Source organism: Mus caroli, unplaced genomic scaffold (genome assembly GCF_978045245.1).
Source record: "Mus caroli unplaced genomic scaffold, Mus_caroli_1 scaffold_1, whole genome shotgun sequence".
NCBI classification, from domain to species: domain Eukaryota; kingdom Metazoa; phylum Chordata; class Mammalia; order Rodentia; family Muridae; genus Mus; species Mus caroli.
The window spans coordinates 104,675,389-104,805,131 of NW_028227256.1; the positions used below are offsets into that span (position 1 = coordinate 104,675,389).

General features: G+C 38.2%; 1 long non-coding RNA gene across 1 annotated transcript; it reads left to right on the top strand.

Moving 5' to 3' along the window:
* The first annotated feature begins 5,806 nt into the window (after positions 1–5,806).
* On the top strand, positions 5,807–105,960 carry LOC147006102 (uncharacterized). The gene is made up of 4 exons (XR_015044596.1): positions 5,807–5,890; positions 18,629–18,742; positions 100,768–100,867; positions 105,830–105,960. It is a non-coding gene; the product is annotated as an uncharacterized LOC147006102 (long non-coding RNA).
* The last annotated feature ends 23,783 nt before the right edge of the window (positions 105,961–129,743 follow it).

The window sequence follows — 129,743 nt, forward strand, 5'->3', positions numbered from 1 at the left end:
AGACAGAGACAGACAGACAGACAGACAGACAGACAGACAGACACACACACACACACACACACACACACACAGAGAGAGAGAGAGAGAGAGAGAGAGAGAGAGAGAGAGAGAGAGAGAGAGGATGTGAAACAACTGTGCTTCACATGGATACTCATTGATGTAGGCTGATCAAAACTTTTCCATCAACAAATGACACTTTGAGGTTCTTGCACTGCATCTTTTCTTGAAACTAGAAGTGACATATATAAATAGTAATATGCCCTCACATAATTAAGGGAGACTGGGAATGTTGGAGAATCTATGTTTATCCCTGATATATAAACACATGCCATGTGTATGAGGATAGAATGTTTGTATATCAAGATTTATTTTTATTTTTATCACTATCTTTGAGCAATAAAACTATTTATATATTTTTTCCTCAATTGTTCATATTTCATAGCAAATATACTGACTTTATAAGAAAGTTAATTTTGATCATATAACTAAATGCTATGCTTGTTAAAGTCAGTTTGGCAGTGTAACACTAAGGCTTATCAAAAGAGGAGAGGGTAAAACAAATGAAGAGGGAAGATAAACTGAAAAGACAAAGGGTACTGAGGAATTTACCAGAGTAGGAAATATGAAAACCATTGGTGAAAAGAAATTAAAGAATTCCTATGCTACACTAGAAAAAGTAAAATAAAGCAAGTCTGGGGGTTAGATTTGGTGACTAGGTGTGCCTTGAATCCTGGGGTGACAAACATAAAAACAAAAATAGTCCCACAGTAGTGAAGAAGCAGAAATAAAAAGAAAATGGGAGCTGTAAAATATAGGACTGCAGAGCTCAGCAAGGAATGTATTGTACAGAGGATAAAATGTGTTGAGCTGTTTGTCTATACTGTATGAAGAGCTAGGAAATGATATAATCCTGTTATTGTTAAGAAACAAATTTAGGTATTTTATATAGGAGACAGATAGGGCAATCCTATGAAGCACTGAGTATTTAAGAGCAGAGCTGTGGATGCAGTTTGAAAAGGAGATTAAATTTGTAAAGGTGATGTTTGTATAGTTAGAGAAAGACATCTTAATACGCCAGATTTGAAATTGAGTCTCGTTTTGTTTCCAGTAACAGTGAATCATTCTCTTCTTCTGATAGGTAAGATGCTTATTTCTAATATTGATAAAATACAGTTGAGGTGAAGCACTGATAGAAAGCAGCTTGACCCACGCCATTGCCTCATTGTCTAACTGAGGACTAAGCTTATTGGATTACCACAGTGAAATCTTGAATATACCTATTATCATTGCTTGTTTTTATGAACTTCCATGTATTCTTCACCAATATGACCAGCTGAACCATTAGTAAGGTGGACATATTATGATTGAGAAAACTATCCTTCACACTTGACAGTTCAGTCACAGAAGAGTGATAGCCTCTGAGATGGGAATGACAAAGAACAAGTAGCAGGAGGGGATACAAAGCCAGAAGGTGACACTACTCTCAAGAAGTCGACTTAATTTTGTCCCTGCATTTCTTTTAAATAGTAACAATTGTGGGTTAAAAATATTTGAAGATAGGCTGGTGACTCCATCCCTCCACTTTAGGTCACCACTTATTGAAAGAGGTCTTGGAATCCTTTCACATTCCAGGGACTTTCTAAAGGTTCTCCCCACCCCCACTCCCACACCCAACCCAGGCAGCTGCACATTTTCATTCATTCTCCTGGCCATCTGGGATTCTTTCTTTTCTCCCCTGATACCTGATCCTTGCCCACCCCACCCCCACCCCCATCTCTCCCACCCAACTTCCTCCTTCCCTCTTCCTACAGTGATTATTTTGGTCTGCCAACCAGTGATCCTAACTTGGGCAGGAACCAAACCCTGACACTATTACAGACACTATGTTGTGCTTGTAGCATAGCTGTCCTCTGAGAGGTTCTACCAATAGCTGACTGAGACAAATGCAGATACTTAACAGGCAACCATTGGACTGAGGTCAGGAACCCCTGTAGAAGGTTAGGAGGATTGAAGGAGCTGAAAGGGATGGCAACCCCATGAGCAGACCAATAGTATCAACTAACCTGGACTCCTGGGAGCTCTCGGAGACTAAGCCACAAACAGGGTTAGTCTGAGGCCCCTGCCATATGTATAACAGAGAACAGCCTTTTTTAGCCACAGTGGGAAAAGATGTGCCTAATCCTGTAGAGACTTGACTGGAAACCTCGGAGAAGAGTGATCCCAGGGGTAGGGAATAAGGGGGTTAGGGTTAGGGGAGTACTCTCTCAGAGAGGAAGAGAAGGGGGTAACATTCAGGATGTAAATAATATTTAAAAAATTAATTGGAAAAAAAAAGTCTGATTTCAAAGAGAAAGTGCAAGAGCTGGCTCTTGGTGCTCATATAGTTTAAGAGCATCCAGATATGTAGCCTTGCTTTCTTTTAAGTTATTATTTTAAAATCAAAAGTTTTCTTAATCATGGTATTAAGGTATTGAATTTCATGTAATCAGTGAAAACTAGCACAAGGTTATAAATTTCTTGAAAACAAGAGGTTTAGACCAAGAGCTTTGGGTAATGTTATAATTTAGTCATCTTTAAGCTTATACTCCTGATTCAATGGAGATAGAGTTGGGGAAAGACAAAGTATATTTTTTTAGACCAACTTGTAACAGCATTTTCTTCTGAATGAGAGGGTTTGAAATTTATACCCTCTCTCTTCTAAAGATTACTAATAATGCTGAATTGCTATAGCTTAAGACTGTATTTTGAAGTTTGTACTTTCACCCCTAATGTCTACCGCAGCCTTCTTTACAACAGAACAGAGGCATCTTAGAATGCATCTGATTAATATTTCCCTGACACTACACATCCTGTGAATTTTAGTTCTCCTTGTAGGTATTCAAGCACTTGATAAGGGCATCTTTTGCTGCTGATAGCCAACATTTAGAAGATTGAATTTAGGCTAAGCATATTTTCCCTTATTCATGCAGCCATGGCTTTGTATACTGCACTTTCATATTTCCAGGATGTTCTAAGATATGACGATAAGCTGACTGAGCATGATACATGACCAGGCAGTAATGAAATACAAGATCTACTGATTTCAGTCACCGTGCTTACAGTAGTTAGACTCAGACCATAGAGATGAATGATTAAACTGTATCAAAAGTGCAAAGGAAAGCTGTATGGCAAACATGAGGAATTAGTCAGCTGTCAAGAACTGATAATAAAGGTAGAGGGGTCTTCCAAAGTATTTTAACTATAAGAATCAAGAGAAGTAGACAAAACTGAGAAAATAAAAAGGATAGAAATGAGGGGATTATTTTCTTCATTCTCAGAAAACTATTTTGTTGTTTTTGCCCTTTTTTAAAGAGCACAAGCTAAAGGCTTCCTTACTAAGACCTTTGCCTGACATTGCCATTAAAGAAATGGATTATAAAAGAGCAGAAAACGCCAGCCCTGAAGGTTCTGTGAAAATGCTGGTCATAGGAAATAGGAATTGGAAAGCAAAGTCTAGGCATGCTGAATTTATCTTCTCTGGTGCAAATGCTTCCCTCCCTGCTTCTCTCCCCCTCAAGCCCAGGGGTGGAAGCAATGAAATTCACTGACATAACTGGGCCAGTTGCTTTTTATTTCAAGTGTGCTGCGAGGAATACTTGAGAGCAATCATCTGTGCACAGTAATTGGCTGATGAAGCTCAATATCCTCAGCAATTACAGTCACTGTTCATTCAGGAAGTCCTCCATACATCATGTGAAGGGAGAGCAAAATTGTAAATGATTATAATACTAACCTGAGCAACAGTAGTAGAACATGCTGTTATACTGTTAGGAACAAAGAGTTAGACATAGAATAGAAATTCCAGGCAGAGAAAACACAGGGCATGCCAGCTTCCAGGGGAATGCAGAAGTTTATGGCACAGGGGCAGTTCTGATGACCCAGACGTACTCCCCAAGCTAATTTTGTGTTCAAAAAAGGCAGCCAAGAATATGACTCGGGGTCAGGATGAGATTTACAAGAACAAACCACAGCAGATACTTACCTGCCTGAGACTAAGATAGGAAAAGAACATTCATAATGCCTTAAGCATTCCAATCAATCACAGGGATGGAGCAGGCAGGCAGGTTGCTAGTGATTGGCCTAGAAATAGATAAACATTAACGATCTAGTGCCTTTTAAAAAAGCAAGTAGCAGGAAGTGTGGATATAAAGCACAGGACTGAGAAGCACTTCATTTCCTACAGCGGCAAGTGAAACAGAAATAGTAGCTAGAAAGAGATTATAGCTAGGCAGCACAGAGTTAACGTCTCAGGTTATAAGTCAGAGTCTTAGCCATGAGACACTAAGTAATGCCAAGGTAATGCCGTAAACAGATGGTAGAGTTGACTTCAGAATCAATTTTCAATAATATGTAGCCTTTCTTATCATCATAGCCCTGTTATTAGTGTTGATCGTAATTCAGCAAAGGATGTAGTCATTCAGGTTTAAGTCTCCAGGTCTGTTTTGCAGCTCAACATTTTAGTAGCCTGCTCATTGAGAGTTTCAGTTTCAGGCTTTCTAATTAGATTGCCATCATCCCTGGCAATTGCCTGTTAAAGCATGATGTGTATGTACTCTTTGTCCTTGGAGTACTCATCTCTATCTTGAATATGCGATTGGTTTATGTTGTCCAAATATGCAGCTTCGCTGATGTAACTGCTTTCTGTTAAGTGTCACCTAAAACATGGATTATAAGCAGTTTACTGAAATGCCTTGTTCTTTAACTAAAATATTTCTTAATAAACTGAAAAAGGAGGGTATTCTAGAATGCCTAGAAATAGGGTCTCTCTCTCTCTCTCTCTCTCTCTCTCTCTCTCTCTCTCTCTCTCTCTCTGTGTGTGTGTGTGTGTGTGTATGCCTGCACATTGTGAGTGAGCACGCATGAACCCTAATATTCTGTTTTGTGCATGTTTTTATGTAGGAGTGATTTAACATTTTATATCAACCCCAATGTTTCTATCTCCAAAACCCTTTAGAATCCTTCCTGTATCTGAACTGCACCAAGAATCATCCGACATCTCACCTTTTGTACATATAACTCAATGATAAGTGAAAGTTTTAGTCAATCAGGCAAGATAACCATCACAGCAAATAAATCAACCAGAATATTAAATCCAGAAACCATGTAAATGTTCGTATGTGGGTAAATTAGATTAATAAGCAGTCTGATCTCCTAAGTTTTATTCTTTCAGAATGAATTCCATTTCCACATATGCATATTTTCTTCATAAATGTCAACATTTAGTAATAAAATGAGTTTTTAAACACTCTTACAGTTCTCTTAGTCTATAAGCTTTATGTCCACAGGTAGATTCTAAAATGTCACAGATCTCTCCCAAACTCCTATTCAGGAAATGGTCCCATTTTACATTTCTGGTTTCTGTAGTTACTACAGAATATCTATTTTCATCTCAGATTTGGAACTAGTCACCTCAAATGAGAGAGAACATGAGACATTTCTATTTCTGAGTTGGGGTTACCTCACTCAATATAATCTTTTCCAGTGCCATCCATTTACCCACAAAGTCCGTGATTTCATCTTTCATTACAGCAGAATAGTATTTCATCGTGTACATTTTCATTACTAATTTGCTGGTTGTAGGATTTATAGGTTGTTTTCATTTTCTAGATATTGTGAAGACAGCACCAATGAAGTGTATGTGGAACAAAATGTCCAGTCCTTTGGAAACATGCCATGGAATGACACAGGCCAGGTCATCAGGTCGATTTATTTTTAGCTTTTTGAGAACTCTGCACACTTGTTTGTAGAGTGGCTTCGGTGGTTTATAGTCCCATTAATATTTAATGAGGGCTCCACTTTCCCCGCAGCAGGCGTGTGCTGCCGGTTACTGGTCTTTGCCACTTTGATTGAGGTAAGGAAACCTCAGAGTTGTTTTGATTTGATTCACATAATTATCAGGGATGGTGAACAAACGTTTTTTGAGAGAATCTTTTTAGAGATATTTCTTAGCCATTGTTTTCTTTCAGAGTGAAGGGCCCAAGTGTTGAGTTCTTTGTATACTGTGGATATTATGTTTCTGTCAGGTGTATAGCTGAGAGTGGATGGTATGTGTTGTTCTCATCTGACCACAGTGGCACTGTGACCCGATACCCTGGCGTGCATGCCATGGTAGACTATACTTTTAATTGTGAGCTAATGTACATTCTTCCTTCTTTAAGTTGCATTACCACCTCAGCCTGCTAAGTGAAAGAATTTTGAAAAAGAAAAATCTCAGTCAGGTGGGAATGGGTCTAATGACAAGGTAGCTTGCCTCCTATGAACTCTTCAACATAAATACTTTAAGTAAGTCTTCATGCAAGGACTTATTTAACAAGAGAGTCTCTTACATCTTTGCCATTTATTTCTGATATGCGAGGGATAGCATTTCTCCACTTTGAAGCACATAGTTTTTAAGATATTACTTTAGAAGCAGGGACTCTGCTTTCACCATGAACTAGCCAGTTTCAGGAACCATAAGAAAAATTAATTTCTGACTATTATGTTTTTCCCCCAATTCATAGCAGCACAAAATTACTAAGTCATTCATTGTTCATGTCTCCCTCATCTTATTAGGGGGATTTTGGATGATTTTATGATCAAACAGATCTAAAAGGATGTCTTAGTGATGTTTCTGGGAAATGTTTATTTGTCTTGGTGACTAAAAGCAGAGAGCTCTGATCTTTGATTTGACTGCCAGTTTCATTTACCAATTCTGCCTTCAGATATCACCATTCAGCTCGGAACTTCAGAAACCAATGTGAAGCCATAAGAAAGGAAGTTTAAGAAATAGTAGGGACACTAACAATGATAGCCTGCCAAGGACACAAAGGACACATTAACCACTAATGAAAGCTAAATTATAATAATCACTTATTTCCACCTATATGACAGCCATTTCTGCTCTCTCTCTCCTCTCTCTCTCTCTCTCTCTCTCTCTCTCTTCTCTTCCTTCTTTCTTAAAAACATACAAAACCCTATAAACATACGTGTTCTACTTTCTTGATATCAGCACTACACCCAGTTCCCTGTACCACAGTTTCTCTAGTGATGAAGTGGAAGTAAAGATTTCTTCACAAATATAAATCAAGTGTGATGTGTGAGTAAAAATGTTAGAGGAATGTAAATTTTCCTCACGAGAGAATTAAATGTATCTGGCATCAATATTGCAGCTTGGGAGCTCAGGTTTCTTCATTAACGAGAGGATAACATTCACATTCAAAAGGCAGGACTTACGGGACATTAATTATTATACACACTCTTTCCCGCAGACTCACTCACTGACCTTTAAGAAGTCATTTAACCTTCCTGCCCTCTGTTTCTTCCCTCACTGATAAAATTAGAGATTGCAATGCTTTTTCTATGTATGTAATGAGGTTGTTGAAGAAAAAATTCAGTGGAATATTCAATAATTTTAAAAATGTAATATGCAAATATATTACATTAATGAATCATTTGAGATTTATACATGAGTTCTCTCATATCTGTCTACTATGAACCTGAAATGCTGAAGCCTTAAGCAATACTCAGTCATTGTTTTTGGAATAAATTCTTCTTTGCCTGTACTCTAATATTATTTTTACCTTTTAAAATGTATTTTCTTAGAAATATGAAGGGCAAATATATTTTTATCTTTAGGATGTCATTTAGTTAAGATACTTACTATATTATTAATAGAGTTTTAAGTACCATTTTATAATTACTCTTCAGTGAAAGAGTAGTAAATTCTCTTGGGGAAACTTGAAATTTATAAATTACAAAACTAAGTGATGGCTTATAATTAAATCCAAAATGAAACTTAAAAGATAGATTAGATACATTTCTATATTTCTTTATAATTGCATTAACAAATTTCTTCAAGCACAACTTATGATGGAATATAATAGCCATCTCTATTTACATGAGATTAGAAAAAGATAGATATACATGTATGGATGTATGTATGTGTGCTTACGTTTAGTAGTGTGTGTGCCTGTGTATAAAGTTATAGGCATGCATCAGAGTATGTGGTGTACCCACTAAGGTTCCTGGATCCCTGTGCCCCACAACAAAGGATTGGATCAGATACATGGTGAGTAGAAGGAGCAGCCAGTTTATTAGGGAGAAAAATCACCTCTGAGAAGGAAAATAGCCTAGAGCTGAGGATAGGTCAGAAGCTCAAGAGTACCAGTGCTGGGCAGATTGGGGCATTTCTATATTTTTACAATGCACACTTTTTCTGCTTGTACTCTGTTACATGTAAACTTTGGTTATGGAGGGGACATTTTGCTGTCTTTCTCTGCCATTTGTTTCTTTCATTTGCTTATCTTTATGCTTTTTTCTCTGTCCTAGTTTCTTTCCACATAACAGATATGGAATACACAGAGATAATGAATAGCATTTGCCTACATTCTAACACACACATACAGATTCTTACCTTCATGAGTAAGATTCTGCTTTTGCATGCTATCAAGGTGTTGTGGGATGAATTGAATGATAAGACTACCAAATATTTGTTGCCTTCTCTACTATAAGTCCTCTGTAGAGCACAATGGGGTAGCCATTGTTAGCCCAGGTGAGATGGTATTCTGGAGTATGTTATCTGCATGTGGAAAGACCTGCAAGCCTTCACTGTAATTGCTGCTGTTTGCAGTCATTCCCAGTGTGTTCTGACAGTGTCTACAAGAGACTAGCCCCTCCTTCCTCTCCTTTCCCAAGTACTGCCCTTTCCAGAGAGACTCCTTCTAGATTTATCTGTCCTTCTTACAGAGCTGACAGCCTTTGCTCTGACCAAAAATGTTATTTTTAAGCCTTGCTTGCTTACTATTATGTGTTTTGATAAGGTCTTGGCCAGTAGGACAATTATTGGATGCTGCTGCCTGTCTGAATTCTTATCAGACTGTGCTAGAAATGGTTGACCTTTCTCATTATCCTTCCTATCTGTCCGATGCTCAGCATCATTTGTCATTGTTTGGAACAAGAAGTTATTCTAGACAGAAAAACATTTATCCTGCTAAAATCTAATCTAATTGGATCCCTAGCACACGATCATTGCCATTGTTGTAGTATCTACAAGAATCAGACTTCAAGCAGAAATAAGAATTCACAGTTCTATTTGAGATTATCCGGCTAGCAACACCTCTCTATGATCTTCCTACTAGAAGGAAAATGAGCAAAATGTATCTGACCCTCTCCCACGTGACCTGGAGCATTAGGTCACACCACCATTGCCCACTCTTCTTAAACTATCCTATTGCTTTGATGATTTCCCTCAGTTGCTTGGTTTCCCATTCCAAGTCAATTCTGACCCCAAATGGTCCAATTCAAAGCTTAAGCACTGCTGCAGTTAGCAACTGGCGAAGATTCACAGAAACCATCTTTTCTTAGTCTTGACCTTTAAGCCTTCCTAGCAAAATAGTGGTAAGGGCCAAGCAGTGCTCAGCTTTTATAGAACCCTGTGCTACTGTCTTGAGCGATGAGCTATTAAAATGGAACATGTTACTCTGAAAGCACACTCTCTGCATTTCATGAATGATCTTACCTTTATTTATCAAAGCCATCCACTTCACAAACAAGATATCTTGTCAAAAGAAAAATTAATAAAAAGCTCTTAGAAGTAGAACTTCACTAACAAGGCATACCAAAAATTAAATATTCCTGTAAATTCATACTATATCTGCTGCTTTTTGCTGCTAATGCAGGGATGTTGCTAAATTTCTTCCCTGGGGAAAGTATAAAGCAATATTTACCTCTCTTCCCAATGTTCCAATGACAAATTGATGAGTCCACAAAAGTTCACTATGGGGAATCAACAAATTTACTAAACTTTCTGACAGCCTAGTTGAGGGGTTACTAAGATGTTTATGGGCACTCCTCACCCTAACAAGTTGCATTTTAAATGCCTTACCAGCACCAACAAGAGATTCTTTCTGGTCATATATTGACCCTCATCCCCACCCCCCGAGTCTTCCCAACTCTGTGCTACATTCCCTGCCCGCAAGTCACATGCAATAGTGGCAGACAGTGGAGAGCAGCTAGACACTCAGGTGAGGATCTGCAACTTAACTCTGTTCCTCTGTTGGAGAGGGGGAGGGGGCTGTAAAATGTCTACATTGCCAGTTGACATGATCTCTGGCGAATCTGAATCACCTGAATTCCCCCAAGATAGTGGTTGCTTGGGTTGGAGGACAGTCACTAACGACAGGGCAAATGTGCTGTCTAATTTGTATGTAAATTTGACACACGCTAGAGTCATTTGGGGAGAGAGAACATCAATCAATAAAATGTTCCCACCAGATTGGTCTGTGAGCAAGGCTGTGATTAATTAGTGATTGAAGTAGGCAGACCCAGCCCATTGTGGGTGTTGCCACTCTTGGGCTGGTGGTCCAGGTTCCATCAGGCAGAAAGCTTAGGAATCCAAGAGAAGCAAGCCAGTAAGCAGCAGTACCCCGTGACCTCTGCATCATGTCCTGCCTCAAGTTTCTTACCTTGACTTTGTACCGTGACTTCCCTCAGGGATGGAGTGTTTTATACAAAAATTTAAGAGAAAATAAACCCTTTCCTCCCCTGGTTGCATTAGGTCATGATGTTTTATCACAGCAATAGGAAGTCTAAATAAGACATGGAGTTATTTTAAAGAACTCCTGTAATATTAAAGAGAATTATTTGCAAGGAGTCCACTAATGTTAGCATTTGAACAAACTGTATATGTTAAATCATGTAATATCTATTAGGGAGTGGTGATTTCATGCTTTGTGGCAGTGAATAGTAAGTTTCAGTATAGATACCTTAGGTGAAAGAATTAATTTGCCTGTGATATTTGTGAATTGGGGTATAAATCTTCTCTCCAGACTCAAAGGTGTTTTTGTTGGGAAGGGAAAAATGTATTATCAAAATACATTGTATGAAAAAATTAAATAAAGTTTCTTTAGAAGTGATTTGTTTTCGTTTTCAAAAACCTAAATGGGACTAACACATTTTTCTTTTTTAATAAACTGAAAATTATACCTGGAAAAAATTCAAACTCAGATGTGCCTTAATGATTTTACAACTGAGGGCAGTTTGTATAAGAAGCAACCACAAGGACACACTTTAGTGATTATTGCCACTAATTTTTGTTTTATGGAGCATGGCTTGATTTTTTTTATGTTCCACATAAACAAACATACTACAATTCATATATGTTAGTTTTCACAAGAAAATGAGAAGTTTATTGGGAGATACACATGGTTTCTAGAGAATGCACTACTTGTATGCAAAAATAAAATTATAAGCAAGATTTCAAAACTTGAAAAAAAATATTTTTTTCTCTCTCTCACTCAGTGACAATAAGAGGTGAATTTCCAGGTAACTTCTTTGCCCACTCAAAGACATTATATTGAGACTATACTATTACTGTTTGGAAATAATGGCCATTTCCCCCTATATACAGTGGTAAATGAACATAGCATCATTGGGACTATTTCTCTTTGAGGAAATTACTTTGTGACTGTAATGTATCACTACTAGTTTTAATAGAAGCTTCCTGGAGAACTTTGGGTATTAATAGCTGATTTCTTATAAGAGGAAATTGTTCCAGAGTTACTACAGTGCTCTTAGAATGTGGATGAATATTTCAAGCAGGGTAAGCAGAAATGAGTTTATGAATGGAATTACTTTTATTTGACAAATCGATCTTGGTTTAAGTATAGCTTCTGTAAGCCAGAAGGTCCCAATCGTGAGAAGAATAAGGTGCCTTTCCCCTCTAATTTTGCTGTTTGGTCATCAGAACTCCTGAGCCTTTCTGGCTCTGTTTGTGGATCAACTCCTTTTACACCTCCAACATACTTTGAATTACAGTAGATTCAGAAGAAGAGCAGAGGAAATGAGAGGAGAAAAAAAAATCAACAAAACTTTTAGAAATGAGAATATTTAACTTGGAACTTATTTATTTAGTTAGTTTCCAGTAAAATAAATGAAGATGGATATATCTCACCACTCATTACCTTGAAATTTTTAATATGTAGAACCAAAAAGAATATCCACTTGTAATATAATAGTACTCAAAGAAAATATAAGACAGGCAAAAAGCAAAAGAAAACAAAACAAAACAGAGCTTTAAATATGACTAAAACTGCTTCAGATCATGCCAATGTGTAAATGATGAGGCAGAAAATATATGCAATTTATGTCATTAGAATTGATGTTTTAATGAGTGAAGAATACCTAGAAGAAAAGTACAAAGAAAGCCAAGCAAACAAAGAATCAAAACATGTAGTAGGCCTTGATTTTGATCTCCTACACTGGGAAAAGACATATACCATAACAAACAACCCTATCCTAACCTGTGCAAGCAATGTGCTATACAGGATGAGCAGGTTATATTTAGGATCTATCTCTCTCTCTCTCTCTCTCTCTCTCTCTCTCTCTCTCTCTCTCTCTCTCCTATTTGTATATGTATGTGAATGTGTGTATACACACACACAATTATGCAATAACAATGAAAAAAAGTGGCCATGAATTTGAAGGAGAGCAGGGAGGCATACATGGGATGATATGGAGAGAGTGAACGGAAAGGAGAAATGTAATTAAATTTTAATCCCCCAAATAAGCTACAACACAAAACCAAAACAAAGCACCTTGTCAAACCATCATAGGAAGGAAAAGCTAATAGCATTCAAAGCAGGAGAGAAGTCCCTCTGCATTCATTATAAGGGAGCACAAATTAACATTAAAGTGATATTATATACTTTAATTGTTGGTAGGTCAAGAACAAGATAAGCATGTCATTGGAAGTCAGGTATATATATATATATACATATACATATATATATGTGTGTGTATATGTATATATATATATATATTTGTGTGTGATTAGCATATAATTGTCATAATCTTTGTAGGAGGGACTGTTCCATAGAAATTATCACAGAAGTATATACTGTGGAGCCCAGGATTTCTTGATTCCTTGGCAACAGGTTCTATAGACTCACTTGTGTTCTAGCACGGAATTTGGAACCATGCAGCATGACAAAGTTAATGCACAACTTGTACTTAATGGACTACTGTCTATCCATACACAAAGAATACATACTTGTGTGAAAGACCTCCAAAATAAACTGAAGTGGACAACCAAAGATGTAAATACTTTCTTTGAGTTGGAAAATGACAAAAAGGACAAAGAAACTTTCTTTTATTCATAAATGTCTTTATACATTTAAGCCAGTTGAATTGTGTAAGTACTTTGGAGATACAAAAATTTAAACTTTGATGATAGTATCTTTTCAGAGATTGTTTCCTGGAATACCAAAGATTTGAATTTTACTTGAAAGAATTAAATATAGACTCTTCATTTTGAAGAAGACAACAAGACTGGGTTTGGGGAGTAGATAGCAGGGCTAGGGATATGGTGGATGGCATTTGAGTAATTTGGGGATTTAATTAGCTGTGGTCAGGGTGGAGCAGTGCAAGGTATCCTTGTTTCCCAAAGTAAGCATCCCAGGAACATCTCTAATCAAATATTCAGATAGAAATCACTATCTTGTATTTGGTTACAATCCTAAGCTTTAATCTCTGTGACATGTCTTAAGGAGACAATTGGTACTTTAAATTTACCTCAAAGCATAATGTTATGTGCATAATATTGAATAGCATAATATTAAATAATTTACATACCTCTTTTCCCAAACCCAAAATTACGTACCCTTTACATCATTCTTCTGTTCTCTTTCCTGCTCCCCTTGTCTCCTCTTTCCCCACCACAGCTTAAAAGTAACTTAATTATTATCATAAAATAAAATTTTTAAAGATATTTGCAGTAGACTGAGACTTTGGAAATAAAAATAACAATGATGGCATCTTCATTTCAGATATTGTACACTGTCTTCAGTACAGCACAGACACCATGGTTATTCCAGCTACTTGGTAATATACTCATGGTTTTGAAAACGTGAAGGTATACCATTCTGCATATCAGTGGGGGCACAATGTGTGGTCTTCAGTGAGGATGACTGGTATATCTTGTAGTGCTTCTTGCTCTCCATTTTATGCACTAAGAGCACGGAGGGATTTTCCCACGACACACTCTGCTGGATCTCCTGAAGGCCAGGCAGACCCAACGACACTAGGTAAAGTCCTTTTCCCCTCCAATCTCCTGCTTGCCAACTTGTCTGAAACTGACCTAACAGCTGTAATTACATCCCATACTTTGTGTTCCGTTTTCTACCACACAACTCTGCCTGCATTTCTGCAGATCTGCAGTTACCAGGGATACCAGGTAATGTGCTGTCCAAAGGCCTCGCTCATCATATTCCCCCAAAACACACCCATCAGACTTAAACTGCATTCCATGCCCTGTACTCCTTTCTACAGCCCACAAACAGGCCTGCTTTCCTGGAGGTCCACCAGCACCAGGGACCCCAGGCCATGATGGTACTAAGGACTCCATCAGAGGCAAGGGTACATCCAAAACCCCAGAGGCCATGCAAGTCAGACAAACTCCAGGGGAGAAAACCTGGCTAATCACCAGAATTCCAGGTCACTCAGGACAGTAGTCACAGAGGAAACGGAAACCAAGGTGAAAACATTCAAAACATACCCATCCAAGAAAGATAAACTCAGAAATCTAAACCTATAATATCTGCAAAACCCAGAAGGCCAAAGGCCAAAAACAAAAACAAAAACAAAAAACAAACAAACAAAAAAACCAACAAAATAAACCAACCATAATCAACAACAGCCAGGGCAATGTGGCACAGCAAGCCTTGAATATCTAACACACTTAAAAGGAAATGATCTTAAATCCATTCTTATGAAGATGACAAAAGTCTTTGAAGAGGAAATAAATAAACCCCTTAAAGAAATAAAGGAAAATACAACCAAACAGTTGAAGTGAATGGATAAAATGGTAAAAATATAATTTGCAGCCAAATGGATGGAACTAGGAAATATTATCCTGAGTGAAGCAACCCAGGCCCAGAAAAACAAACATGGTATTTTCTCACTTATAACCAGATAGTAGCCATAAAGTACAGGATAATCATGCTGCAATCCACAAACCCAAAGAAGCTAAGTAACAGGAAGGCCCATGGTGGGTGGATTGGATCTCATTGAGAAGGAATAATAGAATATACATGTGTATAGATGGATGGAGAGATCTGCATTGGGAATGGGGTGGAGAGTGGAACAGAAGGAATAAAGTGGTAGGAGGGACAAAAGGAGAGAGTAAGGAGAGATAGAGAGAGGGAGGGAGGGAGAGAGAGAGAGAGAGAGAGAGAGAGAGAGAGAGAGAGAGAGAGAGAGAGAGAGAGAACTGGAATCATTGGGGTATAGTGGGAGCATTTCTGGGATAACCTAGAAACCTTGAAAAAAGGAAACTTCCAGAAATCTGTAATGGTGACCCAAGCTAAGACTCCTAGCAAAGGGGGATGTGGAGCCTGAAAGGACCATCACCTATAGCCAGAAAAAGTCTTTCAATGTAGTGACTGGGACACAAACCAAGCCATAAAACCTTAGACCCACAATTTCTCCTACCAACAAGATGTGCAGGTGTAAAGATGGAGAAGAAATTGAGGGAATGTCCAAACAATGACTGGGCCAGCTTGAGAACCATGCCATGACAGAGAGCCTACCTCTGATACTGTTGATGATACTCTGCTATACTTCTTGACCTACCTAGAATAACTTATCGGTGAGGCGTCACCCAGAAAGTGATGGAAACAGGCAGAGACCCCCAGCCAAACATCAGGTAGAGCTTGAAGAATTCTATGGAAAAGGGGGATAAAGGTTTGAAAGGAGCCAGAGAGGTCAATGACAGCACAAGAAAAGATGTATAACCAATCACCTGGGTCGTTAAGTGACTACAAAGACTGAATCCCGAAACACGGCATATGTGGGATAGACTCAGGTCCTCAGCACATATGTAATATTTGTGCTGCTCAGTCTTCATGTGAGACTCCTCTAACAGCAGGAACTGTATCTGACTCTGTTCCCTGCCTTTGGATTCCTTTCCCTGTCTGGACTTCCTTGCCTAGCCACAAAAGGAGATGTGCCCAGTACTATTGCAACTTGATACGCCAAAGCAAGGTTATCCATGGGAAGACTTCCTTTTTTATGAGGAGAAAGAGAGACCTGGAAGTTGGGGGTGGGGGGAGGGAGGTGAGATGAGAGGAAGGGACTGGGAGGAGATGAGGAAGGGAAAGCTGTATTTGGGATGTAAATTAATTAATCAATTAATTAAAATAAATGAATATGGAAGAGGGGACACACAGAATACTCTGTGACTAGAGTAGAATGAATGTTTCAAAATTATATGTGACTACACTTGTGATCACCATTGAATGAAGGGCAAGAGGGTCTCAGGTTCAGAGTAACTCTCAGGAAACATGTAAAGATTGGAGAAAAAAACTTCATAAATACACTTCTCATTTTTTTTTTAGGCTTTGAATGCTAATAGAGTTGTATTTGTTCAAAAAAGTCAGACAACGCAGAAACAACATGAAGAAGTAACACTTCAGAACTTGGTAAATGTGTAGCCATACATACTGTACAAAGTGATCAGTCATGATCTGTGGAGAACCCTTATCATGCAGAACACTCTTATTACCACATTTATTATTCCATGGTTGAAACATAAAAACAAATTGAACAGCAGATTATGATAAAACTTCTACAAAAGAAAAATTGTTGATAAGATACAGAGAAAATTATATCATCTAAAGACAACTTTAGAGAATGCAGAGAAAGGCTTCCTGAGATGGGAGGGAAAGGCAGTGGAAACGGTACTGTAAGAATGAATCACATACCTAACTCTACAGCCAAAGGAGTACAACCAATTTCTAACCCAGGAAGAATACTACACCTAACTCCAACTCCAGGGGCTCTGACATTGTTTTCTGGCCTACATAGACATCTGTGTATAGGTACATATACTCACACACATACACACAAATATGTACATAAATTGAAAAATTAAAATATATTTTAATAAAATAGATAAAGGTAACCATTAAAGCAGCTATAAACACTGTGATGGACAATGGTATGCTGTCTGCAAGATAGGCTGGTGCAATAGTGACACAGATGATGTTGTCATAGCCAACTACTCTAATTGGACTTAAAGCACACTCTTGACACTGCCTCAGGTCACCAAGAATGCAAGATTATATAGGCCATCGGCCTAGGATAACACCAAATACTACTGTCCTGTAAAAGGAATATAGCAATCAAATGACTCCAACAATGATCTGCTGAACCCATAGATAAGTATCTCAGCCATCATCAGAGACAATAAGTGAGAACTAAATGAGAAACCTACAACTGGATGATATGCAAAACCAGACATTTCTGAAACACTCAATCCTAAGTGAAATGGCTTCAGCAGACACTTCACCTCACAGACCAGGAAGCTATTCCAAGGGAGGCTTAAAGGGAAGAGACGCCCCTTGGTCTTGCAAACATTATATGCCCCAGTACAGGGGAATGCCAGGGCCAAGAAGTGGGAGTGGGTGGGTAGGGGAACAGGGAGGGGGGAGGGTATAGGGAACTTTCGGGATAGCATTTGAAACGTAAATAAAGAAAATATCTTTTAAAAAAAAAGGGAAAAAAAGAAAGAAAAAAGAAAAAAAAAGATTATAAGGGCCAGATGGACTATGACTACAAGGAAACAATGTCTCCCAGATAGATGCACATATGAATTCACAGAGTCTGTGGGTCAATGCACAGGGCATGGACAGGTTAAGGTCATATGGTGTTTCAGATATGATAGAGGGATGCCTCACTGGGTACATTATAAAGATAAGCCCCTTGGCCTGTGGTAGATGACCAATGCATAATGAACTCAGTGGTATTTTTATAGAATTTTTGTCTCATATTGCCTTGTTTTCATATTTTCTTTGTCTTCCTGGTCCTTACAGTTTTTATTTTATGTTTTTATTGGTTTTGCATATATGTGCATTTCTTGTTTTTCTGTAACTCCTTTCTCTCTGTGAAAAACTGAGAGAGAAGAACGAGTATGGGAATGGTTGGGTGGTAGGAAGAATCTAGGAAAAAGATTAGGGAAGGGAAATCATAGTCAGAATATATTGTATGGGAATGTTTTCAATTAAAAAAATATGAAGACCTTTTGGAACCTTGACCATTTCCAGAAATAGCTCAATAAATGTTTTCCTTAGCTATTCTTGTTCTACAGTACAGTTGCTGCATATAATAAGTCAGCTTTCCTGCCCCAAATGGATGCCTCCCACATTGGGACTTTATTCAAAAGCCATAGTTCCTGAAGTCCTGCTGCTAAATCTTGTTTGGGAAGATTAGGGCCTATTCTCGCCTAACATTAATTTGATAAGAAGCAGTGCAGCATGAGATTGATGTTGGAATGTATCCAGAATGTCTCTCGTTTGACACATTATCTCACAGGCTTACTGTGAGATATGCAAAAGTGCATGTAGTTATGAGAACAAGTTGTATTCCTATAAACACGAGAGAGCGGACTTCAGTGATATATCAGGTTTTATATCCACATAAATCTACCCTTGGCATTTTTGAAATATGTCACTTGACCTTCCTTTTTTGTTTGTCCTCAAAGCCAAAAGTCTCATAGCCATTAAGAAATAGATACATACATTTTGAATACTTTTCTGTGGGTGTGCTTAATCCACAGACAGATGGACTGAGGATTTCTCCATCACTGTTGCACATAAGAAGAATGGTAATAGGAAGAGTGGACACAGCAGTGTTCATACCAGGCACGATCCTGGAGCCAGTGATGCCAGAGGTAACCTTTCAATTTTGATTGATTCTACCGCCTTACAAAGCTTTCTAAACTTTAAGTTTAAAACAGGACCCTGTGTTCTGGGATTTCCATATCTTTTCAGCCTTCTCATCTCTCTTCTCTTCACCAATCTGCAGTCACGTATGTCCAGCACCATGCCCCTAAAACTCTTCTTCCCAAGTTCAGAAACGCCTTAGTCTTTCAGTGGCCTTGGTGGAAATTTCCCCTCTTGCTTCTGTGAGCAGTGATACTACATTCCACTGTTACTTGCTTTCTCTTTCTCCTGTACATTTCCAGTTCTCTCTATTACACTAGGCCATGGTGGGGACAGCTCAACACTGCTCATGCTTCCTGCCTCTCTACATAGAACTTTACAGTGACTCCTTAGGTATTAACACTGTACCATATAATGGGCCAGGTATTTTGGTAATACTGCTTAATTAGCCAAGAGTTCTATGTCGATTATATTTATTTAACAGAAAATGGATGTAAGATTTCAAAGTTCATATGATTTGACAAATACCAGCTTATCAGACTCAAAACTGCACTTAGTTCCACTTTTTCCTCTGCTCAGAAACAATTTTAAAGCTATATGTTTATATTAGCCATATATGATGTATACCTAATATGTAATATATGGTGGTAATTCATTTTACTTATTGACAAAAAATTATTCTGATATCACTGACCTTGTACTGCTCTGTTCAATAAGTGATCAATGGTTTCTCTGACACAGGGAGCAAGCCTCCTACCCTACCAAACTTATCTCCTGTGACCTTCTAGCCTGAGTCAAGCTGGGATCTTCATTGCTCTGTGTGGGCAAGGTTACATCACAGCTTGGCAGGTTATTCCTCACAGTAGAGTTTTCCCCCACAATCCTAATTTTTGCTGTACTTTGTATTTGTTGTTTGTTATGTGGCTGCTGTGTAAAATATCCAGCAAAAACAGGTCAAAGAAAGAAGTGCTTCAGAGGATTCGGGCAATTGTTGCAAGGAAGGCATTTCAGCAAGAACTGCATACATATGGTCACACTGTCTTGACAGTAAGGTCACACTGCATTTACAGTGAGGTCACTCTGGATTGACAGTGAGGTCACACTGCATTGGCAATGAGGTCATACTGCATTGACAGTAAGGTCACACTGTATTTACAGTAAGGTCACACACTGCATTCACACTGAGGTTATACTGCATTCACAATGAGGTCACACTGCATTGACAGTAAGGTCACATTAATTCACAGTAAAATCACAGTGCATTCACAATAAGGCAGCAGACATGAAGAACACTTCCTCCCCTTCTTTTGTTAATTCAGTCTGGTTACTTCAGCCTATGTGTATTGCCCATATATAGAGTATTTCTTTCTATGCAGTGAAACTAATCTAAGGACAGTCCCTCACAAGCATGCCCGGAGATTTGTTTCCATAGTGAATCTAAATCCTATCAAGTTGACAATTAATATTAATCATGACATAGCCCGTCTAGAACTTGACTAATATGGAAAACATAACACCATTGCCATGGTGGTGTCTTTTATTAGTTCCTTTTTGTTATGGCCAAGCACCTGACAGGAGTCCCTGAAAGGAAGAGGAGTTTATTTTGGCTCAGAGTTTGTAGTTGCTTAACTGCCAGCGTGGGCAAAGCATTGTAACTGTAGTAGGTGTGTGTGGCCTAGAAGCTTCTACACTTCATGATGAGTAGGAAAGAGAGAAGAGAGGCAAGGAACGGGAACCAGGGTTTAGAAAGTTTAACTGTGGAGGCTTTACCTCATTTGCTTTAGCCAGGGACAGCCTATGCGCCCAAACAGTATCATCACCAGAGGTTTAAGTTAAAAACATGTTCATGGAGTTCATGTTCAAACAGAAACAGACATCGAATTTATTTCTTTGTCTCATTAATATCAAACACTCTTTTTTTTAATTTTTTGAAAGATTTATTCATTTATTTTTATATAACTACACTGTAGCTGTCTTCAAACACCCTAGAAGAGGGCATCAGACCTCTTTTACAGATGGTTGTGAGCTACCATGTGGTTGTTGGGATTTGAACTCATGACCTCTGGAAGATCATTCAGTGATCTTAACCGCTAAGCCATTTCTCCAGCCCCTACAAACACTCTTACTGGAAAGATAAAGTGGTCAAAGATATCCATTGATTTGAATTCAATTCAGGGCAGTGTTTTTGGAGGATAACTTTCAGAGGTTCTTCATTAACAAAAAACAAAAAACAAAACTTAACATCTCTTAGAGAATGAATGGAACTCTATGTATACTGCTTTTTGTTTCTTGCATATTTTTTAAAATTAAATTAATATGTGGTTTTAAAAATACGGATACAAAAACAAAACAAACAAACAGAAATAGTGGACAGTTTCTGTATAGAAAAGTCAAATGACTTATGATTCAAAGTGTTGCTTAAAGAATTCTAGAAGTCCACAATTCTGCAGCAGTTTAGTAACAAGTTTGATGCTTTCTGGTTAAATAATTAATTCCTGACCAGTCAGAGCCAAGTAGCAAGAACTTCCCTACAAAGTGCCCTTAAAATGACTTGCTGAGCCTTTTAATTTAGCCTTTCATTATAGGAGATTTCACACAGAAATATAGTATTCTTTGAGGTAATATTATAAAATTGAAGAACATATATCAAAGGAAATTCATTATTTTATTCCACAAATAGAAGCCAGTTCTTTAGATAGCATCTAACAAAGAATGAAAGAAAGATCAATATGTGGGTGTGCGTGATATTTTACCATAAATAGCCCCAAATGACTTTGCTAGTATTTATGTACTAAAAAGAGAAAAGCAATTATTTTCAAAGGCATTTGTTTCCCATATCATTTCCAATGTCATCCCAAAACAAACTTTAATGTGCATAACTTCATCAGGACTGAATTTAGAGTCAGAATATAATTTTACACGTTAATTTGAAAAGTTTGAAGGACAACATCACATAAATGCATTGTAAAGATTACTTAGAAAATTGGGAAATCCACAAAGCAAATAATTCCACATAGTGTGTTCTCAGCACTGGAATCAGAGAATGCCAGCACTGAATAGCACTTCAGAGGTGTGGACTCAGCCCATGTCTGGCGAGGATTTACCAGGATCAATGTCATCCAATCAGACTTGGGATGAGTATCAAGTGAGTACAATTATGGACATTCCTAACTGAAGTTAAATACAAAAAACAAAAAAATAAAAAACATAAACCCAGTTTTAAAATGACTGATATTGAATGCCAAGAAAATAGTTTAGTATTACTTCATTTATGTGTTTCACAGTTTTGTTTACAAAATTGATTGGCTCAAATAATATGTAGAAAGGTGCTGATGTCCTGAGTCTGTGACTGCACTTAGTCTTTTTCTACACCCCTTTGACAAGACTGTGCTTCTAAGACAGAGTAATGGAGTGGGATCTTGAAGTCACTGTTGGTTTTAAAAAACCTATTTTTATTACTCTAGTTTCAAATTATACACATTAAACTATAAAGCACTGAGTTGCATAGACCCTAAAAGAAATATGGAAATATTAGTATGTAGTACCCCACAATCTGGTCATACTCAGAAACTAGGTTATTACAATGTGTTGAAATAAGGTCACACTGGGCTAAGTGCTTTTATGTGAGTGGAAGAAAGAGGAAACAGAGGAACAGTATAGGTACAGTCACAGGAAGACTCATGGAAAAGGGTGGCCAAGACACATCTGGAGGCAAAGGAAGGCCTGTGGCACTGACCTGGAGAGTCAGGAAAAATACATGCTGACCTCTCCATTCCTAACTTCAGTCTCAAGAGTTAAGAGAGTACATTTCACACATGTGCACACACACACGCGCACACACACAGATTTTATATATATACCAGCCCTAGCATACAACTGTAAAATGTTAATCACCAGTCAGTGTTGTTTTAGGGCTCTTATTTTCATGTGGAACTGACAAAGAGACTGACATCTGACAAACTGTAATATCATGCAGGGCCACACATTCAATTCAGGTAGGTGACGCTAAACATCCCCAGTGCCTTGTGGAAAATATCAGAAAATCTTTCTGCTTTTTTACTAAAATTGCACCTAAATGTCTGAGAGTTCTATGCACATGTGCATAGATATGCAAAAATAATTTCTTCTTATCATTTTAAGTCATGTTAAACAAATACATTTCAGTATTTTGTATGGTAATTTCCCCAACTTTTGCCAAATATACATTTGACCAAGCAAACAGACAGACAAAGAACAAAAACCTAAAACTAAAGCAAAATAAAAGGACACAATCAACAACAACAACACAACCTGGTAATTTGAGACATTTGTTAGTTGGTTCATCACAAAGGTACTTGCTACCAAGACTCATATCCTATATCAGATTCATGAAATCCACCTGGCAGAAGGAAAGACTGACATTTAATGTTGTCATCTGACCTCTGACAGTTGTCCTCTAACCTCCACACTTTGCAGTTCTGAGTATCTGTTCACCTCAGAACATCTATTTCTCTCCTGAAATCATTGCCAAAACACTTAACAAGCACATATAAGATAATATTTTTCAAGTGAGTGAGCCAATAAGCAGCTGTCTTTGATTGAACTTCATGGGTTTTCTAGCTTTGCTGGAGCACCCATGTTTGACTAGAGTTCATGAGTTTTCTAGTTTGGGACACTGCAAACTCCTTGGCCAGGTAACTTTGTCTCCTGCCTCATACTATAAGAAATTTGCCAGTAATTCTTCAGTGAGAAGACTTTTTTGTGTAGTCTCTCCCTTTGGACCAGGGTCTGCGGTGCAGGAGATGGAAGAAGAGAAAACGGCAGCAATAAAGCAATTTCTACTGGTTAAATAGCTTCCTGCCACTGCCTAGGTAAGTGGAGGAGCTCTGATAAGCTGGCCTAGTGCTACCTGAGCAGCTGGGGAGCATGGTCAGAAACGACTTCCAGTCTCCTTTGAAAACATCAAATGCCTAGCTAGCCCTGTAGCACAGGTACCTATGGCTCTTACTTAATATTTCAAAACCTAACTACTGTGGAGGCCATAGGAGTCTATATTTCTTCCTTGTCCAGTGGAAAGGCCTCTTAGGGAAAGGTTGAAAAAGAAAGTTAAACAGCACTTTATGAAGGTCAAGCCACTTAACAGCTTTGCCAGGTGCAAACGGGACCTTGCACTTGCCTTTCGCAAGACCTTGCAGGTGTGATGCCCTGGGAGGATTATGAGGTTAACAGGCCCCAGTGCTTTATATGGTCAAAGCTTCTATGCCTCTTCCAGAAAGCATGCAGAGTGCATACAGTGGCTTTTATGTAAACAGTGACAATGTGCTTGGCAAATGAGACTTGTTAATTAGAGATAGCATAGCTGATTCAAAGACTAAAACGGTTACTCAAATCATAAATGCCAAATGGCATTGTTCCATAAGGAGTGGAAACCTCATTTTGAAATTTTACTAGCTAGCTAGAGACTTGAAGCAACAAGATGGATTTTACTAGGGCATACTTTTTCTCTTTGGATGAAATCAGGAAGGGGTATGTTTAAATTCCTGACCTTTCTGATTCTGTCAAATTGTGAGTAGAATGCAAAAGCCACCCAGCAGAAAGGGGGGGGGGTCAGTCACTGAAGGCAATAGGCCCTCATTAACCACTTTACAAGATATTCAAACAAACTTCTTTTGATCACTAGTAAAATAAGTATCTTAATAGCAGCCTGCCGGTCAATTGAAACAGCCAACAGAGGGATTGCATATAAATCCAACAAGCTATACCTATTGATATGTGGTAACTTTTACCATATTCCCTTTATGTAACTAGTCGTCTATACCAAAGGATATAGTCCAAAAACCAATTTATGCATTGTCATCTTTAGATATGGCAGGATTAAGGTTTTTTTTTTTTAATGTTAGATGCAGTTTAGATTACATGGGAGGTTGGCCCTCTGACAATCACTATAGGACATATCCAGACACCAAATTCAATTCACCGATTCAAAAGAAATTTATTATTCTACAGGAGCAATCGGGGTGGGGGTGGGGGGCTCTGCAAAATCAACAGCAAGCAGCGGAAGCAAACACAAGCAAACAAGACAGCAAGAGCAGGTGTTTCCTCGGGAGTGGGTTTTTAGGGGGAAATGGGAAGAGTCTGTGCTAGGGTGAGTTCATAAATCTTCATTGGTCATGTTAGCTAAATAATGAATTTTGATTGTTGGACTTTGCTGTTTTGTCTCAGGAATAAGCTAGTGTCCAAATAAGGGAATGGACCTTGAAGGAGGGTCGTTGGAATGCAGTCTAATGTTTTAGCAAGGGAAAGAAGGTTAAAGGCAATACCTGTTGGTGCCATGTTTGCTGTGCTTAGGCCTGCTAGAGCCCTTCATATATTAGAATGATGCTAGCTAGCTGGGCTGATTCTCATTTCAAACAATTGTGGCTGTTGAAATAATGCAGAGAATGAAGAATGGATGGATGGATGGATGGATGATGGACGGATGAATGAATAATATCTGTGTGTGTGTGTGTGTGTGTGTGTGTGTGTGTGTGTGCGCGCTCTGAGCACCGGACAGTGTCTGAGCAAAACCTTTCAGGAGCTACCATGCTCTAGGAAAGTGAGCTATTGTGGAGTCTGGAAAAGAAAATCATGGAGTCTTTTATTCCAGGGAGAGTAGATTCAATTTTTATTTCAAATATCACTCATGACATTTGATGTGGTGATGACAAGGATGCATAGAATGTTTTAGGAGAACTGATCTGGTCAAGGTGTGAGGGTCAGAATTGCATGACAAGAGACTGTTGGTAAGGAGCCCAGCTGAGAAACAGCTGTAGGAATTTAACAAAATGAAAAGACAAGAAATATCCTTGTAGCACTGGTTCAGAAAATTATGCCACTATGTATCAAGCTTACACTGCCGTTTTAATCCTCACTGTCTAGTGGGAACAACTCACTGAGCTGTACTGGATGAGGGGAGTAAGCCTTAGAGATGAGATGATCTGATGACCAAGAATAATGACACTTGGAATCTCAGGCTTTCTGAATTTGAAAATTTTGGGTTAAGGAATACAAGTGTTTGGCAATAATCTCCTGCCAAATTTGATCTTTTGGAAAGAACAGGATGTGGTGGAACATTAATGATCTCTGGGACCAACAGATAGGTGAATATCAAGTTCTTTGTGCCCCTTTCCATACTCGTAGCTATTTGAAACCTCCCTGTCTCATCTGTCTAATAAACAATTTTGCGTCTCAGTTTGTCAAGCTTTTGAGACACAGAAAATTAGAGCATCCCAAAGGCTTTGTGTAGAAATTGTGCTATTTTCTAGCTTACATGGGGTGTGAACTCTAGACCACTGACCTCTTAAGTAATGTCTAGTGTAGACAGTTCTAAAGGGGATGTTTCCATCAAATACCTCCTCTCAGAGCTCATGGAATCCTGTGGAAGATGAGGAAAAAAGTGTAAGAACCAGATGGTTGGAGAATAGCAGGAGGACGAGGCTCCCTCAATCAACTGAACAAAACTCATATGACCTCACAGAGACTGAAGCTGTAAGCACAGGCTGCAGTGCCAAACTCTCTGCATATGTATTAATAGCTTTCAGTTTAGTATTTGCGTGGCACTTTTGCATGTGTGAACCGAATCAGTCTTAGGTTCTCCTGCCTTATCTTGTTTTTTTTTTTTTTCCTTTCTTTCTGTTGGTTTCCTTTGTCCAACTTTGATGTGATTGTCTTTATTTTGTCTTGTTATGTTTTGTTCTGTTCTGTTTAGTTGTTATCTCTTAGAAGCCTATTCATTTCTGATGAGACAGAAAGGGACTAGATCAGGTTGGGAAAGGAAGTAGAAGGAATTGGGAGGAGTATGGGTAGGGGAAGCAGTAATCAAGATATACTGTATAAGAAAAGTATCTATTTTCAATAAAAGGGGAAAAAAGGACATATAATGTAGGTTAGCTAAATGTAGGTCAGATGCACCTCTTTGGCTGTGAACAATAAACCCATGTGATTAATAAGGACTTTCCTTTAATGCATATGTGGGTGACAAGATAGTTTCTACAAAAGAATACTACTACTACTACTACTAATAATAATAATAATAATAATAATGGCATTAATATCCATTGTGTATTGCCTTTCCACGAAATAATCCTTTAAAACTGAATTGTATAGCTTGATTCATAGGACTACACTAGTAATGAAATATATAAGTAGAGTCAGTAACCTATAACATTCTGCATAACAGATAGAGATAATACATATTCCTGTGTTTTGTTGCTTATTAAAAGCATTTTCTAAATAAGATGTATTAATAATATTAAAGTAACCTTTTGCTCTACTGAAATTCTTGTTTTCATTTTAACATATTATGTCATTATCTTTTGCAGTGTATAATCTAAAATTATGTACAAATTTTCATATGATGATAACTGATAATTTATATCTCTATCTTAAAATGAGGCAGACATTATATATATTTTTAATTAGGGTTGGTATTTTAGATGCTTAGTCAAAAGTTACATACTTTATCCTTTTGTTCCTAAATATGTGTTATTCTTTGAGGATGCATTTACAAGAGCTCTATAATCAAAATACCAGAAATCAACTTATCAGAGTTGTGTGTGTTTTCCAGGAAATATGAGAATATAGTTGAAATCAGCTTACAAAGAAGTTAAAACACTTATTCTCTCAGACTGTCTGAAGATCGTAACATAATATCTAGTGAGCCTTATAATAATGATCTAGCACATTTGCTGACTCTCATATCATGTTGCTTTGTTGTATACACTCTGCCTTTTCAGAGTTAGAGTGAAATCATAAGATAACTAGAAATTAGTTCAAACTTAATAATGAAGTTAAGAATTAGGTAAGCTGATTTCCTAATACCCATAATACATTGATCATAGTTCTTGGCTCCAAAATTCAGAACTCAACTAGCTGTGAGGATGAAAAGTAGAATATTACACCGTTTGATCACTCATGGAACACCTCAGGTAACTATAAAGATCTAGACTTGAGTGAGGGAACCAGAATATTTGTCAAATTATACTAAAGTGCTGTATCATAGCTAAGTCTTGTGGAGTAAAACATTCTCTTGCAGAAGAAAGAGGAAAATAAAACTCACAAGAAAGTTACAAGATGTATAAGAAACTTAAAATAATTTTGAGGCTGTTCTTAAAAGTTACAACACAATAAGGTATTGCTGGATTTGGGGAGAGTCCTTGTTGAGGCTGCCTGAGACTCATGACTAGAACTGTGAGGAATCAGCTTTCATGAGTTGTGAGTCATGATTAGATGGTGTGTGACTCAACAGTGGTACTAAAAGTCCACTCAGTAAACTTCCCAACTCCCCAAGTAGGGGTTGTATAGAATTACTCCTTTGTTCATCTTTGTCCTCTGAGGTGAATAGAAATAGACCTATGGGAGAAATAAGAAAATTTAATTGGTCCCTAAGCAATTATCAACAGAGCCAGTGTTGAGTATGAGGGTAGAACACATTCAGCTTTCTGTAAGCAGTATAGAATGGCATGTCTCCTTGTAGTGTGTTAATTGTGTAGCTCCCATGGTTGGTGATAAACATGCAACTGGATTGAACTATCTGACTTTAGAGCATCTCTGGAAGGAATGCCAGGTGCCCATCTTTCTCTGGGTGATACAGGATCATGTGCATCCTCAATGAATAGGTTTACCATGCAAAGAGAGGGCTAATCTCTACATAACTAACAGACTAAACAAAATTAGAAGTTCTGAAAGTAACATGTATGAGACAGGATTACAAGCAGGCTGTGGTGGCAATTGGATGGCTTTTCCAGTGAGTAATAAGGAATGCAAAATGAGGCTGAGCTATTTATTTGCAAGAGGGCTTAACCACAGAAGGGAGGAATTACAAAAGAAAAAGACTGTATATGGATGTTGTCTCCTTCCTCATTAGTCTTTGATTGGGCAATAAAATAGGAATTTCTTGGACATTGAACTGCCATTTCTTCCAGCTGACCAGTCACAAGAGAAAGACAGTGAAAGGTGGATCTGAACTAAGGAGTACTGTGTGGCCTGAACACCAGGAGAAAACTGGACAGTGAGAAGGACAAGACCAAAGGGAAAGTGATAGAAGATTCGACTCAGTCCCTGTCCTAGTACAGTTGAAGGGAAATCCATAATTTAGCATGAAGTTTGGGATCTTAGTGATGTACCTGCATAAGCAGCTGTACTCATAAGGGAATACTCTGATGCTGGACCTCTTGAATTGAGAAATATTTTCAAGAAGTTAAAGCACTTATCATGATCTAGTTTGTGAGGTGGTGGGATACGGGGTCAGACAGAATCAGTCTGAGTGTGATATAAACAGAGATAATAAGTAATAAACTGATTAGTATTCTGAAAAGGAGACTGCATAATTGGAAACAATGTGAAGAAGTTAATCAAGATGGAGTGGCTCATAGAAGCCATTAGTGACACTTAGCAGGCTGAGGTCCCATGGATATCAGGGAATGGAAGATATTATGACAAGGACATTTAGGCATTCCTGAAAAAAAATGGGCATGAGAGAAGCACTGTTGCATGCTGTGTTCATTGGGTCAGAAAGGACTGTACTCACAACAGAATTAAAAGAGAAGTTATTTCACCAGGACCTATAAGAGATGGGAGTGGTTTGACTGAGCTCCTTGATAGGATGTGATATTTACAGTGTAGAAGTAGCTATGACATGTCTGAAGGGACTGGTTCAGTTGGTCAGTAGGTTTGTAAGGTATGAAAGTATTGAGGAAGAAATGAACAAACCAGAAAGCAGACAATGGGGCCTGACCTGGTCATTTGAAAGTAACTGTAGAAGATTTGTGTGAAGTTAGAGTTTCTAAGGAAACCATTGATAGGAAGCCAAATAAAATGCTTGTAAAACTCTGGAAGGTTTAACAGTTCAACAGTTCAACAAGGGGTTTTGGATCATGTAGTTCAGGTAGAAAGAAGAAGGCTGTTTTACTGTGAGGCAATTATTTCCAGAACGTGCGCTGAGTACAATTCTCCCTGCAAGAGAGTATACTGAGATGGAGATTGTACATTCATTTCCGGACCTTTTCAGTCACCAGTTGTGACTGACAGAGAGGCAATCAAACAATTCTGGTTTAGAGTCTGTCAGAACTGGGGATCTGGCTCAAGTGGCAGATGCAGCAGTGCGATTGTAGTCCTGCTCTTCCTTGTCACTGATCTGGGACCAGCAGCAGGAGTTTGTCCCCTGTAAACTACTGGATGGAAAGACACATGTCAGCTCTTTTGCAGTGCCTTAAAAAATAAGGGCAGATGGTTTGTGGAGAATGACTATGGATTATGGCAGGTCGAGATTATGGAAGATCTATGGACCTAATTCCCTAACCAATACCACCATACCCAATATTACTGTATTAATACAATACAAGTGATGGGTTAATAATTTCTTTCTGGTGAATCTCAAGAGCAGTGTGTACTTGCTTGGAATGATTGGTCGCATCCCTTCAAGGATTCTGTCCACCCTAGCAAAACGATTCCATGATTTACAGATTTGAAAAACACCTGGAAAACGAGGAGAACAGCAGTTGGAGGTCTTGAATGAATACCTCGTATGCCAGTGAAATAAAGCACTTCTCAGAGTCACAAAGCTGTCAATTTCCTCAATGAAAAGAACCTCAGTGCTAGGAATGGGCTGCATTTCTGGGAGTTGTAGAGGAGGCAAGCTCCTGCTGCCGTGCAAACATCAGGACTATTGCCCCTGCTTCAGGTTCCATGTAAAAACTGGACAATACGTCCTTATTGCTAATGAACCAATACCCACATATGTTTGGTTCTAGGACATAAAGAAATCAAACCGAGATTAAAGTAGAAATATCTTTCCAGACTAGCCATTTTTTTTTCCTTATCATAAGTTGTTATACTTGGGACACTGTCACCAATAATGCTACTTCATTATGGACAATACACACTGTATCATCCACATGCCAGACAAAGTTTACATGCTTGTTTAATAGAGGCACAATTGTGAGGGGTGCAAGCTACTGATTCTCCTTGGATTTACCATTCAATTCATGGGAAGGAAGCTATGTTTGGTACTGTAAACCAGGATAAAACCCAATGGCTGGGAGGGACTCAGTGGGGACAGTTCTGCTATTATTTGGTCAAGCAGATGTCATGTGTCTGTAAAATTGCCTTCTAAAGATTACTGTTTACATCTACAGATCTCTGCTGCTATCAGAATTAGTTGTGAACGTTCTTATGATGAGGAGGAAATGGTTACTGCAGGAGACTCATCATTGATTAAACTGCTAAGAATAGGTTACTCTTTCTGTAATGGGGGTACTATTTCTGTAGTATGGTATCCCAATGCTCACTCACTCAAAAAAGGACTATACAAATACCAGCTGGCATTCAAGAACCTGGACACGTCATAGAGGAAAGTCAGCAACAAATAGCACTATTCAAAAATGATGAAAACCTGCTTCTTTGTAAGCTGATTACATAACAGCTTCATGTGCTAGAGACAAACAATGCTTATTTTAGGTCTCATCAACATAGTTTCTTCCACGTGACCTGATAATTGTTTTACAGGTGGTCATAAGACCATATCACTATGACCTCAGTTTTCATGTGTTCCCTAGTACAGGGTTATGTATACTTCAAATGGATTGCATTGACCTTTCACATTTTCTTCTATCAGGAAGAAATTAGAAACTTCAACTTAATGACAGCATATAGGAAAGAACCCATAAAAAGTTAGAGAAAAAGAGATGAAGAAAGCAAAAAGTAAAAATAAAATAAGGAAGACACAAACAATATTCTTCGAAGATCTGTATGGTCTCATAAAGGAGTATATCATGATATATTATACAACAAAGTTCTATTAAAAAGATAGTATGGGTTTACTTTCTTCTGTTTATAATCAACAGAGCATACGTTTCAGAATTTTTGATATTCACATATGCTGGGAAGACCAATTGCAGGGTGTGTGGTATCTGCATATGTAGCTCTGAGGAAACAAGTAGAATTATTGCAGTTATGGATATCTAAAAGCCAGGCTCACAGTACACGAAATCATCAATCTTTTAAAAATATTCAAGTGTATAGTTATTACTTCTAGATTTAATTTATTCCCAATTAAGTTGTCTTATTACCAGACTATGTATTCCATTTTCTAAACACCCCTATTTGTTTGCTTCTCTGTATTTCATATAAATGTATCAATTCCTAGTCATAATTCCTTGCATCCCTTATTCCAGCACACATCCCATTAATATTTGCTGAATGGAGATTTTATGATTAAAGTAAGTTGCTTACTTTGGGTCCAAAATGCCAATGGTTTAATTAATGTTACTCATTTCCTACCAAAATTGCTAGGCGTTTAGCTCTTATCTTCCAGGGATTATTTTTTCTTTTGTATTTGCATTAAACAGAAACATAAGCTTTGCTAAGGTTAATATAAGTCTTGGCTTGTAAGCACTGAGATGGAAACCAAGGAAAGAGAGTAACTTTATCAACAAATACTTGTAATGTTTATTTCACGTAACCGTTTTAAAAGCCTTACAGCATGTTATCGCCTTTCATGCTGCAGGGTTCTCAGTGTGTCAGCAGATAAACAGACTTTGGCTTTGTGAGGCAGTCGCAGTGTCAGTCAATGCTCTGCTTTGAGGAAGACAGTGCCCTTCCTGTGAAAGGGCAGGCCACACCAGGGCAGTGCAGTGTTCCAAGTGCACAGCGTTTTAAGCATCCCTTAGTCTGTCTAGCTCTCAGTCACCAAGGTACTGACTACACTTTCCTCAAACTAGTTAAAGTTGTCAAAAGAGGTTTGGTTTCATCCTGGGAAAATAAAGAAGTTTTTTTCCCCCCCTCAGTTTGTGTGTCATTCCTAGCACTTGCGGATGAAGAATGAAGTAAACACTGTTCTCGAGGTTTTGAAACTTTAATAATGTAATAAACCTGCTAGATTTATGGAACTATTGACTCAAATCTAGTAGTATGCATAATGACTACATATTGTTTATTTTTTGATTATAACACAATTACAATAAGTCTTCCTTTTCGTCCCTCCAAACCTTCCCATGTATCCCTGCTTTCTCTTGTTCAAATTCATGGCCTAAAGAGGTCCATTAAGTGCTGTTCTATGAAATTCTTTGTATATACATATAAATTTCTAAGCATGAAATGCTTAGTCTGTATGGTGTTGCACAGATAGATAGATAGATAGATAGACGTTTTGAGGGTGGACAATATAAATTGGTATGGCCAATTGGTATGCTTTTCCCTAGGAGAAGACTACTTCTCCCACTTGCACCATTCTGTAGTTGCCTGTAGTTATTTCTGTAGAGTGTGTGTCTCTGTGATGTGTGTGTGTGTGTGTGTGTGTGTGCATGCGTGCGCGCGCATGCATTTATAAACATACCTATACACCTATATAAACATTTAGCAACAATTGACCCAAAAAGAGGTCTTGAATTTGAAAAGGAACAAGTAGAGGTTTATGGGAAGGTTTAGAGAGAGGAAAGGGAAGGAGAAAATGATGTAATTATATTATGAATTCAAAAAATAAAAGATATGGCTAAGCCACAAGCTGCATCTGCCAGAAAACCAGGTTGACTTCTTATAGACCTTCTCCTCTCTCTGTTTCTCCAGGCCTAATGCACCAGTCTAATCTCTAATACTACACTAGAACTCCAGCTGCAGCCTTCCCTTACCCCTCCTCACATCTGTGGAGCCCACATCCCCTCCTAACCTTCCTCTACCCATTTGTTTCTTTTTTTCCAGACTGCATATCCAGTAGCCATGCCATAGCAACACAATAGCAGATCCTACCATAGCAATAAGTAGTGTGAAGGCAGACCCACCCCTCTCCAACTGCTCCTTAGATCCAATCACTGCAATGTCATTTCTAGTTCTGCAGCTCATAACCTGTTGTAGTCTCCCTCTCCTCTCTAACCCCATCCTCAATGGATTATAAACTCTTTCTATTTGAACCTTCCTTCCTCCAACTTATCTGAGTTACCCAGCCCCCAGCACCAGCAGGCATTTCAGGTGAACACACCAGCAAAGCAGGACAGGAAAATAAGCAGCATATCACCATTATACTCTCATAAAATCTGGAAAGGAAACAGAAACAAAGAAGCAAAAGACCCACCCAACAAAGACGAATCAGAAACCAGCACTTAACTCTTTAATTGTCCCAAACCTTGATGTGGAGATACTAGCATAAAAATACAATCATCCGCCAGGGCAATATGTCTCTATGAGAGCCCAGCTATCTACCACAGCAGCCCTAAACATCCTAATGTAGCTAAAGCATAAGAAAACAACCTTATAACCAACTCTAAGAAGACCATAGTAGTCCCTAATTAAAAAGTAAATGAGTAAATCCCTTGAAGAAACCCAGGAAAACAAAAGAAACAGCTGAAGACTTGAGTAAATCCTCAGAGAAAGTGAAGAAAACAAAAACACACAGTTGAAGCAAAATATAAAACTGTTCAAGATCTAAAAGTGGAAATAGAAGTAATGAGACAACTGAGGCAAATCTGGAAATGAAAAGTTTAGAAATTGGAGCACAAACTATAGAGGCAAGTTTTACCAACAGAATACAAAAGATGGAAGAGAGACTCTCAGACACTGAAGATTTGACAGAAGAAAATTAATACTTCAGTCAAAAAAATGTTAAATCTAAAACAACTTAACACAAAGCATCTAGGAAATATGAGACAGTATGAAAAGAACAAACCTAAGAATAACAATTATACATGAAGGAGAAGGAACATAGTTCAAAAGTCCAGAAAATATTTTCAACAAAGTCATAGAAGATATTTCTCCTAACCTAAAGAAGGCATGTGGAAGATACCAAGGCAAGCATGGTGACTTGGAAGTGGATGAATGTGTTTCTGATCCCCATATGAATAAGGCTGTATGCCTCAATGAGATAAGATATACCTATGTGTATACCTTAAGATTATTCTGGTGTGAGTTGAGTTGGTAATTAATGAATGTGTCTACATGGTGCCACTTGTCAGCATGTTCTTGTGCTTACTTCTGTGACTATACACCTGGAGTCTTTTGAACAACTGCGAAGTTAATTTTGATGAATGTGCCAGCCAGCCATGTCTTCGTGGAGGACTATGTGTGGATGGAGGAGACAACTGCTATTGTGAATGCATGGGTAGTGGATTCACAGGGACACACTATGAGAACTTAATGCCTCTTTGTTTGTCAAAGCCTTGTCACAATGATACAACATGAGAAGACACTGTTGACAGTTATGTTTCAAACTGCTGGTCTGGGTACACAGGTACCCTGTATGACAAGGACAAAAAAATGAAAGGGATGTATGTGTGTGTGTGTGCTGAGCTTTCCTTAAAGGATCAGTAGGGACACAGACCTGCCTTCCTCATTCAACTTACTTGAAGTCTTGGGCTATATTTGCATCTGTCAGCCTGAACTCACAGACAGGAGCGTAGCATAACTGTCCTCTGAGGGGTTCAGATGCAAAGACCCATAGCCAAGGATTAGACCAAGCTCAGTCTTGAGGAAAAATTGGGGGAATGTTTGAGGACCCAGGACAGAATAGGGCCTCCACAAGAAGGCTAACATAATCAACAAATCTGGACTCATGGGGGCTCCCAGAGACTGAACCAACAACCAAAGAGCATACAAGGGCTTAACCTAACCACCCATCACAGTACATATGTAGCAGATGTGCAGCTTGGTCTTCATGTGGGTCCCCCAACAGCTGAAGTAGGAACTTACCCTGATTCTGTTGCCTACCTATTTATCCTATTCCCCTAACTGGACTCCCTTGCCTAATCTCAATGTGAGAGGATGTGCCTAATTGTGCAGGGACTTGAGGGGCCAACTACTCAGAATGTTGGTAATCAGGGGATGACTTCACCTTCTCTGAGGTGAAGGGGAGAAGTGGCAGGGAAGTGCCATGTGAAGCGAGACTGGGAGAAGACGAGGGCTGTGATTGGGATGTAAGGTGAATAAAAAGTAATGGGAAATGTTAGAATTAAGGGATTTTAACCTCTGTGGGGGAAAAACACACACACACAAAACTTGTGATGGTTTGAATAGGAATGGCCTCCATAGACTCAAGTGTTTGAAAGGTTGGTCCATAGGAAATGGCATTACTAGGAAGTAGGGCCTTTTTGGAGGAAATGTGTAACTGTGAGGGCATGCTTTGCAGTCTCCTATGAGTAAGATGTGCCCACTGGGACATACAGTCTCCTTCTACTGCCTGTGAATCAAGATGTAGAACTCTCAGCTCCTCCAACACCATGTCCGCCTGCATGCTGCCTTGTTTCCTGCCATGATGATATTGGACTAAACCTCTGAAACTGTAAGCTAACATGAAGTAAATATTTTCTTTTATAAGAGTTGTCATGGTCATGTTGTCTCTTTACAGCAATAAAACCATATCTAAGATAGAAGTAAATGCGTATAAAGGTAAAAGAAGCATACAGAGTGTTAAATAGATTGGACCAAAAAAGAATGTCTCCTTACTACAAAATAATCAAAACATTAAGCATACATTAAAAAAAAAAACATATTAAAAGCTACAAGCACGACTTTAATCCCAGCACTTGGGAGGCAGAGGCAGGTGGATTTCTGAGTTTGAGGCCAGCCTGGTCTACAAAGTGAGTTCCAGGACAGCCAGTGCTACATAGAGAAACCCTGTCTCGAAAAACCAAAAATAAATAAATAAATAAATAAATAAATAAATAAATAAATAAAATAAAATAAAAGCTACAAGAGAAAAGACCAAGTAAAGGTCTATATATAAAGGCAGGCCTATTAGAATTACATTAGACTTCTTAGTGGAGACTCTTATGAGACATAAGGGCTTGGACAGATGTGCTGTCTAGACTTTAACAGACCACAGACACTGGACCAAACTATTATAACTAGCAAAACTTTCAATCACCATAAATTGAGAAAACAAGGCATTTCATGATAAAGTCAAATTAAAATAATCTCTATCTATGAATCCATCCTACAGAAGGTATTTAAAGGAAAACTTCAACCTAAAAAGGTTAACTAAACAGAAAAAAAAAAAAAAAACAGGGAATAAATAGTCTAAAACCACCAAAATGTAAAGACACACACACACACACACAACAAGCAAACAAACCAAAACACTACCATGACCACAATCACTACCACCACCACCAACAAAAAATCAGCAATCACTGGTCATTGATACCTCTCAATACAATGGTATCAATTTCCCAATAAAAAAGATATAGACTAACAGAATGGATGTGAAAACAGGATCCAGTGTTCTGCTGCAACCAAGAAATATTCTTTGAAATAAAGAATAGACATTACTTTAGGATGAAGAGATGGAAAAAAGATGTTCCAAGCAAATAGACCTAAGAAACAAGCTGCTGTAGCCATTTTAATGTCTAACAACATAGACTTTAAATGAAAACTAGTCAAAAGAGATGAGGAAGGATGCTGCGTACTCTTCAAAAGAAACACATCCATCAATATGACATTTCAATTCTTAACATCTATGCCCCAACACAAGCATACCCAAGTTTGTAAAAGAAACCCTACTACAGATTAAATCACATATTGACACGCAGTCACTTATAATGAGAAGCTTAAGTGCCCCTTTCACCAATGGACAGGTCATTCAAACAAAAGCTAAACACAGAAATCCTGACCCTAACAGATGTTATGGGTGAAATGGCCTGTCTTAGTCAGGGTTTCTATTCCTACACAAACATCATGACCAAGAAGCAAGTTGGGGAGGAAAGGGTTTATTCGGCTTACACTTCCATATTGCTGTTCATCACCAAGGAAGTCAGGACTGGAACTCAAGCAGTTCAGGAAGCAGGAGCTGATGCAGAGGTCATAGAGGGATATTCTTTACTGGCTTGCCTCCCCTGGCTTGCTCAGCCTGCTCTCTTATAGAAGCAAGATTACCATCCCAGAGATGGTCCCACCCAATAGAGGCCTTTCCCCCTTGATCACTAATTGAGAAAATGCCTTACAGTTGGATCTCATGGAGGCATTTCCTCAACTGAAGCTCCTTCTTCTGTGATAACTCCAGCTGTGTTAAGTTGACACAAAACTAGCCAGTACATGGCCCTAACAAATATTTACAAATCATTTCACCCAAACACAACAAAATATACCTTCTGCTCTTCACCCCAAGAAACTTTCTCAAATATTGAGCACACAGTCAAACACAGAACAAATCTCCACAAATAAAAGAAAACTGAAATAAGTCTCTGCATTGTCAGACATCACAAATTAAAGTTGGATATCTTGAAGAAAAGAAACCATAAATGTTTATAAACTTACGGAAACTGAGCAACTCACTGCTGAATGAAAAATGAATCAAGAGCTAAATAAATAAATAAATAAATAAATGACTAAACAGTTAAAATAAAAAACTCAGATGCTGGTGAGCACAAGGAGAAAGAAGAACACTCCTCCATTGCTGGTGGGAATATAAACTGGTAAAACTCCTCTGGAAGTCAGTTTGGCAGTTCCTTAGAAAATTGGACATAGTATTACTTGAGGACCCAGCAACTCCTGGGCATATACCCTGAAGATCCTCCAACATGTAATATGGACACATGCTCCACTATGTTCATAGCAGCCTTATTTATAATAGCCAGAAGCTGGAAAGAACCCAGATGTCTTCCGACGGAGGAATGGATACAAAAAATGTGATACATTTACACGATGGAGTTCTACTCAGCTATTAAAAATGATGAATTCATGAAATTCTTAGGCAAATGGATAGAACTACAAAATATCATCCTGAGTGAGGTAACCCAGTCTCAAAAGAAAACAAATGGTATGCACTCACTGAGAAGTGAATAATAGCCCAAAAAGCTCCAAACACCTAGTATCCAACACACAGACCAATAAGAAGGAAGACCAAAGTGTTGGTCTCCTTCTTAGAAGGAGAACAAAATACTCACAGGAGCATATATGGAAGTAAAGTGTAGAGCAGAGACTAAAGGAAAGGCCATCCAGAGACTGTCCCACCTGGGGATTCATCCCATATACAGTTACCAAACCCAGACACTATTGTGGATGCCAAGAAGTACTTGCTGACAGGAGCCTGATATGACTGTCTCCTGAGAGGTCCTGTCAGACCCTTACAAGTACAGAGGCAGATGTTCACAGCCAACCATTGGACTGAGTGTGGCATCCCTAATAGAGGAGTCAGAGAAGGAACTGAAGAATTTGAAGGGGTTTGCAACCCCATAGGAAGAACAACAATATCAACCAACCAGAACCCCCCCCAGAACTCCTAGGGACTAAGCCATCAACAAAGGAGTATACATGGCTCCGGCTGCATGTGTAGCAGAGGATGGCCTTGTCATTCATCTATGGAAGGAGCAGTCCTTGGTCCTATGAATGCTCAATAGATGCCCCAGTCTAGGGGAATCAAGAATACGGAGGTGGGAGTGGGTGGGTGGGAGGAGGAACACCCTCATAGAAACAAGGAGAGGGAGGATGTGATAGGGTGTTTCCAGGAAGGAGGGAAATGGGGAAAGGGGGATAAGGGGATAACATTTGAAATGTAAATAAAGAAAATATCCAATAAGAAAGAGAAAGAAAAAAATCATATAAAGATGTAATAGGCCTATAGCTAGTATTGTAATAGATGCAGTCATTAAAATTCTCCCAACTACCACCACAACAACAAAAGACAATGTAGCTTAAGCACAGAATTCTTCCAGACTTTCAAGGAAGAGTTGATTCTAATTTTCCTCAAAGTATTCCATATAAGAGAAACAGAAGGAACATTGCCCATTCATTTTATGAAGTCATAGTTACCTTGATATCCAAGTCACATAAAGACTCAACAAAAAGAAATAATTATAGACCATTTTTAATATAGATGCAAAAACACACAATTAAATACTTACAAAGGAAATTCAAGAACAAATCAAAAAGATTACCCTCCATGATCAAGTAAGTAGGTTTCATCCCAGAGATGCAAGGATGGTTCAATATATGAAAATCAGTGAAATGAAACCCACTGTATTACCAAACTGAAAAGAAAAAAAAAAATACGGTCATCTCATTAGATGAGGAAAAGTCCTTAGACAAAATCTAAAACCCATTTAATAAAAGTTATTAGGGATACATGAAACATATCTAAATGCAACGAAGGCAATGTAAAGCAATTCTGTCCACAATAGCAAATTAAATTAAGAGAGACCCAAAGAAGTTATACTGGAATCCAGAGCATGACAATGTTGTTTTCCATATCTATTCAATACATGACTTCAAGTTTTGTTAAAGCAGTAAGAAGGTGAAAGAGATCAAACAAATACAGATTGGAGAAGATGAAGTCAAATTGTCATCATTTGCAGATGATATGATAGTACACATAAGTGACCCTAAAAACTCCATGAAGGAACTTCTTTATGCAAACACTTTCAGCAAAGGAAGTGGATAAAGAGATTAACTTTAGAAAATCAGTAGCCCTCCTCCTATATCCAAATGACAAATGGACTGAGAAAGAAATCAAAGAAACAAAAACATTCACAAGAGCTTCAAATAATACAAAATATCTTGGTGTAACTGTAACCAAGCAAGTGAAAATATTATATGACAAAACTTTAAGTCTTCAAAGAAAGAAATTGAAGAATATTATCAGAAGATTAAAAATCTCCCATGCTCATGGATCAGTAGATTGAACATAGTAAGAATGGTGTCTTAGTTAGGGTTTTACTGCTGTGAACAGACACCATGACCAAGGCAAGTCTTATAAAAAACAACATTTAATTGGGGCTGGCTTACAGGTTCAGAGGTTCAGTCCATTATCATTAAGGTGGGAGCATGGCAGTATCCAGGCAGGCATGGTGCAGCAGTAGCTGAGAGTTCTATGTCTTCATCCAAAGGCTGCTAGTGGAAGACTGACTTCCAGGCAACTAGGGTGAGGATCTTATACCCACACCCACAGTGACACACCCATTCCAACCAGGTCACACCTATTCCAACAAGTCCACACCTTCAGATGGTGCCACTCCCTGGTCCAAGGATATACAAACCATCACAAATGGCCATTCTACAAAAAGCAATCTACAGATACAAAATCTATACACATTTTTTTACAGGCCTTGAAAGAACAATTCTCAACATCATATGAAAAAAAACAAAAAACAAAAACAAAAACCCAGGATAGCTAAAACTATCTTGAATAATAAAAGAACTTCTAGATGTCCCCCTCCCCATTCTGATTTAAAGTTGTACTACAGAGCTATAATAATAAAAACTACATGAAATTGCCCAAAGGGCAGATATGTTGATCAGTGGAATCTAACTGAAGATCCAGAAATAAACCCTCATACATATGGGAAGAGAATTTTTCCAACTCCACATCTGCTGGAGGACTAATATCCAAAATATGTGAAGATGTCAAGAAACTAGATATCAAAGAAACAAATAATACAATTAATAAATGGGGAAAAGATCTAAATGGAGCATTCATAATACAGAAATTTCAAATGGCTGAAAAATGCTTAAAGAAATGTTCAAAGTCCTTACCCATTAAGGAAATATAAATCACCAGGCAGTGATGGTACAAGCCTTTAATCCCAGTACTTGGGAGGCAGCAGCAGGCAGATTTCTGAATTCAAGGCCAGCCTGGTCTACAGAGTGAGTTTCAGGACAGCCAGGACTACACAAAGAAACCCTGTTTGAGAACCACCACTAACCCCCTTCCCCCCCCCCCAAAAGAAAAAGGAAATACAAGCAAAATCTATTCTGAGATTCCTTCTTATACCTGCCAAAATGACTAAGATTAAGAATACAAGTGACAGCTCATGCTGGCAAGGATGTGGAGTAAGGAGAACATTCTTCCGTTGCTGATGGGAGTACAAATTTGTAGAGCCATTTGAAAAGCCAATGTGGTAGTTCCTCAGAAAGCTGGGAATCAATGTACCTCAAAACACAGTTAAATCACTTTTGTGCACATACTCAAAGGATACCCATCACAGCGTAAGGACACTTGCCCAATCATCTTCATTGCTCCTCTGTTCGTAAGAACTAGTGTCTTAGTTAGGGCTTTATTGCCTCTTCACAAAGAGGCACCATGATCATGGCAACTCTTTTTTAAAAACAAAACAAAACCATTAAAAAAAAAAAAACATTTAATTGAGGCCAGCTTACAGTTTCAGATGTTTAGTCCATTATAGTTACGTTTGGAATCATGGTAGCCCACAGGCAGACATGGTGCTGGAGAAGGAGCTGAGAGTTCTAAACACACTGGGCCTATCTTGAGCATTTGAGACCTCAAAACCCACCACCAGTGACATTCTTCCTTCAACAAGGCCACAGCTACTCAAACAAGGCAGTACCTCCTAATAGTGCTGCTCCCTATGGGCCGATGTGGACCATTTTTACTCAAACTACCACTCACTGGTCCCCATAGACTTGTAGCCATATTATAGTGCATTTAGTCCAACTTCAAAAGTTTATCACAGTGTCAGCACTGTTTAAAAGTTCAAAGTCTATCTGACACTCAAACAGTCTCTTAACTTTAATCCTCTATAAGATCAAAATCAAACAGCAGATCACATACTTCCAACTTACAATAGCTCGGAATATACATTACTATTCCTAAAAAGGGAAGAAATGGAACATAATGAAGAAATACTGGACGAAAGAAAGAATGAAAACCAGCAGGACAAACTCCAAACTTTCCACCTGAATTTCTGATATCAAAACACTTCTCATATTACCAACTTCTTTCAGCTTTGTTAACGGTAGCATACATACTTCTTTCTCTTGGGCTTCTTCCACTCCCTCTTAGAAGTATTCCTTGGCAGGTGTCCCATGACTCTAGCATCTCCAGCATCTTGGAATCTCCAAGGTAATCTAATCTTCATCTTCACAGTGTCACTCATTGGCCTTTCTAGGCCTGCATGCATGGATACTGCTGACATATGCCTGGCCTAAGTGACTTTCCTTTGTCATGGAAGGCAATTCTATTGTCCCTCCCCTTTGTTTGTTTCCTTGGCTCTAAAGCAAGAGGACAAAGCTGTCAAGTTCTACAGCTTCCTGGGACTGGAACTTGGCCTTCTCATTCAAATATATTTTCATCAGGTATATATATATATATATATATATATATATATATATATATATATAATGATTTTATTCTCTGCCTATGCTTGACTGTCCCTCTGTTGACCAGGCTGGCTCAGTCTCAGAGATCTCTCTGCCTCTGCCTTGTGAGTTTTGGGACTAAAAGTGTACACAACCATGCCCAACCCTAAACTCTTCTTTAATTTCTTTTCAGTTTCTTTCATTCCTTTTCACAAGATGAAAGCTTAGCTGGGTGGGGTCTTGCCCTGAGGTCACCACTCCCTGTATTCCATTTAACATCAGGATTTTTTTTAAACCTGCTTATCTCCTTGACCTTGAGACTTACTTCCATTCCACTTCCTGGTGTCCTCTTTCTCCTTAACTTGTACACTTTGCAACTTTTCTTGCTCAGCTTGATGCTTTTCATTATAGATTTTTATAAGTGATCACTAATAACCACATGACACAATCCAAAGTAGGCTGTATTGAAATCTCTTCTGCAAACAAAATAAACCCACAACTCTTCAATTTAACTTCAGGTAAGGTTTTTGGAGAAAGGCAGGAAACAACCACATCCCCACCCCTCACCCCCACAAAGTATCACTAGAACGGTCTCCAAGGGCACATTATTAAAATTCTTCTTCTCTGAAATGTCTTGAGCTAGGCTCTCACTATTGAAATCATACTCAGAGCCACTGTCTCATTTGCTCCTACTGAAATGACCCAATAGGCTACATCCAAAGTGTTCAGCTGCTTTTCTGATCCCAAAATCAAGGTTTCTATTCCTCCAAACAAAAGCCTGATCAGGTCTATAACAGAAATACCTGGTACCATCTTCTGTGTCATGGCTTTATTGCTGTGAAGAGACACCATGCAAGTCTTTTTTTCTTCTGCTTCCTCCTACTCCTTCTTCCCATTTTTAATTAATTAACTTTACATCCTGACTGCAGTTTCCACTCCTTACTTTTTCCCAGTCCTGTTTCCAGCTCCACTCCACCCTACATCCCCCTCCCCTGTCCTGCCCTCTACTTCCCCACATCCACTCTTCCACTCATTCTCTTCATCAAAAGGGAGGTCTTATATGGATATCAAGCCCTAACATATCAAGTTGCAGTAAGACCAGGCTCATCCTCTCCTATTGGGGCTACTAGAGGCAGCTCAGTGGGAAGAAAGTGCCCCAAAGGCAGGCAACAGAATCCTGAGACAGTCGTTCTCCTTCTCCTTGGGGCTGTTAGGAGCTCCAAGACTAAGATACACAAATGTAAATGTAACATATGTGCAGAAGGTATACATGCAGGCTTCCTGGTTGGCAGTTCAGTCTCTGCGAGCACTTGTGGGCTCAGATCAGTTGATTCTATAGGTTTTCTTGTGGTGTCCTTGTTCCCTCTGGCTTCTACAATCCTTCTTTCCCCTATATTGCAGGATTTCTCCAAGCTCCACCTAATGTTTGGCTGTGGGTCTCTGCATCTGCTTCTGTCAGTTGCTGGGTAATGCCTCTCAGATAACAGCTATGCCAGGTACCTGTCAAGAAGTATAGCAGAATATCATTAATAATGTCAACTGTGGGCTTTCTCTCTTGGCAGAGGTCTCAGGCTGGACCTGTCATTGGTTGGACACTCCATACCTGGATGTCGGCATATAGAAAAATGCAAATAGATCCATAACTGTCATCCTGCAGAAAATTCAAGTTCAAATGGATCAAAGTCCTCAGCATAAAACCATATACACTAATGGAGTACAAATCTAAACAGAGAATTCTCCACAGAAGAATCCCTAATGGCTGAGAAGCACTTAAAGAAATGTTCAACAGCATTTGGATGGGGATGGCGAGAGGACAAATTATAGCTACTAGTATCTCCGGGCTTATATGGTGAATCCTCCAGGATTTGCCACCGAAGGATTTAGAGTTAATATGGTTTACAAGATTAGGATTCTAGTTGTTATGCCCAACAACTGAGTTACCGTTGTTTTTGAACTAAGTTTGTGTGGTGTTTTCCTTCTCGAGGCAGTTCACCTGGGTTCTAGAGAGAAAGGTATGGCAGCAAAACATGGGTTTGCCAGGTGTGCACCACAAAGGCCGTGGATGTTTTGAATCATGGGGCTGGCATGGTAGCACCCTGCTAGTGGGAATTTAGAGCTGGGTGGAGAGAATTTGGAGCTCTGAGTCAGAGTCTTCATAAGATAAGAACTGGCTGGAGAGACCGCGGGGGCTGACCAGTAGCTGGGTGAAGAGAGGAAACATGCTATACTCGATTTTTTATTTCCCTCAACAGTACCTGCTGGTCTTTATCCTGGTTTTGAGGTCATCACCATACATGTCCTTGGCCAGATTTTTACTGGGCCTGTAGATGCTCTGAGCCATATCTTTGCCACCTTTCCAGGCCTGATCATAAACATTGTAAATTTTATCTTCTCTACCTGCAAATCCACTGGCCATACCCTGTGGAAAAATGAATGACACCAAATAAAAAGGTATAGTTATCCAAAGCTGAACCTGAATGCTTACGAGTTAATAGTTTCATCTTTACAGCTAATTATAAAACCTCAACTGCAACATTTATATAAAATAATAAACAAGTATAAACTTCTTCATACACTTTTGAGTTCTTACTTAGAGACTAAGATTAAATCAAGGTATTTGTTGTGGATAGCCCTGGTGTTGATTTTATTTTGATGCTAATTCCACTTTAGCAGGAGGGGTTGCAGACAAGGAGTGAATTACATACATAGGTGACTTCTTGTGAACCTTCTCCCCACCTTAACTTGTAAAATAAAGGCTGTAGCCAGTAATTGGACAGTGGAAGTGAAGGTGGAGCTGAAAAGTTTGGGGGAGAAGAAGAAGAGAGAGAGAGGGGTAGAGAGAAAGGAAGGAAGATGGAGGAGGAGAAAGACAATACAGATTCTGCCAGGCTTTAAATAGTCACAGGTAGGTATGTATATCATAAGAGAATAGAATGATTTGAATAACTTCTATAATCTAGGTGGGCAGCTTGTATCATTATCAATTGGCTCTGAAATTATTGTGTGAGCATCTTGTGAGTTGAGAATTTATTGATATATAAATATGGCTGTTTAATTATAACCATGACAAAGGATGCTTACCATTTCTTTTATGTTTTATTAGATATTTTCTTTATTTACAATTCAAATGCCACCCCCTTTCCAAGTTTCATCTCAGAAAATCCCCTCTCCTCTCCCTGCTCCCCCAGCTCCCCAACCCACCCACTCTGTCTCTCTGTCCCTGGCATTCCCTATACTGGGCATAGAACCTTTGCAGGACAAAGGGCCTCTCCTCCCATTGATGACCCACTAGGCCATCCTCTGCTACATATGCAGTTGGAGCCATGAGTGCCACCATGTGTTTTCTTTGATTGGTGGTTTAGTCCCAGGGAGCTCTGGAGGTATTGGTTAGCTCATATTGTTGTTCCTTCTATAGGGCTGTAGACCCCTTCAGCTCTTTGGGTACTTTCTCTGGCTCTTTTATTGGGGGCCCTGTGTTCTGTCCAATGGATGACTGTGAGCATCCACTTCTGTATTTGCCAGGCACTGGCAGAGCCTCTCAGCAGACAGCTATATCAGGATCCTGTCAGCAAAATCTTGTTGGCATCTGCAATAGTGCCTGGGTTTGGTGGTTGTTTATGGGATGGATCCCAGGTGGGGCAGTCTCTGGATGGTCTTTTCTTCAGGCTCTACTCTGAACTTTGTCTCTGTAACTCCTTCCATGGGTATTTTGTTCCCCCTTCTAAAAAGAAGCGAAGTATCCACACTTTGCTCTTCTTTCTTCTTGAGTTTCATGTGTTTTGCAAATTGTATTTTGGCTATTCTGAGTTTCTGGGCTAACATCCACTTATCAGTGAGTGTATATCATGTGTGTTCTTTTGTGATTGGGTTACCTCACTCAGGATGATATCCTCTAGATCCATCCATTTGCCTAAGAATTTCATGAATTAATTGTTTTTAATAGCTGAGTAGTACCCCATTGTGTAAATGGTCTATATTTTCTGTATCCATTCCTCTGTTAAGGGACATCTGGGTTCTTTCCAGCTTCTAGCTATTATAAATAAGGCTGCTATGAACATAGTGGAGCATGCATCTTTATTACAAGTTGGAGCATCTTCTGGGTATATGCCCAGGAGAGGTATTGTTGGATCTTCCGGTAGTACTAAGTCCAATTTTCTGAGGAACCACCAAACTGATATCTAGAGTGGTTGTACCAGTTTGCAATCCCACCAGCAATGGAGGAGTGTTCCTCTTTTTCCACATCCTCGCCTCATCTGCTGTCACCTGAATTTTTGATCTTAGTCATTCTGACTGGTCTGAGGTGGAATCTCTGGGTTGTTTTGATTTGTTTTTCCCTGATGATTAAGGATGTTGGACATTTTTTTAGGTGCTTCTTAGCCACTTGGTATTCCTCAGTTGAGAATTCTTTGTTTAGCTCTGTACCCCATTTTTAATAGGGTTATTTGGTTTTCTGGAGTCCAACTTCTTGAGTTCTTTATAGATATTGGATATTAGCCCTCTATCGGATTGGTAAAGATCTTTTCCCAATCTGTTGGTTTCCTTTTTGTCTTTTTGACAATGTCCTTTGCCTTACAGAAGCTTTGCAATTTCATGAGGTCTCATTTGTCCCATTTGTCTATTCTTGATCTTACAGCACAAGCCATTGGTGTTCTGTTCAGTAATATTTTCTCTATGTGCCTATCTTCAAGGCTCTTCCTCACTTTCTCCTCCATACATTTCAGTGTATCTGGTTTTATGTGGAGTTCCTTGATCTATTTAGACTTGAGCTTTGTACAAGGAGATAAGAATGGATCAATTTGCTCTCTTGCCTTCTTGCTTCTGCTCTGTCCTCTCCCTCCTGCTCCCTCCTCTTCCCATCCGTACCCCCACCTCCAGTGCTCATGGCCACCCTCTACCTCTCTGTTCTCTCTCTCTGCCTGTCTCCTGTCTCTGTCTCTACTACCCTCTCAACTCCCTTTACCATAAATAGAGAATAAACTCTGTTCTATACTAAAAAAAGAAAAAAAAAAGGATCAATTCGAATTCTTCTAAATGCTAACCATGAGTTGAACCAGCACCATTTGTTGAAATGCTTTCTTTTTTTTTCCACTGGATGGTTTTAGCTCCTTCATCAAAGATCAAGTGTGGGTTCATTTCTGGGTCTTTAATTCTATTCCATTGATCTACTTGTCTCTTGTACCAGTATCAAGCAATTTTTAATCACAATTGCTCTGTAGTACAGCTTGAGGTCAGGGATGGTGATTCCACCAGAGGTTCTTTTATTGTTGAGAATAGTTTTAGCTATCCTTGGTTTTTTGTTATTCCAGATAAATTTGCAAATTTCTCTTTCTCTCTGAAGAACTGAGTTGTAATTTTGATGTCAGAGCTAAGTGACAAGAAGGGGTCAAGGGAGGATGCATGCATCTCACTGACAAGGGGAAATGGAATAGAAACTTGGATGGACAGGGTGGGTAGAGGACTGGACAGGACTGGGGATTTAGATGGAAACAAGTAGAATGAGGTTGATGGAGGAAGGAGGGAGAGAATACTAGGAGAGACTATGGAAAAATCGCTGGCATCTATGGAGGTAACCTTTATTTTGCTAAGACAACTAGCAGAGGGGAATATGGAGCCTGAACTGGCCATCTCCTGTAACCCGCAAGACTTCCAATGAAGGCATTGGGACACCAATCCAGGTATAAAACTTTTGAATGGACCATGAAATGCCTATAAAAGAAAACATTTAATTGGGACTTGGTAACAGTTTCTGAGGGTTAGTCCATTATCATCATGGTTAAAAGCATGATGGACTCCAGGTATACATGCTGCTTGAGAAGCAGCTGAGTTCTACTTCTGATCTGCAGGCTTCAGGAAGAGTATGGCATACTAGGCTTAGCTTTAACATCTGAAACCTAGAAATCCACCACAGTATTTCCTTCCACAATGTCACACCTACTCCATGCCCCATAATAGTGCCACTTCTTTTGAGTCTGTGGGGGCTATTTTTGTTCAAATCACCATAGCCAGTAATTGGAGTAAATCTAGATGTCCTTCACCACATGAATGGACAATGAAAATATAAGACATTTACACAATTCAGTATTACCCAGCTGTTGTAAAAAAAAAAAAATGACATCATAAAATTTGAAGGCAAATGGATGGAACTAAAAAAAATTATCCTGAGCAAGGTAACCAGGCCCAAAGATAAATATGGCATGTATGTATTCACTTATAAGGATATAGTAGCTTTTAAGTAAATGATAATCAAGCAAAAAACAAAACAAAACAAAACAGCAACCAACCAACCAACAAAAAATCTAGAGAGAGGAGGGCATCTGGGACTAATGGAGTTATCTCCCTGATAGGGGGAGATAGAATAGATTGTATGGGTAGATTGGGGTTTTGTGGGGACAGAAGCATGGCTAGGAATAGAGTATCATGTTTGGAGGAGATGGGGTAAGGGAGATAATATTGGGAGAGAAAGCCGGGCATGGTGGCGCATGCCTTTAATCCCAGCACTCAGGAGGCAGAGACAGGTGGATTTCTGAGTTCAAGGCCAGCCTTGGTCTACAAAGTGAGTTCCAGGACAGCCAGAGCTATATAGAGAAACCCTGTCTCAAAGAAAAAAAAAAAAAGTATTGGAAGAGAAAACTGGATGGGGTGATTTGAAAACCTAGTATAGTGGGAAAATGTAAACTTCCTGTAATCTATGAAGGTGATCCTAATAAGGCCTTTAAAGGGAGAATATGGAATCTCAACTATCCATGTCTTATAGCATTATCCAAGGTTTCTAGTGGTGAGACTAGTGAGTATATAATTGAATTGTTGGCTAAAGCTGTCCCATGGAAAGTCTAAAACAACCCAGGCTAAGGCAGAAAGCTCCTCTCCACAAAATGACAGCAGGGCACTGTCAGTCACAGTCAGTGACTAATACTGTTGGTATTAGTGCCAAGGACAACTCCCATACGACTCATTGACCATGGAGAAGTGGAGCTGGTGGCAACACAGAACCCTTACCCTTATGTTATTACAGTCTGTACTGGCTAGTTTTGTGTCAACTTGACACAGCTGGAGTTATCACAGAGAAAGGAGCCTCCCTTGAGGAAATGTCTCCATCAGATCCAACTGTAAGGCACTTTCTCAATTATTGATCAAGGAGGGAAGGCCCCCTGTGGGTGGGACCATCTCTGGGCTGGTAGTCTTGGGTTATATAAGAGAGCAGGCTGAGCAAGCCAGGGGAGGCAAGCCAGTAAGGAACATGCCTCCATGGCTTCTGCATCAGCTCCTATTTCCTTACCAGCTTGAGTTCCAGTCCTGACTTCCTTGGTGATGAACAGCAATGTGGAAGTGTAAGCCGAATAAACCCTTTCCTCCCCAACTTGCTTCTTGGTCATGAGGTTTATGCAGGAATAGAAACCCTGACTAAGACACAGTCTTTTTGGTGCAGAAAAGTACTATGCAGGCTACAAAGAGAGAATCATGGACAGCAAACCAGCCACAAAACCTTTAACTTAAAATCTGCCCTGTCTGCAAAGTATGCTAGGGCAATGGTAGAAAAACATGTGTGGGAGTGACTGACCAATAGCTAAGATATTCATCTAAAATATCTAAGATTTGATCAAAGGCCCACTCCAGTAGAGGAAACCCTCACATGAAACTGCTTGAGTGACCAAGAATCAGAGACTTCATACCCAGAGATAAATCGTAAGGACTATTAATGATATTCTGCTATATTAATAGGTTAGTGTCTTATCCAGTCATATTCAAAGAGGCTTCTTCTGGTATCAGATGGGAACATGTGCAAAGACCCATAGCTAGACATTATGTGGAGAATCTAAATTGGAGTTCTCCATCAAATCCCTCCTCTCAAAGGTCAGAGAATCCTGTGAAAGAAGAGGAGGAATGATTGAAAATGACAGAGAGGTTGCAGGACACCAAGAGAGCAAGGCCTTCTGAACCAACTGAGAAAGTTTTTATGAACTCACAGGCCTACATGAGCCTGTATCAGATTTTCTGCATATATATTATAGCGATTATTAGCTTAGTATTTTTATGAAACTCCTGCCAGATCCAGTGGGTCTCTGGCTCCTGTGGCTGCTCTTGGGGCTCTGTTACTCCTTTTGGGGTGCCTTGTTCAACTTTGATTTGAGAAAATAAATTTATTCTGATTTTGATATCAATTTGAGCAATTTACCTAACAATGTTCTGTTATTTAATATTTTAATTTAATTTAATTATGACAGTTTATCGTTCTATGCTTTATTTCTGTTGTGACATAAGGTCTCACCATGTAATAGAAGAAAGCTTTAAGCAACAGTCATCTGTCTTAACCTCTTGAGTGCAAGAATTTTAGACATGTGCATCTACACTTGGCTATTTCACCATATTGTACCCACCAAATAGCATCGTAAACAGCACATTTTTGTGAATGTTTAAACTTAATAATTACTGTTAGTAATTCAGAAAATCATTCATGTTAAAGCAAATATATTAATAAATAAATAAATAAATGGTATAATTTTTTTAAAATTTAAAATTATTCCAGATTCCACATGTCCCAACTAATACATCTAACCTACACCCTCCAGGCTTTCATGACCCTGAACAGCTATGGTAAAACAACTCTCCTTGTGGGATAACAAATGAGCATTCAGCTTCATTTAGTTCTAGTCGTAGTGATTTCTACTTCTTTACAACTTAGGTAGTTGAGAGAAAATATGTTGTATATTATTTACTATGCTACAAAATTTTTAAGCAGAGATGTTTGTAGATTAACTGTTATGCAATATTTGTAAAAACTGAAGAAACTTTTTCTCTTTCTGATAGCTTGAGAGTAATATTTTGTGACATAAGACTATATGAATTACATTTATGGATTAAAATAGTCCTTGTTTCTTATTTGTTATCATATAAAATATAAGGAGTTACCCTTGCTTTCAAAGTGTATCAATATATTGCAATTGGCACACCTCTTTATGTGCTGGTTTCTAGTTGTTATTCTGCATTAATCATTTATTTTTCTTTTTTCACACAAATTCTCTTCCTTTGCTTAGTTGGTTAATCTGCCTAGCATTACCTTTCACATGATCTCTACATGATCCATGTATGATAGCTTACATAAAAGTTCTGTCTTAGATAATGACAGTACTTTTCTCTTTAGAGCGTTGAGCTCTTAAGAATCCATTTTCCACATGGGCATAGAGCCAACATTTGGGAGAGAAGGCTGAGGGAGAGAGGTTACCACGCAGGCAAGATTAAGTGCAGATAAACAGAGACAGTCTATGATTTTAGAGCTTTATTATAGAAAGGCAGGGGGAAAGAGAGAGAGAGAGAGAGAGAGAGAGAGAGAGAGAGAGAGAGAGAGAGAGAGAGAGAGAGAGAGAGAAGAAAGGCTAGAGAGTAAGAGGGAGAGAGAGGAAGAGAGTGAGAGGAGAGAGGAGAGGAGAGAGGAGAGGAGAGTAAGGGGAGAAAGAGGAGTAAGAACAAGAGAGGAGAGAGTGAGAAGGGGCCAAACAGTCCATCTTTTTTTTATATATATATTTTTTTTATTACGTATTTTCCTCGATTACATTTCCAATGCTATTCCCAAAAGTCCCCTGCCAAGGTACTCCGGTGGAGCCAGCTTGAGGCAGTAATGCCAAAAAAGCTGCTCATGAGAAATGAATTCCTAGAACTTTGTGCTGGAGGTCTGATGAAAGTCTGACCCTCCAGCTTGGATCAGTTTGGCAGGCGTAAAGCCTGGAAGCTGTTCTTGACGATCAGAGTTCCATGGTGATTCTTCTCCCAGAGGTTGGCATTCTCTCCTGAACCCAAAAAATTATCAAATTCCCACCGCATTAGTTTAATGCATAGATTCACGTGCACTCTATTAAGCATTACCTTATAGTAAATGCCTTTTAAGATTGTATTCTAACATAGCTAAAGCCTTTCCCAGTGTTCTAAGATCCCAGATAACAGCAAGGAGCTTAACCTATTCAGTAACTAATTTAGCTCTACCATAAAACAATAAAACACTAGCCATTAGCTCAGTTATTTGCAAAAAGAGACTAAAAGTCTCACTGAGATAGAAATATTTACTACAAACTACATTCCACACCAGAGCAAGTTGATATACTATCCTGATAATGGAAATTCTCCAAATTAGATATAATTTAACAAGGCCTAGAGAATTTCGGGGTCAGTGACACTACATTACTCTTGAAGCCTGTCAAGATTTAAACCCCCTGGAGCAATTAACAAAGTGTAAAACTTTTGCCTGGTCAGGGCTAAAGCAGGCGTTTATCTCTAAGTAAACATAGTCTTTTTAAAGTCACTCCTCTTGCACCTGGGAAACTTCAATGTACCGTATCTGTTATGTTTTACAATTTATGATATTCGCTGTAATATAATAGTCTCATGTTTTAGCAAGAGATTACATTCAGATTCGACACCTCTCTTGTGTGTGTCTCTGTCTGTCCCATCCGACTCTTTGCCCATCTGCTCGAGAGAACTCTTTTCTACGCAGGCACGGGACCCAGAGGGTCTGCGGCAGTCCCCCATACCCTCCCCCCCCCCCCACTTCCCTACCCACCCATTCCCACTTTTTGGCCCTGGGGTTCCCCTGTACTGGGGCATATAAAGTTTGTGTGTCCAATGGACCTCTCTTTCCAGTGATGGCCGACTAGGCCATCTTTTGATACATATGCAGCTAGAGTCAAGAGCTCCGGGGTATTGGTTAGTTCATAATGTTGCACCTACAGGGTTGCAAATCTCTTTACCTCCTTGGATACTTTCTCTAGCTCCTCCATTGGAGGCCCTGTGATCCATCTAATAGCTGACTGTGAGCATCCACTTCTGTGTTTGCTAGGCCCCGACCTAGTCTCACAAGAGACAGCTATATCAGGGTCCTTTCAGCAAACGCTTGCTAGTGTATGCAATGGTGTCATCGTTTGGAGGCTAATTATGGGGTGGCTCCCTGGATATGGCAGTCTCTAGATGGTCCATCCTTTCAAACAGCCTCTCTTATAGTGGACTGTTTTATCTTATTGTTGCTAGGTAACTGCAGAAGAGTCTAGCCTGAAGGTCAGAAGCTTGGGACATTGCCTACGTGACTACTAACCACTCTTCTCTTGTAGGGGCTGAGGGGGCAGAAACTTCGATAGGAACCAGGGTTCCAGGAAACATGAGAGGACTCTTTTCGTCCCACATAGGTGATTATCACCACCTGGGTCCTGGGGTTCACCATCTCAGCTCTACTGGATGTCTGTGTATAGCCAAATGCCCCACAAGAGGCAGGCAGATCTCTGAGTTCCAGGCCAGCCTGATCTACAGAGTAAGTTCCAGAACATCAAGAACTACCCTACCATCCTGTCTCAAAATCAAACAAACACAAAAGCAACAAAACCAATTCATTTCTTTTTTTATTTTATGATACTAATTTTTTATCCCCGTATGTGAAGTTTTGCATGCCTCATTTCCCAGGCTTCTCCTTGTTAGCTATGTAACTTTGAACTCTCTGTTGCACACCAAAGAAACTTTTACATAGAGAAACTTAGTATTACAGAAATTAGTATTATACTGACTTTTGAAGAATTATATAAACCTAAGTCCAAATCCAATGTCTCTTGCCTTAACAACACTGCTTTTGTAAGCTAGGGCTCAGCTCACCTGTGCCCACAGAGCCAAAAGGAGCCCAAAGAACAGTAGAATCAATGGGACTTTCTTGTTTACTCCAAGAAACTTTTGCATGGGGAAAATATTGCTGTAAATCAACAGTATATATTCAAAATTTCAAAATCCATGTAATATTTTTTATTGGAAATTCTGACACTTAATGCTTCGAATATAGAGAACTTTTTTTTCTTGAAAAACTGTTCAGTATTTTAAGATGTTATGTAAGATTTCCACAAATAAGTGAGTACTTCAAATAAAATTCAACAATTTTTGATCTGATGCATAACACCATTTTTCTTTTTCCCACACTGCACTTAGCAAAATGTTGATTTAATGTGTTATTTTTCCTAGTTCATGGAGTCATTGTTAAGTTAGAATATTTATTTTTGTTCATTTTGAGTCTAATCACTTTGGAAATGTAGTTGAAACAACCTTGAGATTTTAAACTCTTTGTGAACCATGGAACAATGATTACTGTGCTCAAGTCATGAAAGAAGCAAAGCAAAAAGCTCAATTCTGTTAGCTTGTGACTCAGAATTCAGTGTTCTGTGCTTAACTATGCAACAGCTTTTGTAAATTGTAAAGAACTCTTTAAGTGAAAGTTTTCTGACTCCAGAATGGAGGAGCAGAGTGCCTGACACTTATGAGGAACACAAGACTGTTCAGTGAGGGAGTGACAGCTCTGGGTCTACAATGAGAAAGGTTTAGAAAAGTCTGCATGATTTAATGTCAACTTATAGCTTCACTGCCATTCAATTGCAAATATCAGACCTTTCCACGAGAACAAATTTCATGCTAAGGGAAGGAGAGATGAGACCCAGGAGTGTGGAGTATCTGACAGCATTTGTGGAAAGGGAGCAAGGGTCTGATGGAGCTGCCACCTTGTAATGTGCATTCCAGTCTTCATGAGCAATGACCAGGAAACCAACACTTTGTGTTGTTTTGCTTCCTTTTTTGTTGTTATTGTTGCTGTTTTTCATTCAGAAGTGGGTGTGTTTCTCCCTCAGTAACTCAAGAGTGGACAGCCATAGAGTGGATTCCCAGAACAATGACACTGAGAGCCTGAGACACTGAGAGTTTTAGAGTAATAGGGCACGAGTCTGTTCACTTTGCTGTACTTTTCCTGCCTGAAATTTGTAGCCTTCTGCAGCGTTACTGGGGTATATATCAAATTTCTAAATAGTGCATTACACTAGTGGCTCTCAGTCTTCTAAAGCAGCAGCCTGTTAGTGCAGTTCTTCATGTTGTGGTCACCCCTGATCAAAAATTATTTTTGTTGCTAGTTCATAACTGTAATTTAGATATTGTTATGAATCATAATGTCAATATTTGTTATGCAGGACACCTGATATGCAATGTACATGATGACATTATCTTCAGTGGATGTTTTATTTAATATATCTTTAAACTCTTCAAAATTGACATTTGTAATAACTATTAAGTCATTGGAACAGTTGAATCAGACAAGTGTCCTTATAAAAGAGTCACATAATTAGTCACCTCTTGGAGTACATTGTGTATAGGTGTGTCTCCCTGTATTCAACTGTTAAATCTGTACCACCAGAGAGCAAAATGCTAGCAGGATGTTGGCATGATGCTAGCAAGATGATATCAATGGACCATCACAGATCTCATATTTTATAAATATTTGTTCTTCCTCACCTGCCTAAAGCAGTCTAGAATTTTTCCTGATTGGTTGTAATAAAGAAAGGATGGCCAGTAGCTGGGTGGGAAGTAGAATTTAGAACTTCTTGGCAGAAAGAGGACTACTAGGAAAAGAATCAGAGGCGGGGAGATTCAGCCAGTGACATGGTGAGGAACCAGTAAACCAAAACAAAACAGGGAGGTAGAGTTGGCCACATGGCAGGATGTATTCACTTGAGGATTGTTCAGTTTAGAGTAGCCGGAAGACTGCCTAAGCTAAAGGCCTAAGCTTTTAAAATATTGAAAAGCATATGTGTGATTATTTATATAGCTGGAGGATCTGAGATAGTCTTGCTATGGTCACCAGAATCAAGGGTGAGGCTTACAGTACCTGCAATATTTCTTTCCTAGTGGATAAGAAGAGAAGAGAGAAGAACTGCACTTTTTACCATTTTGTTTTGAAATTATAATATATTTACTTTATATCTTCATTTCCTTTCTTTCCTTCAAACCAGTGGTCCTCAACCTTCCTAATGCTGCCACCCTTTAGTATAGTTCTTCATGTTATGGTGATTCCCCAGCCATAAAATTGTTTTCATTGCTACTTCATAACTGTAATTTTGCTACTATGATGAATCATATTGTAAATATCTCTGTTTTCTGATGGTCTTAGGCCATCCCTGTGAAGAAGCCATTCTACTGTTGCAGGAAATATTTTAAAAGGCACCATCCTATGCTAGTGCCTGCTATTCTCTTGCCCCAATGATCTTGATACCTCCATGTCTAACTCTATGGACAACCATGGACAACCCATTGCCCAGTTCCTTTGCTGCTGATTCTGCTCACATTCTCAGCCATCCACCCCTGTGGTCAGCAGTCTCAAATCCCAGTAACCTGGTAAAATCAAAACTCTAGAGGCTTGTAATTTATAAGTCAGATTTTTATCAGTAAATTCTCACTCCACAAAACGCCTACACAATGAACTCAGAGCCAATTGATATTGATATAAATTGCATGCCTAGATAAATCAAATTGTCCTGTAATTATCCATCTCTCATAAGATTTTCATAGCTACCTGTGGCTAGTTAAAGCCACATGGAATGTGAATCGCCTTTCTCTCCCTCTATTTTCCTTCCTTCCCCTCCTTGTCCTTTCTCTCCAATCTCAAAATCTCTGCCTGCTTTCCTTTTCCACTGCCTAATCACAGACTCTTACCTTATTTTGTGCCTGCTCTCACCTACATATAAACATCAATCTACATTTTACCCCAAAGGGGTTGACACCCCTGGGTTGAGAACCACTGCATTATACATTACAAAGACAAAGACTCACACACGTTCTAGTGAAGATTGCAACGTGACAAATAGACCATTGTTAGCACATCAGGCAAGAGCAATTCTAGTTGTGGGACAAGGGAAATCTCATTTCTACTTTAATACCTTTCATTATGAAGAACAAGAGAATAATAGTAAATATAAAGTGAGGTTTATTGTAAAGTTTGTGGTCAACCCAAAGGACCCCTTCCCAGAGTTCTCTTATTCTTGTTCCTTAGGTTTTTCTTAATTACAATGTAAATCTTCTTTATGTATGTACACACACACACGAAACCACACACTCACACTCATTCATACACTCTCACAAACACACATACACACACACAACCCTCACACACACACATACACACACACAACCCTCACACACACACATACACACACACAACCCTCACACACACACATACACACACACATACTGACATACACACACACACAAAAACACTCAAACACACATACTCAAACACACTCACACTCACTTTAACATTGTTTTTTAAACACAATCTTAAATAAGAACACTTATCACCAAAATGATGGAGGATAAAACAATAAATTTATATATTTAGAAAAGAATTTAAAACAATGTTCAAAAGCATGTTCTTTTTTGGTCAAAGAGGGTTAAAAGACCACACCATCCAACTGCCATTAAGAAGATTCATTTCTGACGGAATGTGACAGGTGCAGGTGATGACTTACATGTCTGCATTCCAACTGGGAATTCTGTAATCTTTCAGAATCCCTGGGACACATAATGGCACAAATGGCTGGTCCCCAGTTTGTAGTAATAACTTGTGTCTGTATAAATGTGGAACTGGTCAATAATAAATCTGACAGCCTATAGCTTAGGCAGGAAATAAGAGGTAAGACATCTGGGAGACAGAAAGAATTCTGGGATAGAGTGAAGAATAGGAGATTCACCTAGGAAGATGTGATGAGGCAGAGACAGACTGAGTCATGATACCTGAGCACAGGTAACTAGCCATGTGGCAGAATGCCAATTAGAATGAATGAGTTAATTTAAATTATGATCTAGTCAGAGAAGGGCCTAGCTACATAGCCTAGGTATTTCTAAATATATGTTTAAGTCAGATTTATTTCTGGGACCGTGGAGCTTGGAGGAAGAACCAGACTTAACTTCTACACCAGTTAGTATATAGGTTTTATTATCCCCTCAAGCAAAATAATGCCCATCTACTGACCATGCATATCTGCTTACTGCTGTCAACATCCTAGTCTTGAATGAAGATCCACAATGTCAGGTCTGCTTTCCACGCCTCTGTTCTCATGAGTGGCTCAGTGCCCAGCTTCCCATGGATGCTCTGCTTCCTGAATATTTGTCCAGTGAATGAATGAAGGTCATGGGTGCCCATTATTGTCTGTTTAACTTCCCTACTTTGTACTGTAATGTCTGAAGAAACTACATTTGGAGCCATACTCTAAATGGGCTCTTTTGTCGTATTTTTATTGAAAGGGGCCTTGGTTTCAAGGGCTTAAGCTCATTTTCACCAAAAGGATCTGAAGAAGGGAAGTGTGAAGACAAAGACTCCTGCTCAGCGTTTGACTGACATTCTTTGCTGGAATGCTAATAAGCCAGCTGAGAAGCTGGAGTCCTTGATGTGGTGCCCAAATTGGTTTGAAAAGGAGTGGAGTGACCCTTGTAAATGAGTTTAACTTGCGTTTTCACATGGATAGGAAATGTCAGTTTGCTGTCATCTGGGCTGCCCTGTGCAGCTCTTCATGTTCTATATGTCATTCCTCCCCTCGATTTCCAACAACCTCAAAAAAGACCTTAGAAACACGCAGCTGTGATGAATGCCAAGCCAGGTCCTCTTCCTCTCTTTACCTTTGCTATACTCAATGTCCGTCCTTGTCACTCCCCAAAGTGCATGAATATTCTTGAGAAACAGGATGTCCTGTATGGCTTTGGTGTCCAGACTGTGACTTCTCCCAACTCCCTAGCTGTGGAGCTCAGTAGCCCTGAGACTTTTGGGAAGCCATGGCGGACTCTGAGAAGGACAGGCACTTTCTGAAGCGTGGTTCATCTTTACAGTTGCCTGAAGGTGAGGGAGCAAGTGAGTGTTGTTGTTATATATCCTCAGTGTTCTGTTCTTGAAGCATATCCCGAAACACCACGACTGGCAGCTTCCTGTCGTTAAGGCAAAGTCCTGATCTCGTCACATTCCAGAAGCCCAGGCCTGCAGGTATTAGCTCCTCTTGTCCAAAATCAAAGATTGAACTCATAACTTTTTCTCAGTACAGGTCACAGTGTTGGTAAGATCTCTTGGGATATACAATGTACATTACAGATATTTTTAAACACCAAAGGCTTATTTTCTTATTCTCCCTTTCTCTGACCCCTTCTCACCTTTAAATAAAAAGAAAAAAAAGACATCCATACAATAGTGTTTGATTATTAATAGAGTCTTTCTTTAACACAATCCACAAATCCTACATATAAATAGATGTACAATTGTACAATTTTAGACAAAAATAGAATAGATGTTTTCAAGCACAAAGGCCAGTAATTATAGTAATTTTCTATTTCTTGGTTCTCTGATTGCCCATACCTCCAGATAGCTTCAAATGTCATTTTACAGCTTTTGGTATTGCTTCACTGATGGCTTTCAACCTTCTGTTAAGTATTGACAATTTACCTCTGAATGGATGGCAGCGTAATAGTATTATTCAAATGGGAGAAAACAAGAGTCATTTTACAGTTGCTTTATAGACAGGGATGAATAATCCACGCAAGCAGTTATGGTGAAAGATGCATGGGAGAGATGATTGTAGCCACTGAGAAATAAAAAACAAACTGTGCCATTCCCTCTGCAGGGCTCTTGCATAAAGGTATAAAAGCAATTATACAAAGCTGACATTTCTCCTCCTGCACACATCATGGAAAGTGATGGATAAGACGCCAATGTTTAAGAGTAATAGGTGGGGTAATTCCTGGTGATAGTTGCCTGCTGAAAAGACCACACTTTCCACCTTCCCTTGCTACGAGGCAAAGCAGCTGTGAAAGAAAGGGATTGTTCAAGGGAACTTAATGTAGGAGTATTAGTCATTTTCTCCCCTTTGAACGTGATTTTTTTTTTTTGTTGTTGTTGTTGTTTTGTTTTTTCTTGTAGGCATTTGTCATCCATGCACAAGGGTGACAGGAATACCCACTTGCTGTGCATAAACAAGGTCTCTCTCGAGGTCAGAGCAACTTTCTTTTTTTCTGCCTCCTGTCTTTTTTAAGCCAGTACCACAATAATTTAATAATTGATGCTGTGTGTGCTTCCCTCAGTCTCTTTCCTCTCACAGGCAGTAGAAAATGAAGGCACCTCCAGATCTTCACATCTCAAACCATGTTGGTGACCTCATCCCATTTGCCAGCTGAATCCTCTCCCTAGGCACTCCTCTGTCAGGCAGTCTGGCGTGTAAGACACACTGGCTTTCTGTATTTCTACTAGTGGAGATTCAGTTCTGCTATCTACGCCCTGTGTTTACTTAGTGATGAGCCATTATGTGACCATGTAAATGATATTTCCAGACACATTGCTCAAAGACAGTAACTACTAGTTGCATTTGAATGGTAAGTGACTACTTGTGGCTCTCCTTTTCACATGACCCTGGGGACCAGAAGTACTAAAATTTTGGTGACATCTGTGCTTCCTCTTCCCATTTATGTATTTGTTTATTTGTTTATTTATTTATTGATCCATCCATCCATTCATTCATTCATTTGTTCATTCGTTCATATTTTCCTGACCTCTTCCACTCAAGTTTAGAATCCCTGAACACTAACCTAATAAATCCTCTAACTCTTTTCCTTACAAGCACAACCTTGCTATTTGAGCCCTAATTTGGGACCTTTTTTTTTTTTAACAGCAGAATGACTTTCCACTTTTAAATTCAACTAATTTTCCAATTTGTCAGGACTTAGTGATTACGACTTGATTGTCTTTCTCTTCCCTCTGATGGCCATGCTCTTTCTTCTACTTACATGCATTTGTATGCTAGCAGCCTCCTACTTATTAAGAGTTCATCTGTTCCTGCTGCTTATTCTCCACCCGAAGTTCTAATCCTCTGTTTGTGACAACATAATCATTTCCACAGCAACCAATTCTGTTGTAGCAAAGCAGGGATTAGGCTTCAGGTGGGAAATAAGCAACAAGGGGCCTGCGAACTCAGAAGACAAAGCTGAGTGCCATTTATATGCAAATCCCCTCAAAGGTGGAGAGGAGAGTGGGAGGAGCCAGGCTAACAGCAGAGAATAGTAAAGAAAAAAAAGCCTGTTTTGCTTTCAATAAACTTACACACACACACACACACACACACACACACACACACACCCCACATCCTTTTATTTTCTCCTTTCTGGAAACTCAGCGGTCCTTTGCTGTTTGATTGGTCAGTCCATTTTGAGTCACCCACTGACCAGCTGATTTATTCATTTTTACTTCCAGATATACAGCTGTTAAAAAGGAGGGATTATGGTTTGAGTGCACTGGTGAGGGAGGGCTCTGAGAAAAGACTGAGAAAGAACTGCTTGGTGAAAAATACTTTCTTTTTCTCACAGTAAACTCCAAAAGGACTTTCATTCTGGGGGGTTGGGGGAGTGGAGCAGAACATCAGGACAGTGTGCTCCTGTGTTATTCTCTTTTGACCCTAGTGTAATAAGAGGATACATGGTACCTTGAGATGTCATAAGCAAAGATTATGAGGAAATGCAAAGTCAAAAAGTAGCTGAGGTATGCAGGGCAAAGGAACAGTCTAATAAGTTGAGACTCCGTTTGGAGTGGGCTACGAACACACCTGTCTTCTAAAAATACACCTAACAAGTTAGGACTGACACCTGCATCAAGCCTCCCCTCCCAACAGTGGGAAAACTTTCTTCTCTAGTGAGCACAAAAAATGCCCTTCCAAGCATATCTCAGAAGTTATCTAGTATGGAAGGTTGAGTGCTATAATCTGGCCTAGACCATTGTATTTGTGTGCTATAAGGCAAATTGTCCTATGAGTGAACATTTTTGGATGCAGTAGATATGTTCAAAGTGTCTAAACCATGTGATGATTAAATTTGATGGTCAGTTTGAAAGAACATGGGGTCATCTGCTGTTGTAGTAACAGTAACAGGAAACTCAAAAATAAACAATCAAAAACGCATTTCCTTTCCCTCAAAAGAATGGAATCTCTGGCATAGAGGGAGGACCAACACTCTGGCTAAGGTGACACCCTAGGATGACACAACCACCTTTACCGCATGTTAAGGAGATAGGCAAACTAGTTATCCCACTAGTGAGGTGGTGTGCTCGTCCCTCCGAGAACTCTCAACCAGCACAGTTGTTTAAAGACCTGTTTCTGTGCAACTTTAACAGCTTGCCCACTTTTCTGAAATGCCTAACCTTTCTTTTCTCCTTTTATCTCTGTTCTGTCCATAACTGTTCTTCAGCTTTCTTCTAAATCAGTCAGACCCATATTTCCCTGGTTGTTTGTGGCAACTCTTACAGACCTTCCCCCAAACTTTGAGTAACACAAAGACAAAACTTCTAGGCAAGTAGGTGAAGGCCTTTCTGGATTGTTTAACTGAGGGGAGACACATCCAGAGTGTCTGTGAGTGAAATTGTTCCATGGACTAGGTCCTGTGTGGAAGATAAAGGAGAAAGTCAGGGAGCTGCAGCATCCACCTCTCTGCTTCCCACTGTGAGTCCAACTGGCTAGCTGCCTTTTTCTCTTAACAACATAGCTGAGAGTCACTTCCATGGTCACCTTTGCAGTGGGGATGGACTATGCCTTCAAAGAGTGCTGCCATGAGAAAAGGGCTGAATTTAGGACCCTTTGTTTGCACATTGAAGCTTACTGGTGTTTGTCCTCATAATCTTCCGGACAAGATAGTAAAAGAGTCCATTCCAAGGACTGACTCCAGTTGAAAGTCAACTCATTCCAACAATCAACCCGATTCATTCCAATTCTCCAAGTTCTTTCTTTTAAGCTATACAAATTCTGGGGTATTAAATAAAAGGCCCAAGAGATATATACATACAGGTAGCAATGAATGGACACAGCGGGTTGTTTTTACCTGCTGATTCATTTATATTTGAATGGAAAACAATCACTGAAGAAAAAGAGTCCATGAATTTGGGAAGTGGGGGATTGGATTTGGAAGGGATAGGAAGGAGGGAAATAAAGGCATAAATGATGCCATTATATTCTAATTAAATAATAATAAAAGTGAAAGGTCTTTTCTTCCTAACTTGGGATATACCTGCATATCTCATGATCAGCTCATTCACCCCATTAAATGACTCTCTCGTGCTGTCTTGTCACAGTTCTTTCCCCTGTATAATAATGCTGCAGACAGAAACAAGTTTCTTCTTACCTAAATTCAGATCTGCTCCAACAATGACATGTACAAATTCAAATAGGTTTTCTAAAAGACTTGAATTGACAACCTCAAATTCAGTTTTCTTCAACATAATTCTCTCTCTGAATGCAATATGAACAAAGAAATAGCCTTTCCCCAATTTTCTGCATTAATTACATTATTTATTCACTTTACATTTCAATGTCAACCTCCCCTCCCCAGTCCCACATAGCTCCTCCCTTGTTCCTCCTCTTTTCTGCTTCCCTATCCCCATCTCTGCCCCAGGGTATCATCCCATCCTGGCATCAAGTCACTGCAGGACTAGGTGCATCTTCTCCCACTGAGGTCAGACCAGGCAGCCCAGCTAGAGCAAAGGGATCAGCAGGCAGGCAACAGATTCAGGGACAGCCAGCCCTCTCTCCAGTTGTTGGAGGACCCATATGAAGAACAAGGTGCTCATCTCCTTCATATGTGCAGGGGTACCGAAGGCCAGCCCATGCTTGCTCTTTGGTTGGTAGTCCAGTCTCTGGGATACCCCAAGTGTCCAGGTTAATTGACTCTGTTGGTTTTCCTGTGGAGTCCCTATCCTGGAAATAGACTTTCTGAAGAGGTGAAACTTAAGTATGTAACCCTGAAAGTAACTTCAACTCAGTTCCCTTAGGGATCAAACTTCTTAGGATTTCTGACTTGTCCTACTTAAAGGCCTGAAATACTTCTGTAGCCACCTTCTGGCAGAGAATCATAATGTTTTATTAAGAAGCAATTAGTGAATTTTCTTGATTTAGTTTTTAGGTTGCTTATTGATAGTATATAACAATATAACTGGTTGTTATGTGGATCTTTGGCTCTTGTCCTAGCTTTATTTACCCTTGCTGTGATAAATATCCTGGCAAAATAAAAAGGTTTCTTTGGTTTTCAATTCCAGGCTATTGTTCATTACTTTGGAAATGTAAAGGCAACAGGAATTTGAGGCAAAAGTCCTATATCCAAAATTTCATATTTTCCACTCTTAGTATAGTATCTCTTGCCCAGGGAATGGTGCCACCCACAGTGGCCACACTTTCCTACCTCAGTTAACAGAATCAATATAATTCCCTTCAAACTTACACACACAGATCAACCTTATTTAGCCAACTCCTGACTGAGACTTCCTCTTCAGGTGATTCAAGATTGTCAAATTAAAAATTAGATGACTACAACCCCAATCCATGCTTAATAAATTCCTTTGTAGTATATTGTTTCTGTGGACCCTTTAGGATGTTCATATCATCCATAATCAAGCTACTTTTCTTTATTCCTTTCCATTTTTTTTTCTTTTTCTTTTTTTATCTGTTGTTTCCTTGTCTTGTCTTATTGCTTTGGTTAAGACTCCCAGGAGAAAGTGGTTGAAGCAGAGAAACACATTCTTGTCCTGTTCTTCATCTTACGAACATTTTTGCTCTTAAGATACAGTGTTGCTTAAAGGACATTTGTGGAGGGCCTTTATTGAAGTCACAGATGAGTCTCTATGTTGTTTTCTGTGATGGTTTTAAATTATAGAATTGTTATTTATAGTTAAATAAATAGTAATTTCATAAAAAAGTGGGTTCCATCTTAGATATTTTGAGGAGATGAGTGTCATGTTAACTGATTATCATATGCTGAAGGATGCTTTCATTCTGGAGACAAATTTTATTCCGCAAAGCATGTGATTTCTTTAATATGCTGCTGAGTTTAGTTAAATAGCATTTTCTAAAGTAATTATGTAATTATATTTATAAGGAATATTGGCCACTAGGATTTGTTTCCTATCTTGTCTGTAGGTGTATCACAGCTGACCTCTGAATGAGCTGTGAAATGACTTTCACTGTGGCAGCAAAGAATCTGTGAAGTGTTAATTACCATGAAAAAGTTTGGTAGAGTTTATGAGTAAAGACATCTGAGCTTGTCTTTTCCTTCAAATAATTCTTATTACTGTTTCAATCTCTTGTTACAGATCTCTTGCTTTCTTTTTACACTATTTGATACTTAAAATATTTTCTCAGAATCTTTTTTCCAATAGGTTTTCTAATATTTGGCTTACAACTTTTACAATAATACTTAGTGTTCTTTTTAAGTTTCTACAGGGTCAGGAGTGGTCTGTCTTTCATGATCCTAACTGGAATTCTCTTTTCCCCCTTTTCCTTCTTCTGTTTTAACTTCCTACTTCTTCTTTTCCAGTAAGCTTAGCTTTATTATTTTGCTTCTCAGTTAGTTTGTTAGCAAGGACACACAGTTCTTAGCATTGGTACAATTATGGTATTTAAACCCACTGGTAGATTTATTAGATTTCTTGTGCATTTTTGCATCCTTCATAACTAAAGAAGGCTGCATGCTTCCTTATTCTGTTGTGCTAGGAACAACTTTTTATAAAATATGGCACATGGCAAAGATAAGAGCAACAATGATAATGACACTGACAACAAGTCAGCCCTTGCTTTTAACCTAGTAACTTAAGGTGCAGTTGCCAGTTATCCATGTAAACCCCACATCTTCATAGTGGTGTCAGAGCTAAGACTGTGTTTTCCGAAGAGATCTACATTTTCAGCCAATGTATAGGCTTTCTTGAAAATGGCATGTGAACGAAAGTTATATATAACACTTAGTACAGTTAAGAGCTGTACTAATCAGGGTTTTTGAAATTACAGAGCTTGTAGTGTAGATATACATTACAATGGTGATTTAACAGACTGGCTGTTTAGTCCAGTAATGGCTGCCCACACAATGGAAAAAATGACAGCCCAATAGATGCTTGGTTTGGCTTTTACTTTATAACTTTATTTACCTTTTTAGGTGAGTTAATAAAGTATAATTGTATATTTATGAAGTATAATGTGATATTTTGATATATGCAAAGATGATATTAAAGTAATTAACATATCTACTACCTCATATTTTTTCTTGTCAAGAGAACATTTAAAATGTTCTCCTTTAGCAATTTTAGTACACCCAAAACATTATTACTGTCTATGGTTACTGTGCCATGCAACAGGTCTTGGCATCACATTTTTCATGTTTACCAGGAACTTTTTATCTTTGATTAACGTCTCTATATTATCTACTCCTCTTCCTTCTCTCCTCTCAAATTCTGGTACCTATCCTTGTACTCTTTAAGTTTTGCATCTAAGTTCCACACATAAGTAAGACTGTGCTATTTCTGTCTTACTGTTCACTATAAATCACTACATGTCAAAGGCTGTGGCATGGGCTTTAGAGGAACTCTTAGTGTTTGGGAGTGAGAAGGATTGTGAACAGCAAGGGTAGACCAGTGATCTTATTGAAATCATCTCTCTACATATCTTCACTTCGCTTAAAAAAATGAAATTATCATAACTGTCACAGGGAGCAGAGAAAAGAAGACAAAATATATTAAATATATTATTTTTGGTGACATTCCTGATAATAGTGGTAGTTTTCTCTAAGTGTGTATGTGTGTGTGTATTTAAGTTTCAGAACAGAATTAATATACAGAGCATATCACATATTTCTCAAATCAGTTTTTAAATGCTTTATATAAAATGGAGGCAGAATAGAATATTAATATAAAAGAAATCCACATCAGTTAATCACAAGAATGCCAAACACCATTAAATCCAGAGGGGTCATGAGTACAGGTCCTCCAAGCTACCATCTAGTCAGCATAAAATTGGAAATGAAAACACAAGAGGTTAGGCAACTGTACCTAGAGAAAGTGAAGAAATGGCCCGGCTGGGTGAAGGAGAGAGTTGCACACTGGGAAGCTTCTCTAGTTCTTAGGGACTGTGGTTGTTCATAATGCATGGTTATTAATTATTAAAATACCATTTGATTGGTAAGAGTTCTCCTACAGCTCCGAACTTTATCTCTGTAACTCCTCCCGTGGGTATTTTGTTCCCCATTCTTAGAAGGAGTGAAGTATCCACACTTTGGTCTTCCTTCTTCTTGAGTTTCATGTGTTTTGCAAAATGTATCTTGGATATTCTAAGTTTCTGGGCTAATATCCTCTTATCAGTGAGTGCATATCATGTGTGTTCTTTTGTGACTGGGTTACCTCACTCAGGATGATATCCTCCAGATGTATCCATTGGCCTAAGAATTTCATGAATTCATTGTTTTTCATTGATGAGAAGTACTCCATTGTGTAAATGTACCACATTTTCTGTATCCATTCCTCTGTTGAGGGACATCTGAGTTCTTTTCAGCTTCTGGCTATTCTAAATAAGGCTGCTATGAACATAGTGGAGAATGTGTCCTTATTATAAGTTGGAACATCTTCTGGGTATATGCCCAGGAAAGGAATTGCTGGATCTTCCGGTAGTGCTATGTCTAATTTTCTGAGGAACCACTAGATTGATTTCCAGAGTTGTTGTACCAGCTTGCAATCTCACCAACAATGGAGGAGTGTCCCTCTTTCTCCACATCCTTTCTAGCATCTGCTGAGATGGAAGGAAACACCATCCAGAGACTGCCCCATCCCGGAATCCATCCCATGTACAACCACCAAACCCAGACACTATTGCATATGCCAGCAAGATTTTGCTAACAAGATCCTGACATAGCTCTCTCTTGTGAGTCTATGCCAATGCCTGGCAAATACAGAAGTGGGTGCTCACAGTCATCTATTGGATGGAACACAGGGCCCCTAATGAAAGAGCTAGAGAAAATAGCCAAGGAGCTAAAGGGGTCTGCAACCCTGTAGGAGGAACAACAATATGAACTAACTAGAACTGTGTCTCTAGTTGCACATGTAGCAGAGGATGGTCTAGTCGGCCCTCAATGGGAGGAGAGGCCCTTGGTGTTGCAAAGATCATATGCCCCAGTACAGGGTAATGCCAGGGCCAGGAAGGGGGAGTGGGTGAGTTTGGGAGCAGGGTGGGGGCAGGGTATAGGGGGCTTTGGGGATAGCATTTGAAATGTAAATGAAGAAGATATCTAGTAAAAAACATGTCTAAAAAAATAAATAAAAAGTTCTCCTACAGCCCTGTAGAGAAATGCACAAACAGTTTACTGTAGCAATGTTAGAGTAACAAAAACCTAAGGTTACCACCAGGAGATGTGCATACTAATTTTTGTGTTTCCATACCACACAGCATTTAAATGTCATACAGCCTTTGCTGTGAGCTGTGTGGATAAATCTAAAAATACCTAGTGCTAAGCAAGTCAGTTTGCAAAGGATGCATATAGAATAATGTAATTCATACAAAGTTTTAGATTTGCAAAGTAATGATGCATATTTATATTTTTACACATTTAAAAACATGAAGCTTAAAAATACAAAATTTAGAAATCATATTATTCTAAGATGGAAAGGAAGAATATGGTAGTATTGAATTTGAGATTACATTTGGACTTCATTATTTCTTTAAAGTGGAAGAGTGTAGGAAAAATGTGTTTATTTAACAAGGCTCAAGTGTATGCACTTGAATGTTTGTCTCACTGGCCTGTATTTTCTATGTGCATGAAATAAAAAGGAAAATGTGTATTCTAATTTATTTATTCTTCTGTCCCAGGAGCCTTTAGAGACACTGCAGTGTCAAATTTATGCCATATGTAGTCTGAAAGACTTCTAACTTAGGGCAGGAACTTTTCCTGTTGAGAAAGGAGAGGCACTCACCACTCTTGCCTTGAATATATCAGTGGCTGTTGAGTAAGAACAGAAAGCTTTTCTTTGATCCTACAAGTTTTGCTGGACCCCAGGTACAGCCATCCCAGTTGAAGGGAGAACAATATTCAGCTCATGCCTGGATCTGCCCCTAAGGAATAAGTTGGAAGCCGTTCTTGGAAGAAATTGTGTAATGAGGGATGTCAAGAGGTTATCAGACTGAGTCAGCGAGGAGAAACTTTTATCTTAAGAATAGACAAGACATTATTTGTAGGCAAAAATAAGATTAATAGCAAGAAAAGCTTCATCTGTCAGAATTATATTCATTAACAAGAAAATTGCTTAGAAGATTTTCATGCCAATAAAAATTTAAATTAGAGTATTTTTAGAGAAATGGGTGCTTTTTAAAAATCTTTACGGTTAGATGGAGACTTTTATATGAAAAATAAGTAATTTGCTCACTCTACTTACTTTCAGCCTAACAAAATTGAATAGCATAAGTAAATTCCAGTGAAAATAACATAAATCCAAACCTAACATTGTCTTTGAAATCAATTTGAGTCAAATCTCTGCTTGGACAGCTGGTACATAACAGAATAAACATTTACTTCACAGTGTCACAAACACATTGGTTTTTATTTCGTTAACTTCTCTATGAGTGATTCATAAAGTTCCCTTGTGTGGGTCAGTAAGGAAATGCTATGATACTACAGGGACTGTGTAGGGCACTCTGGGTAGCAATTAAAGAAATAAAAGCAATTGCAAAAGACAGGACGCAGATATAAAGCTAATCTGTATTTTTTGCTGAAAGTAGGTCCTGTAAAAGAAAAAAAGGCATACTTTGCTGTAGTTATTTTAGCATTGTATAGAAGACATTATAAGAACTTATAACAAATTAGTCTGCATTCTCTCCTTCATTTAACTCTCATGGTACTCATGTTATAAAATATAATAGGTGGGGAAAGAGAAACATTCATTTTGCTCTTTATCACAAAACAAAGGCAAACCATGGATGTTTATTCATATTAATTGAAAAAATATGTGTTTAAGTAGAATCATTACTTCAGTGGGATATAAGCTGTGTTTGGGAGAAATAAAAGCCCAGAAGGAAAATGGTCTCATAGTTTTGAGGTATCAGGGGATGGAGCAATACTTTATTTTATACCCAGTGTGTGTCAGGAAACAAGCCAGTTGCTTTATAGGCAGTATCAAATTTACTCTTTATGGCCAGCAGATGAGATGCCTGCTATCTTTCCTATTTAAAAGTAGGAAGAAAATGGAATGAAGTTTAATTTGTTGCTTAACATCACACAGCTTGAAGTAATGGGGATATGGAATGAGAGGAAGTGGGAGTGAGCCTGAAGCTTGGAGCTCTGGGTTTTCTGTCTTACTGGTGAGGCCAGTGTTGTGCTAAGAAACATGCTCAGAATGGACTAGACTGTGTTTTCGAGCCTTTGCTGTGGTGTGTCTGTATATTTTTGGAATTCTCCCTCTCTTTGAACCACTTTCCTTATACTTTAAACCCAAGACTGAGTAATAGTCCCACTTTCTCACTTACAGACTGGTAAGGATATTTTCTTATTTTGTGCGTAATATTCGAAGCCCCTGCTATAAAATGTCCAATCCTCCTTTGAAGGATTTACTCTTATTTTCTCATTATGCCTTATGGAAGATGACAACCACAGGTTGTTTGAATGTACTGATTTTTATGGCTTTGGTAACTAACAGAATTACAATGTAGAATGATTTAAATAACTTGTTGGTCATTTACCAGTCTCCCATTGAGTCTTACTTTTTATTGTATGTATTAGTTTGTCCCTCTGAGTAACAAACAATCCCCAAACTCAGCAACTTAAAATTAGAGTGTATAATATTGCTCACGAAACTTTGGGTTGCCTTGAGCTTTGGGTCTTATTAGCTGGATCTGTCAAACAGCTTGGATTTGAACTGTTGCCAAAGGTCAAAAGTCATTCCAAGTCCTCTCTGCTGGCACAATGGGGATATACCCTGCACTCTTCCATGTATGTCTTTCACTTTCTTCACAAAACTTGTCTTAGTCTGTGCTATCCTGATGAAGTCGATTAGACTGTGAGAGGTGAAAAAAAAACAACAAAACAAACAAACAAACAAACAAACAAACAAACGCCTGGGTTACTTGAGTTAGGAAGTTAAAATTATTGCCGAGTAAGAGCACTTTGCTTCACAGTGGGAATTTCTCTACTGTGTCCTCAGAGGGTGGGAGAAGGGAACAAACCTATTTTATAGATATTATGTTCATTTCAGAATATGAATATGTGGTGGACCTGTGGAGAACCAGAAGTTTTAAAAGTTCTCATGTTAGTATTTTTGCATTAGTAGACAAAGGATGGTTGGTGGCACTACCTTTAATCTTAGCACTCAAGAGGAAAAACCAGTCAGATCTCTGGGATTCTGAGACTAGGCCTCTAGGGCTACATAGTGACAGAGGGAGAGGGAAAGGGGAGAGAGAGAGAGAGAGAGAGAGAGAGAGAGAGAGAGAGAGAGAGAGAGAGAGAGAGAGAGAGAGAGAGAGAGAGACTTTTCTTTTGCCTGTGTGTATACATTTTGTTAGACATTCTTTGATACATTAAAGACAAAGAAAATCAAAAATCAAAGGTGGGGAAACACTGGCACTGTGATTCCAAATAACATTAGAATAACCAGCTCTTAGCACCACCCAGTTGCTCCCTTGCTCTGTGGGGAAAGCTTTCTGTGAAGGCATCTGTAAAGGACCTCAGCTCTGTTAACCGACACGTGGTGGACCTAAGTACAAAATCGTGGAGAAAGAGCACCTGGCCTCATTTCCTCTAGATGATTCAGTAGCCCATGATCAGATGTGGCTAATTAATAGTTTCTGAAGTCTTTACCTATAGTTTTGTGTTTGCTTTTCTTCAAGAGGAGTGCATTGCCCAGGTTTGGCTATCCTGGACTCATTACACAGCCAAAGATTACATCAAACTTGTGATGCTCGCTGCTGCCTCTGAAACACTATGGTTATTGACATGACTCATCATATCTAGCATGGGCCTTTTTCGACCATAAAAATCTAAAAATTTTACCTAGTAATAAATAAGCATATACCTGGGTGCTCTGTCTTCATGAAAGAAATGATAAACTCTTTCCACTCTTGCTATATTTCCTATTTATTTGTTACTTCAGTTGTTGAAGCAGTCGCTACAACAAATCTTAGCGATAGCAAGGCAATATATGTGTAAGTAAGACATTTACAAATTTAAACACTTATTAAGCAATTTATTTTGTGTGTGGGTTGTGATGGTACATGTGCCAAATTGTAGATGCCAGAAAACAACTTCTGGGAGTGAGTTTTCTCCTTTTGCTATGTGAGTGGGAAGCACCCTTATCCACTGAGCCATGTAGCTGGCCCTAGGAAGACATTCTTAATTACTTTATCTTTCTACATGGGACTATATTTTGGTTTTATTAGAAAATTTAGCACTTTCAGTAATTTCTTGTCAAACAACTCATTCTAGATAACATGGATATTACTATTATTACTTTTATTAACCAGTTCCCCCAGAGCTCGTGCCTCTAGCTGCATATGTAGCAGAAGATGGCCTAGTTGGCCATCATTGGGAAGAGAGGCCCCTTGGTCTTGCAAAGATTATATGTCCCAGTACAGGGGAATGCCAGTGCCAGGAAGTGGGGGTGGGTGGGTTGGGGAGAAGGGCGGGGCAGGGGGAGGGTATACGGGACATTTGGGAAAACATTTGAATAGTAAATGAAGAAAATATCTAATAATTTTTTTAAATATAAAAAATGTATTTTTTTCATAAAATATATTGTGAATGCAGCTTCTCCTCCCCCACACCTCCCAGTTGCTCCCAGCATCCCCTCCTATCTTGTGCTTTCTGCTACTCCTTAGAAAACTAGGTGGTGCCTAAGGAATACTAATAAAGTAAAAGAAAACAAAAACAAGCAAATCAGAACAGGATACAACAAAACCAGAAATAGAGGCAAACAAAGAGCATCAGAAATGAATACCAAAACAGAGACAGCACACACATTCACACACACAGTTTTATTAAAAACACAAAAACAAAGGAGTCAGTAAGGCTTGAAAAAATAAGACCTGACTTAACATTCTGAGACAAAGAACCTCCAAAAATGCCATTGAATTCATTTTGTGTCAGTTATGTACTGCTTGGCCTGAGGTCTACCCTTAAGACAGGTTTGTTTTCTCAGTCAGATGCCCTTGGAGAAAAATTAATTTTTCATTTACAAGTAGGTAAAATTTGGAGATAGTTACCGGTTTAGGGATGGGCAGTGTTCACTTCTCCTTTCAGCTTTAGGACCCTCATCTTGTGCAGATTTGTGCAGGCCTTGTGCAAGCTGCCACAGTCTCTGTGAGCTCATATGTGTACCAGCTCCCTTGTTTCTAGAGAGGCTTGACTTCTTGATGTCCTGCATACTCTCTGGCTTCTCTAGACTTTTTAATTTCTCTTCCACATAGAGCCCTGAGAGGGAGGTATTGGTAGAGATATCCCCTTTAGGGCTGAGTGTCCTAAGTCTCACATTCTCTGCATTTGTCTCCGTATTTGTTTCCATCTGCTTCTTTATAATCAGAAGGCAGCTTCTCTGATTATGGTTATGCAAAGCAACAATCTATATGTATAGTAGAATATCTTAAGGAGTTGTTAGTTGTTAACATTCCTTCATCAGAATGCTATTATTTAGTTTTACTCAGGATTCCTGGCCTATCTAGTCTCAGATTCTTGGCCACCAAGGCAGTGCTTGGGCATTGTCTCCATCTCATAGAGTGTGCTTTAACTCAAATCAGGCAGTGGTTGGTTGCTCCCACATGCTTTCTCCACTACTGTACTATTGTATCTTGCAGTCAACTTATATTGCAGGTCCCAGGATATGCATCCAGGTCAGTGTTTATCTTTCTCCTTTTGTAGAATTCAGAGCACTTTCCATTATCATGAACACTAGTCAATAGACATGAAAGTTGCAGGCAGGCACCAGCTTGATTTCTCCAGGTTCACTGAGTTCTATGGGTTTTGTCTTCAACAATGGGGCATTACTATCAGTTTAGGGAGAGCCAACAATAACCTGACAAAAGCCAGGGGTTGAAGACCGTTTGACCAAGAACTCAGTTAAATGTAACCTATTCCTTGCATTGAAATCTTCATTTGGTGACGAGATGTTAAGTTGTTGCTCTGTCTTCCCCTGTCATTTGGTGATGTTATTTAGATTGCCTTCATATATGTGCATATTTTAAGAAGCTTTTACTGTAGTAGGTTTCCATATTACCCTTCAAATGGCCTTTAGTTTAGCTGTCCCTCCCCATATCTTTGCTCTTTCACTTTCCTGTTTGATTCTCTTGTTCTAGTCCTGCAACCCTCTTCCATCCATAATTTTTGCATTTTGTAGGGATACCCATACTTTCTCACCTAGTCTCTTACTCTCTTGGTAACCTCTGTAGTTTTTTGTGTTGTAGCTTGCTTATCAACAACATAACAGCTAACATTCACATGTAAGAGAATACATACTGTATTTGGCTTTCTGGGACTGAGTTGTCTCAGTCAGGTTAGCTTTTCCTAGTTTTGTCTATTTTCCTGTGAAATTTATGATTTTATTTTTTAATGGCTTAGCTTTATTTGATTGTGCAAATGTTGCATTTTTTTTATTCCTTTATCCATTGATGGATATCTAGGTTGTTTACAAGTTCAGGCTACTATGCTGCAATGAACATGATTAAGCAAGTGTCTCTATAGTAGCATCAAGTGTCCTTTAGGCGTATGCCCAAGAATGGTATATCTAGACCTTGAGGTAGATTAATTCCCATCTTTTTGTGGAATGGCTACAGTGATTTCCACAGTGTCTGTCCGTGTTTGAACTCCCAACAGCAAAGGATGAGAGTTATCCTTACTCCTGATTCTCTCCATTATAAGCTGTTACTTCTTTTATTGATTGTGGCAATTCTGTTGTAAGTTGAAATCCCAAAATTGATTGACATGTTGGATAGTTTTACACCAACTTGACAAAAGTAAAAGTCATTGTGAGACCAAAACAGGATAAATATATTTTAGCATTTTCTAAACTCCACTCCACAGTTACCTGGCAATAGCCAGGTGTGCCTGACTCACTATAAAAGGGGCTGCTTGCCCACCTCCTCTCTTTCTCTTGCTCTCTTGCTCTTGCCTTCCTGCTCCTGTTCTCTCCCCATTCACTTCCCTCCTCTCTCTCTCTCTCTCTCTCTCTCTCTCATATGACCAGCCTCTACTCCTCTTCTTTCCATCCCCTCCCCCTCTCCCTCTTCCTCCTACTCCCCCCACCCCACCTTTCTCTGTCTCTACTACTCTCTTAACTCCCCTCCCCATGCCCTGAAAAAACTCTATTCTATACTATACCATCTTTCTGTGACTGGTCCCTCAGGGGGAAGAGATACCTCAGCATGGGCCCACCGAGGCATCCTCTTGCCCCATACCTCTCCACACATCCGTAGAATGTATACACCCTCTCTTTATCTTTTTATAAACACATCAATATACTTTGCAGGTTAATAATTCTGTTTGCAATTAAGACAGCTAAGGATAAGTTCCTGTTTATCCTATATTAAGGCTTTGTAAGTTAAAGTTTTTATTTGTAATTAAGACGTTTCTGCTTGTTCTGTGCAGGTTAAGGTTTCTGTTTGTAACTAAAAAATAAGTTTCTATTTGTCCTGGGTTGAATCCATGGAAGTTAAGGTTTCTATTTGTAATTAAGAATATGTTTTTGTTTCTTAAGTCTGATGTAAACTGCTTGCAACCCCATTCACATGATGCATATCCTTATCCTTGATCCTTCCCTTTTAGCATCTTTCTAACATTGTATATCAGCCAACTCTTGTGAATACCTTATCACTCCCCTAAAAGGGACTTCAACATGACAGCAGGGGCTGCTCTCTCAACTGCCAACTGAAAGTGAAGCAGGCAGCAGGCTGGTCTTGGATGAATCCCAAAATTCAGCTTTCTTTAATAGGACAATCATGGATTTTATCTTTTTTTTCTGTGCAATTCTCAAATTTAACATCATCTGAAAGGAGGAAAGCACAATTTAAAAAAATACCTCTATAACATCAGGATGTAGCCATGCCTGTAGGGCATTTTCTTTATTAGTGATTGATGGGGAAAGACTAGACCATTGTTCATAGTGCTATGCCTGGTCTCTTAGTCCTACATTCTATAAGAAAGCTGGCTGAGTAAGCCATGGGGAGCAAGTCAATAATCAGCAACCCTACAGGGCCTCTGCCTTAGTTCCTGCCTCCAGGTTGATTTCTTCCCTGTTTGAGCTCTCTCCCAACCTGGCCTCTTTTAAACATGAACTACAATGCAGAAATGTAAACCAAATAAACCCTGTCCTCCCGACTTGCTGTTTGATCATGTTTTTTATCATTAAAATAATAAAACCCTAATTAAGACAACTAAGGATGTCAAATATTTCTTTTTTTTTAATTGGGAATTTATTTCATTTACATTTAAAATGCTATCCCAAAAGTCCCCCCACGCTTCCCCACCCACTCCCCTACCCACCCACTCCCACTTCTTGGCCCTGGCATTCCCCTGTATATATATATATACAGTTTGCCCGACCAATGGGCTTCTCCCTTCTTCCACTGAAGGCCGACTAGGCCATCTTCTGATTCATATGCAGCTAAAGACATGAGCTCGGGGCGGGGGGAGGGGGGCGGATATTGGTTAGTTCATATTGTTGTTCCATCTATAGGATTGCAAATCCCTTCAGCTACTTGGGTACTTTCTCTAGCTCCTCCATTGGGGGTCCTGTGATACATCCAATAGCTGACTGTGAGCATCCACTCCTGTGTTTGCCAGGCCCCAGCATAGTCTCATAAGAGACAGCCATATCCGGGTCCTTTCAGCAAAATCTTGCTAGTGTATGCAATGGTGTCAGCATTTGGAAGCTGATTATGGGATGGATCCCTGGATATGGCAGTCTCTAGATGGTCCATCCTTTCGTCACAGCTCCAAACTTTGTCTCTGTAACTCCTTCCATAGTTGTTTTGTTCCCAATTCTAAGAAGGGGCAAAGTGTCCACACTTCGGTCTTCGTTCTTCTTGAGTTTCATGCGTTTAGCAAATTGTATCTTATATCTTGGGTATTCTAAATTTCTGGGCTAATATACACTTATCAGTGAGTACATATTGTGCGAGTTCTTTTGTGACTGGGTTACCTCACTCAGGATGATGCCCTCCAGGTCCATCCATTTGCCTAGGAATTTCATAAATTCATTCGTTTTAATAGCTGAATAGTACTCCATTGTGTAAATGTACCACATTTTCTGTATCCATTCCTCTGTTGAGGGGCATCTGGGTTCTTTCCAGCTTCTGGCTATTATAAATAAGGCTGCTATAAACATAGTGGAGCATGTGTCCTCATTACTGGTTGGAACATCTTCTGGATATATGCCCAGGAAAGGTATTGCAGGATCCTCTGGTAGTACCATGTCCAGTTTTCTTTAGTGTTTGTCAGAGATTTGAGTTTCCTCCTTTGAAATTTCTCTGTTTAGATCTGTACCCTACTTAAATTGGGTTATTTGTTTACTTGATGTTTAGGTCTTTTGTTGTTTTGTTTTGTTTTGTTTTGTTTTTTAGTTTCTATATATTTTAGATAATAGCCCTCTCTTCTATACTTTCTCATCTCTCACATTTAGTGTACCTAACCTTATGTTGAGGTCTTTGATCCACTTAGACTTGAATTTTATGCTTGGTGATAGATATGAATCTATCTGGATTCTTCTACATGTAGTCATCCAGTGTAAGCAACAACACTTATTGAAGATGCTTGCTTTTTTCCACGTGTATTTATGGCTTCTTTATCAAAATCAGGTGTCCATACATATATGGACCTATATCAGGGTCTTTAATTTAATTTCACTGATTAACACATCTGTTTTAGTGTGAATACCATTCTGAATTTATTACTATTGTTCCATAGTATAATTTGAGATTGTTCATGTTGATATTTTCTAGCAGTTTTTTTTTATCATTCAAAATTGTTTTAGTTATCCTGTTTTTTGTTGTTGTTGTTGTTTGTGTGTGTTGTGTATATATGTGTATTTGTGTGGTGTGTGTGTGTGCTTCCATATGAAGCTGAAAATTGTCATTTTAAGATCAGTCTAAGAAGAATTGTGTCATAATTTTGATGGAAATTTCATTGAATCTAAAGATTGCCTTTGGTAGGATGGACATTTTTATTATATTAATCCCACTAACTCATGCACATGGGTGCTCTTTCCATCTTCTGATATCTTGTCCATTACTTTTTTTCAGTATCTTATATAACATCAATTTAAGCAAGAAATACTTATCTGTTCCCATTCTGTCTCCCAAATAATTGACACAAAGGCCTACTAAGTTTGTTCACAACTTTATGAAGAGGCTGGGCAAGTTCTCAGATATTCTATCCCTCCAAGGCTGTTAATACCAGACAAATGCCCTATTACTTGCCTATTTGGTCTTGCCCTGGCTCATTCTTTCCAATGTGTGTCTTCATGTCTGATGTCTCATTGCAACCTTGTGGGGAATCCTTCTGTTCTTTCCACATGAACTCTCTAACTTTTCTACTAGTAGTCCCCTGGCTGGGATCTGAAGTCCAGCCTTATATTTCCTCTGCTCAACTAATTGGCTCAATCTGGCCTGTACTCAACTCTTCACTGGTATAGATATCAGCATCTCAATAATACAAGGATAATCTTTCCACAGTGCACAGAACATCACTCCAACAGTCTTAGTTTTTACCATATAATTCTTGCTTTGTTAGAGTTACCTCACTATATTTTATACTTTCTCATCTCTCACATTTAGTGTACCTAACCTTATGTTGAGGTCTTTGATCCACTTAGACTTGAATTTTATGCTTGGTGATAGATATGAATCTATCTGGATTCTTCTACATGTAGTCATCCAGTGTAAGCAACAACACACACACACACACACACACACACACACACATATATATATATATATATATATATATATATATATATATATATATATAAAGAGAGAGAGAGAGGCTATTGTAAAAGGCATTGTTTCACTGATTTCTTTCTCATTCTGTCATTTCTATCTTGGGTGGCTGTTGAGTTTTGTGAACTAATTTTGCCACTTTGCTGAAATCTCTTATCAGATCTAAGAATTTTTCTGGTGAAATTTTTAGGCTCACTTATATATACTATCATATCATTTGCAAATAAAGATACTCTGAAAATTTCCTTACCTAGCTGTATATTCCTGATTTCTGTCAGCTGTCTTTTTGTTCTAGCTGAGATCTCAAGTATTATAGTTTGGAGATGTTGGACAACCTTATCTTGTTACTGGTTTTAGTAGAAATTGTTTGAATTTTTCTATATTAAGGTTGATGTTGGCTATGTGCTTGCTGTATATTATGTTGACAGATGTCCCTTGAATCCTCCAGTTCTCCAGGACTCATCATGAAGAAGTGTTGTGTTTTGTCAAATGCCATTCTGTGTCTAATGTGAGGTTTTGTGTTTCAGACTCTATATGGTGGATTACTTTTATAGATTTATGTGCATTGAACCATCCCTAAATCTCATGAATAAAACCTACTTGAATCTAGTGGATGATATTTTAAAGTATTTATGGTTCAGTTTGCAAATTTATTGAGGATTTTTCCATCTAAGATCACAAGGGAAGTTGACATGTAATACTTTTTCCCTGTTGGGCCTTTATGTGGTATTGGTATCAGGCTAAATGTGGTCTTGTAAAATGAATAGTGCCACGTTCTCTTTCATGAGATAGTTTCAGGCATATTGGTGTTAACTCTTCTTTGAAAGTCTGGTAGAATTCTGCCCCAAACTAGCTGACCCTGTGTTCGTTTTGCATGGGAAACTTTTAATGACTGCTTCCATTTCACTAGGGGTTATAGGGCTGCTTCTTTGATCTTGATTTAAGTCTAATAAGTGGTACATATTGAGAAAATTATCCATTTATTTAAAATTTTCTCTTTGTTAGAGTACAGGTTTTTAAGGTATGTCTTTATGATTCTGTGGATTACCTCAGTGTCAGTTGCCCCTTTCATATTTCCCTATTTACTCTACCATCCCTCTTCTCATTTAATTCTCCAATTATATTTTCACCTTTATCTCTACAACACTATATTTCTCCTTCATTGAAAAACCACCTCTTCCCTTCCTCATCCCTTACTAGCTACCTATCTTCCATGGTTATTAAGATTCAAGCATTTTTATCTAAAGCTTAAAAGCTAGCATCCACATGTGAAAGAAAATATTCAATGTGTGTCTTTTGGGCATGGGGTATTTCACTCAGGACAATGACCTACAAATGTCAAATTTTTATTTTTCTTAACAACTTTTATTATTTTATTGGGGGACACAGTACATTTTCATTAGGCATTTGTCAGTTGATGGACACCAATCTATGTTGTTTACAAGTTCTGGCTATAAATAAAGCAGCTATGAATATAAATGAGAAAGCATCTCTGGAGGAAGATGGGACTGTTTTGGGTGAATGATCAAGAGTGGCACATCTGGACCAAGACATGGATTTATTGCAAGCTTTCTGAGGAAGTGTTACACTGATTTTCATGTGTACAAGTCTGCACACTCACCAGCAGTGAGTACTTATTCCCTTTCCTCTGCGTTTTCACCTGCATGAGCTATTATTTGTTTCATTCATTTTGGTCATTGTAACTATTATAAGATGAAATATCAATGTAGTTTTTAAAATTTTTGTTTGCTTGATTAAGAAGGATGTTGGGCTTTATCTTAAAAGTTTGTTAGTTATTTGAGTTTCATATTTTGAGAACTCTGTGTTTTATTTCATACCCAATTTTAAACTGGTTATTTTCTTGATGTTTATTCTCAGATCTAATATATATTATAGATACCAACCCTTTGTCTGATGTAAATTTTTTTCTATTCTGTAGGCTGCTGGGTTTTTCCCATATGATGGTGTCCTTTGCCATATAGAAGCTTTTTAGATTCATCAGGTCCAATTTATTAACTGTTGGAACTTAAGGTTTGTGCTACCAATCAGTGTCCTGTTCAGAAAACCCTCTGTCAACAAGTTAAGCTTGTTTCTTATTTTCTCTTCTATCAATAAAATAAATAATTTATTTTAAAAATCTACACAAGTTATAAATGATCTTTGAGAAATGAGTCTCAGTTCCTTTGTTATGGGTATTTATTCCTTTTTCATTGTTGTTTCCCCTTGTTGAATTTATTTGTTCTAGCTTTTGAAATAAAGATCCCATTTTTTCCAGGTAATTTTATAAACAGGAGAATCAGGGGGGTAATGAAGGACAGAATGAGTACATCACATGTGCTGGTCAATTCTGAATTATTTATAAAAATATGCTTAACTAAGCTAAAACTGACAACACAAGTTTAACTTTGTTTCTACCTTAGTACTACTTCATTGAGGACAGCTGTTAAAATCCAATTACCAAAGCCATGTAGGTGGAGGGGTACATTCGTACATGCGGGGTGGAAAGAATAGATTGTGGAAGCCCCTGAGTGGGCTACAGGCCTGATTCCATGCATCAGATTCTACTAAGAGCTCCGGCACTAAGCATAGTAGGCAGTGCTTAGCAGAAGACACAGATAAGGAAAATGGTGTATACTATAGCTATACTTACTGTTTTCACTGTTAGCCATCACCTCAGGAAGATTTAATAACTTGCTTAAAAACCACATTATTGTAAAATGTGAGGCGGGGCCTTCCCCCACCCCTCCACTCCCAGGATCTGAACTGCATTTGTTTCAAGTAGCTAGAGATTCACAACATGGTTTTCCAGGAAACTACTGCCAATAAAAGTGAGACGAACTGATAAGCAGGGACCATTGTGATGCTGAGCAAATCCAACTGCCAAAGGGTGATATCTGGAAACTTCCAATGCATTGCTCCTCTGAGCCATTGGCAATGACCCCTTTAAAATGAAGCAACATTTGGAAGGTGTCCCCAAATAACTACACCACGAAGGTTTGAAACTAAACTTCTTGGTTTTTTGTACCTTCTCATATTTAACCCCAAGTAACTCTGGGTTTGTTGAAGAATTTAAAAAATTAAGATAAACTTCACATACTTTATATTTCCATACACTTAACCACATATCATTCTTATTCATCAACTATGTGTGGTGCCCTGGACAATACTAGAACATTTTCTGATTGCTAGAGTGGCATTTGTGTATGTCATTGAATAAAATCAGAAGAAAACTTTTAAACAAATAAAAGTTTTATTTTGTAATATAGTTACATAAAAACTAAGGTATATATATATATATATATATATATATGTAAAAATATACTAAGGTTTATATATATGTATATGTATAAGGTATATACATATATATAAAATTTACTTCAGCTATATAAAATGTTGAGTTGATAAATGGATACCTATTATTATAAAACTTTATGAAATCTAGAGGATGGGTATCCAGGAATCTATAAAAAGTTACCTTGAATCTTTTAGAAAGTAATCCTTTCTTAGTAAAATATTAGATAAATACAAAGTGCTTAATAATTTCTCCTTGCCTAGTGTATACCTCAATTCATAGCAAGATTACTGAAGTGCTTCCTTATAGTTGTCACTGATGAATGCTTGCTTTTTACGTTTCATGGGAGAAACGAATCCAGTTTCACTAATAGAGAGACATATGTTCAGCCCTTAGGTAGTGTGTAGGAAAAAATGTGATATTGCAGGGCTTCTTGTCACTTCTTTATAGCTGTCAGCCTGTCAGCTCCACACCCCAGGTGCTCAGAAAACTGTAATTGCTGGAGTTCTCTGCTGAGGGCACACAGAGAACCTATATAGTTGACCTGCCATAAAAGTCAGAATTCTGTTTTCAGTGGAAAGGAAGCCAAATCTGAAAGGATTTAAAATGATACATACATGATTGCCCAGGTGGTCTCAACTCATTGTTCTCTCAATGCAGAGATTTTTTTTTTTAACAAATAGGAAAAAAAAAAAAAAAAAAAAAACCTTACTTCCTGACCCAGTTTGTGGACTAAAGGGACTTGGCTTTCAAATATTCAAAACAGATCCCCATTTGTACAATTTCAGTTCCTAACAGTTGTTTTTAGTAGAATTACTCAAACTAATTTTTGATTATTTTTTAATTGGCAAGTAAATATTTGCATATATCTATGATGCAGAATACATTGCTTTGATTTACATAAACATAATAGTCAACCTAGCAGAGAATGATGTTCGTGTGGGATTCATTGTTCCTTAACCCTCAAAGATAGCATTTAGTCTACTCATTCCTGAGTTGTCCCTTTAACCCTCCTGGTCTGCCACTTCTGGGGAACTCCAAGGCACTATCTATTTCCAGGTCTCTTCCTTTCCCTTTTCTCACCTAAGGTGATCATATAACCGTTCACAGAATAGTAAATATTGCCTAGTGCTAATGATCTAAACACATTCAGTCTTCTAGTTTCATTCTTCTCAAATCTCAAAGTGATGATGAATATCTTACAAATATCTCAAATCTGATATGTAGGAAAAAGACTCTTAGATTTTCACCAACAGTCAGTTTCTCTTAGAGTCTCTTTGCCACATACTCAGAGCAACTCCAGGCTTGGAGATGCAGAGACCACAGCATTAGAATCCTCACCAACAACTTTATTTTTGACCTCCCCACATTTGATCTCTCAATCTGACAGTCTTGATTTCTCAATTCATCAGAAGTCTGACCACTTTGCAACATTGCACACTTCACTACACTGAAACTACCTTGGACCGAGTTACAATTTCCCACTTGAACAATAGCAATCTTCCAAAATGATTTTTCTGTTACATCTCTGGCCCTCATTGCACGTCTTCATGATTTACAAATTGGAACTGTCTAGTTAAATATGAGTTAAAGTTTCTCATTTTTCTGCCCCAAATATTCTAGTTGTCAGAACGCAATCTGAGAACTCAGCCCTGTGAGGAGATTCTGAGTACTTGTGAGAAATCTCCAAGAAACCAAGACCAGAAGTCTCGTGAGCTTGCTTTCTTCAAAAACAAAATTGCACTTGAAAGGCATTTTTGTGCCACTCCCATGTGTAACAGATAGGACTGATTTTATTTCAGATTATTTATTACAATGTCCTATTGCTATTTGTTTATATGCTACTATGGAAAAACATGTTTTTGCCATGTGCAACTTGCCTGCTACTTGCAGCTTGCCCTTGTGATTATACGCTTTACTCATGTGACTATCTTAACCCTCAGAATATAAATTACTTGATGCTCAGAATAAAGTTGGCCATTGCATGAGACTTTATTCTGCCTCATTTATCACCTGCATTCTCCCAGGTCCCACTACCATTTAGAGCAGTAAACACTAGTGACAATTAAATTCTTAAAAAAGAAAAAAAAATGATCGAAAGAGGCAACAGGGCATTGGTTTTTTTCCCCATGTTCTCAATTACTCTCTTATGAGCCTGCCCATCCCCTCCACCTCCACAAGGTGTTTGATTGTTTTTAGCCTTCCTATTATGTATCTTATTGCACACTTACTGTTTCCTGGCCCTGGCTTTCCTTCCCAGGGTTCATTCTGTCACCTTCAGCTGTCAGCACATATATCTTCCCTAGCTACACTCCTGAAATTTGCTTGTATCTCAGCATCTCATCTCTCCCCAAACACTCCTTAACCTTTTTACTTTATTTTTCCCTGGAGTATTCGTCAACAGCTGCAGTCAACTTTTTTCACTACTAATTCCAACAACCTAGAAAAAACACCAAGCATATATGTATCTCTCTGTGTGTGAACACACACACACACACATATACACATCTATACACATATATCCACACATAGATACAGTATCTATGTATCTATGTATCTATGTACCTATGTACCTATGTATCTATGTATCTATGCATCTATCTATCTATCTATCTATCTATCTATCTATCTATCTATCCTGTATCTATATGTGTATTTATGCACACGTATATTATATCACTTAATACTATACAAGAGGGTAAATTTCTCTGGCCTAATTTGTTGTAGTCTTTTATTTGACTCTTTACTGCTATATATGAAACAATGACCAAGCCCTCTTAGTCAGTCAACAGATTCTCCAGAGCAGGAGCAAGGGTTAAAAAAGAAAGAAACAATTAGACAACACTGCAGAATGACCCCAGCCAGTTCTGAGTCTGAAGTGGGTTTGTTTTTTTCTTCCCAATCTGCTTTTATACCATTTTAATTACATGCAAGTAATAAGGTCAAGCAGTACAATAAACACAAATAATCAAGGAACAAGCAAGGCAATAAACAAAGCCCTGTGATCACTCCTTTGATCATGGTTTGTAAGGGCTTATCAAGATGGCCAAAATATCTGAGCCTACTTCTCAGTCTAAGACCAAAGTCATATTCATTCCTGAAGCCTAATTCTTTATTCGAGCCTAAGATTAAATTCCCACCTAAATTTACTTCCCTGTTCTAGCCTAACAGATTCCTGCCTGAGCTTACTTCCTTGTCATGTCCCAATATCAGATTCCTGCCTGAATCCCATTTCCTTGTCCTTGGCCAATTTCAGATTCCTGCCAAGAGGCCCCAAAAGCTCTCCCCAAGGCAAACTGTCAAAGAGTAGAAAGATAGTCATAGATGTACTTGGATTTTATATATTTGGGTTTTTTTTGATAATTGATACCACTGACTATGGTGTATCTTACATATTTCCTGCTCCACCCCCAAAAGATTTTCCTTTTTTTCCCATTATAATCTCGAACCATAATATACCACTTCATATTCTCCAGATAATGAATTTGACTATGTCTCTGTCTTAAACTGACTGATTCCTGTAAATGTGACAGTCAGACTATTTAGTAAACATCAATAACTTTCAGTGGATGAAGTTAGTTCATAACAATATGCTTTAGTCCTGCATCTTTCCTACCAGATGGTGTTAGAAAATAAAAGCAAGTCTTGCACAAAATAATTACATTGCATATAGATAATATCACCAATATAACACTTTTATGAGCAGTAGGCACAGTGCTAAAGCCTGTTTGTAGTTCAAAAAAATATATTCAAAGCAACACCTTCCATTAAAAAAATGGCTCAAAAATGGGTATCACCACATTCTTAAGCAAGATGAACTTTAGATGAGGAATCAGAGCCATCTTAGAAGAGTTACACAGCTCTAACAAGTCCCTGACCTTGAAGGTCAAACTACAGAGGAGGAATTGTTGTCCTTGCTTCTTCTTTCACATTCATTAGGGAATAGTCAGTCTGCTAAAGTCCCAGCACAAATTATCATGTATCTTCAAGCACAGCTGACTCTGAGGGCTGAGAACTAGGTGGACACATTCCGTTGACAACACACAATGCTTAGGTTTTTCTTATGTTCATGTGTTCTGCTACTTACTTATTCTAAATGAATTAGCATAGAGGCAACATGACACTAAAAAGAGATGTATTCCATGACTTCAATAAGCTGGTTAAATGTAAGCATATAAATAACTTTCTCTAATTTTTAAATTCCCACAACTTTATTCCAAAGGCATCTGGAAGGCTACTTGTGGTGATGAAACAAATTTTATGAAAAATAAAGGACTAAAAAAATTTCAAATATGTATGAGGATTTTAGAATTAAAGAAAAGTCAGAGGCAGTCTCATACAGATCAATTTGATTATATCTAAAAAAACAGACAAAAGATTCTGGGAAATTTGTCTAAAACCCAAAGCAACATTGAGGGAAGCAAGTTTTGGAATCTGGAACTTTGATTCTGTATCCTGCCTCATTTCCCCACTAAATCCTATTAGGAGTTGACATGTTTTCAAAAATGTCACTCAGTATTCTTATTAATTCCATCTTTGAAAACTTTAAATAAATGCCTCTATGTCAGGCAATTATCAGTGACATCAAAACTAAGAAGCAGCCAAAATATTACAAACAATAAGTGGTCCCTGATTGGTAAATGTTTCATGTTAGGCGAAGATTTCTTTGGTCAGCCAGTCTTCTTTCTGAAATTTAAGGAACATACAGGTTGCTGTTGTGCCTGTGGCAATGACAATGAGGGTCATGGTACAAAGCAAGAGGACCAAACTTACCATTGTTGTTCCAGGACTTGCTAGTAAATATATCTCTATATACTAATGGCCTTGGTCATGGCCAGAAAATACTCTGATGACTGTATGTGGTGTACGAAAACTCTTCTAGTAAACCATCCCCAAATCACAAAAAAATCTGTGTCCTTTGCACTCATAGAAACCCAAGTCCAAGTTTCGGCACCCCCGGATGGTGATTTTTTTTTTTTTTGACACTGGAAAAATTTCCAAATTTTCTCTGGCTCAGAGTATCCACTGACACAGTAGGAAGAAGGATGCTAATATCTACCCCACTGTATTGTTGTAATACACATGAACTAGAACAACTAGAATGTGCTTGACCTGTTAACATGTATTGGCATTTAACTATATATCTGGCATGTTGTATTTAAATCCTATATATTTCATGTATATATTACCTTCATTATACAAAAAAAATGACACTGAACTTTCAAATGTTTGAGTGAAGAGTTCAGCACATATAAGGAACTAGGTTCAATCTCACACTGTAAGAAAATTGTGTAATTTTGCTTAGTACCTCATAAATAGTACAGAGTGGAGCCAGGGTTATTTCCACAGCAGTCTTGTTCTGAGGCTTCCATTCTTATTCTTTCCAGATAAAATTCCCTCAAACAACCTCAGCTAGCCTGGAATTTGTTATTTAGTTCTGAGTCGTCTCCTCCTCCTCCTCCTCCTTTTTAATTTTTTATTGGTTATTTCATTTATTTAAATTTCAAATATTATCCACCTTCCCAGTTTCCCCTCCACAAATCTCCTAACATCTCCCTTGTCTCCCCTGCTTATGTGAAGGTGCACCACCACCCACCCACTCACTCCCTGCTTCAGTGCCCTAGCATTCCTCTATGCTGGAACATCGAGCCTTCACAGGACCAAGGGACTCCCTTCCCTTTGATGCCAGATAAGGCAATTCTCTGCTACATATGTAGCTGGAGCTATGGGTCCCTCCATGTGTCTCTTTAGATGATAGTTTAGACCCTGGGAGTTTTGGGGGGCCTGGTTGATTGATGTTGTTGTTCTTCCTGTGGGGTTGCTAACCCCTTTAGCTCCTTCAGTCCATCCTCCAACTCTTCCATCATAGTACTCGTGCTTAGTCTTATGGTTGGCTTCGAGCATCCACATCTGTATTGGTTAGGCTCTGGCAAAGCCTCTCAGGGGACAGCTATACCAGGCTCCGGTCTGCAAGCGCTTTTTGGCATCAGCGATAGTGTCTGGGTTTGGTGTCTACAGGGAAGTCTCTGGATAGCCTTTCCTAAAAAGTAGAACAGAGAGAGAATGAAGGAAAGGCCATCTAGTTTAGAGCCTTCTGACCTGTGCTAGAACTCTTGATTTGAAATCAATTAATCATAATGAGGGATGCTAGACAGATATTTGTTAAGCAGTCCCTCCTGTACATCCTAGACATTCAGATCTGATTTTCTTAATTTTTCCCTCAACATTAATTGTCTACTCCTAAAAGTTCTATACCTCATTTAAAAGCTATTTTTCTTTTATCATTATACTGTCACCATCTTTGTTCTGGTAGTTATCACTCAATTCCTTTACACTCACAATAGTCAGCAAGTTATTTGCTGTTCTTTTTTTTTCTCTGTCAGCTCTTATGCTGGTAATTTACCCTTCATAAAGATACCATGGAAATAGTTCTAAAGAATAACAAAAACTAAATCATGTGCTGACTAAATATGTCACTGTGGCCAAGGGGTCACTGATGATCCTCTACATTGACTTTTGTCATTTTTCCCTACCTGTTTATACATTATAAGAGTGTGGTATTCAATTACTCAATGATACTGAACCCAGCCTCACTCCTTTTTTCGTTCTTTTGATTTTCAGATGTATCACTACAATGAGCAAATGATAAATTTTTATGACTTGTCTTTTGCTCAAAAGCAGGTAACAACCAAAATATCTTTCCGACTCAAACATCATTCCCCCTTCTCTCTATTGCACAATTTCCCAACTTAGGAACTACCCACATAGTGGGAATGTGTGTGCACTCGCTTGTAGAGAAGACACTAAGGCACAATATTTTGATTGGTTTTCAGATTTGATGTGTCAGCTGGCTTCTCTTTCAGTCATTTAAATAAAGACCCAGGAAAACAATTGCATAGCACCAGCAGGACACATGGCTTGCTGAGGAAACCTGTTAAAGGTGAAAGCCCTAGAGTCCTTACAATGGTTACAGTACTGTGGATATACTAGAAAAGCAGGATAATTAACTTTAGTTGAACAAGCTTTAAAGAAGTATCTATCAACTTCTTCATCATAATACTTTGACTTACTAATCCCTTTCTAACCTAAAGATTCTGCTTTCACTATTTAAAGAATCTAAAGTTATTCATGTCATCTATTAAGCTTGTATAAATCAAATAAAACAAGTGGCAGGATTCATATCTTTCTGTCTGAAGAAAACCTATAGATTTCATATCTTATTCATAAATTTTGTCATATGTAATCAGGACTTATGTTTTATGTTCATTACAAAACTGGGGAACAGTTGGCTCCAGTCTGCCTTATGATTTCACCAGTTGTCATGTTGAGTATCTTGCCCTTTCTTTTGGCAGCCTGAGAGTTTTTTTGGTGGGCACCATGCGAAGTTTATCTCAGCATCTTCCTTGCTGGGAAATTATAGACTGGTTTGTCAAAAACTCAGGTTGGAATTTAAAATTCTTAGTGCATTATAAAATAACTGCTTCTCCAGGCATTTACTGAGAATCAAAATAATGGCATTGAGTTAGTTATCTCTTCAATTTATGAAATACTTGAGACTTTGTGTGTCGCAGATAGTAGAGACAACCCAAGAATACAATAAGAGAAGGCATTCAGCACCTGTTTTCACGTTCTCTAAAGAAGAAAATTGCTAATCTTTTATTCCAGGAAAATTAGAGCAAAAAGACAGAATCAGAGCACAACAATAAGGCACATCAGGAGATCCTCTCGTGTATTGCTTTTCCTGTAAGCAAAAATGTTTCCTTGAAACCCATGAGATTAACTGACCTGATTAAGATTATAGAGTCAGTTTTATTGGAGAATATTGACATCAAGTTTCCAGGCTATACACAGAGAATTTTTGTCAGTGCCCACATGTCCATGAGGCTGATTTTATATAACTTTAGCATATAGTCTGTTAAGATGATCTGAACAGAGCATTTATAGTAGTGTATCCTTGACTCTCTATACCAGGGTATAGGTACTTTTTTTTAAACCTAATTCAGCAGTGAATTCCAGCCCTATGAGTATTTATTAAGAAACTCTTCTTATTTCTGCTGTATGAAATGACCTAGATCTAAAATGTTTTATTGATAAAGCAATTTTCAGACTATCAACATTTAAAAAAATAATTATTGGCTGTTTGGGAGAGCTGTATAGAATGACTTTCAAAGCCTATAAAAATCTTTCTGTAGCTCACAGCCCACTTACTGATAATGTTCTATTCATGATTTTGGAAACAGATTGGTTTCTTCATTCCAGCTGGGTTGACAGAGTCATGTCGAGTATATAAACTACCAACTATCTCCCAGTGAAATATATTAAAGGTATACAAAGTAATAGTTATAGAATGTTATACAATATAAGATATACATAATTTTTCCTCCATAATCTCCAATAGTTCATCAAATGATTAGATGGTGATGGTGATGTGATACGGATGGTGGTGAATATGGTGATGGTGGTGATGATAGTGATGAAGATGGTAATTGCCATGGTAGTGATGGTGATTCATGCTGATAGTGGTAATGGTGAAATTATTGTGATAGTGGTGATGGTAGTGGTCTTAGGGGGAACTACACAACTAGGGGCAAACTATAGACTAAATCTCCAAAACATAAAAACAAGACAATGGGAGTTAATCATTTTTGAATCAGATCGTTTACTCTGCTCTGTCTACCTTTAAACTGCTTAAGCTTATTCTGTCCAATTTCATGTAGAATTTTTTAATATAACCTATGCTTTATATTTATTTTTAAATTCTACCATCTCTAAAATATTTCCATTTATGCTTCCTCTATTAAATACCTAACATCTTTGTGATTTAATTTTCCAAATAGAAGACCTAATCATGAACACATTCTCTGTACTTTATTTACTCATAACTGTTTCTCCCAAAGCTTTTGATACATTGTTAACACTTGACTCAGATTGCTTAGTCTTCCTCTTTGACCCTGCTCTTTTATAAGGTCAAACAAATACGTGGTTATTCTATTTTTTACAAGTGTATTTTACACAGTATAAAGTAAAGTGTGATTAGAATAATAAACGCATTGAACTTTCATTTCACCCTAATAGTCAAAATCCTTCTTGTGACATTTGAACAGGTAAAGGTTAAAATACCAGGTATATATATACTCAGCAATAACCTCTCACACTTCATAGAGGAATAAAGCAACAAAGCTTCAAAGTGAAGAAGCCAGCAATCCAATCATGGTTGGGATTTTTCTATCTGCATAGTACATTTTTATGACATTTCCAAACCAATTTTGATTTCTGTTTTTCAGTGTATTTTATGTCCTGTCTCCTCAGAGATTTAGTAAATAAAATTTATTCACTACTTCTTCAAGTTCTGATAAATGCCATATTCATGTACAGAAAGAGGGGTAGAATTTTCAAGGAGCTAAAATGTCCCTCTAAAACCCGGCAAAATTAGAATTCCCTTGCCCTGCTTAACGGCATGTATGGATTCAGTGTTTAGTGAGATTGGGTTATACCAGAACACTCATCTTTCAGTTTTACTTAGTTTATTTATTCACAGTCTAAATTACCTATGACCCAAAACATATTCTTAGTGTTTCTAAGAATTTTCCAAAATTATTTTCTCTACATTGACATACATACATAAAAAGGTCTTGTTATATTTTTGTTTATTGGGGGTGGGGTAGGGGGTTACCACATTGATTCCAGGGGTTAAATTTCAGTAATTCATTAGCCATGGCAGAAAGATCCTTTACAGAACAAGGACGGCAAGCATCAATGATCATATGGTCATTGATCAATGATCAATGATCATATGGTCATTGATCAATGATCAATGACCATAGACATCTTTGATGAACTTGAATAAATTCAAAGATCAATTTTTAGTGTATATTTTGATATTGTGTTCTTTGCTACACAGAACCTTTCCAGGTTATGTAATCCCAAATATTTATTGTTAGGGTTTTTTTTGTTTTTTTTTTTTTTGTTTTGTTTTGTTTTGTTTTGTTTTGTTTTGTTTTTGGCATTACCATGGCTAAGACCTCATTGAAAAATTACAGCCAGAAGCAATGTCAGATAATAATTTCCTACTTGTATATGTTTCAGTCTTACATTTGCATCTAGTCCATTTTGAGTGTATTTTTGTGCCTGGGATAGTGGAAAATTTCATTCTTTGCATGGGAATGCATTTCCAGTATTCTACCAGTTGTCATAAGAGACAGTCTTTTTTGTTTTGTTTTGTTTTGTTTTCTCATTGTGTTTCCTTGAGACTTGGATGATGTATGTGTGTCTGTTTCTCAAGCTTTTATCCCATTACTCTGTTCTATGTACTTGACTTTGTGCAACTAACATATTGTTTTTGATACTATGTATTTATAACATATTTTGAAATCAAGAGGTGTGTAATATTGTTACCTTTCTGTTTCTTTCTTTTGATTAATGTTTTTACTCATGACACAATCACTAGAGGAAAAAGGAACATCTAGAGAATGAGAAAATATTAGCAATATATACATTATTTACAAAGGGGTTAATCTCTAAAATATGTAATAAATTATTTGGTAGCAAAAAATCTAAAACTTTATCTTGAATTGATTAAAGTAAGGCATTGACATTTCTTCAAGACAATGTTGAATAGATGCATGGGGAGTTTTCAATATCAGTGTTCCTGAAAAAAAAAAACATAATGAGTTAGCAACTCACAATGCTAGGGTGACTATTATTATTTTAAAAGACAGAGCAGAGAAGGGAAAAGGAAAATATGATGTAGGAGTGATAGTGGGAAGAAGGAAAGCAAATGCTAACATAAATCGAAGAATTGGATCTTTAGACATTGTTGGTAGAATGATAATACGATGTAGTCACTAAAGAAAACAGTGTGGAAACTACCAGAGAAGTTAGGATAGATTTGTATGCAGGAGTATTGAAATGAGAATCTGAGACACTAACATACCACATTAATTGAAGCAATATTTATGACACGCAGGATACAGAAGCAATGTCATAGCTAGGCATTCCTAGATAGATGGGTGAATAAAGACAATGTGATAAATGTGTAGAGTAGAATACAATTTGGTCTTTAAGGTGAAATTCTGAAAAATCATAGTGAACTTAAGTAACTTTGAGGACATTTTACTAAGTGAAATAAAGTGGTCACAAAAGAGCTTATCCTGCATAGTTTGGATAGGAAGTTATTATTACATCTGAATTCAAACAATCAAAAATTATAGTAGTAGTTGTTAGGGACTGGGACACTGAGGAAAGGAGATATTACTAATAAATGGGAATAAAGTTTCAGTTAACAGAAATGAATGAACAAGGAGATTAATGGTTGAAATTATAGTTATTTCATCAGCAATATGTTGGGCACCTCAAACTCCTTCCAGATAGTAATAAGGTTTTTTCTTCTTTTTTTTTATTAGATATTTTGTTTATTTATATTTCAAATGTTATCCTTTTTCCTAGTTTAACTTCCAGGACCCCCCCCCCATCTCCTCTCCCCTCCCCTTTCTCACCAACCCACCCACTCCTGCTTCTTGGCCCTGGCATTCCCCTATACTGAGGCATAGAACCTTCACAGGATCAAGGGCCTCTTCTCTAATTGATGACCAACTAGGACATCCTTTGCTACATATGTAGCTAGAGCCACAATTCCCTCCATGTGTTTTCTTTGATTGGTGGTTTAGTCCTTGGGAGCTCTGGGGGTTCTGGTTAGTTCATATTGTTGTTCTTCCTATGGGGCTGCAAACCCTTTCAGCTCCTTGGATACTTTCTCTAGATCCTTCGTTGGGGATCCTGTGCTCCTTCCAATCAATGACTGTGAGCATCCACTTCTGTATTTGACAAGCACTGGCAGAGCCTCTCAGGAGACAGCTATATCAAGTTCCTCTCAGGAAGCTCTTATTGGCATCTGCAATAGTGTATGGGTTTGGTTGTTGTTTATGGGATGGATCCCCAGATGGAGCAGTCTCTGGATGGTCCTTCCTTCAGTCTCAGCTTCGAACTTAGTCTCTGTAACTCCTTCCATGGTATTTTGTTCTCCCTTCTAAGAAGGATCAAAGTATCCAAGTTTGGTCTTCCTTCATGAGTTTCATGTGTTTTGCAAATTGTATCTTGGGTATTCTGAACTTCTGGGCTAATATCCACTTATCACATATCATATGTGATCTTTTGTGATTGGGTTACTTCACTTAGGATGATATCCACCAGATATGTTTGTCTATGAATTTCATGAATTCATTGTTTTTAATAGCTGAGTAGTACTCCATTGTGTAAATGTACCTAATTTTCTGTATCCATTCCTCTGTTGAGGGACATCTGGGTTATTTCTAGCTTCTGTCTATTATAAATAAGGCTGCTATGAACATAGTAGAGCATGTATCCTTATTACAAGTTGGAGCATCTTCTGGAAATATGCCCAGGAGAGGTATTGCTGGATCTTCTGGTAGTACTATGTTCAATTTTCTGAGGAACTGCTAAACTGATTTTCAGAGTGGTTGTACCAGTTTGCAATCCCACCAACAATGGAGGAGTGTTCCCTTTTCTCCACATCCTTGCCAGCATCTGCTGTCACCAGAGTTTTTGATCTTAGCCACTCTGACTGGTGTGAGGTGGAATCTCAGGGTTGTTTTGATTTGCATTTCCTTGATTATTAAGGATGTTGAATTTTTTTTTTGAGGTGCTTCTCAGCCATTTGGTATTCCTCAGTTGAGAATTCTGTGTTTAGCTTTGTACCCCATTTTTTAATAGTATTATTTGATTTTCTGGTGTCCAACTTCTTGAGTTCTTTATATATATATATATTGAATATTAGCCCCCTATCAGATTTAGGCTGATTTTGTTAATTAGTATACTGTCCCTGTGCCCTCTAGTGAGTCTGGCTAAGGGTTTATTTATCTTGTTTATTTTCTCAAACAACCAGCTCCTGGTTTGGTTAATTCTTTGTATAGTTCTTTTTTTGTTTCCACTTGGTTGAATTCAGCCCTGAGTTTGATTATTTCCTGCCCTCTAGTCCTCTTGGGTGAATTTGCCTCCTTTTGTTCTAGAGCTTTTAGGTGTCCTGTCAAGCTGTTAGTGTGTGCTCTCTCTAGTTTCTTTTTGACCAAGTTATCATTCAGTAGAGTGTTGTTCAGCTTCTACGTGTATGTGGGCTTTCTCTTATTTATGTTGTTACTGAAGATCAGCCTTAGTCCGTGGTGATCTGATAGGATGTATGGATTATTTCAATATTTTTGTATCTGTTGGGGACTGTTTTGTGACTGAGTATATGGTCAGTTTTGGGGAAGATACCATAAGGTTCTGAGAAGAAGTTATGTCTTTTTGTTTTAGGATAATTTGTTCTATAAATATCTGTTAATTCCATTTGTTTCATAACTTCTGTTAGTTTCACTCTGTTTCTGTTTAGTTTCTGTTTCCAGGATCTGTCCATTGATGAGAGTGGGGTGTTGAAGTCTCCCACTATCACTGTGTGAGGTATAATGAGTCTTTTGCACTTACTAAAGTTTCTTTAATAAATGTGGATGCCTTTTCATTTTGAGTATAGATGTTCAGAATTGAGAGTTCATCTTGCTAAGTTTTATCTTTGGTGAGTATGGTGTCCCTCCTTATCTTTTTTGATAATTTAGGTTGAAAGTCTATTTTTATTCAATATTAGAATAGCTACACCAGTTTCTTTCTTGGGACCATTTTCTAGGAAAATTTTTTTTCAGCCTTTTACTCTGAGGTAGTGTCTGTCTTGATCACTGAAGTGGGTTCCTGTATGCAGCAAAATGATGGGTCTTATTTATGTAGCCAGTCTGTTAGTCTATGTCATTTATTGGGGAATTGAGTCGATTGATATAAAGAGATATTAAGGAAAAGTCATTCTTGCTTCCTGTTGTTTTTGTCATTAGAGTTGGAATTCTGTTCATGTGGCTATCTTCTTTTGGTTTGTTGAAAGATTACTCTCTTCCTTTTTCTATAGCTTAGTTTTCCTCCTTATGTTGAAGTTTTCCATTTATTATCCTTTGAAGGACTGAATTTATAGAAAGATATTGTGTAAATTTGGTTTTGTCATGGAATATCTTGGTTTCTCCATCTATGGTAATTGAGAATTTTGCTGGGTATAGTAGCCTGAGCTGGAATTTGTGTTCTCTTAGGGTCTGTATGACATCTTCCCAAGACCTTCTAGCTTTCATAGTCTATGGGGAGAGGTCAGGCGTAATTCTGATAGGTCTGCCTTTATATGTTACTTGACCCTTTTTCCTTACTGGTTTTAATATTCTATCCTTATTTAGTGCATTTGTTGTTCTGATTATTATGTGTAGGGAAGAATTTCCTTTCTGGTCCAGTCTATTTGGAGTTCTGTAGGCTTCTTGTATGTTCATAGGCATCTCTTTCTTTAGGTTGGGGAAGTTTTCTTCTAATAGTTTTGTTGATATTTACTGTCCCTTTAAGTTGGAAATCTTCCTTCTCATCTATACCTATTATCCTTAGCTTTGGTCTTCTCATTGTGTCCTGGATTTCCTGGATGTTTTGGGTAGGATCTTTTTTTCATTTCACATTTTCTTTAATTGTTGTGTCAATGCTTTCTATGGTATTTTCTGTCCCAGAGATTCTTTCTTCTATCTCTTGTATTCTGTTGGTGATACTTGCATCTATAGCTCCTGACTTCTTTCCTAATTTTTGTATCTCCAGAGTTGTCTCCCTTTGTGATTTGTTTATTGTTTTTACTTCAATGTTTATATCCTGGATGGTTTTGTTCAATTCTTTCACCTGTTTGGATGAGTTTTCCTGTAATTCTTTATGGAATTTGTGTATTTACTCTTTATGGGCTTCTACCTGTTTACCTGTGTTCTCCTGTAATTCTTTAAGGGAGTTATTTATGTCCTTCTTATAGTCTTCCCTTATCATTATGAGAAGTGACTTTAGATCCACATCTTGTTTTTCTTGTGTGATGTTGTATCCAGGACTTGCTATAGGTGGAGAGTTGTGTTCTGATGATGCCAAGTAACCTTGGTTTTTGTTGCTTCTGTTCTTATGCTTGCCTCCTGCCATCTGATTATTTCAAGTGCTCCCTGCCCTCAATATATCTGATTTGAGCCTGTCCTTCCTGTAATCCCATTTGAGTCAGAAGTTCTCAGAGTCCAGTTTTCTCTATGATCCTGTGATTCTGGGATCCTGTGATGCTGAGATTCTTGGTGTGTCAGTGTTCTTGGCAGTCAAGCTTCCTCTTAGCCGCTGAGATCCTGGTGTAACCAAGCTCTTGGAATCCTTGGATCCTAAGATCCTGGGCTTATTAGAGCTCCTGGAAGTGGTATTGCCTCTGGAGACTATGGGAATGTCAGTTGGGTTTCAAACCAAGTTAGACCAGTGCTGCCTGGAAGTAACCTGAGTTATTCGTTGGGTGGGGGGTCCCTGTGTCCCTATTCCTGCTGGCTCCAGGAACTCCCCGTTGTGTTGGAACAGATATTGTGTTCTACTCACCAGTGATCTTAAGACCATGGGCATGCTAGGGCACCTGGGGTGTGTGTGGAGTGTCCTCTCGGGACCATGGGACTGTCCGATGAGTTCACTCCCAAGGTGGCCAGGCGCTGGTGCTGACCAGAAGGAACCCAAGCCACTGATCAGGTGAGGTTCCTGTGTCAATGCTCCAGTAATAAGGTTTTATTTGCATAGCAAAATAAATTTGAAAGGAGGAAAATTTTTAAATCTTTCTTGGAGAAAATATTTTCTTCAGTATTGTTGTTTCTTCTGTAGCACTGGCCTTGACCATTATAGGGTAATAAAAGTGTAACTAAAGTTCAATTTTCAAAAAAGTAAAAACCATTTCTCTCATGAATATAAAATGGCCTTGTATAAAAGATTAACCCTAAATCATAATTGATACAAAGCCATAGGATGTAGGGCTACAAAGATGGGTCACTAGGTAAAAGTGCCTCCCACATTTGGGTCTCCAACACCACTGAGAAAAATGTTGAGCATATCTCTGCAGCATCAAAGTTGGGGTACAGTGAAGCAGAAACAGATTAATTTCCTAGCTTCCTGGCAGCTGAGCAGTCAATGGGTTCACTGGGAGACCATTAAGGTGATCAGTGTTGGAGGAAGACACCCAACAGCAACTTTTGGTTTCCACATTCATATAGATGTATGTGCATACATGCCCACATGGTAATACACACAAACTCTCTCTCTCTCTCTCTTACACATACACACACACACACACACACACACACACACACACAGAGAGAGAGAGAGAGAGAGAGATGTATATACCACAAGATGAAATGACTACTCAAAGAACTTTGCAGCAGCTAAAGTTTTTATAGGATAGTAATCCTATTAGGTTAGATTTAAAATTGTCATATTTCATAAGTCATAAGCCTTGAGGATGAACTCTGCCATCCATCAAAAATTTGACAAAATTGTGTGAGTGTTACTAAAATTGGAGTTTGGGGTCAAGAATAAGATCTTTGAACAATTTGAAAAATCTTCGGCTGCCCTCTCCCTGCCCATGATATGTAAACACTTGTCACTTAACACTTTTGATGCAAGCATTTTTTTTCCTCCAAGGAGTAACTTTTAAACTATGCCATTCCTCTGAGAATTCCTTACCAGCATTTCAGGTATAGTCACATTGCAGATTTGTCTCCATGAAGCCAATGCTGTGTTACTAACTCACTTTCTACTGTTCAAAATTCATCTCAGACACTTTAAAATAGTGAGGGCAATTGAATATAACTACCTAACAGACCTTTAGGAATGTCATTGGCTGAACCTTGAAATGCATATGTCCAGTAGGCCAGTTTCTCTTTATAATGTTGAGCAACAAACTAGATCAGAAAGGAGGAAGTTTGTGTCTGAATCTGAGGGAGACTTCTCTCAGTGCCATGGTGGGACAGCAGTGAAGTTCATAGACACTTTGGACAGGGCTCAGCATGGAGGGCACAACACAAATTGATACTGTATGTCATTTTTTCTGATAAACATTCACTTTGACGAGAGAGAGAGAGAGAGAGAGAGAGAGAGAGAGAGAGAGAGAGAGAGAGAGAGAGAGAGAGAGAGAGAGAGAGAGAAAGAAACCTGAGGGAATCACTTATATTTGGAATTTGTGTAACAAATTACTGATTGAAATGATTAAGTGCTTCACACCTGCCCATTTTCCCATATCAACCATTTCAAGATGTACTGGTGTTGATATAGTGATTGAAAGTTAAATGCAATTTAACACAGTGGATGAGATTTTCTGTTCACTGAAGCAGAATCAACCTTAAATATGTGGGTTGGTATTTCTATCTATAGGAGAGGAATGCCTTCTCTTCTTAGTTTTAAGGTTCACTGTACAAAGTGGTTTGACTACTTAGTTGCACTGTTTTAATCAGTGTTAGAGATAAATTAAATCAGAAGTATTAGCTAAAATTATTGAAAGCTTATTTAACTTCCTACTGATAAAGAACTTGTCTCCCTAATAGTCATCACTATAGTAATAGAGAACACTGCTAAAAAAATATATATATTTGTAATTATCTATCCAAACACCATCCCTGATAGTTTAAAGATACATATCTGGAAATATATGAAAGAGATATATTTTTAGATGCCTTATTATATGCTTTTAATCTGACATATTTCCTGTAAGCTTGATATTTCAATTATTACTTCTCAACTGGTGATACTATTTTGGGAGACTGTGGAATCTTTAGGAGAAAAGACCCAGCTGGCAGAAGTAGTTTACTCGTGGCCCCTAGATTCTGTCACACTCCATGCCCTCTGGTCTGCCACAATGTAAGCAGCCTCTACTTCACATTCCCACTACCATGGACTGAGTTGCTTTTGAATGCTTCTCCCACCATGACAGAAGTAAACAATGAGGAGCATAAATTATTTATGCCAGGTATTGTGGGCACAATGATGATATAATAACTACGCTAAAAAATCTGGAGGAAATTGGAAATGATTTCTTGAAAATGATAGTACAAAAAATCTACAGGCTTAACAGAGAAGACACAAATAATGTATAGTAAATGTTCACTGTAGATTACAGCACATGCCTCTGTTATGTGCTTGGCTGTTCTTTTTGGAACACACAGTCTATGTGCCATCATTCAAACCCCCTATAAGACTCATCTAAAGTGCTTCTCTCCCCTTTAATCCTTCTTCACATCTCATGGATCTTTGATGTTCCCTCTAACAGGTCTGGCCATCATAGATACTGCTTTATTCATAGTGAAGATGGAAGCCACAAGGAAGGATTTCTCAATGGTTGCTGTAAGGGAGATCTTAGAGACGATGGGGTAAGATTATTTCTGAGTTTAAGTTAGATCCACTAATAGGTCATGAGCTATGGGAAATCATGCAACTATTATTTTGCTTAAAAACCCAGCAGTCCAATAATTTTTAATGACATATTGATATACCCATAGATCATCTTTCAGTGAATTGTAATTTTAAAAGACTGGCAACTCTATAATATATAAAGAATGAGAGACTTTTGAGCACTAAATACTAAATGGGATGGCTTCATCAAAGACCCTCCTTTGATGATCAGAAACCCTTTTGGGAGAGGAGGTAGAAAATTTGGAAGAGAGAAAGGTGGCAGATGAATCAAAGAAAAGAGCACCATCTAGTCACATTAGGAATGAAACATTTGAATTCGCCATGAGTGTCCCAGCACACACAAGACCTGCACAGGTGTAAACCTGATAAATATCACAGTACTGAGAAGGGGACATGGACACAAAGCCCACCTATAATCAAGGAGTTACTTGTCATTAATACCTTCTTGGAAGCAGAAATGAAATTTCTCCAATGAGTGCCACTGGGTATTTCAATCACATTCTGGGGCAGGCTACATACCCAAGAATAGCTGGTCAATACAGAATGGACTCAGTTTTTGTGTGTGGGAACTAAAGGGAGTGAGGGGAATGGGGGGGGGGATAGCCCACATCCAGCCAGAGTTTCTCTTATGCTCTGGGTAGGCAGACACAGGAGGGCTGCCAGACGCTTTCCACTCGCGGGTGGGTATCTAAGCCAATGACTCCACTTGGCAGGGGGTGAACAAGGGGAATCCCCTGATCAGGGTCCCCACAGCAATACCCTGTAGCCTCGGGGTTATGGGAGAGAGGGCTGAGGGAGAGAGGTTCTGACGCAGGTGAGAGTAAGTGCAGAGGGCCTTGATGAAGAGAGACAGTCTATGGTTTTAGAGCTTTATTGTAGAAAGGCAGGGAGAAAGGAGATAAGGTAAAATAAAGAGAGACTGGCCATGGCCAAAAGGAGAGAAAAGGGAAAGGGAGAGAGAGAAGAAAGGCTAGAGAGTAAGAGAGAGAGAGAGGGAGAGAGAGGAGAGTAAGGGGAGTAAGAGGAATAAAAGAGTAAGGTAGGGCCAAGCAGCCACTCTTATGGTATGCTGATATCTTTACTGTTGCTAAGTAACTGGGGAGGAGTTTTGCCTGAAGGTCAGAAGTTTGGGACATTGCCTATGTAACTACTAGTCATGCTTCTCCTGTGGGGGCTGTGGGGACCGTAACAACAGGAGCCAGAGTACCAGGAGACATGAGAGAACTCCTTCCATCCCATGTAGGTGAATTATCACCACCAGGTCCCTGGGGTCAGACCTCAATTTGACTGGAAGCCAGAATGTCTCTGTATAGCCCAATGCCCCACATTTGTGGATGTGCTTTTTGTTCTCTTTGGCAGTTTTTTGGTTCAGTTGTTGTTGTTGTTGTGTGTGTGTGTGTGTTTATTTTTTAATTTTCCCTCTATTTGGAGGGGTGAGAGGAGAGAAAGTGTGAGAGAACAATGAAGCATGAAGCCGGCAGTGTAGGGTGGTGTCGAGGATTTGAGAGGGATAAGAAGAGGGATGAAAGGATAGGATATATTGTGTTGAAATTTTTAAATACAAATAAAATAATTTAAATTTTGTGTGTGGTTTGAGTGGGAGGTTATCCATGCTTCATGTGTGAAATTCAGAGGACAACTATTTAGTTGGTCCCTCTTTATATCATGTAGGTTCCAGGTATTGAACTAAGGTTGTAATGCTTGGCAGCCAGTACCCTTATTAAGTGAACCATCTTTAACACTTTTTATTATGTTTGCTCTTTGACTGTGCATACCCATTCTGATTGCTGTCACCATCACCCAACATTCTCTTCTTTTGTCACTTCCAGAACTAGCACACACTCTCCTCTTGATAAGTTATTTTCCCACATTCACATCGCTTTGCTTTGTGAGTCCCGGAGTTTAACAAGAACTACTTCTGTTCTGGAAACTATCTATTAGAGCATCGTGAGTGCCTCAGGGGGTATTGAACTGAACAAGTCTGTTCTTCCCCTAGAATCCATCACTAGCCCCTGGAGGAGAAGGACTATGCGGGCCTCTCCCAGAATTGTAGTTGACTACTTTTGCTTTTGTTTTTTTGTTTGTTTTAGGGCAGTAGTGTTGGCTGTCCTGGAACCCCCACTGTAGACTAGGATGGCCTCAAACTCAGTGCTCTGTCTGCCCTGCCTCTGGAGTGCTGGGATTAAAGGCCTTTTGTTACCATGCCTGGCCTGTGATTGCCTATTGACAGTTTCAGTCTCCTACAGTGGAGTTCCAATGTAGGCAGCTGCTGATGCTGTGAGATCATTTTTGCATTTGCTATACCATTCAGGGAAAACAGTATTTTACAGTTCTTCTCCTACTTGTGTACTTTCATGTTCCTTGCTTCCTCTTTTCTACATTGTTCTCTGAGCCTTAGAAGATGAGTGAATGTCCTGTTTATGGCTGAACACTCAGTGTTTAGTTATTCTAAGTACACTGGCTAGCCTGGTGTCTCTGCATTTACTGCATACACTTTGAGAAGGTGTTTTCTTCTGTGGTAGACTAGGTAGTGTATTTACAACAGTCACATGAGACAGAAATGCTCAGGCACATTTGAAAATTCTAGATACAAACCTAGAAATGATGTTCATTTGAGTTCTCATTTCATTTTCTCATACACTCTCTGTGTTAAGACCCTATCAGTCTTTGTTTCTGCATCTAGGGGGCCAAGTGAGCCAAAAGTAATTTAAAAAGTAGGTGACTAGAAGATAATCAGTTTTAAAAATATTTCCAGGAGCTTTTTTTCTAACCATAGATAATTATAAATTTATTACTTATTCATTATATATTTGCACTAATTACTTAACTTTAGATGACAAATAAAGGCTATAATCGTGTAGAGGGACCAGCACTGACTGACACTAACAGATGCTTAGGCTGTGGCAGAGACAATCGCTGTGGGGAAGCACACCAGCCTTCCCTTTCTGGTAGGTTATGTGGGACTTCCTATAAAATACACAGTCCCTTTTCTTGTCCTCACCTCTAATGAAGGGTTAATGTTGACAGTTTAGCTTTGAAAACTTAGACTCTGAGATAAAGAACCTTAGAACAGAATTTAGATATAAAAATTGGCTCTTGCATTGTAGCAAAAAGGGAAAGAGTAAACACAATTATAGCATAATGAGATTACTGCAAGCCTTGGAAGCAATCTGCCCTTCCTTTGGACTGGTATGTATTAAGCAGTGGCAAGAGCAGCTACTGAACCTAGTGGAGAATCAGCAGGGGCTGGACAAAACAAACTTCTACTAGATCTAAAGTACTAAAGTATGCTCTTTGTTTCTTCTCTCTCTCTCTCTCTCTCTCTCTCTCTCTCCGTCCCTCCCTCCCTCCCTCCCTACCCTCTCTCTCTCTCTCTCTCTCTCTCTCTCTTTCTTTCTTTCTTTCTTTCTTTCTTTCTTTCTTTCTTTCTTTCTTTCTTTCTTTCTTTCTTTCTTTCTGCCTTTTCCTTTTTTTTTTCTTTTTTGTTTGCTACTTCCAACTAAATATTAGAGAGCCCATTAGAGGGCTGACCACACTTCAGGTAGTGATTGTGTGAATGGTTTGTTTTGTTGTTGTTGTTGTTGTACATGTTAAACAAAAAATAATAGATATTTCCACAATACCTGCATATATATTATATTTATAGAAAGAATACATATGTCTACACATGTGTATAATGTTGTGTATGGGTTTTTCTGTGCAGCAAAAATTAGTGCACAAGATTTAATGAGGTAGTAAAGAGAACTTAGATCCTCAGGATGTCAGAAGGAAGGAACTCTCAGGAAGGAAATGAATGCCCCTAGGAAAGCAGCCTGAGGGAGGTCATACACACTTTCTTATATGTAAAGATGCAGTGTGCCAAGGAAGTAGTGTCCGTGACTGAAGAAAGAGGCAATCCTCTGTCACCAAATCTATAATATCTAGTACTTGTTTGCTTCCAGACTAAGAGCACTGACTGCATTTCTGTTGTTTATGAGCTAAACTATTTCATTTTGACCATTGAACATTGCTTTAAAGTTAATAAAAATAGAAGCTGTGAATGAGATTAAGGTTTGTAGCCACATCTTCATACTTTCAATCTGTTCATATATGAAGTCCATTCCTGCCTGATGTCTTCAGTCTCAAATGTTCTTAAGTTTCTTTTCTTTCAGGAGGGTAGAAGAGGAGTAACTATTTACAAAATTGGAGACAAAATGTCATTTCTTAAGAGTACCATATCTTTCTCATTGTAAATAATGACTCAGGCCAAAATGGTGAAGCTGTGTAGCTCTAACTCTACTGTTCTGGAGTGTGTGTGTGTGTGTGTGTGTGTTTATCTCTGTGTGTCTGTATGTGCCTCTCTATGTATGTGTGTGTATACATATATATGATATTTCAGATGCAGTGGGTAAAACCATTAACACCTTCCATAAATTCCTGTCTATTTGAACTATTCTTAATCATCATCAAGGCTGTTTTTATGTGCCAAAATAAGAATAAACTAAGACTGTACTTATGAGAGAATTGTGGAAAGCTATTTTAAAATAATGAAAGACTGGGAAGCAAGCCAAAAGAGTCAGCTGTACCAATGCACAATGATAGAGACTCTTTTGTATAGCTTGCAAGTATCATAATTTGTAGTGTTAACATATTTACAAAGAGAAAGAGCTCTTAGGACATAGCAATGCCATGCCTTTTGTCTCTTAGCATGACATTCTAACCCACATTTCCTCCATTTATGAAGCATTTCTCCAAGGCCACTAGTTGGCTTTTATGGACCTCTTGAGCTTTGCTACAGTGTCTTTAGACATTATGGAAGTCTTTATTCATGTTAGAGAGGCCTCAGGACATGTTTCTGCAAGTATAGTTTCTTGGTATTTGAGAAGAAAGCTAGATCAGGAATGTCTTTCTCATCTATTTCCCTGTTGTTCTCTTAACAGAGGTCATGAGGAATCAAGTTCTACCTCTGGGGAAAAGCCTCTTGATCCCAGAAGAAAGGCAAGTAGGAACATATACCTTTGAATGACATCTCGCCATTTATTGAAGTTATCATCATCAGATCTGTGCTATCTACCCATTAAAAGAATGGGAATGGGTGGGTAGGGAAGTGGGGGGCACTATGGGGGACTTTTGGGATAGCATTGGAAATGTAATTGAGGAAAATATGTAATAAAAATATTAAAAATAAAAAAAAAAGAAAATACAATCAGCATTTTATTAAAAAAAAACTTGTCTGGACATTTGTAAAACTTAATAGCTGATTCACTGGATCAGCATATGATGGTTTATGTGAAATTTTAACTTCTGAGTATGTTTTGTTAGGAACGGTTGACCACATAGACTTCCAGATGCACTTTCTCTTCTGATCAGGTCTAGTGTCTAAAGCATGGTGGTATTCTAAGCTTGCACATTTCTATATATTTAGCTATATTTATTGATTTTTCTTTAAAAGTCTCTTGGTTCATAGTTCTTACTGTGAAAACCTCAATACTTTTAAAACACAGTGTCTTCCTTGACTAAAAAAGACAGTTTACTAGATGTAGCATACAAACCAGTAGCAATATGAAAGTTTTCTTTCTTCAGATGTTTGTTTTTAACTTGTAAATGCCTTTATATCACAGCTCAGCATATGTGTGAATAACATATAAAATTCAAGAGGTAAGAAAGTTATCACAGCTCAGCATATATGTTAGTAACATATAAAATACATGGGAGTAAGAAAGTTACCACAGCTTAGAATAGGTGTGAGTAGCATATAAAATACACAGGAGTAAGAAAGCTGTATAAACTTGGAATGCATCTGTTTCTGCACTTTAACATGGAATTGAAAGTTCAAGTCATGCAAGCTTATTTAAATTCTTCCCTTATGTCATGAACATTCATTTGTTAATGTTTACTAATTAATAAATTGCACATAAGTTAGTTTAAATCAAGAAAATGATTCACATATGACTATAATTTTAAATCCTTAAATATCTCTACATTTTAAAGTCAGTGATGTAAATAATTAAAGATAGAATAAATTTTTATATGAGCATAGATGATTGGAGAGATGTCTCTGTGCTTAATAGCACTTGTTCCTCTTCCAGAGAATTTGAGTTTGCATACAAGCCCTCACATTTGATGCCTTACTCCCGCCTGAAACTGCAGCTTCAGAGCATCTCATACTGTCTTGTGGCCTTTGAAGGCTCTCATGCACACACACACACACAGATTCACATATAAGTGGACACACATACACACACACACACACACACACACACACACACACATAAACGTATCTATCTATCATCTATCTATCTATCTATCTATCTATCTATCTATCTATCTATCTATCTATCTATTTACCTATCACATTTTGTAAGTGAACTTTGGCAACATTAAGAAACTATTATTATCCTTTAATAAAGAAAACAATATTGATATTATACATAGAAACTTATACCAAAATATCTTTTATGCCTTTTAATTGTCAAAGAAAATTAAGATATTTTGGGGGCCCCTGTCATGGTTTGAATTAGAATGTCCCCCAAAGGTTCATATATTTAAATATGTGGCTTCCATATGGTAGAACTGTTTGAGAAGAATTAGTAGGTGTGACCTTCCTGGAGGAGGTGGTTTCTTGTTGGAATAGTGTGTTCTTGTTAGAGGAAGTCTGTTACTAGGATAGGCTCTGAAGTTTCAAAAGCTCATGTTATTCCCAGTGATCTCTCTTTCCACCTCCTGATTTTCTAAAAGCATTAGATAATTTTAACGGGAACAGGATATGGAAAGTGATGTTACAAGGGAATTTTAGGATATGATGTTAAGGTTGTTCTATAGTTGAAATTTGACTACCTCTTTCTAGAAATTCTTTTTTTTTTTTTTTTTTTTTTTTGGTTTTTTCGAGACAGGGTTTCTCTGTGTAGCCCTGGCTGTCCTGGAACTCACTTTGTAGACCAGGCTGGCCTCGAACTCAGAAATCCGCCTGCCTCTGCCTCCCGAGTGCTGGGATTTTCTTAACAGAAAACTTCACTAAGGAGATGAATTTTCAACCAGGCCTCTGGAGCTATGACAGTATGGGGTAGACAGAAGACATGACAGAGACACAGAACAGCCTAGCATAAGGCAGGGCATGCTGAGCTGACATGTGAGAAGGGATCACATTATTTCATGGGCTGTGCTTAGGAATCACACCTGTAACCTGCCATCACATTGTAAACCTTAGAGGCGTTTTAGGAGAAGTTTTAGTAACTTTTTTATTGCTGTGATAAGGCAGTATGAACAATGAAATTTATAAAAGAATTTATTTTATGTATGGCTCTTAGTTTCAGAGGCTGAGTCCATGACTGTCATGGTGGAGAGCATTTGAGCTATGGTAGGCATGGTGTTAGAGCAGTAGCTGAGAGCTTAAATGCAATACAACATTGATGAGGCACCTAGAGGAATGACACATAAAATTCTCAACTTGGCAAAGGTGGGGAGGTGGGGGAGTTTTGAGATTAGAGGGTGGAGTTGGGAAGTGAATAGATGACTCAGTTGACTCAGTTGTTAAGAGCACTTGGTTCTCTTGTAGAAAACCCTGAGTTTGGTTTCTACTACCCACAGCAGACAGCTTACAACTGACTGTGGCTCCAGTTCTAGATCTGAGATATAGAAATTAAAAGAAGTATAATAAAAAGCCAGCTTGCCTGTAATTCTTAACAGCAACCAGTTTGACAGCTGTCAGTGATAGGTTGAGGCTTTCATTTCGGCAGCCTGAAATAAGGATCTAACAATGGGAAATAACCCAGACTCCTACCATGGAGGGAATGGGCTGAAAAGCTGCAGATAGCCAAGGCAAGGAGCCCCTGATTTGTGAACGGCTTCCTCTTTCACCTTTTAGTTGATAACTGCCTCATGATCAGTCCCATCTTATATGTTATTTACATACATGTACATACATTCAGCCAATCAGAGTTCACTTTGAAAGCTCTGATATGTAAGATCTCTGGGATCTTGAAGGAAGAAGAATGATTTTAGAGTCTGGCTGGGGTCTATCTTTAAGCAAACTCCTAGTTCAGACCACAGGACCAGCTCTCAGACACTCTTCAGAGAATATAGGTTGCCTTCAAGATTCCTAGGGGACATGCTTGTGGGAGGTTTGCCTTGCCTGAGCCTTCTACCACTGGCAGGGTTCTTGTACAGTTTCTCATGACTCCTCAGCCTCTAGGACTCTTTCTGTGGCCAAAGGCAAGAGAGCTTGTTCCTTTATTTGCTTTCAAGCGTCCAGGATTCCAGCTTCAGATAGATTTCTGTTCCTGAAAGTATCTCCAGGATAAAGGACCTGCTGCTTTAGAAACATGTGATCCCAGCCTTCAAGCCCTGAAGAGTTTGTGACAGAGTCAGTGACCTGCTTTCTGTACTCTCTCTGCAAGGAATGCTCTCACTTGAAACCCCAAAGCTCTCCAAGAGCGTTTGAACTGTAGTGTTTGCTGACACTGACCAGAAAAGCCTGCTGAGGGCATAGAAGTGCAACACTTGCAATTTCCCTGGTTCATAGCAAGCCTGTCCCTAGAACACAACTATAGCACTGCAGTGTTCCTTAGTTGGCTTCTGCTCCTACCAAGGATCTCAGACTCCCTCATTTACTATTTGAGGGTTTGTTTGTTTGTTTTTTGTTTTCTGTTACCTTGCTACTCTCATGCAGCATGTTACACTATTACTTTTTGTTTCCCTGTGGTTGTCTGCAAACTCCATTCTTGGAGGGACAATAAGACAGGAACCAACACTAAATAGAAGACCTCAGTTTCTCACAACTACTGAAGTCTGTAAGTAGCAGGTTTGTTACATTGGATAATCCAAAATTCATATTTTCATCAGAACCTCTCAGGAGATACAGTTTGAAAGGATTGTATGTTGCTATCATTACAGCACCATAGAGTAGTTTTACTTTCTTAACAATCCCTAGCAACAATTCCCTTCTACAACCCCAAGCAATGCTGATCATTTCTTGGTTGCCATGGTTTTATCTTTGGCAGAAGGTAAGCTGGACCCATTGAACATTGCCCTTTTCCATTGACTCCTTTGTATACCTTCTATAGCATCATTAAATGATGAATCCACCAGTGGATTAATCCATTAACAAGATAAAAGCTCTCATAACCATACCAGTTCCTTAAAGTTGATCTAGCAGAAACCAAGTCGTTGACACAAGAACATTTTTAGGAGTCATTTTATATGGAAGCTGTAGTGGTAATACACCAAAAATGCAGTAAATACTTACATGCTCAACTATTAACATTTGCCACAGACCCTTTGAGTCCCTTTCTCTTCGTGGAAAGGGTCTCTGGGGCAGGTGGGCAAAGCGTCGGATGGAATGACAGACAGATGCACACAGGAGAGGTTTTGTAGAATCTGAATGTAATTTGTCAAATCGAGCATCAAACTTTTTATACAGAAGAAAGTAGGGAAGTTGGGTGACACACCAGCAAGGTACAAATGAGGTTACTGGATGCTTAATGACTCTTACACAAAACAGAGGAATGTAAACACAAAGACTGGCAGGAACTGGGCAATAAAATAACTGAGACAAAGTCAGTCCTATCTAAGGTCAGCTATAGTCTTAGAAGCCAGGTGTGAGGTCTTTACACTCCTAGGGCAAGGGCTTTACACCCAAGTCATGGTTCTAATTAGGGAGTTCTGTTCTAGCTAACCATCTCATGAATAATGCAATACTCTAAAACCACAACCCGATCTACTTCCTAAACCATTGTAAATTCCTGTATATGGGAGCGACTTGGCTTTTATTCTAAGTGATAGTATAATACCAGAGGCAATTCTGAATGTCACTGAACAGACAACATTCTTCCTGAATTCCAAGCCCATGGTCAGCTCAAGGACTTTCTAGGACATTCAAACACTGGTGAAGGCTTAGCTATGTCAGAATTCAATCTTAAAAGGCTCTTATAATAAGATAATACTAAAAGAGAGCATGTGGACCCATATACCAGACTAACTCAGGAATAGAATATGAGTATATGGGTTGAAGAGAACGCCAGACTCCAGGAGGTGAGTTTCCGTGAAACTCTCTGCCTCGTGAGCAGCTTCCAGGCCTCTTGGCCTGTCAAGCTGACTCGAGACTGGAGAGCTTGGCAAACATTGCTTCCTATAACCTGACTACAATATATATTTGTTCCAATAGTTCTCTGGTTATTATTTTGTTGCTGATGATGTTTTAAGGTTTTCTGCATAGATCATCATGCTACTCATGAACAAAATTTTCAATTCAGTGGCCTTCTTATGTGCAAATGACAAAGTATCTTAGTCAAAATTCTATTTCTGTGAAGAGATTCCATAACCATCTTAATTGACACTTAAAAAGAAAAGCATTTAGTTGGGGCTTGCTTACAGTCTCAGAGGTTTAGTTCGTTATCAGCATGACAGTAGGCAGGCTGAAATGTTGCAGGAGAAGAAACTGAGAGTTGTACATTTAGGTCTGAAGGCAGCAGGAAGAAAGAGAGCCTCTGGGCCTCTTGTGCATCTGAAAACGTGAAAGTCTACCCCCATTGACACACTTCCTCCAACAAGATCACACCTACAATAAAAAGGCCACATCTCCTAATCTCTTCCTGATAATTGAGCTTCTAAATATATGAGTTTATGAGGGACTTTTCTATTCAAACCACAGAAACCAGGGAAAAGGTATCTTACACAATATCATCGCAAAATAAATATCTTTGGATAACTAACCAATCAAGGGAAAGATGTGTGTGTGTGTGTGTGTGTGTGTGTGTGTGTGTGTGTGTGTGTGTAATAAAAAGCAAAACACAAAACCGTTTAAGGTATTATAAAAAGAAACTAAGGAAATCAAAAAAGACACCAGAAGATGGAAAGATCTCCCATGCTCATTAGTTAGTAAGATTAATATAGTAGAAGTGGCCATCGTAAACAGCAATCTACAGATGCAATGCAATCCCCATCAAAATTCCAGCACAATTCGTATTCGTCACTCTTCTGTTATTATGGAAAGAAATCATGACTAGGGCAACACTTTTGAAAGAAAGAATTTAACTGTGGGCTTGCTTACAGTTTCAGAGGTTTAGTACTTTATGCTCATGGTGGAGAATATAGTGACACACATGGCACTGAAGCAGTAACTGAGAACTACATTTTGATCCAGAGAGAGAGAGTGAGAAAGAGAGAGAGCAAGCAAGAGAGAGACAGAGAGAGAGAGAGAGACAGAGAGAGAGAGAGACAGAGAGAGACAGAGAGACAGAGACATACAGAGAAATACAAAGAGAGACAGAGGCAGAGAGACAGAGACATACAGAGGAAGACAAAGAGAGACAGTGACAGAGACAGAGACAGAGACAGAGACAGAGACAGAGACAGAGACACAGAGAGGGAAAGTGTTGTAGTCCTTTCAAACAGTTCTATTTCTTGGTGACCAAGCATTCAAACATAAGAGTCTATGGGGCCCATTCTTATGCAAAACACTACACAATTCTTTACAGAAACTAAAAAAAAAACCAAAAACCAAAATAAAACCCCAACCAACAAACTAACCATCCTACCAAACAAACCAAGAAAACAAAAACAAAAGCAAATTTTAAATTGCATATGGAAACAGTAAAATAAAACAAAAGAAACCATCAATAACAACAAAAAAAGATAGCTAATACAGTCTCGAATAATAAAAGATCTGGTTCAGGTATCAACATGCCAGATCTCAATTTGTACTTGAGCTATTGTAATAAAACTGCATGGTACTAGCATAAAATTAGGCATATTGATAAATGAAATCAAAGTGAAGACCGCACATAAATCCACATACCTAAAGCCACCTGGTTCTTGACAAATAAACCAATAATTCTCACTGAATGTTTGCATGTAGAAGAATCTACACAGAGCCATGTTTATCACTTTGCACAACAGTGAACCCAAATGGTTCAAGAATCTTGATCTAGGATCAGATACACTAATCCTGATAGAAAACAAAACAAAACAAAAAACAAAACAAAACAAAACAAAAAAACAGTAGAGCATAGTCTTGAACTCACTGACATAGAAAAACAATTTCTGAACAGGACACATATAGCTTAGGCACTAAGGTCAACTGTTAATAATTGGGGCCTCATGAAACTGCAAAGCTTTTGCATAGAAATTGACATCATTATTTGGATAAACAGTAGCCTGCAGAAATAGAGGCCTAACATATAAAATTTATAAAGAACTAAACCAACCAACCAACAAAGAACATCAAGAAAAAAAATAACCCAGTTAAAAAGATTGGGTACAGATCTAAACAGATAAGCATCAAAAGAGGAAACTTAGATACCTGAGAAACATTTAAAGAAGTATGTTCAATACTCTTATTCACCAGGGAAGTCCTCACTAAAATTACTTCGAGATTCCATCCTATATTTGTCAGAATGCCAGAGACATTACACACCAAGTGACAGAACCTGGTGGCAAGGAGATGGGAAAAGGGAACCACTCATCCATTGCTGGTGGGAGGCTAAACTAGACAGCCACTGTGGCAATGACCAGAGTCTTGAATGTATATTCTGTGTTGTCTTGCTCATTGTCTCTCTCCTACAAGGCAAGAAGCTTTGTAAACTGGAGAGTATTGTGATCATTGTTTCTTTATCTTCCAGTCAAAGGTCAGAGAGTTTAATAGTGTAATGATAAATACAGGCTTCTTTATTTATTTATTTGATGTTTTGAGGGTCTGATCTTGATTTACAGATTAAGCTTCCTTGGAACTCACAGTGTTTCTCCCGGCTTTGTCTCCCAAGCACTGTGATTACAGCCCTGGGCTCCCTTGCTAGCATGGGACTAGAGGACTAAATGTAAGTTATATAATTTACATTAAGTGAATTCATGTTTTCCTTTTATTCTCAAAAATATGTTATCTTTTACGGGTTCATAGAGAGAAAGTTGTTGGCAAGTCACGAAATCCTTAGCTTTAGCCTGTAAATGACTATTTTAAGCACAGCCAAAACCTATATTAATCCTTCCTTATTAATGGACATTAGTGCAAGTTGATCTTTATGTAAAAGACTTACTGAAGTTGTTATTTAAGCCCTATCTTTTAATGGTGCCCTCTGGGTCTGCACTGGGAAGTCTTGTTCATTAGATGTTAATTCCTTAACTAGCAGACACTGCAAGTCTTCAGGCTTAGGTAGCCTAGCAATAAGACACTGGGGACCTAATGTGGTGATAGTGAAAGTGAAACACAGGGTCCAAGCAAGAGGATTGATAAAGATGGTAAATAGACTTGTCAGAAAAATCAAGTTGCAACCTAGAGGGGTTCCTCTAGCATGGGACTATTTGCATATATTATGAAGCAGTCATAAAATGTTCTTTTAAATGACCATTAGAAATTTTATTTAAAATCATTTTAGTAGCTTAAGGTTTGGGTTTGAATCAAATACATAAAACTTATATGAAAACTATTAGCACAATAGTTTGCATGATATACTATTAGAAAAGTAGTACATCAAAGATACCCCAAATCATACTAACTGTATCATGGGTCATGGTCAAAACCTCCCTAGAGGAAGACTATAGGATTAGATCGGATGTATATGTACCAGTTTTAATGTATTGAATCATCCTATGCACAATGTTTTGCAGCACACTTTGTTTTGTATCCTATATTTTAGAGAATCACTTTGCTTTAAATAATGTATTTGATTGAAAGTTCATTGCATTGCATTTCAGTGTGAGAAGTGGAACAGAAGGATGTTTAAGGTCAGTAAAAATGGTACCAGGTCCTTGTAAAGTGGTCACAATATTTAATAATTTTGTTAGTTCAATGGTTTAGGAACAATTTGTGCATAATTAAATCAGTGTTTATTATTTAGTAGTTGATATTGTAGTTAACTATTTCAGCACTGAAGTGTTAAACTATCTTAAATAAAATTAATATTGGCAATAATTAAAACAATGATGGTTATTTTTATTTTTCAATTTATCCTGGATTGCTTCAAAACTTTCCTTAATTTTTCTTTCTATTATGTAATGTGTTTACATATTTGGGGTTAGTATGATTTCAAACAAAGAATGCCAAACACAGTGTATAAACATTAGGGTCTCTACTACATGCAAAAGACTGAAGCTTGTGTTTTTACAAAAACTCCTTGTATTTCATAGAATCATCCATGACATAGTTATCAGCTATCCCATTTTGCTAATAAGACAACTGACTGTGTAAACTTCTGAAGGGACAAATAATAAATAGGGTATTTAAAACTGAGTCACACTTTTGGGTTTTTCCTAGGGTTGTCTTTGTAGAAATGCACTCTCTTCCCCATCCCCACATTGACATCAGAGACACCTTGCCTAGTCTTCACATTACAAGTCTAGAAAGGCACAGACTCAGCTAATTATGCTATTGATGATAACTATAGCTGGAATTTATATTACTTTTCCTTGTATCTTAGCCAGTCTCTCCTTTTTATGTGCAGCTAAGTCATCATCTTATACCCTATAAGCTTTCTGAGACATGCTATTAGTCTGTGAAATGGACTAATAATATCTCTCTCCCAGTTCCCTTTGCTAAGACTGAATGAGAGAAAGCCTATAAAGTACCTCATGCATACAGGATACATATAAGCTAGATACTTTTATCTCTTTCTTTTGTTGCTTTTAAGTATCAAGAATATGTGGCTAACAAATATTTTAACTTAATCTTTCTGGTGGTCAGTAGTCTCCAGAAACTATGGTCAGGATTCTATGTGTTTTTTGACTTCTTCAGATCTTTTGGTTTACTCTTTATAGAAAGACTTCCTTTTAACTACCATATAATCGCACACGCACACACCATATCCTTGATAAGGATCTTGTAATTTCTTTGTGTGCACCTCTGTAACAGTATCTTCTCATCTTTGATTTAGTCACACATTACAAACTTTAAAATGCTAGTTGTTTTCACTTCAGTAATGTATTCAGTTTCCTGTGGTCAGACCATGGGCAACTTCTGGGGTTTAACATATTCTGCTTTCTTCATTTTTTCTACAACACAAATGAGATATTGGTTTCTATCTTAAAAGTCTCTCTGTGTCTTTCTGCCTCTTTCTCCCACTCACACACACACACACACACACACACACACACACACACACACAGAGAGAGAGAGAGAGAGAGAGAGAGAGAGAGAGAGATGATTGCTAATATCTATAAATTAAAGTTCAAACCCTTTAGCACACATTGCATTCCTTCTATGATTGAATGCTTTCATTCTCTTCTAATTTAATTTTCTCAACTAAACCCTGATTTTTCCCACTCACAATTTCTAGCCTGCTTCCATTCATCCCTACCCCCATTTGCTTTCATGTCTCCACACACTTTCCCTTATTAACACACAGTTAAGCTCTTACCACCTTCATTCAGATACAATCCTTGAACTTGAATCTTCTTTTTCTTTCACTAACATGACCTCTAAGTGGAGCTGAGTGTCCCTTTTAAATGTAAACCTGTTTTCTTATTTCACTTGGAATCATTCATTTCTCTATACAGTTATGCTATTCTATCATCCATGCCATGGGTTTGTTTTCCAGATCTCTACTTCACTGTGAGAATAACATATCTTACCTATACAATAGAATGTGATAAACTAGGATATAGGGTTCTATTCTTGTGCTGCTCTAAGCATCCCCAGCCCTTTGAAGATGTTACCCTTCTATATCTGGAACATCTATAAAACTGACTACCATGTATTTGTTTAAAAGATCCCTCATACTCATGGCATGCACAATTTTCCTTTTCATATTTAGTTCTTCAGACAATAGTCTCTTAAGTTTTCAAGGATGATTAAATAAAAGAATGACAGATGAACCAAAACAACATGCCAAACTCAGTTGATACTCTTTTGAGCTATCTTCTGATATTATTGCTATTGTAGAAAAATGTCCCTTGTGCTTCTTGTTGGTGATGCCTGTTTGCTTTCCTACTAGACTCTTTCCAAAGCCAATAGTTCCTAAACTTCCCGTCTCTGACTCCAGAAGCCTTGGATGTGTTGCTGAGACTCATGTGTTCTAGATTCTTATGTTTGTAGTAGAATACCTTTTAACCTGAATGCCTTATATTTCACTGAGATAAAATACACTGAACTTGAAGCCTAGTCCTCAGATAAAGTTTGTCTCCACTGTTTTCTCTAAATTCTTTTCAGCACATATGTAGGTAAACTCTTTGTAGATTTGCAATCTTGTCAAGGTATGTACAGACATTCACGGATGGTATGGTGCCTTCTATTAAAGGTTACTGAAGGTCCCATTTGTATTATTCTGCTGTGCTGCTATCTACCTTGCTTCTGTGATCTTATAACAAGCATCCCAAGGAGAAAATTATGTTCATCATTTGTACATACACCCCAGTATGCAGAACCACAGCTATTATATATCAGGGACTGAAGAAGTCAGTCTTGTATAAATTTAATAGAAATAGTTCTTCACAAGGAACCCTCTTCCTCCTACCCCTCCCCACACACAGTTAAGATGCCTGATCTCATTCATTACTACCAATAAAACACAGAATGGAAGCAGATAGTATTTATGCTATGCAAATTCCTCATTTAAATGTACTAGTCTTTTTTCTTTCTTTATGAACTAATATATAATAATAAAAGAATAAATATTATGCCCAAGATTTCAGAGATTTTTTAATACAGAGTCCCTTATCTCTGTTGCTTTTAGGCCTGTGATGAGGCAAAAATACCATGGCAGAAAAGGTATGATTCCATAATATTGTTCACTGTGCAGTAGGCAGGATGTAGGATGAGCAAGGGACCAGACATATCCTCCAGAGAGAGCACTCAGTAAGCTACTATTGAGGAACTTGGCCAATGCCATTTAGAAGGCAAGCACAATTATGTTATATTGGTAAAAATAACTTTCCATTTACTATAAGAACTGTGTAGCTGTTTTCATGTCTGTTCCTAGAGCCAGATCTGCCCAACTTATGACCTTGACTTGTTTTGAGAACACTCTGACCCTCCCTACTTAATCACCACCTCCAATGATATAATGACTACATATTGAGTTACTTTTTCTTTTTGAGATGTTTTTGTACTGTATTCCTCCATTGTCTCTCTTCTGTAAATCTGCTTTGCAACTACTAATGATGCTACTCTTTAAAGGGGCCCAAGAAATGGACTCCTGGGTTGGCTCTTTAATAGTCAGTTTATGGGCACAGCTTCAGTGTACCCTGATAAAAATCAAGCTTGCTATAAATCTTGCTGAAAATTTTGATAGTGATCTTATTGTTCTTGCCTGGTAGCATTAACACTTTATCCTAGAACAAGGATCTATCTCCTAGTTTCCTAATTTTCAGTCACACTGTCAAAGTAGGAGTCCATCAGTGAGTTAATTCCATAACTACACCATACTGTTTGGGATGCAATAGCTTTCCTAACATCTCACTTTCAAACATGGCATTGAAAACAAAGACGTCAATACATGAGTTTTCAGAAGCATTCATATCAAACCAGACCACTACAATCTCTACCTCATCTTTTCACAATATTTCTGTATTCTTCTCTCATAAGGACATACATCACAAGAATAAGTACTCATCTTTTTCAATTTGTCTCTCTTCAATCATAAGTTTTCTGAAAAGACTGTAATTTTATATAAGAACATATTTTGACTTTGGGTTGACATGAATTTTTTTGAGAAAATTTATTCACTCTTCTTAGGGCTTTATAATTTTTTCCTTGTAATAACACAAAGATACTATGGCCATAACTGAAAACTAGAGGAAGCCATAGCACTTGGCAAACAAATATTTTGAAAACAACATATTCATAAAAAGGCATTTATTAGCAGTCTGCCTTCTTGGTGAAACAGGAATCTCTGCTTTCATCCTGGTGCTATGCTACTGTCACTTTGTGGAAGTCATTAGGATGTCTAGTCAGGGCTGGCTCTTCCAGTGATGAATAAGGAACCCATGTACTTTACAAATCTTTTAAGCATCCATGTTCTCAGAAAATTCAGTGCTGCAGAACTCTGCTCTCTAGAATATATAGCAACTTGGGGAATGCTGTATTAAAGGGATGTCATGTGACTAAGGCATATGTCACTGCAGAGCTTCAGAAATGGCAATCTGAAATATATAATGACCTTGTACTCACCGACTTCTTAAGATGTCTTTTGAAGTGTAAGGTTCATGGTGAAATCCACCTTTTAGCTAAACAGCTGTAAAGAAACATGAAAGCAATCACATTCTAAAACTAACTTCCATGGACTCTGTAGATAGCGGTGAATGTGCTGCAATTTTTACAGAAATGGCTGAACAGGCTCTTCCTTTTAGGTTTTGGAACAAGAGACTCTTTTGACCTGATTAATTCTAGAAGTCCCCTTGCTACCCAGTGTTTCTTTCATATAACTGCTCAAAAAGACTTAGGCTCAGGAACAGGTGATTTGTAGGTAAAAGTGTGTCATGTGTTGTTTGTTCTAATTATTTGCTGGAGGCATACATAGAGAAATAGCCAATTAGGCAACTAAGATACCAACCACCAAGATCATAATAAATTCATGCTTGTACTTGCTTCCTGATGGGATATACACAGGAATCTATCTTGTAAGACTCTGAGGAGCCTTAATTATTGGGGAACCTCTGAGTGAGCCACACTGAGCAGGGAATCAATGCAAAAGCAAGAGAAATTTATTGTTCCAACATGTTGGAGTTATCCCAAACCCTAAGGAGAGTCAGCAACCTCAGGTAACCTGTTCAGCCAGTCTTTATACAGTTTTCAGGGGTAGAATAGAGCAACAGTCACTAGGCAAAATGTGAATTGGTCCTTAGAGAATGAGGTAGCAAGGGGTTTTCTTATTTGTGGGTAGCTAATGGTCAGTCTGCCCTGAGGAATGTGTCTTTGTGCTCTGGGCTTCCCTCCTCTGCAGGTTCATCCCCATTGTGGTCTGAGGAATGTAATTAGCCTCTCCCTTCCTGTCCCAGAGAGGATGGGCCTATGTGCTCCATGACCTTTCTCTTCCAGGAGGGGAGGCATCTGGTGGAATTTTCCAAAGTTCCAGAGCTGACCTCTTCAATCTGTTTAAGGGATTCTAACATTTTAACTGCCACCAAATTCAACTTCTTCAAGACAGAAAGTTGAGACCACCACTCTCAGCACCTCCAAAGAACACCAAAGAACTCCAAAGGCTTGCACCAGAGACTAATTTAACACCAAGGGAAGTGGTTAAAGAGAAGCAAGTAGCATTGCTTTTTGTAATCCCTTTGAATTTGAATAATGACATCACCTGTATTTTCCTTTGCACTTTTTCATTTCAATATGTGATTGTGATATGCTGAATGCATAGAATCAACACTGGGAAATTCTATGCAGAAGAAGATAAAAAATAATGAGTTTTTTTTTTAATTGGAAGGCATTTTCTTGATGTGAAATGTTTTAAAAGAGCATTTCTTTTATTTTTAGGATTATAGTATAATCACAGTTCTTCTTAGAGTGTTAAATAGAACTAGTTTCTATGAAAATAAGAAGAAAACTGGCACCCAAATCAAGCACTGGCATAAAATTTCTGGTGATGACTACTGATACTTGAAGTGGGTATTTTTTTTAGAGAGGTTATTGTGGAGTATTCACATTTAATCAAACATGGCTGTGGCAGTAAGTCAAAATCCTCTACTATGGAGATAGGTATATGAATCTAGATTCTCACAGGTCCTAGAAGGACCAAGAAAGCAAATGTGAAAAAAATGTCTTTGTTTATGTATCCTAGACCATGATTCTGTTACCAGAAAAATCAATCCATGGTAGTTGGTACTAATATCATGGGGAAATCCAGAGGCTATGAGTGTCTTTCATGGGTTAACCATGGCTCTTTAAAAATAGTTCTAGTGATTTCCTTCGGATTTTACTCTGTAAGTACATAGAAAAATTTATGTATCATGAAAAATGGAGACTTTAGTCTGAGGAATGGAGAAAAAAAAAGTACTGGTGTTTTTGTAATTGAAGTGGCTATTCTGAGTGCCTGCCCCTTTCCAGTGAACTGACACAGAGCAACAATGACTCTTCATTTGAAGGCTGCTCTGGTGACAGTTGGCCCTGCCCATCAGTGTGATCACTGATGAGTCATGACTGCCCCTCTCAATGCTGAATCTAATGACTAACAGTGTGGGGAGCCATTCCGGACTTCCTGGCCAGCTGGACAGGAAATCTGCTCCAGGTAGTAAACAAGCCCATGTTTGGTGGATGGCCCACCCTTAATCCCTGATTGGCTGAGCAAGCCTGCCTGGTGAGGTGATGTGACCTATGGTAATTGGTGGGGGCATGGTTGTGGCTGGAGTGGAGAAAAACACTTGTAACCAGAGAGGCTGGGGGATTTTAAGAAAGAAGCTGCCTGAGTAAAACTGCATTAAGAATTGCTTGTCGAGTGGGACGCGACATAACAGGAGCTGAACAATGAACATCAAACTGTCTTTCCCAGGGAGATCCTCAAGCTTGTCCTCACGAAACTATGACCTGCCCTGTGGGATGAAATGGTAGTTGTCCACAATGGCACTTTAGTTGAATGTACAAACTTTGTGGTTGACCTTCTCTCTTGTGTCTTCATTACCTGCACATCACCAGGGCTACTTGAAATTATTTTTCCAAATGAATATTTTCTACTTGATTGTTCATTTTAAATGATATGTCCACTAACAGAAGCATATGTCTTCTCTTTTAAATTACCAGATTTGCAGAGCTAATTCAGTATTGAAACAGTATTCATATCATGTCCTGGGAGACCTAGATGTCTAGACCACATTGGGAGAATTTGGGAGAAATTTTGGGAAGAATTGCATCTAGAGAATTTGTGATCTTAACAACCACTCCACAATGTGTCTCAGCCATCTGCCAATCTAAATTCTCAGCAAAAGTTTCAACAATCTCTCTATTTCACTCTCCAAAGTTAAATATTTATATGAGGAACGTTTTGATTAACAACAAACAACAGGAATGTACCGCTTACTGGGATTTTCTCTTCTGTCATCAGATGTCTGTGTGGATGCAGAGATGGGTTGCTATGTGAAGCTTACTCAAGGCCCCAAGTCATTCACCAAAGAGGCAGTTAGGAATCAGAGAGCACAGGAAACCTCAGGCAAGACTGGTTCATTAGTGCCTCTGCTGATTAATCAAGACCTGGCTGCCACTTTGCTAAATGCCTGGAGGTGGAGTTAGAGGCAATCAGCCCAGTGGAAGCTGCTTGATTGCTTCTCAAGGTGGCAGTTCACTTTTGGACGCAGTACTTGTTCCTGTCAGATTTGTATTGTGACCTGCATTCAGGACAGTGACCCTGCTTCCAAGCTCTAGCCCGTGGGTGTGTTATTTAGAAGGCAGTGATACAAAGACAGTTTCACATAATGAAACAGCTGTGAAATCAGAGACAGCAATTTTATTTTGGTTCCATAAATACAGCCTAATTTGTCTTTTGTATTTTGCTTAGAACAGACACTCCCACCAAATGTGCTCTATTTTTGTCTACAGTTTTAGAGTATACATCAAGAGAGTGAAATGGGCACTCCCTCCCCACAGTAAACAGCCACATACCAGTAATAAGCAGCTTTCTTCTGCATAATTTATAATTTGCAAACAAAACCACATCTGAGTATGTTGAGATGACAAACATTCTACACAACTGTATATATTTTCAAAGACAGTTGCTTTCTTTATCCATTTGGCTACTGATTATTTACACAAGTTAAAAAGAAACAACTATGTGTATTATTACCTTTAACTTTCTCTTAATCTACATTTCTATCTTTAAAAATTATGCAAAAGCTATATTGTCCTTACCAATCATCATGCTGATACATGAAAAACATTGTATATGTAAATGAGCAAAACAGACCCAGAAGAGAATGCACAAGTCATAGCTTTACATCTTCTAGGAAGCTAGCATTTGGGAGTTATGTTTTACCAGCAGCTTATGATTATTTTATGAGCATTTACTTTGTTCATAGGAAGAAGCCATGATATGAATACTGTGCTCAGCAGTCTCTTCATCCTCCCTATTGCTTCTTGTCTTTATGTCAAATGTGGCAATTACGAAATGCTTATACATTTAAAGAAGGAAATATTAGAAACGAATCTGGTGCTTTGGTATATGTTATAGCAGACATTAATCAAAAGATGTAAAAGTACATTCTGTGATGGTTCCTGTTGCTTGCCCACTTGACTAGATTTAGAATTACTCAGGAGATAAACCTTGGTGGTGCTGCTGGGGGTGTGTGTGTGTCTGTGAGGACTTTTGCAGAGGAGAGGTCTAACTGAAGGGGAAAGATGTATAATGAGTGGAGGTGGAACAATTCCATGTTCTAGCATTCTAGTCAAATCTAAAGGAAGAGAGGAAAAACACATTCTCTTATTGCAGAAAGAAGGTGTCTAGTCACCTCAAACTCTAGCTCTGATGCCTTCTTTGACATAAACATCATCAAAACCAATTCCTCCATTCCTTGCATACTGTTGTCACAAGGGGAGAAGTAACTAAGACAACATAGTTTAAATAATTCTTGTGAAATATTGTTCCTTGGAGACATGTATAAAATTTGACCTAAAATTACAATGTTGATCACCTCATAAGTAAATGAGTCTTATGGCAAAATTATGAACTCTCATTCTGTGTGATTTTTCCAGAAACAAAAATTATGTCTGAATTATTTAATATTCTATGCTTACATTTCTGAAGTATAGCTACTTTATTTTAACTAATTGATTTATTTTCTCAAATTATTGAGAATAGTAATCTACTTCCCTTACTTTTGTTCATCATTATTAAATTTCTTCCAAGTTAGTTTTGGCCGAATACATGAGTTTCCCAAACATTGCTAGGTTAAATGACTGTGTCAGACACCTGCATTCCCAGAGCACTCCCAAATTTTGGGCGGCATTTAGAATGTTCCCAGCTATGCAATGTAATGAATTTTCTTCCTTCTAGGACTTGAGAATTCATTTGTAAGCAGCACAAATTACTTTCTATATACCACTAATCCTTACCATTTACAAAGAGTGCATTTATTTTCAAGATTCTCCACTGGGCACTTTTCCCTAGAGATAGATGTTCTAGTGACAATTGCACTGTTCATCTGTGCAGTTGAATACTCATAAAAGACTCATCATAGATAACGATATGGCTGGCTGTGGTCATTTGCAACTATGCCTTTTATGGGAATCTGCTCAAACCATTAATATGAAGTGTGAATTTAAGGATCATTGTAACCTTGGTAGAGTTAAAATGCAAGGTAAGGACATTAATATTAACTAATAATTCCAGGGTCCCCAACTTGAGATTATATAAGATGTCTCATGTTAGTGCTATGAACAGAACTGGGAACTATTTTGATTGACAACATTGCTGATTTCCATTTTTTTTCCATCCTTGAGACACATATTTTTGGGCTTGGCATCATTTGGAAGAACAATGTATTTAGAAACTGCATTAGACCTGTGGTTCTATTAATATTTTTCATTAATATTTTACTTGAAAACCAACCACCAACTCTTTTCAAACTACTTTACCAGCTGTCAAATGGTGAAAATTTCTATTTCATAATAACCCCAGATAATTTAAATTATCCCATCATCCCTAGTTTTCAAATCAACCAATCTTCTCCATCCTGCTACATTTGCTGCTAGTTAGAAGGAGACAGACAGCCTACTAAGGATGCTCCAAATAAGAGTGTCAAGAGAGAAGACATGTCCAAATTTAGCCATGGCTACTGCCATTTTTCCTAGGTAGCACAATTTGATTTCATGATAATGTATGAACTTTCTTGAATAATGCTTAAATAATGAATGTTTATATTTTATTGGCCTTTATTCTGTCAAGGGTTTCAATTTCTACAGAAAAGAATGAATTTCACCCTCTATAAAGTGAGGAAGTATGTCAAGAGATTCAGAAATATCCCCACTTAAAGGAAAATTCTAAGAATTCCAGTCTTGGGCCCATGAGAATGAATGTGCCCTTTTCTGTTGACATGTCTCAGCATCTAACCCCACTGCAAATTCATATCTAAAAGCAGACACTTTTAGATAGTGTATGATCATCATTTTTCTGCCATTATTTAATATTTAATAATAATAAGAGTGAAACATCCTCGTAAATAAGTTGGGATTGAGCCACATATCATTAGAGTAAGACCTATGGAGACAGATATTTTATCCTACATATTTTTCTGGAATATAGAGTTACTTTTGCTTATGCAAGTATTAAATGTTTGTGTTCCAAAGCCAATTAATCAAATGTTCCTTTGATGACAGAGAATCTACTATAGACTCAAGTTGATTTTCAACATTCTAATTTCTATTGATCATCACTATAATCACCATCAAACAGAACACGGGGAAGCTACGCAATGCCAGAATCAGGCATTTAGATTTTCCAACAGTTAATTGCAATGGTTTAATTTGTATAAAGGAAATAATACCAACTAGAGCAGACTGCATTTCCCTGGAGTAAAGGGAAGCCAGTAGAAAAAGAGTGTCTTAAAGGTTTACAACTTACTGAATAGTAAATGTTCTCTTTTTACATGTAAAACATGAATTGCTCTCAAGGACAGAAATATATACACTCTCTAATAATATACATATAGAGTTATAGGCCATGATCATGTATATATGTGTGAGGGCCTGTACCACTTAGAAAAGCATCCTGAGAGAGAGTAGGATCGATACCTTTGTGTAAGCAAAACAAAATCTCATATGCATGGCCTTAGCCAAGCTTACTTTGTAGAGATTACATAGCACTGAGTATTTTTCTGAGGAAGAGAAAAGAAAATAGCTGTTTTTATGTATCGGAGAAGTTTGCCTGCTCCTCACTAAGGTTAGTGAAAACGGTTCCTTCATACAGTAATTTAATCTGTCTCTTTTCTGGCCAAGGCAAGGTTCTTTCTGGTCAGAAGAGTCATCTTGTAATTTGTCTTTGGCTCTTTCCAGACATGAATTAATTGAGACAGAATGTTTTGTTGAGCTCTATTATATTTTACTCAGATAAAAGCTGTGGTTGATGGAAAACAGAAAGGATGGAAGATATGATCAAGCATTGCTGTGTTTGTTATGATAATGTCTGCCATTGTCATTGACTACACTCTTATACTACATAAAGGGAAACATGTAATATTCTTCTTGTAACAATATTTAAAAGCAAGATTATAGTAATAGTCTTACAGCTGAATAAAATTGAAGTCTGGATGAATAGAAATATGCTGATGTAATGCAATATAAAAAAGTAATGGTAAAGATTCCAATAGAATTTTTTTGGGCCCCCATTCAAGGGGATTTCCATAATACTGTGTTATTTCTCAAGTCCTTAGTTCAACACGAAGACTTCTCTAGACATTGAAGTAGAATCACTACTTTTCTCTCACTAAGTTTTATACAGAACTCCTAACTTTATACAAGAGTGCTTTCTTCTCAAAGAGACAACTCTTCCAGTTGACAGTGACTTTCTGAGGGAAAAGCAATGAAGAACAGGAGATAACTTGGGCATCAGTAGAACAGAATTGGCTAAGGATAACCAGAGTGAGAAGTTTAGATAGGTTTTCCCTTACATGCATCATAGGATATGAGGCTAAACTCACTTTGATTTGACCACATAATTGTTACCAAAGGATCATGGGACTGGCCTGTCAGAGCTTAATAATTTTTAATATGACCTTTTAGTAAATTATAGGTATTGCCTAGCTTTTATTTTTATTAATATTATTTGTGTTTGATAAAACATAATAATAAATATTTATGTATTACAGTGTGCTATTTTGATACAATATACAATGTAGAATGATTATAGGTAAATATATAATATAAGAAATCTATTATCATTCTTAGAGATCATCAATTTTATTTTGAGACATTTGAAATTATAAATTAAATTAATTGTATAAATTAAATATTAATACTGGCCTGAGGAGATGGCCCAGTGGGTAATGTGTTTTTCTTGGAAGCATGAGAACTGGGTTTCATCTTTCCAAGAAACTACATGCAAATTGTGGGTAGGTATGACTATCCACTAGTAATTTAAGCACTCTTATGGTAGACATAGGTTCCCCAGAGTAAGCTGTCTAGATAATCTAGCCCAGTCTAGAAACTTGTGGTTCAGTTGTAAGACTTTGCCTCAGTTAATAAGATTCTGAGCCTTAGAGGAAGATACATAATATCAACGTATACTTCCACAGGCATATTGTGAGGTATTGACCAGAGAAATTCACCCAGATATGCAATTAAGAGCACACAGTTTTATTAGCTGGCTGGCCACTATACTGGGTGTTCAGGATCCCAGTGTAGCCCTGAACCTTTCTCAGTGTGAACTTCTAATCACAAAAAACATGTTCTGAGCTGACATACATTAATTAATAGGAAGAGTTAGTCAGACGTAGAACTACAGATGCCCAAAATTAAGGTTAGTACATTTAGAGACTTTCTCAGGTCCATGTACTTGGAGGAATTACATATTTGTTTTAGTTTTGGCAAGTGGTGTTGTCTACATATTGTTTAATAGGCCAAGTGGCACTTTCATCATGGAGTCAATTGTGTTAATTTCTGGGTGCCTCCGAAGGTGTGAGGCCCTGTTACTTTCTATGGGTATGATTTAAGTCATGAACTTATCTGAGCACAGGAGGTAGCACTGATAGTTTGCAAGAATTTATAATTTTTTCAGATTATTTTTGTTTTTGTTGTTGCTTGTTTCAAATCACTAAGTAGGCAGTTGAGCAAGCAGAGTTCTAGAGTGAGAGCAAGGATTAAAGGACCAATGATCCAGACAGAACCAGAAATATAGTAGTTAGCCAAAGAGATCAACAGAACAAAGAGTAGTAACAGTTTTTATATTTTAGCACGCTCTTTCTCTCTTTCCCCCCCTCTCTCTCTTCTCTCTTTCTCTGTTTCAGGTTATTTTTGACCATGACTAATTACTACTACTATTACTACTAGTAATAATTAATTGCCATAACTTTAAAATACATCCTTGCAACTATCAACACTTGAGCCAAACTCTTATCCTCCCACTTTAGATATTTCTCTAATCAACAGAACTGACAGAAACATATAGAAAGACACACAAACAGGCAGAGACACACAGAAAAGTCAACTATTGCTGGCCACTGCACATTCTTATATCTAAATAGACCAGAGGAGTCCAGTGATGTCTTGCATGGATTCCAGACGAACCCTGGAGCAGTAGCCACATCAAGCCTGTCTTTTGTTTTTCCTAAACAGAAGGCACTCATGCAAATTTACCAGAGGTGATAGGCCAGGCAAAGTTTGAATTTGTTTTCTTACAGAGTGGAGGTGTCAGATTACAAAACATTAGGCAAACATTGATGAGAAGGAGACCTGGGGCCCTGGGATGTTTTCAGGTTGTGGTTCTCTTAAGAGGAGGCCCTTGACCATTGCACTCATCCACATTCCGAGACTCCAGCTGCTTCAAGGTGGGGTCTTTTGTGATCATGGTGGGATCTTGAGAAGTGTTGTGGTTTATCTACCAGAGAAGACCACTCAGAAATCGTTTTCAGCCATTAGAAAATCTTTATTAGCCACCTGGAAACAACTTTGAGTGTTTGATATTCCATTGTAGCCCCAAAACTTTCTCAGAGTAAGATTTAAGCACAAAATTTATATTAGGTTGACATACTTCAGTTAACAAGAACAGTTATCCAGAAACAGAACTACAGAAGCTGAAAGCAAGGGTATTACATTTTGAGACTTTGTGAGATCTGTGGACTTTGATGCATTAGGTCTTTGGTTTTTGTTTGGCAAGTGGTGCTGTCTTCACACTGACATTTATGGCCTGAATGGTACTTTCATCATGGAGTTTCTTGTACTGAAGTAAGTCTGGGGTCCCACTGATGTCTGGGAGTCTGTGACATTGTATGCACACATCAACACAGACGTGTGTCCACAAATATGGGGATATACATATAGTCACCACATATACACACAAACCATACATACAGGTAAAATATGCAACATTTATTATTGTCTGTATTCATGTAGCTGTATCTTACCTGAGATTTTATAATCTCTGATCAACATTGCCACCTGTAGTCCAACCTCCTGGCATCTATCTTTCTCTTCTTTATATATTAGTTAAACATATTTTTGAATTTAATGTTATTCTTGTTTGAGTATAATGTATCTCCTTCAAATGCATTTATGGTTTAGTCCCCAGCTATTGGGACCATTAAAAGGTCACTATATGCTAAGGACTCTAACTGTATCAGTGTATTAACTCACTAAATGGTTGATAATTTGATGATAACTTGTAATTTGGGCCAGACTGGAGAAAGTAGGTCCTGAGGAGCAATTGAGGAGCATATCTGCCTGTGAACTCCTCTTCAACTCCTCATGCTGCTTCCTGGCTCCTCTAGAGCAAACACCTTTGCCTCTCCTGTTTTTGTTCATGATGCCTCACTGTAATCACAGACCCACAGCAATGGACAACTGATGATGGAGTAAGAGTAAGATCCCTAAAGCTATGATCCAAAATAAATTGCTTTCCATAGGCATTTGCGTTAGCAATAAAAGAAAAAAGAAAAAAAAAACTAACACGGGAGCAAATATAAATATTATAATGTGTTAATTTTCTGTGCATGCTTATCTTGTTTCACTTAGCATAGTATTCTATAGATTCATATATGTTGTTTCAAATTATATGCTTATTTCATTCTAATATTATTTTATTGGCATATAATATTTTCTTTATTAATTATTTTGTTCAAGTAGAAAAAGAGATTTTAACTATTATGTTACTGATTGCTCTCTCAGAGTAGACATGGTCCTATTCTTCTGGAATTTCAAATCTTTGCTCTTCATCTAAATATGACTAAGAAACTAAAAGGAACAGTGTAACAGAGATAAGTTCAGGGTAGAGCACCAGAAATAAAGAGCTTTGAACA